The 144,179-nt window shown below is 44.6% G+C and overlaps 4 protein-coding genes across 17 annotated transcripts in view; 1 reads left to right on the top strand and 3 right to left on the bottom strand.

The window, feature by feature from the left end:
- nit2 (nitrilase family, member 2) overlaps window positions 1-6,101 on the top strand; it is a 14,526-nt gene extending 8,425 nt beyond the window's left edge. The window contains exons 9-11 of the mRNA NM_001141655.1: window positions 4,723-4,821; window positions 5,292-5,347; window positions 5,676-6,101. Of these exons, the coding sequence (NP_001135127.1) occupies window positions 4,723-4,821; window positions 5,292-5,347; window positions 5,676-5,770 (250 nt within the window). The 3' untranslated portion in view covers window positions 5,771-6,101. The remainder of the gene's footprint in view (window positions 1-4,722; window positions 4,822-5,291; window positions 5,348-5,675) is intronic.
- Window positions 6,102-17,181: 11,080 nt separating this feature from the next.
- plcxd1.1 (phosphatidylinositol-specific phospholipase C, X domain containing 1, tandem duplicate 1) lies at window positions 17,182-43,133 on the bottom strand. Of its 2 annotated transcripts, XM_045697525.1 has the most exons (8): window positions 42,681-43,133; window positions 34,104-34,159; window positions 27,770-27,899; window positions 26,779-26,921; window positions 26,058-26,186; window positions 24,792-24,947; window positions 21,621-21,801; window positions 17,182-18,679 (listed from the first exon to the last, which is right to left on the bottom strand). In XM_045697525.1, exons 2-8 carry the CDS (start codon window positions 34,131-34,133, stop codon window positions 18,411-18,413), a joined length of 1,038 nt encoding a protein of 345 aa, XP_045553481.1. In that variant the 5' UTR covers window positions 34,134-34,159; window positions 42,681-43,133; the 3' UTR covers window positions 17,182-18,410. The 2 variants fall into 2 exon arrangements, with proteins under 2 accessions (XP_045553481.1, XP_045553482.1); XM_045697526.1 differs by lacking the exons at window positions 34,104-34,159; window positions 42,681-43,133 and having other exon boundaries at window positions 27,699-27,824.
- A 13,607-nt stretch (window positions 43,134-56,740) lies between these two features.
- On the bottom strand, window positions 56,741-89,289 carry jade3 (jade family PHD finger 3). 4 transcript variants are annotated; one of them, XR_006759791.1, is made up of 12 exons: window positions 89,064-89,264; window positions 78,143-78,201; window positions 77,333-77,415; window positions 76,660-76,817; window positions 76,389-76,579; window positions 70,530-70,741; window positions 67,345-67,512; window positions 65,488-65,604; window positions 62,813-63,409; window positions 61,404-61,521; window positions 57,090-58,612; window positions 56,741-57,043 (listed from the first exon to the last, which is right to left on the bottom strand). XR_006759791.1 is itself a non-coding variant. In XM_045697523.1 (12 exons), exons 3-12 carry the CDS (start codon window positions 78,189-78,191, stop codon window positions 57,693-57,695), a joined length of 2,613 nt encoding a protein of 870 aa, XP_045553479.1. In that variant the 5' UTR covers window positions 78,192-78,201; window positions 85,120-85,190; window positions 89,064-89,289; the 3' UTR covers window positions 56,741-57,692. The 4 variants fall into 4 exon arrangements, 3 of the variants coding, with proteins under 3 accessions (XP_045553479.1, XP_045553478.1, XP_045553480.1); XM_045697523.1 differs by adding an exon at window positions 85,120-85,190 and having other exon boundaries at window positions 56,741-58,612; window positions 89,064-89,289; XM_045697522.1 differs by having other exon boundaries at window positions 56,741-58,612.
- A 16,928-nt stretch (window positions 89,290-106,217) lies between these two features.
- rp2 (RP2 activator of ARL3 GTPase) lies at window positions 106,218-142,845 on the bottom strand. Of its 10 annotated transcripts, none has more exons than XM_045697517.1 (7): window positions 142,484-142,845; window positions 122,057-122,725; window positions 111,281-111,395; window positions 109,050-109,135; window positions 107,353-108,095; window positions 106,635-106,669; window positions 106,301-106,355 (listed from the first exon to the last, which is right to left on the bottom strand). In XM_045697517.1, exons 1-5 carry the CDS (start codon window positions 142,652-142,654, stop codon window positions 108,012-108,014), a joined length of 1,125 nt encoding a protein of 374 aa, XP_045553473.1. In that variant the 5' UTR covers window positions 142,655-142,845; the 3' UTR covers window positions 106,301-106,355; window positions 106,635-106,669; window positions 107,353-108,011. The 10 variants fall into 10 exon arrangements, with proteins under 10 accessions (XP_045553475.1, XP_045553473.1, XP_045553477.1 ...); XM_045697512.1 differs by lacking the exons at window positions 106,301-106,355; window positions 106,635-106,669 and adding exons at window positions 106,592-106,612; window positions 106,900-106,986 and having other exon boundaries at window positions 107,321-108,095; XM_045697518.1 differs by lacking the exons at window positions 106,301-106,355; window positions 106,635-106,669 and adding exons at window positions 106,592-106,612; window positions 106,900-106,986.
- Between the last annotated feature and the right edge of the window lie 1,334 nt (window positions 142,846-144,179).

Below are 144,179 nucleotides of genomic sequence, written 5' to 3'. Positions count from 1 at the left end.
TCCTATATTTTTATTCCCAGTCCCGTCCCCGCAGGAGGCCTTTTGGTTGGCCGTCAGTGTAAATAAGAATTTGTGTGTATTACTACCACTACGGTGCTGGTCATTGATTATTGATTGCCATTATCATTAGTATGTATCTATTTATCCTGCTACCGGTCACTATTACTCCTGTTTACATGTATATAAACTCGGCAAAAAAAGAAACGTCTTCTCACTGTCAACTGCGTTTATTTTCAGCAAACTGAACATGTGTAAATATTTGTATGAACATAACAAGATTCAACAACTGAGACATAAACTGAACAAGTTCCACAGACATGTGATTAACAGAAATGGAATAATGTGTCCCTGAACAAAGGGGGGGTCAAAATCAAAAGTAACAGTCAGTATCTGGTGTGGCCACCAGCTGCATTAAGTACTGCAGTGCATCTCCTCCTCATGGACTGCACCAGATTTGCCAGTTCTTGCTGTGAGATGTTACCCCACTCTTCCACCAAGGCACCTGCAAGTTCCCAGACATTCCTGGGGGGAATGGCCCTAGCCCTCACCCTCCGATCCAACAGGTCCCAGATGTGCTCAGTGGGATTGAGATCCGGGCTCTTCGCTGGCCATGGCAGAACACTGACATTCCTGTCTTGCAGGAAATCACGCACAGAATGAGCGGTATGGCCGGTGGCATTGTCATGCTGGAGGGTCAGGTCAGGACGAGCCAGCAGGAAGGCTACCACATGAGGGAGGAGGATCTCAACAGCGTTGAGATTGCCTGCATCGACAACAAGCTCAGTCCGATGATGCTGTGACACACCGCCCCAGACCATGAAGGACCCTCCACCCGAAACCGACCATCACCCCTGGTGAGACAAAAACGCGACTCGTCAGTGAAGAGCCCTTTTTGCCAGTCCTGTCTGGTCCAGCGACGGTGCCCATAGGCGACGTTGTTGCCGGTGATGTCTGGTGACAACCTGCCTTACAACAGGCCTACAAGCCCTCAGTCCAGCCTCTCTCAGCCTATTGCGGACAGTCTGAGCACTGATGGAGGGATTGTGTGTTCCTGGTGTAACTCGGGCAGTTGTTGTTGCCATCCTGTACCTGTCCCGCAGGTGTGATGTTCGGATGTACCGATCCTGTGCAGGTGTTGTTACACGTGGTCTGCCACTGCGAGGACGATCAGCTGTCCGTCCTGTAGCGCTGTCTTAGGCGTCTCACAGTACGGACATTGCAATTTATTGCCCTGGCCACATCTGCAGTCTTCATGCCTCCTTGCAGCATGCCTAAGGCACCTTCACGCAGATGAGCAGGGACCCTGGGCATCTTTCTTCTGGTGTTTTTAAGAGTCAGTAGAAAGGCCTCTTTAGTGTCCTAAGTTTTCATAACTGTGACCTTAATTAAAGCATGGGGAAACAGTGTCTAAACCCTTTTACAATGAAGATCTGTAAAGTTATTTGGATTTTTACGAATTATCTTTGAAAGACAAGGTCCTGAAAAAGGGACGTTTATTTTTTTGTTTATTACCATTAGTATCTATCTATTTATCCTGCCACTGGTCACTATTACTCCTGTCGACATGTACACTACCGTTCAGAAGTTTGGGGTCACTGAAATTTAGAAGGCCAGCATCCCGGAGTCGCCTCTTCACTGTTGACGTTGAGACTGGTGTTTTGTTGGTACTATTTAATAAAGCTGCCAGTTGAGGACTTGAGGCGTCTGTTTCTCAAACTAGACACTCTAATGTACTTGTCCTCTTGCTCAGTTGTGCACCGGGGCCTCCCACTCCTCTTTCTATTCTGGTTAGAGCCAGTTTGTGCTGTTCTGTGAAGGGAGTAGTACACGGCGTTGTACGAGATCTTCAGGTTCTTGGAAATTTCCCGCATGGAATAACATTAATTTCTCAGAACAAGAATAGACTGATGAGTTTCAGAAGAAAGTTCTTTGTTTCTGGCCATTTTGAGCCTGTAATCAAACCCACAAATGCTGATGCTCCAGATACTCAACTAGTCTAAAGGCCAGTTTTATTGCTTCTTTAATCAGACAACAGTTTTCAGCTGTGCTAACATAATTGCAAAAGGGTTTTCTAATGATCAATTAGCCTTTTAAAATGATAAACTTTGATTAGCTAACACAACGTGCCATTGGAACACAGGAGTGATGGTTGCTGATAATGGGCCAGAAACAAAGTCTATGTAGATATTTCATTCAAAATCAGCCGTTTCCAGCTACAATAGTCATTTACAACATTACAATGTTTACACTGTATTTCTGACCAATTTGTTATTTTTCTTTCAAAAACAAGGACATTTCTAAGTGACCCCAAACTTCTGAACAGTAGTGTATATATTACCGTAGTATTTATATATTCCTGCATGTATATCCAAATACCGGTCACTTTTCAGCCCTGTTTACATGTGTATCCAAATACCGGTCGCTTTTCAGCCCTGTTTACATGTGTATCCAAATACCGGTCGCTTTTCAGCCCTGTTTACATGTGTATCCAAATACCGGTCGCTTTTCAGCCCTGTTTACATGTGTATCCAAATACCGGTCGCTTTTCAGCCCTGTTTACATGTGTATCCAAATACCGGTCGCTTTTCAGCCCTGTTTACATGTGTATCCAAATACCGGTCGCTTTTCAGCCCTGTTTACATGTGTATCCAAATACCGGTCGCTTTTCAGCCCTGTTTACATGTGTATCCAAATACCGGTCGCTTTTCAGCCCTGTTTACATGTGTATCCAAATACCGGTCGCTTTTCAGCCCTGTTTACATGTGTATCCAAATACCGGTCGCTTTTCAGCCCTGTTTACATGTGTATCCAAATACCGGTCGCTTTTCAGCCCTGTTTACATGTGTATCCAAATACCGGTCGCTTTTCAGCCCTGTTTACATGTGTATCCAAATACCGGTCGCTTTTCAGCCCTGTTTACATGTGTATCCAAATACCGGTCGCTTTTCAGCCCTGTTTACATGTGTATTCAAATACCGGTCGCTTTTCAGCCCTGTTTACATGTGTATCCAAATACCGGTCGCTTTTCAGCCCTGTTTACATGTGTATCCTACTATCACAGACTCACACTAACTTTCACACTGCATCGCAGTGCCACTAGAGATTCTGGTTTGTGTCCGGGCTCTGATTCTGGTTCGTGTCCTGGTTCGTGTCCGGGCTCTGATCCTGGTTCGTGTCCGGGCTCTGATCCTGGTTCGTGTCCGGGCTCTGATCCTGGTTCGTGTCCGGGCTCTGATCCTGGTTCGTGTCCGGGCTCTGATCCTGGTTCGTGTCCTGGTTCGTGTCCTGGTTCTGATCCTGGTTCGTGTCCGGGCTCTGATCCTGGTTCGTGTCCGGGCTCTGATCCTGGTTCGTGTCCGGGCTCTGATCCTGGTTCGTGTCCTGGTTCTGATCCTGGTTCGTGTCCTGGTTCGTGTCCGGGCTCTGATCCTGGTTCGTGTCCGGGCTCTGTCGCAGCTGGCCGCGACCGGGAGACCCATGGGGTGGCACAGAATTGGCCCAGCGTCGTCCGGGTTAGGGGAGGGTTTGGCCCAGCGTCGTCCGGGTTAGGGAGGGTTTGGCCGGCAGGGATGTTCTTGTCCCATCGCGCTCTAGCGACTCCTGTGGCGGGCCGGGCGCAGAAATACAATGAACCACCTACAGACTCACATCCACACATCCACCACCACTTATGCTGCTGCCATACAGTGTCTGTCTCCTAACCCCTGGCTGCTCGTCCATACAGTGTCTGTCTCCTAACCCCTGGCTGCATGTCCATACAGTGTCTGTCTCCTAACCCCTGGCTGCATGTCCATTCAGTGTCTTTCTCCTAACCCCTGGCTGCATGTCCATACAGTGTCTTTCTCCTAACCCCTGGCTGCATGTCCATACAGTGTCTGTCTCCTAACCCCTGGCTGCATGTCCATACAGTGTCTGTCTCCTAACCCCTGGCTGCATGTCCATACAGTGTCTTTCTCCTAACCCCTGGCTGCATGTCCATACAGTGTCTTTCTCCTAACCCCTGGCTGCATGTCCATACAGTGTCTTTCTCCTAACCCCTGGCTGCATGTCCATACAGTGTCTGTCTCCTAACCCCTGGCTGCATGTCCATACAGTGTCTGTCTCCTAACCCCTGGCTGCATGTCCATACAGTGTCTTTCTCCTAACCCCTGGCTGCATGTCCATACAGTGTCTTTCTCCTAACCCCTGGCTGCATGTCCATACAGTGTCTTTCTCCTAACCCCTGGCTGCATGTCCATACAGTGTCTGTCTCCTAACCCCTGGCTGCATGTCCATACAGTGTCTACCAGTGTTTTTCTCTGCAGATTTGGTACTGGCCCAGGCCCAGACCCTGTATGTAGCTTCTACTATATTGAATACTGAACTGATGGGTCGGAAACTTAAACTTGAATTGCGCAAAAATGTAAGCCACCAGCTGGGGGGGGGGGGGTCTCTGAAACACGCTGAACGAACGGCAGATGAACGGTAGAGAAACATTTGCTGCGGTGTGTGTGGTCCTTAACTCAGACTCTTGTCTGTCTCTCTCCCTACCAGGGCGGTGATAACCAGGTGTGTGTGGTCCTTAACTCAGACTCTCGTCTGTCTCTCTCCCTACCAGGGCGGTTGATAACCAGGTGTGTGTGGTCCTTAACTCAGACTCTCGTCTGTCTCTCTCCCTACCAGGGCGGTGATAACCAGGTGTGTGTGGTCCTTAACTCAGACTCTCGTCTCTCTCCCTACCAGGGCGGTTGATAACCAGGTGTATGTGGCCACGGCTTCCCCTGCCAGAGATGAGACGGCCTCCTACGTGGCCTGGGGTCACAGCACTGTTGTTAGTCCCTGGTGAGTACTAGACAGCCTGGGATCACAGCACTGTTGTTAGTCCCTGGTGAGTACTAGACAGCCTGGGATCACAGCACTGTTAGTCCCTGGTGAGTACTAGACAGCCTGGGATCACAGCACTGTTAGTCCCTGGTGAGTACTAGACAGCCTGGGATCACAGCACTGTTAGTCCCTGGTGAGTACTAGACAGCCTGGGATCACAGCACTGTTGTTGGTCCCTGGTGAGTACTAGACAGCCTGGGATCACAGCACTGTTGTTAGTCCCTGGTGAGTACTAGACAGCCTGGGATCACACCACTGTTGTTAGCCAGCACATACTGTCTGTTTTCTACTGTTTTCTCTGAAGGCGGCAGTATTTTGGTCTGTGTGGTTGCCACAGAGACCAGTCATGTCCTGTGTACCGAATGTGTTTTATTGGATGTGTGACGTGATTGAAAGCATTTCTAACAGTTATTTCATTATCATGACAGGGGAGAGGTGATATCTAAGGCGGGGTCTGAAGAGACTGTTGTTTACGCAGACATTGGTGAGTGGTACCAGGGTGATTCTGTGGTACCAGAGTGGTTCTGTGTGACTGAGTGGTTCTTAACCTCTTTGTGAACCAGCACCATTATCTAATGTAACTAGTTTGAGCCAGCAACATTATCTAATGTGACTGTAGTTTGATTCAGCACCATTATCTAATGTAACTAGTTTGAGCCAGCACCATTATCTAATGTAACTGTAGTTTGATTCAGCACCATTATCTAATGTGACTGTAGTTTGATTCAGCACCATTATCCATTGTGACTAATTTAACTGTAGTTTACTTTAGCTTATCAGTGTCCTGACCTCTCCCTCTGTGTGTTTTTCAGACCTGCAGTATTTGGCCAACGTTCGTCAACAGATCCCCATCACAGCCCAACGCCGCAGTGACCTCTACACTGTGAACGCAGTGCAGGAGGGATGAACTTTAACCCCTGAACCCTTAGCTATGAGAAACTGAGGAGTTACAGTAAACAGACCTGTCTATTCTTGGTGAGAAATTGATAGCTGGAGAATGAGTGTTGGCTACACAGTTGTTTGAACCTACAATACATGACTCAGTAACAGCTGTGAGAGATTCTGTGTAATCAGTAAATGCAGTCTGAGGTGCATGTAATAAAGCACATTATCTTAGATGGAACCATTTTAACATTAGAGGATGTACGTCCTCTCTAATTTACACAAAGATATTATATTCTTTGTAATAACATCTGTTTCCAAATCACAACATCCAGTTCAATTAAATTCATTTTTGTAAAGAAAAAGTATTTCTGTCTGCTCTGTTCTGGTTTTAAAACATCAGCTATTCTGAGCATCTCCGGTTACTGTAGGCTATTTCAATCTCTTCATCATGACAAGATCAAAATGCATCAAACGGACGAGATACATCACAACCAGTTTGTCTCTTTTTTTATTTCTGCAGGAAACACACAGTATCTGTCTATAACAAAGATCATTATTGTTGCAAGAAACACAGTATTTGTCTATAACAAAGATCATTATCGCTGCACGAAACACAGTATCTGTCTATAACAAAGGTCATTATCGCTGCGAGAAACACAGTATCTGTCTATAACAAAGATCATTATCGCTGCAAGAAACACAGTATCTGTCTATAACAAAGATCATTATCGCTGCACGAAACACAGTATCTTTTATATAACCAAGATCCATAATTATCAGGGAGTGCCGTGTGTAGAGAGAAGTAGGAAGTGAGGTAGGAGGGGTACTGTAGGTACCAGGCCATTGTTAGAACAGGGATGGTCAATGTGATCCAAACAACAGTAAGCAACACTATCATTATGCCCACACTCTGGTATTCACTTAAAGAGGCAATCTGCCGTTGCTTCATCCATACCCATTCATTCTGGACGAATAAACGCCTCGTGCTGTCTTACCCCATCAGAACCCAAAATATTCGAGCTCTATTCAATCAGATCTGCTTTAGCCCACGTCTACATCAGAGGAGGCTGGTGAGGGGAGGACGGCTCATAATAATGGCTGGAATGGAGCGAATCAAATCAAATAGTTATTTGTCTCATGCGGTGGATACATGTGTAGACCTCACAGTGAAATGCTTACAAGCTCCTTAACCAACAGTGCAGTTTTAAAGAAAAAAATAGCCAAACACGTGTTTGATACCATTAAAGAGCATGGCGCTGACAGATGGCCGCCTCGCTTCGAGTTCTTAGGGAACTATGCAGTATTTTTAGATATTATTTCTTACATTGTTACCCCAGGAAATCTTAAGTCTTATTACATACAGCCGGGAAGAATTATTGAATAAAAGCGCAACATCAAATTACCAACATTACGACCAGGAATGCGACTTTCCCGAAGTGGATCTTCTGTTCGCACCACCACCCAGGACAATGGAGCTAATTCCAGTAGGCGATCCAAAACAACGACGTCGCAGAAGTGGTTAACGACTCATGGTGTAATCATAACAACATACAGGAACTCAAGTCCTTCTGCTCACCCAATCTAGAATTCCTTACAATCAAGTGGCAGCCATTTTAACTACCAAGAGAATTCTCAACAGTTATAGTCACAGCTGTAGCAGACACCAAGACTCAAGCAGACACCAAGATGGCCATCAAGGAACTTCACTGGACTATATGCAAACTGGAAACCATACATCCTGAGGCTGCATTTATTGTAGCTGGGGATTTTAACAAAGCAAATTTGAGAACAAGTCTACCTAAATTCTATCAGCATATTGATTGTACGACACGGAGGGCTAACACTATCGATCACTGCTACTCTAACTTCCGAGATGCATACAAAGCCCTCCCATGCCCTCCCTTCGCCAAATCTGACCACGATGCCATCTTGCTCGTTCCAGTCTTATAGGCATAAACTCAAACAGGATGTACCAGTGACGAGAACCATTCAACGCTGGTCCGACCAATCGGAAGCCACGCTTCAAGATTGTTTTGATCACGCGGACTGGAATATGTTCCGGTCAGCCTCAGAGAACATCATTAACCTACACGCTGACTCGGTGAGTGTGTTTATAAAGAAGTGTGTTGGAGATGTTGTTCCCACTGTGACTATTAAAACCTACCCTAACCAGAAACCGTGGATGGATGGCGGCATTCGCACAAAACTGAATGCGCGAACCACCGCATTTAACCATGGAAAGAGGTCTGGGAATACAGTGCCTTGCAAAAGTATTCACCCCCTTGGCGTTTTTCCTATTTTGTTGCGTTACAACCTGTAATTTAAATTGATTTTTATTTGGATTTCATGTAATGGACATAAACAAGATAGTCCAAATTGGTGAAGTGAAATGAAAAAAATTACTTGTTTTGAAAAAATTCTAAAAATGTAAAACGGAAAAGTGGTATTCACCCCCTTTGCTATGATGAAGCCCCTAAATAAGATCTGGTGCAACCAATTACCTTCAGTCACATAATTAGTTAAATAAAGTCCACCTATGTGCAATCTAAGTGTCACCTGATCTCAGTATATATACACCAGTTCTGAAAGGGCCCAGAGTCTGCAACACCACTAAGCAAGGGGAACCACCAAGCAAGCGGCATCATGAAGACCAACGAGGGCATTAATCAGAGGGGAAGAGTGGCCAGACAAAATCAATTGCTTAAAGAAAAAATTTGCAAACACGTCTGGTGTTCGCCAAAAGGCATGTGGGAGACTCCCCAAACATATGGAAGAAGGTACTCTAGTCAGATGAGACAAAAATGTAGCTTTTTGGCCATCAAGGAAAACACTATGTCTGGCACAAACCTCTTATCACCCCGAGAACACCATCCCCACAGTGAAGCATGGTGGTGGCAGCATCATGCTGTGGGGATGTTTTTCATGGGCAGGGACTGGGAAACTGGTCAGAATTGAAGGAATGATGGACGACGCTAAATAAAGGGAAATTCTTGAGGGAAACCTGTTTCAGTCTTCCAGAGATTTGAGACTGGGACGGAGGTTCACTTTCCAGCAGGACAATGACCCTAAGCATACTTCTAAAGCAACACTCGAGTGGTTTAAGGGGAAACATTTAAATGTCTTGGAATGGCCTAGTCCAAGCCCAGACCTCAATCCAATTGAGAATCTGTGGTATGACTTAAAACCTCTTACATCTAGACGTTCCGCTAGCGGAACACCTGCTCCAATATCCAATGATAGGCGTGGCGCGAATTACAAATTCCTCAAAAATACAAAAACTTCAATTTTTCAAACATATGACTATTTCACAGCATTTTAAAGATAAGACTCTCCTTTATCTAACCACACTGTCCGATTTCAAAAAGGCTTTACAGCGAAAGCAAAACATTAGATTATGTCAGCAGAGTACCAAGCCAGAAATAATCAGACACCCATTTTTCAAGCTAGCATATAATGTCACAAAAACCCAGAAGACAGCTAAATGCAGCACTAACCTTTGATGATCTTCATCAGATGACAACCCTAGGACATTATGTTATACAATACATGCATGTTTTGTTCAATCAAGTTCATATTTATATCAAAAACCAGCTTTTTACATTAGCATGTGACTAGCATGTGACTAGCATTCCCACCGAACACTGCCGGTGAATTTACTAAATTACTCACGATAAACGTTCACAAAAAGCATAACAATTATTTTAAGAATTATAGATACAGAACTCCTCTATGCACTCGATATGTCCGATTTTAAAATAGCTTTTTGGTGAAAGCACATTTTGCAATATTCTAAGTACATAGCCCAGGCATCACGGGCTAGCTATTTAGACACCCGGCAAGTTTAGCACTCACCAATATCAGATTTACTATTATAAAAGATTGATTACCTTTTGTTGTCTTCGTCAGAATGCACTCCCAGGACTGCTACTTCAATAACAAATGTTGGTTTGGTCCAAAATAATCCATCGTTATATCCGAATAGCGGCGTTTTGTTCGTGCGTCCCAGACACTATCTGAAATGGTAAATCAGGGTCGTGCGCATGGCGCAATTCGTGACAAAAAAAAATCTAAATATTCCATTACCGTACTTCGAAGCATGTCAACCGCTGTTTAAAATCCATTTTTATGCCATTTTTCTCGTAAAAAAGCGATAATATTCCGACCGGGAATCTCCTTTTAGCTAAACAGAGGAAAGTAAACAAAGCTTTCGGTCGACGTGGGCACGAGCCTGAGTCTCACAGTACTGTAACCAGCCACTACCCAAACGCGCTACTTTTTTTCAGCCAGAGCCTGCAAAGCCACGATTCAGCTTTTTACCGCCTTCTGAGACCCTATGGCAGCCGTAGGAAGTGTCACGGGACAGCTAAGATCCTCACTCTTCAATAAACAGAGACAAGAAGAACGACACCTTGTCAGACAGGCCACTTCCTGCATGAAACCTTGTCAGGTTTTTGCCTGCCAAATGAGTTCTGTTATACTCACAGACACCATTCAAACAGTTTTAGAAACTTTAGAGTGTTTTCTATCCATATGTAATAAGTATATGCATATTCTAGTTACTGGGTAGGAGTGGTAACCAGATTAAATCGGGTACGTTTTTTATCCAGCCGTGAAAATACTGCCCCCTAGCCATAACAGGTTAAAGATTGCTGTACACCAGTGGAACCCATCCAACTTGAAGAAGCTGGAGCAGTTTTGCCTTGAAGAATGGGCAAAAATCCCAGTGGCTAAATGTGCCAAGCTTATAGAGACATACCCTAAGAGACTTGCAGCTGTAATTGCTGCAAAAGGTGGCTCTACAAAGTATTGACGTTGGGGGGGTGAATAGTTATGCACGCTCAAGTTTTCAGTTTCTTTGTTTTATTTTGAGTTTGTTTAACAATAAAAAAAAATTGCATCTTCAAAGTGGTAGGCATGTTGTGTAAATCAAATGATAGAAACCCCCTAAAAACCTATTTTAATTCCAGGTTGTAAGGCAACAAAATAGGAAAAATGCCAGTGGGGGTGAATACTTTCGCAAGGCACTGTATGTCTGAATATTAACAGTGTAGCTATTCCCTCCGCAAGGCAAGCAAAATGCCAGTACAGGGACAAGGTGGAGTCGCAATTCAACGGCTCAGACACGAGACATATGTGGCAGGGTCGACAGGAAATCACGGACTAGAAAAAGAACTCCAACCACATCATGGACACCGACGTTACACTTCCAGACAAACTAAACACCTAATTTGCCTGCTTTGAGGATAATACAGTGCCACCGTCGTGGCTCGCTAACAAGGACTGCCACCCCCCCCCTCCTTCTCCGTGGCTGACGTGAGTAAAATATTTAAACGTGTTAACCCTCGCAAGGCTGTTGGCGCAGACGGCATCCCTAGCCGTGTCCTCAAATAATGCGCAGACCAGCTGACTGGTGTGTTTACGGACATATTCAATCGCTCCCTATCCCAGTCTGTTGTCCCCACATGCTTCAAGATGGCTACCATTGTTCCTGTACCCAAGAAGGCAAAGATAACTGAACTAAATGACTACCGCCCCGTAGCACTCACTTCTGCCATCATGAAGGGCTTTGAGAGACTAATCAAGGATCATATCACCTCCACCTTACTGGCCACCCTAGACCCACTTCAGTTTGCATACCGCCCCAACAGGTCCACAGACGATGCAATTGCCATCACACTGCACACTGCCCTATCCCATCTGGACAAAAGGAATACCTATGTAAGAATGCTGTTCATTGACTACAGCTCAGCATTCAACACCATAGTACCCTCCAAGCTTGAGGCCCTGGGTCTCAACCCTGCCCTGTACAATTGGGCCCTGGACATTCTGACGGGCCGCCACCAGGTGGTGAAGGTAAGAAACAACATCTCCACTTCACTGTCCCTCAACACTGGGATGCCACAAGGGTGCGTGCTCAGCCCCCTCCTGTACTCCCAGTACACCCACGACTGCGTGGCCATGCACGCCTCCAGCTCAATCATTAAGTTAGATACAACAGTAGTGGGCTTGATTACCAACAATGACGAGACAGCCTACAGGGAGGAGGTGAGTGCACTTGGAGTGTGGTGTCAGGAGAATAACCTCTCACTCAACGTCAACAAAACAAAGGAGATGATCGTGGACTTCAGGAAACAGCAGAGGGAGCACCCCCATATCCACATCGACGGGACAGCAGTGGAGAAGGTGGAAGGTTTCTCGGTGTACACATCACAGACAAACTGAAATGGTCCACCCACACAGACAGCGTGGTGAAGAAGGTGCAACAACACCTCTTCAACCTCAGGAGGCTGAAGAAATTTGGCATGTCACCCAAAACCCTGACAAACTTTTACAGATGCACAATCGAGAGCATCCTGTCTGGCTGTATCACAGCCTGGTACGGCAACTGCACCGCCCTCAACTGCAAGGCTCTCCAGAGGGTAGTGAGGTCTGCACAACGGAAAACTACCTGCCCTCCAGGACACCTACAGCACCTGATGTCACAGGAAGGCCAAAAAGATCATCAAGGACATCAACCACCCGAGCCACTGCCTGTTCACCCCGCTATCATCCAGAAGGCAAAGTCCGTACATGTTTATCAAAGCTGGGACCGAGAGACTGAAAAACAGCTTCTATCTCATGGCCTGCTAAACAGCAATCACTAACTCAGAGACCCAATCACTGGTGTCACGGCTCCTCCTCTGCAGTGCAGGGGCGGTTCCTCCTGCAGGCAGAGGAGGGTCATTAGTGATTGGAGCCACCTGGGCTCAGGGTATTTAACCAACTGCTCCACTAACCTCTCTGTCTCCTGGCTTGCTCTCTCTCTCTCCCTGCTCCTCCAGGTATGATCCTGTTTTGTTTGTGCCTTTGTTGGTTTATTTAGTTCCATTCAGTCATGTTTACACACACATTCACGCATCCATACACCTTACATACACCTTACACTATGACATGTCCACACCTCATTCCTTTTTCTTTGTTTAGAGTTAATAGTTTTGTGTTACAATAAAGAACCTTTTGAATTGGCCTATACCTGTTGTTGATGTCCCCTCATTTTTGCCACAGGCTGAGCCGGCCTGTGACAAGTGGGGGCTCATCCATAAGTTAAGGTTAGTTGTACTTATAGTTATAGTTGGGTTAGTTTAGTTCAGATTGCCAAGTTGTTGTTTGAGGGATGTTTTGGTTTGGCCAATATTGTTGGAGAGAGCATTGAGAGCCATGTGTTCTTTTGGTTCAGTTAGCTTGGTAGCTGAATTTGGTTAGCAATTCACTCTGGGTTTTTGTTCAAGTGGGAGTCCTCTCCTGTTCAGGCTTATCAGCGAGTGTCAATAGGAGGCTCGTGGTGTTTTAGGTGGCAGTGAACGTGGGTAGAGCTTCCCTTTTCCTTTTCCCCTACATCGGCTCGGGAGCACCTTCGTGGTTATGGGGGGGCCGCCAGTTTCTGGTTGTCTTTTCCACTCCACTGGTTTTGTGTACATAAAACCCCACCACATGTGACTGCACGAAGACCAGGGCCAGTTAGTTAGTTGTTTTTGGAGGATAGTGGGGTGTGGCTTCTGTCCTTGAACCCAGACTAACAGCAGGTGAGTTGTGTAATTTTTCTTATTGAGCATTTAGTTGTATTGTATAATAGTTGTATTGGTTGAGGAAAATGTCTTCCATTCTGAGTAGTTTCGTTCAAGCTCCTTCAGAGGTAGCCTTAGAGTTGTGTACTAAGAAGCAGTTAATTGAAATTGCTGAACATTATCAGATTGAGATTGTTGCTAAAAAAATTTGACTATTAAAGCAGGGTCTTATGGAAATAGGTGTTTTTTTTCGGGTCAATCTGCTAGTAGTGAAGGTACAAGTTCAGTCTAGTACTTCATTAACTTTTGAGCGGGAGCTGTTAGAGCGATTGCGACATGCTAATAGACCAGAAGGACTACCACAGTTTGATGTTGCACAGAATCTTCGTTTGTTGCCTAAATTTGATGAGTCAGATACATACTTTACTTTATTTGAGCGTATTGCGGAAGCTAGAGCTTGGTCTGATTTGGACATGACTATGTTGTTGCAATGTGTACTTACAGGTAAACCACGTGAGGCTTTTGCAGCACTGAGTGTAGCTGACAGTAAAGTGTATGCTAAAGTTAAATCAGCAGTTCTGAAGGTCTACGAACTTGTGCCGGAGGCATATCGTCAACGTTTTCATTACAGGAAAAAGTTAGATTCACAAACCTATTCTGAGTTTGTTCATGATTTGACTTCTGCATTTAATCGTTGGTGTACAGCTTCAGAAGTTAGTACTTTTGAGGATCTGTCTAATTTGATTGTGTTAGAACAGTTCAAAAATTCTGTCTGACCAGGTTGCTACATACATGAATGAACGTAAAGTTAAGTCTCCAAGTGATGCAGCAGTAGTTGCAGATGAGTACAGGCTAACACATAAAAGCCATTTTGAGTCAAACAGTGACATGTACCATAAAAATAACTTTACTTCTAGGAATAGTAGGTCAACTTTTTCTGGAGCTTCTTTCTAAAGGCCTCAGCAGAAGTTTGGGTCTGGAGGACTTAAAGCACCGGTGAATGCTAATACCTGTCGCTACTGTTTAGTTGAAGGACATTGGAAGAAAGACTGTCCTGTACTTAAACTAAAAAGTCAGGTCAAGTTAAACCTGCTGTGATGGCAGCTCATGTTACAGCCTCTGACCACCAGGGTGAGCTTTTTCAGCCACTAGTTGAGTTTGATTCTCAGTCTTCCCACTGTGATTTTTCAGCCTTTATTTCAGATGGTGTAGTATCCCTGGTAGATGGCAAACAAAATGTTTCGATCAAGATCTTAAGAGACACTGGAGCTTTAGATTATTTTATTCTGGAATCTGTTTTGCCGTTCTCTAAGGAGTCTGATACTGGCAGATGTGTAATGGTACGTGGTATGGGTTTAGTTCCATTCTCTTCTCCTTTACATGAAGTTACCTTAAAATGTGGTCTGGTAGAGGGTGATGTAGATGTTGGGGTTAGACCCCAGTTGCCAGTAGAGGGAGTCCACATGATTTTGGGGAATGATTTGGCAGGTAGTAAGGTGTGGGCAGATGGAAAAGTAAACATCTTTACGAAGCAACCTTCAGTGTCCCCAGCAAGGGTATCTCCAGATAGCAACTGTGTTTCTCCTGAGATATTTCCAGTTTGTGCTGTTACCTGCACTGCCTCTCGTAATAAGGTTGAGAGTAAGCCAGAACGTTTTGAGTTGCCAGTCAAACTCCAGACAGAACAGTTGACTAGTTCTAGAGATTCATTGATTTGCTGAGCAAAAGGCTGATACTACTTTGGATGATCTGTTTGAGAAAGTTGTTCCTGATTCAATGGTGAGGAATAGTGCTCAGTGTTATTTTCTTCTTGATGGGCTGTTGGTTAGGAAATGGGTTCCACACTATGATCAGGGTCTAGGAGAACCAGTCTTTCAAATAGTTGTACCTACTACTTTGCAAAATAAAGTGTTGCAAACTTCACATGGTGACGTGGCAGGTCATATGGGTGTTCGTAAAACTTATGATCGGATACTTCGTTATTTTTTTCTGGCCACGTTTAAAGATGTATCTCAGTTTATTAAAACTTGTGATGCGTGTCAGCAAGCCGAACCAGGTTGTAAAGCCAGCAACTTTGTATCCAATACCAGCCGTAGGGCAACCTTTTGAGCATCTTATTATCGATTGTGTTGGGTCCAAGTCAGGTCATAGCTACTTATTAACTGTTGTGTCAAGCAACTAGATATCCTGCAGCTTTTCCCTTGCGTACCATAACTTCAAAATCAGTAGTTAAAGCGTTAACTCAATTTATTTCAACATTTGGGATTCCAAAAATCATCCAGTCAGATCAGGGATCTAACTTTACCTCCCATTTATTTGTTCAGGTTCTCAAACAGCTTAAAGTTAAACACAATAAGTCTACTGCGTACCATGCTCAGAGTCAGGGAGCTTTGGAACGTTTTCATCAAACTTTAAAATCCTTGCTTCGTGCATACTGTATAGAACTGTCTGCAGATTGGGAGGAGGGGTTACCTTGGCTGTTACTAGCTGCTCGTGCAGGAAAGCACTGGGTTTAGCCGAAATGACTTAGTGTTTGGTCATAAGGTGCGTGGGCCTTTAGCAGTACTGCAGGATGGTTGTTTGCCTGAGGAACCACCTCGGAACCTTATTGACTATGTAAATGTTTTTAGGTTCAAGTTGTATAGGGCTGGTGAACTGGCGAAAGGAAAACTAAAATGTTCTCAACAGAAAATGAAACTGAAATATGACGGACAGGCTGAGCTGCGTGAGTTTAGTCCTGGTGATCGTGTACTTGCTCTTTTGCCTCTAAGTTCACCTTTTCAGGCAAAATATTGTGGTCCTTTCACTGTGTTGCGCAAAGTGTCAGATTTGAACTATCTTATTGAAACCCCTGGTCATAGGAAGTCCTCTAAATTATGCCATGTGAACCTGTTAAAATGTTATCACTCCCGTGATCTAAGCAAAGTGGAAGGCACTCCAGCGGTGAGGTCAGTGTTGACTGCTGCTCCAGTCACTGCATCTTGTGGCTTTAACTTTGTGGAGGGGGGAGAAGAGTTAGAGGTCTTACCTTTTGAATTGGCCTATACCTGTTGTTGATATCCCCTCATTTTTGCCACAGGCTGAGCCGGCCTGTGACACTGGTCACTTTAATAAATGGATCACTAGTCACTTTAAACAATGCCACTTTAATAATGTTTACATATCTTACATTACCCATATATTTTTTTTTTAACCAGGCAAGTCAGTTAAGAACAAATTCTTATTTTCAATGACGGCCTAGGAAAAGTGGGTTAACTGCCTTGTCCAGGGGCAGAACGACAGATTTGTACCTTGGGGATTTGAACCTGCAACCTTTCGGTTACTAGTCCAATGCTCTAACCACTAGGCTACCCTGCCGCCCTCACATGTATAGACTGTATATAATACCATCTATTGCACCTTGCCTGTGCCACCCGGCCATCGTTCATGCATATTCTCACTCACCCCTTTAGATGTGTGTGTATTAGGTAGTTGTTGTGGAATTGTTAGATACAGTTGAAGTCAGAAGTTTACATACACTGAGGTTGGAGTCATTGAAACTCGTTTTTCAACCACTCCACAAATTTCTTGTTAACCAACTATAGTTTTGGAAAGTCGGTTAGGATATCTACTGTGTGCATGACAGGTAATTTTTCCAACAATTGTTTACAGACATATTATTTCACTTATAATTCACTGTATCACAATTCCAGTGGGTCAGAAGTTTACCAACACTAAGTTGACTGTGCCTTTAAACAGCTTGGAAAATTGCATTGTTTAAAGGCCTGTCAATGGTTCTAATCCAGAGGGAACAAACTCATTCCATGGAGGGCTTGGTGTCGGCTGGGTTTTCCTTCCAATAAAGCAATAGACAACCAGGTGAGGGTAGTTAACAATCAGTGACACCAGGTGAGGGTAGTTACCAATCAGTGACCTTTATTCATCGAACAAGAGAGGAGCCAAAGCACTCGGCCCTCGGTGGAATGAGTGACACATTGTAATCTATTCCCTTTGACAGACCGCTGACTTGTCTATTCCTCTCCGTGATCTCTGAACTGGAAGCATGAATTAAAATACTTTTTTCAGACCAAACACTTTATTTTTTTTACATTGGTCAATTATATTTGAAACCTGTAAGGTAAAACATTCAGATTTTTCTGGAAAGGCTCATCTTGTCCACAGGTCTTTTCAGTAGTAATAAAGGCATGCTTCTGAAAGAGTTAAGGGTCAAAGGTCATAACTCAGCTATAGCAGGTCATGCTCAGAGTTGTGTGTCTGATATCGTGCAATGGTTCATGTAGGTTTGATCTGGAGTGCATTCCAAATGGCTCCCTATTCCCTATGGGCCCTGGTCAAAAGAAGTGCACCACGTAGGGAATAGGGAGCCTTTTGGGACAGACCTGTTCTTCAGTTGGACAGCATTAACGTTGTAACTATGGCGATTCAACCACAGATCCTGGATAGCTAATGGAAATACATCGTAGGTGCTTAACATTTTGTAACGTGGTTTGCTTGCCAAATGGCACCCTATTCCCTACATAGTGCACTACTTTTGATCAGTGCCCGGTGAAAAGTAGTGCACTATTTAGCGTCTGGTTCCATTTGTGACACCACCATAGTTTTGTGCTCTATGGAAGAGGCTATACTGTATTATTGTTAGCGCTCGTTATAGTCGGAGATGGTTACAGAGCATTAGTCACATCATTATTGCTTAGGTCAAAGGAACATTTTAAAATGTGGCCACATTGCCTGAGATATGAAATACATACATTAGTTGGAGGGTTAGAGGAGGGGTTAGGGTTAGGGTTAGTAAACAAGATAACAAAAGTCCAAAGTAAACAGATAAATAAATCAGTGCAGGTCAGGAAAAAAAGAGGAGCTCAACAGGCAAACATTTCATTGTCGGCAATATAATTGTGCAAATATATCCTATGAGAATCTATTCAATTTTTTTTTTACAATCAAAGTTCTATTACATCACGCTGCAGTTCCATCCGTAGTTAAAACACGATATTCTGTGAAAGATGTCAGATAATGCATCCCAAATGGCACCCTATTCCCTACCCAGTACACTACTTTTGACCAGAGGCCTATGGGCTACAGAGGGAATATGGTGTCATTTGGGACACAGCAGATGGGTCAGTTTCCTCTGCTAACATCACAAGGACCAGTGTAGTGGACAAAATGTTGATTCAGTGCGATGACGGTGGGTACGAAGTGGCTCTCTGAGACAAAATCCCCAGCTATGATGTTGAGGGAGCGGGAGTCAGAGCCGGGGCTCTGGCCCCTGACCCAGGAGAGCAGGGCAGGGTAGGTGGACATCACCAGGTCCTTCAGAGACTCAGTGGGGTGAGAGCAGATGTACTGCAGATCCTCCGTCAGGTTTATGCCCGTCACAAAGAACCCTCCTGACAAAAAAACACATTCTGTTACAAAAACACTCATTACAACACATCCCCTCCTGACAAACATATGTTATTGGGTGAAAACAATATATCGTAGACGGTGTTAGCTAACCCTTTACTCTGCACAATGTTACAGATACATTCTAATCACGTCATAAGAGTGTAAAACTGTTTTACTGTTCAGTAAGGGGGAAATCCCACCCGAGTTAAGCGAGCGCAAATGGAACTTAATTCCCTATTCTGATTTTGAACGTAAGCATGAGAATAGCATTCTATTCACCCGTTATTTCTCTGGGTGGAAATGAAGGTGGGTATAGATACGCAGTATTCTGACAACTTAATTCCAACACCTTTACGCGAGAGGAAAACATGAATAAGGTTTGGCCGAACCAACTGGTTCCAAGTGGAAGAAGCTACAAGGTCAGTGTTTGGTGCTGAAACAAACTAATATCCATATATTTAGATTGCTTTCTTTCAGTGATCCCTAATATTCTGACCCTGCTCTCTCAATATATCAAATATATATATTAATATAGATATATAACGAGGCAAGTCTGTTAAGAACAAATTCTTATTTACAATGACGGACTACCAAAAGGCCTCCTGCTGGGGCTGAGATTAAAAATATAAATACAGGACAAAACACACATCACAACAAGAGAGACAACACTACATAAAGAGAGACCTAAGACAACAACATTATCTGGCACAGTCAACAGCACAAAGGGCAAGAAGGTAGAGGCAACAATACATCACACAAAGCAGCCACAACTGTCACTAAGGAGTGTCCATGATTGAGTCTTTGAATGAAGAGATGGAGATAAAACTGTCCAGTTTGAGTGTTTGTTGCAGCTCGTTCCAGTCGCTGGCTGCAGCGAACTGAAAAGACGAGCGACCCAGGGATGTGTTCGCTTTGGGGACCTTTAACAGAATGTGACTGGCAGAACGGGTGTTGTATGTGGAGGATGAGGGCTGCAGTAGATATCTCAGATAGGGGGGAGTGAACGGGTGTTGTATGTGGAGGATGAGGGCTGCAGTAGATATCTCAGAGGGGATTGTATAGATGTGTTCAAGTGAGTCTAACGACAAAATTCTAACTAACAGGTACGGACCTCCAGAGTGGCTCAGTGGTCTAAGGCACTAGCCGGGAGGTGGGGCTTTACTTGGCTCATCGCTCTCTAGCGACTCCTGGTGGCGGGCCGGGCGACTGCAGGCTGACCCCGGTCATCAGTTGAACGGCGTTTCCTCTGACACATTGGTGCAGCTGGATTCCGGGTTAAGCGAGCGGCTGTTAAGAAGCGCGGTTTGGCGGGTCATGTTTTGGAGGACGCATGGCTCGACCGTCGCCTCTCCTGAGAACGTTGGGGAGTTGCAGCGATGAGACAAGATCATAAATCACGAAGTTGGGGAGAAAAAGGGTGTAAAAAAAAAAAAAGAGATGCTTAAGATAGATTACGATCTTGTACTGAAAACCCTATTGAAAATCTGTTGGCCAGCAAGTGGGAGGGGTTACAGTGGTTGAATTACATTTATTCAGAGCGTGTAAGGTAACCATAAGGTAATGTAAGGTAAGTCTGAATACCAAATACTGAGAAGTGCGTAGGAACGGCAAGGCGTGCGTAGGAACGGCAAGGGCGTGCGTAGGAACGGAACGGCGTGCGTAGGAACGGAACGGCGTGCGTAGGAACGGAACGGAGTGCGTAGGAACGGAACGGAGTGCGTAGGAACGGAACGGAGTGCGTCGGAACGGAACGGAGTGCGTCGGAACGGAACGGCGTGCGTCGGAACGGAACGGCGTGCGTCGGAACGGAACGGCGTGCGTCGGAACGGAACGGCGTGCGTCGGAACGGAACGGCGTGCGTAGGAACGGAACGGCGTGCGTAGGAACGGAACGGCGTGCGTAGGAACGGAACGGCGTGCGTAGGAACGGAACGGCGTGCGTAGGAACGGAACGGCGTGCGTAGGAACGGAACGGCGTGCGTAGGAACGGAACGGCAAGGCGTGCGTAGGAACGGAACGGCAAGGCGTGCGTAGGACGAACGGCAAGGCGTGCGTAGGAACGGAACGGCAAGGCGTGCGTAGGAACGGAACGGCAAGCGTGCGTAAGGACGAACGGCAAGGCGTGCGTAGGGAACGGAACGGCAAGGCGTGCGTAGGAACGGAACGGCAAGGCGTGCGTAGGAACGGAACGGCAAGGCGTGCGTAGGAACGGAACGGCAAGGCGTGCGTAGGAACGGAACGGCAAGGCGTGCGTAGGAACGGAACGGCAAGGCGTGCGTAGGAACGGAACGGCAAGGCGTGCGTAGGAACGGAACGGCAAGGCGTGCGTAGGAACGGAACGGCAAGGCGTGCGTAGGAACGGAACGGCAAGGCGTGCGTCGGAACGGCGTGCGTAGGAACGGAACGGCAAGGCGTGCGTAGGAACGGAACGGCAAGGCGTGCGTAGGAACGGAACGGCAAGGCGTGCGTAAGGGAACGGCAAGGCGCGAAACGGCAAGGCGTGCGTAGGAACGGAACGGCAAGGCGTGCGTAGGAACGGAACGGCAAGGCGTGCGTAGGAACGGAACGGCAAGGCGTGCGTCGAACGGAACGGCAAGGCGTGCGTAGGGAACGGAACGGCAAGGCGTGCGTAGGAACGGAACGCGGCAAGGCGTGCGTAGGAACGGCAAGGCGGGCGAACGGCGTGCGTAGGAACGGAACGGCAAGGCGTGCGTCGGAACGGCGTGCGTAGGAACGGAACGGCAAGGCGTGCGTAGGAACGGAACGGCAAGGCGTGCGTAGGAACGGAACGGCAAGGCGTGCGTAGGAAAGACGTACATTATCGAAGTCTGCATCGGCCCCTATAAGTGCACAGCAGCACTTCTATTTCTGAATGATTGGCAGTGTTAGATAATCCTTACTCTGCACAACATTTCATAGCAATATGCAGCCATCTGCAGGTTACCTGGGCGGCCATGTTGTTTCCTGTGTTCGAACTCCTGGATTAGAGCCTCGGCTTTACACTTGTTGGCCCACCAGTAGGGGATGTGAGGCCAAAGGTCGCTGTAGAGGCTGACCATGCTGTGCTCATAGGAGACAATCACCTGGTAACCCAGTGACCACAGGTTCCTCAGCGTCACCACTTCCTGGAACACAGAGGATCATGGGAATGTTGGGATCAGGGAATGGAATCATGGGAAAGTATGGCTCATGCCATGCTAGGAAACATTGTGGTAACACTATATATTTAAATTTTTTTGTACAATTTTTTAAATTATTTTTGTAATACACATGACAACATACACACAAACATCCACGACATCTCACCTGACCACACCCATGTGCTCACACCCCCACCCTAACCCTAAATTATATACATCAGTTTATACTGGATTAAGCATACATTTTCCTTAACTGTCATTTCTTAATTATGTTCCAACATTCCCTTCATCTTGTGCTTTTTAAGTCTTGGTTGCAATAGTTTTTTTCTAAGTTGTATAGGTTTTCTGCAAGGTTTTATATACAGTTGAAGTCGGAAGTTTACATACACTTAGGTTAAGTTCATTAAAACTCGTTTTTCAAACACTCCACAAATTTCTTGTTAACAAACTATAGGTTTTGCCAAGTCGGTTAGGACATCTACTTTGTGCATGTCAAGTCATTTTTCCTTCAATTGTTTACAGAAAGATTATTTCACTGTATCACAATTCCAGTGGCTCAGAAGTTTACATACACTAAGTTGACGGTGCCTTTAAACTGCTTGGAAAATTCCAGAAAATGATATCATGGCTTTAGAAGCTTCTGATAGGCTAATTGACATAATTTAAGTCAATTGGAGGTGTACCTGTGGATATATTTCAAGGCCTACCTTCAAACTCAGAGCCTCTTTGCTTGACATCATGGGAAAATCAAAAGAAAATCAGCCAAGACCTCAGAAACAAATTGTAGATCTCCACAAGTCTGGTTCATCCTTGGGAGCAATTTCCAAACGCCTGAAGGTACCACGTTCATCTGTACAAACAATAGTACGCAAGTATAAACACCATGGGACCACACAGCCGTCATACCGCTCAGGAAGCAGACGCGTTCTGTCTCCTAGAGATGAACATATTTTGGTGCGAAAAGTGCAAATCAATCCCAGAACAAAGATCGTACTTTTTGGAGAAATGTCCTCTGCTCTGATGAAACAAAAATAGAACTGTTTGGCTATAATGACCATCGTTATGTTTGGAGGAAAAAGGGGGAGGCTTGCAAGCCGAAGAACACCATCCCAACCGTGAAGCACGGGGGTGGCAGCATCATGTCGTGGGGGTGCTTTGCTGCAGGAGGGACTGGTGCACTTCACAATATAGATGGCATCATGAGGATGGAAAATTACGTGAATATATTGAAGCAACATCTCAAGACATCAGTCAGGAAGTTAAAGCTTGGTCGCAAATGGGTCTTCCAAATGGACAATGACCCCAAGCATTCTTCCAAAGTCGTGGCAAAATGGCTTAAGAACAACAAAGTCAAGGTATTGGAGTGGCCATCACAAAGCCCTGACCTCAATCCTATAGAAACTTGTGTGGGCAGAACTGAAAAAGCGTGTGCGAGCAAGGAGGCCTACAAACCTGACTCAGTTAGACCAGCTCTGTCAGGAGGAATGGGCCAAAATTCACCCAACTTATTGTGGGAAGCTTGTGGAAGGCTACCCAAAACGTTTGAACCAAGTTAAACATTTTAAAAGGCAATGCTAAAAAATACTAATTGAGTGTATGCAAACTTCTGACCCACTGGGAATGTGACGAAAGCAATAAAATCTGAAATAAATCATTCTCTCTACTATTATTCTGACATTTCAGATTCTTAAAATAAAGTCATGATCCTGACTGACCGAAAACAGGGAATTCTTACTAGGATTAAAAGTCAGGAATTGTGAAAAACGGAGTTTAAATGTATTTGGCTAAGGTGTATGTAAACTTCCGACTTCAACTATATGTACGATAAGTCCACTCTCTTTCCCCATCTCCTTTCCATTGTGTAACAAGCCGTCATATCGGGTTAGTCCACGAGGGACTTTCCATTACATTAGTAATCAATACAACCAATACCGTGTTTATGTAATTCTGTGTGATTATTTAGTTAGTTAGTAAATAAATAATTAAGCCAATTTGTGTATCGCTGATTCATCCCTAAGGTTAGGGTTTACAACTGTTGTTTATTGCCGCACGTGACAAATACAATTTGATTTTCTACTTGATTCCAATGTTCCCTTTAAGACTTTTATTTTCTAAAGTGGTTTCTTGCATCAAACAACACAATACAAAAACATTTTTCAGTCACCACCTTGTTTGACAGGATAAACAGGTTGATCTTGCTGACCAAGAGTCTGATCAACTGCTTGGCGTAGCAGCTAGTCTAGCTGACATGGTTTTAAATGGAAGTAGTTCTGTCCTCGATCTGTTCTTGTCTAGTAATGTTCCGTATTATGTTTCATGTTAATGGGGATCCAAATAAAATTCCAAAATACTGTAGTCTGAATGATAGAACAGCTATTTCCATGTTAAAATGTTATGGGATGCATTTTCTCCATTGTTTCTGATGGTAGGCCACTCTGGTAGGCCTACATTATGATCAAATAGCCACAGTAGCCTACTTGGTCACTGCTAAAACTGTAACTTAAAGCGGGTACAGCCTCAGTGTTCACAGTAAAACTGTAACTTAGAGGGTACAGCCTCAGTGTTCACAGTAAACGCGAGCTGGAAGTTGCTCAGCAGACCTGAAGTTTGCTCATTGCCAAAGAAGATTAGAGGGAACATTGGAGGTGTCCATACCGTAGTTGGACAGTGCTTGGAGGTGTCCCTACCGTAGTTGGACAGAGCTTGGAGGTGTCCCTACCGTAGTTGGACAGTGCTTGGGGGTGTCCCTACCGTAGTTGGACAGAGCTTGGAGGTGTCCCTACCATAATTGGACAGAGCTTGGAGGTGTCCCTACCGTAGTTGGACAGAGCTTGGAGGTGTCCCTACCGTAGTTGGACAGAGCTTGGGGGTGTCCCTACCGTAGTTGGACAGTGCTTGGAGGTGTCCCTACCGTAGTTGGACAGTGCTTGGAGGTGTCCCTACCGTAGTTGGACAGAGCTTGGGGGTGTCCCTACCGTAGCTGGACAGAGCCTGGCGGTGAAGATGGTTCTGATGGTGGATATAAGTCCAGTGTGGAGGTCCTGGTTCAGATCCAGGAAGTGACTGAAGGACAGCAGAACCACCTCTCTGGAATGGATATCTAGCCATGATCTGATCTCCTGAAGAACGGTCTGGGGAGAACAGACATTGGTCCAACTGGTGTAACACAATCACAGTAACATCTGAAATCAATTATATATCCCACATCCTGTCTGTATATGTCGTAAGGTTGTCAGATAAGAACAGGAGTCTAGTAAATGGTACGGCCCCTCTCTGTCAGAATGTCTACTATACCTCCCTGCTAGTATAGAAGTACAGATTATACCTTTAACATTGAATGTAGTCTACCACTCTGTGGTAGTACAGAAGTATCATACCTCTACATTGAGCATAGTGTACACTCCATAGTATCAGTATCATACCTCTACATTGAGCATAGTGTACACTCCATAGTATCATACCTCTACATTGAGCATAGTGTACACTCCATAGTATCATACCTCTACATTGAGCATAGTGTACACTTCATAGTATCATACCTCTACATTGAGCATAGTGTACACTCCATAGTAACACACCTCTACATTGAGCATAGTGTACACTCCATAGTATCATACCTCTACATTGAGCATAGTGTACACTCCATAGTATCATACCTCTACAGTGAGCGTAGTGTACACTCCATAGTATCCTACCTCTACAGTGAGCATAGTGTACACTCCATAGTATCACACCTCTACATTGAGCATAGTGTACACTCCATAGTATCACACCTCTACATTGAGCGTAGTGTACACTCCATAGTATCATACCGCTACAATGAGCATAGTGTACACTCCATAGTATCCTACCTCTACAGTGAGTGTAGTGTACACTCTGTATTATCCTACCTCTACAGTGAGTGTAGTGTACACTCCGTAGTATCCTACCTCTACAGTGAGTGTAGTGTACACTCCATAGTATCATACCTCTACAGTGAGTGTAGTGTACACTCCATAGTATCATACCTCTACATTTAGCGTAGTGTACACTCCATAGTATCATACCTCTACATTTAGCGTAGTGTACACTCCATAGTATCATACCTCTACATTTAGCGTAGTGTACACTCCATAGTATCCTACCTCTACAGTGAGTGTAGTGTACACTCCATAGTATCCTACCTCTACAGTGAGTGTAGTGTACACTCCATAGTATCCTACCTCTACAGTGAGTGTAGTGTACACTCCATAGTATCCTACCTCTACAGTGAGTGTAGTGTACACTCCGTGGTAGAAGTACAGGTCAGTAGAGGTGTCGTTGGGTCGATGTGCAATCCTCAGGTCAAGATATCTGACCCCACAGTCTAGCTGCTCCTTCACTGTCGCCTCCTATAGGACATTATCAGATCGACATTATCATAACAACATTATCAGATCGACAACATTATCAGATCGACAACATTATCAGATCGACAACATTATCAGATCGACGACATTATCAGATCGACGACATTATCAGATCGACGACATTATCAGATCGACGACATTATCAGATCGACGACATTATCAGATCGACAATCAGATCGACAATCAGATCGACAATCAGATCGACAACATTATCAGATCGACAACATTATCAGATCGACAACATTATCAGATCGACAACTTTATTAACCCAACCAGCACTGAGGGCCAGATGTTCTGACACCAGGTGTAACGTCTGCACCAGAAGGGTTATGCCATCAGGGTGGTCAAACTCAATTCCTGGAGGGCTGTGTCTTCCTGGAGGGCTGTGTCTTCCTGGAGGGCTGTGTCTTCCTGGAGGGCTGTGTCTTCCTGGAGGGCTGTGTCTCGGCTGGGTTTTGTTATTTCCTTTCAATCAGTGTCCAATTAAGACCTAGCCAACCAGATGAGGGGAGTACCTAACTAATCAATGATCTTAATTGATCAATAAAGTGCAAGCGAGGAGTAAAAACCATACCTGTGTAACTGCCCATTTATAAACAAAAGGGCGTATCAGGGGCTTCATGTATTTGTCTAGCTTCTGCAGCAAATCAGGTTGGGTCAGGTCGACCGGGGAGCGATCACTCTTATCCAGACAGTAGGTTATGGCATTATGGCTTCCTAAACAGGGAATCAAGGACCAGACAGATAAGGGGGTACTATTACAAGTGTATGTTCAATGTCATGTGTCAGCCTAGTAGCCATATGATGCCCCTTAGTGTATGGTCAATGTCATATGGTCAGCCTAGTACCCATATGATGCCCCTAAGGATGCAGTTTACGACATACAGTAGGCGGCGGCCTATCATTCATTAAATCCCTGACTTGACACTTAGAGGCCTAAAATGTTGGCGTTGTGACATAATGCCATCTGATTAAAGTGTTGTGACATAATGCCATCTGATTAAAGTGTTGGTGATGACATAATGCCATCTGATTAAAGTGTTGGTGATGACATAATGCCATCTGATTAAAGTGTTGGTGATGACATAATGCCATCTGATTAAAGTGTTGTGACATAATGCCATCTGATTAAAGTGTTGTGACATAATGCCATCTGATTAAAGTGTTGTGACATAATGCCATCTGATTAAAGTGTTGGCGTTGTGACATAATGCCATCTGATTAAAGTGTTGGTGTTGTGACATAATGCCATCTGATTAAAGTGTTGGTGGTGACATAATGCCATCTGATTAAATGCAGCATAACAGCAGTATTATAATGTGTTTAAAAGCTATGGTGAAGTAATTAATAGTAGATACAGTAGACCAGTTCCTTAGTAGAACGTCTCAGAGCACAGGGCAGGTGGTCCATCCAGGTATCTTACCTGGTAGAGCTAGGTTCCTCAGGGGAACGTCCCATAGAGCACAGGGCAGGTGATTCATCCAGGTATCTTACCTGGTAGAGCTAGGTTCCTCAGGGGAACGTCCCATAGAGCACAGGGCAGGTGGTCCATCCAGGTATCTTACCTGGTATAGCTAGGTTCCTCAGGGGAACGTCCCATAGAGCACAGGGCAGGTGGTCCATCCAGCTGTCCATGGGAAGTTCCTTCAGAGACACCTGCGCTTCAGACACCGCCTCCGAGGACATTTGTGGGTGCTGAAGATGTACAGTCATATTTCATTAAACACTGTACTGAAATGAATGAATGACCGTCCTCTAATGCATGGACTGTCCTCTAATGCATGGACTGTCCTCTATTGCATGGACTGTCCTCTATTGCATGGACTGTCCTCTATTGCATGGACTGTCCTCTAATGCATGGACTGTCCTCTAATGCATGGACTGTCCTCTAATGCATGGACTGTCCTCTATTGCATGGACTGTCCTCTAATGCATGGACTGTCCTCTAATGGCTGAGGCCTCTATGTATTTTAAATAGTTCTAAGGTCTGTCGTCCATCTGTCACTTAAGCTAGGGCAGTCGCCCATCTGCCATTTAAACTAGGACTGCCGTCCATCTGCCATTTAAACTAGGTCAGCCGTCCATCTGCCATTTAAACTAGCCGTCCATCTGCCATTTAAACTAGGACAGCCGTCCATCTGCCATTTAAACTAGGACAGCCGTCCATCTGCCATTTAAACTAGGACAGCCGTCCATCTGCCATTTAAACTAGGACTGCCGTCCATCTGCCATTTAAACTAGGACAGCCGTCCATCTGCCATTTAGACTAGGACAGCCGTCCATCTGCCATTTAGACTAGGACAGCCGTCCATCTGCCATTTAGACTAGGACAGCCGTCCATCTGCCATTTAGACTAGGACAGCCGTCCATCTGCCATTTAGACTAGGACAGCCGTCCATCTGCCATTTAGACTAGGACAGCCGTCCATCTGCCATTTAAACTAGGACTGTCGTCCATCTGCCATTTAAACTAGGACAGCCGTCCATCTGCCATTTAGACTAGGACAGCCGTCCATCTGCCATTTAAAATAGGACAGCCGTCCATCTGCCATTTAGACTAGGACTGCCGTCCATCTGCCATTTAGACTAGGACTGCCGTCCATCTGCCATTTAAACTAGGACAATGCAAAAGGCTGATTGAGGAGCCTTATACTGAAGAATGTGTTGGTTTTCTATGATTGTATATCGATATGAATATTGATGTGTATATATATATAATTTCTTTGTTTCATAGCATAGTTTATTTTTATTTAGTTTATTCACATGATTTCTTCATTTGCAGTACGTTTGCCAATCAGTTGGGCAGCCAGACTTAATTGCCGTTACCTTTTTCCTTTATGGATGTGTAGTGTATATTGATGTGTACTAATGTGTATATTGCTGTGTATAATGTATATAGATGTGTAGTGTATATTGCTGTGTATAATGTATATGGATGTGTAGTGTATATTGATGTGTACTAATGTGTATATTGCTGTGTATAATGTATATGGATGTGTAGTGTATATTGATGTGTACTAATGTGTATATTGCTGTGTATAATGTATATGGATGTGTAGTGTATATTGATGTGTACTAATGTGTATATTGCTGTGTATAATGTATATGGATGTGTAGTGTATATTGATGTGTACTAATGTGTATATTGCTGTGTATAATGTATATGGATGTGTAGTGTATATTGCTGTGTATAATGTATATGGATGTGTAGTATATATTGATGTGTACTAATGTGTATATTGCTGTGTATAATGTATATGGATGTGTACTAATGTGTATATTGCTGTGTATAATGTATATGGATGTGTAGTGTATATTGATGTGTACTAATGTGTATATTGCTGTGTATAATGTATATGGATGTGTAGTGTATATTGATGTGTACTAATGTGTATATTGCTGTGTATAATGTATATGGATGTGTAGTGTATATTGATGTGTACTAATGTGTATATTGCTGTGTATAATGTATATGGATGTGTAGTGTATATTGATGTGTACTAATGTGTATATTGCTGTGTATAATGTATATGGATGTGTAGTGTATATTGCTGTGTATAATGTATATGGATGTGTAGTGTATATTGATGTGTACTAATGTGTATATTGCTGTGTATAATGTATATGGATGTGTAGTGTATATTGATGTGTATATTGCTGTGTATAATGTATATGGATGTGTAGTGTATATTGATGTGTATAATGTATACGGATGTGTAGTGTGTGTTGATGTTTATAAACTGGGTGGTTCGAGCCCTGAATGCTGATTGGCTGAAAGCTGTAGTATATCAGACCGTATATCACGGGTATAACAAAACATTTATTTGTACTGCTCTAATAACGTTGGTAACCAGTTTATAATAGCAATAAGGCACCTCTGGGGTTTGTGATATTTGGCCAATATACCACGGCTAAGGGCTGTGTCCAGGCACTCAGTGTTGCCGTGGTATATTGTCCATTAGTGTATTGATGTGTATATTGCTGTGTATAATATATACTATTGTGTATATTGATGTGTATAGTGTATATTGATGTGTACAGTTTATATTGATGTACATATTGATGTGCATAGTGTATATTGATGTGTACTGATGGTATACTGTATATTGATGTTAATACTGATGTGTACTGATGTGTATAGTGTGTATATTGATGTGTATAGTGTATATTGATGTGTACAGTGTATATTGATGTGTATAGTGTGTATTGATGTTAATACTGATGTGTATAGTGTGTATATTGATGTGTATAGTGTGTATATTGATGTTAATACTGATGTGTATAGTGTGTATATTGATGTGTATAGTGTATAGATGTTAATACTGGTGTGTATATTGATGTGTATAGTGTGTATATTGATGTGTATAGTGTGTATATTGATGTGTATATTGATGTGTATAGTGTATATTGATGTGTATAGTGTATATTGATGTGTATATTGATGTTAATACTGATGTGTATAGTGTGTATATTGATGTGTATATTGATGTGTACAGTGTATATTGGTGTGTATAGTGTGTATATTGATGTGTATAGTGTGTATATTGATGTGTATAGTGTATATTGATGTTAATACTGGTGTATAGTGTGTATATTGATGTGTATAGTGTGTATATTGATGTGTATAGTGTATATTGATGTTAATACTGGTGTATAGTGTGTATATTGATGTGTATAGTGTGTATATTGATGTGTATAGTGTGTATATTGATGTGTACAGTGTATATTGATGTGTATAGTGTATATTGATGTTAATACTGATGTGTATAGTGTGTATATTGATGTGTACAGTGTATATTGATGTGTACAGTGTATATTGGTGTGTATAGTGTGTATTGATGTGTATAGTGTGTATTGATGTGTATATTGATGTGTATAGTGTGTATATTGATGTGTGTATTGATGTGTATAGTGTGTATATTGATGTGTATAGTGTGTATATTGATGTGTATAGTGTGTATATTGATGTTAATACTGATGTGTATAGTGTACATTGATGTGTATAGTTTAATTCATGTATATTGATGTGTATAGTGTATACTGATGTTTATAGTGAACTGTGTATTGATGTGTATATTGGTAAAATAGCGTATATTGGTGTATATAGAGTTCAGTGTGTCATATCGGAGGGCCTGTTGTCCGGACCTCTGGCAGTCTCTATGGAGGTGCCACAGGGTTCAATTCTCAGGCCGACTCTTTTCTCTGTGTACATCAATGATGTCGCTCTTGCTGCTGGTGATTCTCTGATCCACCTCTACGCAGACGACACCATTCTGTATACATCTGGCCCTTCTTTGGACACCGTGTTAACTAGCCTCCAGACGAGCAACAAAGCATCCTTCACTCATGCTGCCAAACATACCCTCGTAAAACTGACCATCCTACCGATCCTCGACTTTGGCGATGTAGTTTACAAAATAGCCTCCAGCAGTCTATCACAGTGCCATCCATTTTGTCACCAAAGCCCCATATACTACCCACCACTGCGACCTGTACACTCTCGTTGGCTGGCCCTCGCTTCATACTCATTGCCAAACCCACTGGCTCCAGGTCATCTACAAGTCTTTGCTAGGTAAAGCCCCGCCTTATCTCAGCTCACTGGTCACCATAGCAGCACCCACCCGTAGCACGCGCTCCAGCAGGTATATCTCACTGGTCATCCCCAAAGCCAACAGAGAACTGCCTTTCCTTCCAGTTCTCTGCTGCCAATGACTGGAACGAACTGAAAAAAATCACTGAAGCAGGAGACTCATATCTCCCTCACTAGCTTTAAGCATCAGCTGTCAGAGCAGCTCACAGATCACTGCACCTGTACATAGCCCATCTGTAAATAGCCCATCCAACTTCCTCATTCCCATACTGTTATTTATCTTGCTCCTTTGCACCCCAGTATCTCTACTTGCACATTCATCTTCTGCACATCTATCACTCCAGTGTTTAATTGCTATATTGTAATTACTTCGCCACCATGGCCTATTTATTACCTTAACTCCCTTATCTTACCTCATTTGCACACACTGTATATAGACTTTCTACTGTATTATTGACTGTATGTTTGTTTATTCCATGTGTAACTGTGTTGTTGTTTGTGTCGAACTGCTTTGCTTTATCTTGGCCAGGTCGCAGTTGTAAATGAGAACTTGTTCTCAACTAGTCTACCTGGTTAAACATGTTTTTAGCAGTTTTTGCATATTTATTGAAAATGTATTACAGAAATATCTAATTCACATAAATATTCACACCCCTGAGTCAATACATGTTAGAATCACCTTTGGCAGTGATTACAGCTGAGTATTTCTGGTTAAGTCTCCATGAGCTTTGCACACCTGGATTGTACAATATTTGAACATGATTCTTCAAGCTCTGTCAAGTTGGTTGTTGATCATTCCTAGACAGCCATTTTCAAGTCGATTTAATTCACAATTAACCTAGCCACTCAGGAACATTCAATGTCAATTCCAATGTATACTTGGCCTTGTGTTTTGGGTTATTGTCGTTCTGAAAAGCGAATTTGTCTCCCAGTGTCTTGGTGGAAAGCAGACTGAACCAGGTTGTCCCCTAGGATTTTGCCTGTGCTAAAATCTATTCTGATTATTTTTATCCTAAAAAACTCCCTAGTCCTTGCCGATGACAAGCATGCCCATAACAGGATGCAGCCACCACCATGCTTGAAAATATGAAGAGTGGTACTCAGTGATGTTGGCTTTGCCACAAACATAAAACTATGTATTCAGGAGATAAAGTTAATTTCTTTGCCACATATTTTGCAGTTTTACTTTAGTGCCTTATTGCAAACAGGATGCATGTTTTGGAATATGTTTTGTCTGTATAGGCTTCCTTCTTTTCACTGTCAATTAGGTTAGTATTGTGGAGTAACTACAATGTTGCTGATCCATCCTCAGTTTTCTCCAATCACAGCCATTTTGTATCAAGACCGCCCAAATGTGCCTAATTGGTTTCATTTCATACATTTTTTTTCTGTGCTGGCCCCCCGTGGGAATCGAACCCACAACCCTGGCGTTGCAAACACCATGCTCTACCAACTGAGCTACAGGGAAGATTGATTAGATTCGAAATCACAATAGCATACCATGGTATAATTTGAACATTTTGAATAACTGACAACTAAAAGAGTGCTTTCATTAATATATTGTTTTTCTTCTCTCAAATAACTAGGTCCATTGTTGAATTGTGGCATGGGAGTCACTGGAAGGTCGCATCAAACACAAAACATCTGTATTTAAAAATAATGTACCGTAAATTCCGGACTATAAGCCGCAACTTTTTTCCCAGGCTTTGAACCTCGCGGCTTAAACAATGTCACGGCTAATATATGGATTTTTCCCGCGTGCTCAGTTTTTGGGGCGGCATGAAGCTTTCATTAGACCAATGAAATTGCCGAACGGGTTTTAAGGTCAAACAACTTTTTTGTTTACTGTTTAGATTAAATCGAGCGTTCTCAAACTTCCCATCATTCTGATTACGGTAGTCATTTTGTCACCCTCATCATGGCAAAGACACGGAGAAATGCATATGATGCAGCTTTCAAGTTGAAGGCGATTGATCTGGCTGTTGGAAAAGGAAATAGAGCTGCTGCACGGGAGCTTGGTCTTAATGAGTCGATGATAAGACGTTGGAAACAGCAGCGTGAGGAATTGACTCAGTGCAAAAAGACAACTAAAGCTTACTGCTAATTTTTTATTTTTTGTTACAAGCCGTGTTTCGTTAAAGCCTGTGTAAAGTTAATTTGTTTCAATGTACCGGTAGGCACCTGCGGCTTATAGACATGTGCGGCTTATTTATGTTCAAAATAAAAATACAATTCAGTGGGTGCGGCTTATATTCAGGTGCGCTTAATAGTCCGGAAATTACGGTGTTTGAACATAAAATTGATACTTACAATGCAGATTATTTCACCTCCAGTGTCCATTGCAGACTCACAAATTGACAGTTACCCTGTGGATAATGTAGAGACAGCGTCAGTGAAACAATTCCACACAAAATGAAGAATAAGTAAGGGGTTCATGTTCATGAGTAAGGGGTTCATTGTCCTGTAGCCCATCCCAGCCTTATGCAGGTCTACAATTTTATCCCTGATGTCCTTACACAGCTCTCTGGTCTTGGCCATTGTGGAGAGGTTGGAGTCTGTTTGATTGAGTGTGTGGACAGGTGTCTTTTATACAGGTAACGAGTTCAAACAGGTGCAGTTAATACAGGTAATGCGTGGAGAACAGGAGGGCTTCTTAAAGAAAAACTAACAGGTCTGTGAGAGCCGGAATTCTTACTGGTTGGTAGGTGATCAAATACTTATGTCATGCAATAAAATGCTAATTACTTAAAAATCATACAATGTGATTTTCTGGATTTTTGTTTTAGATTCCGTCTCTCACAGTTGAAGTGTACCTATGATAAAAATTACAGACCTCTACATGCTTTGTAAGTAGGAAAACCTGCAAAATCGGCAGTGTATCAAATACTTGTTCTCCCCACTGTATGTGGTAGTAGAGTAGGGGCCTGAGGGAACACAGTGTATTGTAGATATGTGGTAGTGGTGGAGTAGGGGCCTGAGGGAACACAGTGTATTGTAGATATGTGGTAGTGGTGGAGTAGGGGCCTGAGGGAACACAGTGTATTGTAGATATGTGGTAGTAGAGTAGGGGCCTGAGGGAACACAGTGTATTGTAGATATGTGGTAGTAGAGTAGGGGCCTGAGGGAACAGTGTATTGTAGATATGTGGTAGTGGTGGAGTAGGGGCCTGAGGGAACAGTGTATTGTAGATATGTGGTAGAAGAGTAGGGGCCTGAGGGAACACAGTGAGTTGTGAAAAATGTTGTAAATGTATTGTAATGTTTTAAAAATGTATAACTGCCTTAATTTTGTTGGACCCCAGGAAGAGTAGGGATAAATACAAATACAAAACATTTGGACACTACTGGTCAAAAGTTTTAGAACACCGACTCAAGGGTTTTTCTTTATTTTTACTATTTTCTACATTGTAGATTAATAGGGACGACATCAAAACTATGAAATAACACACATGGAATCATGTAGTAATCAAAAAAGTGTTAAATAAATCAAAATATATTTTATATTTGAGATTCTTCAAATCGCCACCCTTTGCCTTGATGACAGATTTGCACATGCTTAGCATTCTCTCAACCAGCTTCATGAGGTAGTCACCTGGAATGCATTTGAATTAACAGGCGTGTCTTCTTAAAAGTTAATTTGTCTGAATTTCTTTCCTTCTTAATTCGTTTGAGCCAATCAGTTATGTTGTGACAAGGTAGGGGTGGTATACAGAAGATAGCCCTATTTGGTAAAAGACCAAGTCCATATTATCATTAGTGATTGGAGCCACCTGGGCTCAGGGTATCAATCTCTCAATATATTTCTCAATATATCTCTCTCTCCCTGCTCCTCCAGGTATGATCCTGTTTTGTTTGTTCCTTTGTAGGTTTATTTAGTTTCCACTCAGTCATGTTCACACACACATATTCACGCATCCATACAACCTACATTATGACATTTCCACACCTCATTCCTTTTTCTTTGTTTAGAGTTAATAGTTTTGGTTTACAATAAAGAACGTTTTGAATTGGCCTATACCAGTTGTTGATGTCCCCTCATTTTTGCCACAGGCTATGAGCCGGCCTGTGACATTAGTCATAGACGCATGCTGCAACACTAATGAGCAAGCCTTCCTTCAAGAACTGGCCTCTGTAAAATGGTATAGAATCAGCTCTGTCGAAGACGCTGGGACCTTCTTTTTTGATATTTCCAGTGGTATTGTTAACAAACGCCCCCATAAAGAAAATGAGAATTAAAAAACTGGTTCAGCCACTGGTTCGACCGTGATCTTGCAGAGTTACTCCACCTCATGAATTGCATTTGGCGAAAGGCTCGGCACACACACACACTCAGGCTGACTGGCTATCGTTCAGGCAAATGAGAAATAAGTGTGGGTCTAACCCCAAGAAGTTCTGGAAAAAGGTTAAAGACCTGGAGAATAAACCCTCCTCCTCCCCATAGCCGCCCTTAACCTCTCTAGGGCCACCCACGGTTCACACTATTCAACAGCCAGTGAAAAATCAGAGCGCCAAATTCAAAACCACAAAATGTCATAATTCAAAGTTCTCAAACATACGACTATTTTACACCATTTTAAAGATGCACGTCTCCTTAATGTAACCACGTGGTCCGATTTCAAAAAGGCTTTACGGCGAAAGCATAAAGTTAGATTATGTTAGATTATGTTAGGAGAGTTCCAACAAGAAAAACCACACAGCCATTTTCCTAGCAAGGACAGGCGTCACAAATACCAGAAATTCAGCAAAAATGATGCACTAACCTTTGACGATCTTCATCAGATGACACTCCTAGGACATCATGTTACACAATACATGCATTTTTTGTTCCATCAAGTTGATATTTATATCCAAAAACAGCCTTTAACATTGGCGCGTGATGTTCAGAAAATATTTTGCCTCCAATACTGCCTGTGAATCAGCACAACAATTTACAAAAATACTCATCATAAACGTTGATAAAATATTAAACTGTTATTCAAAGAATTATAGATGAACATCTCCTTAATGCAACCGCTGTGACAGATTTCAAATAAGCTTCACGGGGAAAGCACACTTTGCGCTCAGAAAAATACACTAGGCAATACAGATACCCGCCATTTTGGAGTCATCTAAAATCATAAATAGCATTAGAAATATTCACTTACCTTTGATCTTCATCAGAAGGCACTTCCAGGAACCCCAGGTCCACAATAAATTTTGTTTTGTTCGATAAAGTCCATAATTTATGTCCAAATAACTCCTTGTTTCCGCTACTCCAAGTGTAGGAAGCGCGGCCAAAATGTCACGACGAAAAGTCAAAAAAAGTTATATTTACGTTCGTTCAAACATGTCAAATGTTTTGTATAGCATCAATCTTTAGGGCCTTTTTAACTTAGAACTTCAATAATATTCCAACCGGATGATTCCAGTGTCTTCAAAAACGTTTTGGAACACAGCTAACTCTCACGTGAATGCGCGCCAATGAACTCATTTGCTTTCCTGAGTCACCAACTTCCTCTGTTCGCTCTCTGTTCATCATAGACGCCTCAAACAACTTTCTAAAGACTGTTGACATCTAGTGGAAGCCTTAGGAAGTGCAAAATGAACCCTAAGTCACTGTGTGTTCGATAGGCAATGACTTGAAAGGACTACAAGCACCAGACTTCCCACTTCCTGGTTAGATTTTTCTCAGGTTTTTGCTTGCCATATGAGTTCTGTTATACTCACAGACACCATTCAAACAGTTTCAGAAACTTCAGAGTGTTTTTAATCCAAATCTACTAATAATATGCATATTCTAGTTCCTGGGCCCAAGTAGTAGGCTGTTTAATTTGGGTACATTTTTCATCCAGCCGTGAAAATACTGCCCCCTACCCAAGAGAAGTTAATGTTGATGATGTGGTTGTTACTGACAAGAAGCACATGGCTGAGCTCTTTAATCACCACTTCATTAAGTCAGGATTCTCAGCCACGCCTCCTTGCCCGTCCAACATTTCCTCATCTCCCACCCCTTCGAATGTGACTATCCCCGATGTTTCTCCCTCTTTTTCCCCCCTGCCCCGCTACAAAGTTTATCCCTGCAGGCGGTCACTGAGTCCGAGGTGCTAAAGGAGCTCCTTAAACTTGACCCCCAAAAAAATCATCTGGGTCAGACCCTTTCTCCGACTTTTTTAACCTGTCTCTACTTTCTGGGGAGATTCCCATTGCTTGGAAGGCAGCCACGGTTCATCCTTTATTTAAAGGAGGAGATCAAGCTGATTCTAACTGTTATAGGCCTATGATGTCACCAGTGCCCTTGATTCTAAGCAATATTGTGCTGCTATTTTTATTGACTTGGCCAAAGCTTTTGATACGGTAGACCATTCCATTCTTGTGGGCCGGCTAAGGAGTATTGGTGTCTCTGAGGGGTCTTTGGCCTGGTTTGCTAACTACCTCTCTCAAAGAGTGCAGTGTATAAAAGTGAGAAAATCCGCTGTCTCAGCCACTGCCTGTCACCAAGGGAGTTCCCCAAGGATCGATCCTAGGCCCCACGCTCTTCTTAATGCACATCAACAACATAGCTCAGGCAGTAGGAAGCTCTCTCATCCATATATATGCAGATGATACAGTCTTATACTCAGCTGGCCCCTCCCCGGATTTTGTGTTAAATGCTCTACAACAAAGCATTCTTAGTGTACAACAAGCTTTCTCTACCCTTAACCTTGTTCTGAACACCTCCAAAACAAAGGTCATGTGGTTTGGTAAGAAGAATGCCCCTCTCCCCACAGGTGTGATTACTACCTCTGAAGGTTTAGAGCTTGAGGTAGTCACCTCATACAAGTACTTGGGAGTATGGCTAGACGGTACACTGTCCTTCTCTCAGCACATATCAAAGCTGCAGGCTAAAATTAAATCTACTCGGTTTCCTCTATCGTAATCGCTCCTCTTTCACCCCAGCTGCCAAACTAACCCCGATTCAGATGACCATCCTACCCATGCTAGATTACGGAGACATAATTTATAGATTGGCAGGTAAGGGTCCTCTCAAGATTAGCACAATCTATTGGAGGTTGTTAGTATATCATGGAATTTTAGGCCAAAAATCATAACTAAAATATACTGCTCAAAAAAATAAAGGGAACACTTAAACAACACATCCTAGATCTGAATGAAAGAAATAATCTTATTGAATACTTTTTTCTTTACATAGTTGAATGTGCTGACAACAAAATCACACAAAAATAATCAATGGAAGTCCAGTTTATCAACCCATGGAGGTCTGGATTTGGAGTCACACTCAAAATTTAAGTGGAAAAAAACACTACAGGCTGATCCAACTTTGATGTAATGTCCTTAAAACAAGTCAAAATGAGGCTCAGTAGTGTGTGTGGCCTCCACGTGCCTGTATGACCTCCCTACAACGCCTGGGCATGCTCCTGATGAGGTGGCGGATGGTCTCCTGAGGGATCTCCTCCCAGACCTGGACTAAAGCATCTGCCAACTCCTGGACAGTCTGTGGTGCAACATGGCGTTGGTGGATGGAGCGAGACATGATGTCCCAGATGTGCTCAATTGGATTCTGGTCTGGGGAGCGTGCGGGCCAGTCCATAGCATCAATGCCTTCCTCTTGCAGGAACTGCTGACACACTCCAGCCACATGAGGTCTAGCATTGTCTTGCATTAGGAGGAACCCAGGGCCAACCGCACCAGCATATGGTCTTACAAGGGGTCTGAGGATCTCATCTCGGTACCTAATGGCAGTCAGGCTACCTCTGGCGAGCACATGGAGGGCTGTGCGGCCCCCCAAAGAAATGCCACCCCACACCATGACTGACCCACCGCCAAACCGGTCATGCTGGAGGATGTTACAGGCAGCAGAACGTTCTCCACGGCGTCTCCAGACTCTGTCACGTCTGTCACGTGCTCAGTGTGAACCTGCATTCATCTGTGAAGAGCACAGGGTGGCAGTGGCGAATTTGCCACTCTTGGTGTTCTCTGGCAAATGCCAAACGTCCTGCACGGTGTTGAGCTGTAAGCACAACACCCACCTGTGGACGTCGGGCCCTCATACCACCCTCATGGAGTCTGTTTCTGACCGTTTGAGCAGACACATGCACATTTGTGGCCTGCTGGAGGTCATTTTTCAGGGCTCTGGCAGTGCTTCTCCTGCTCCTCCTTGCACAAAGGCGGAGGTAGCGGTCCTGCTGCTGGGTTGTTGCCCTCCTACGGCCTCCTCCATGTCTCCTGATGTACTGGCCTGTCTCCTGGTAGCGCCTCCATGCTCTGGACACTAAGCTGACAGTCACAGCAAACCTTCTTGCCACAGCTCGCATTGATGTGCCATCCTGGATGAGCTGCACTACCTGAGCCACTTGTGTGGGTTGTAGACTCCGTCTCATGCTACCACTAGAGTGAAAGCACCGCCAGCATTCAAAAGTGACCAAAACATCAGCCAGGAAGCATAGAAACTGAGAAGTGGTCTGTGGTCCCCACCTGCAGAACCACTCCTTTATTGGGGGTGTCTTGCTAATTGCCTATTATTTCCACCTGTTGTCTATTCCATTTGCACAACAGCATGTTACATTTATTGTCAATCAGTGTTGCTTCCTAAGTGGACAGTTTGATTTCACAGAAGTGTGATTGACTTGGAGTTACATTGTGTTGTTTAAGTGTTGCCTTTATTTTTTTGAGCAGGGAATAATAATATTTCACACATTTAAAAAATGTCTAGCGGGCCGGATTGAAGTGCCTGGCAGGCCGTATACGGGCCACACTTTTCCCCCACCCTTTCCCTAGATCCACTTTGATTCACCTACAGCCCCAACAGATCCATAGATGACTCAATCCCAATCTCAATCCAAAAAACTAAACACCTCCCTCTGCAACTGGACTTCCTGACAGGCCGCCTCCAGGTGGTAAAAAAAGAGTACGATCTTTGTCCCCATGTGCAGTTGCAAACCGTAGTCTGGCTTTTTTATGGCGGTTTTGGAGCAGTGGCTTCTTCCTTGCTGCGCGGCCTTTCAGGTTATGTCGATATAGGACTCGTTTTACTGTGGATATAGATACTTTTGTACCCGTTTCCTCCAGCATCTTCACAAGGTCCTTTGTTGTTGTTCTGGGATTGATTTGCACTTTTCGCACCAAAGTACGTTCATCTCTAGGAGACAGAACGCGTCTCCTTCCTGAGCGGTATGACGGCTGCGTGGTCCCATGGTGTTTATACTTGCGTACTATTGTTTGTACAGATGAACGTGGTACCTTCAGGCGTTTGGAAATTGCTCCCAAGGATGAACCAGACTTGTGGAGGTCTACTATTTTTTTTCTGAGGTCTTGGCTGATTTCATTTCATTTTCCCATGACGTCAAACAAAGAGGCACTGAGTTTGAAGGTAGGCCTTGAAATACATCCACAGGTACACCTCCAATTGACTCAAATTATGTCAATTAGCCTATCAGAAGCTTCTAAAGCCATGACATAATTTTCTGGAATTTTCCAAGCTGTTTAAAGGCACAGTCAACTTAGTGTATGTAAACTTCTGATCCACTGGAATTGTGATACAGTGAATTATAAGTGAAATAATCTGTCTGTAAACAACTGTTGGAAAAATGACTTGTGTCATGCACAAAGTAAATGTCCTAACTGACTTGCCAAAACTATAGTTTGTTAACAAGAAATTTGTGGAGGGGTTGAAAAACGAGTTTTAATGACTCCAACCTAAGAGTATGTAAACTTCCGACTTAAACTGTACATAAAAGTATGTGGACACCCCTTCACATTAGTGGATTCAGGCCATTTCAGCCACACCCATTGCTCAACAGTGTATAAAATCGAGCACACAGCCATGTAATCTCCATAGACAAACATTGGCAGTAGAATGGCTTTACTGAAGAGCTCAGTGACTTTGAACGTGGCACCGTCATAGGATGCCACCTTTCCAACAAGTCAGTTTGTCAAATTTCTGCCCTGCTAGAGCTGGCCCGGTCAACTCTAAGCGCTGTTATTGTGAAGTGGAAACATCTAGGAGCAACAACGGCTCAGCAGCGAAGTGGTAGGCCACACAAGCTCACAGAACGGGACCGCTGAAGCGTGTCACGCGTAAAAATAGTCTGTCCTCGGTTGCAACACTCACTACCGAGTTCCAAACTGCCTCTGGAAGCAACATCAGCACAAGAACTGTTCGTCGGAAGCTTCATAAAATGGGTTTCCATGGCCGAGCAGCAGCACACAAGCCTAAGATCACCATGCGCAATGCTAAGTGTCGGCTGGTGGTGTAAAGCTCGTCGCAATTGGACTCTGGACCAGTGGAAACGCATTCTCTGGAGTGATGAATCACGCTTCACCATCTGGCAGTCCAAAGGACAAATCTGGGTTTGCCGGATGCCAGGAGAACGCCACCTGCCCCAATGCATAGTGATAACTGTAAAGTTTGGTGGAGGATGAATAATGGTCTGGGGCTGTTTTTCATGGTTCGTGCAAGACCCCTTAGTTCCAGTGAAGGGAAATCTTAACGCTACAGCGTACAATAACATTCTAGACAATTCTGTGCATCCAACTTTGTGCTGTGGAAGAACTTGACTGGCCTGCACAGAGCCCTGACCTCAACCCCATCGAACACCTTTGGGATGAATTGGAATGACGACTGCGAGCCAGGCCTAATCACCCAACATCAGTGCCCGACCTCACTAATGCTTGTGGCTGAATGGAAGCAAGTCCCCTACAGCAATGTTCCAACATCTAGTGGAAAGCCTTCCCAGAAGAGTGGAGGCTGTTATAGCAGCAAAGGGGGGGACCAACTCCATATTAAATGCCCATAATTGAATGAGATGTTTGACGAGCAGGTGTCCACATAGTTTTGGTCATGTAGTGTGTATATACATATCCTTTTTTTGTTATATTTTCATTACAATGATGAAACAACCTACATACTTACGTTTCAAATTACGCAGCAGTAGCTGCCAGCTGCTGACCAATCAAGTTTAAAAAGAAACCGTGGTATGGGTGACTGAAAAAAAAAGCCAAAAGGGTGTCCCACAAGAAGCCGTCTATTCCAAAAATCCACAAAACACGGAAGGTGGGAACAGAGAAAAGAAAACTAGTGTCTATAGTCCGTGGTGTCAAATCAGGTGCACTTTGCGAGTACATGTCCAATGCTTGCCTGTAATATGCGCTGGTATCATACGGAATCCGGCCCAGTCTGCTCCTTCCCGAGACCTTTCCATCACCGGTGTCTTTATGGGTCTATCGTTTTCGCCAAATATGAAACTGTACATACATGATTATATTAGAGGAGACCTTTTTCTTTTTTTTCCAGAATAGTAATTTTCTTCCGGACCTACCGGTCCCCGGGCTACGCTGGTTTAGTGAAGGCACCACTAGTATTCTGCCAGCAACACAAATTATGACGTCGAGCCTCGTATGGTAATGAGAAAACCTTCAAAATAAAAGCCCGCATTTCAAATCATTGCAATGTGGTTAACTCATTCAAAAAAGACATTACATTTTTCATCAATGGCCGTTTTTTATAGTGCCAACAAGAAAAAGCATTAAGTAATTTATTTTAAACAAATTTGAAAAAAATATGGTTTTAAAACCTTTAAGACCAATAATTTAAAAAATACAATGTTTACGCTAGTATGTTGAGAATATTAGTTTGTAGAGAGAACTTTTCTGTCTCAGCTAAAGTGGGGTGGTAAATACTCAGTGGGGTCTCTACTAACCAAATATGATTATAGCGCGTCTCAGCTAAAGACACGGTCCCCCTATTTCTACCTCCGAGCCAACATGGCAGTTTTATGGGGGGTTCATTATTGTATTATTACCTACAGCTGAAAATTACTTTTGGACATTAGATCAGAGGTCACTCACCAGAAATTTGAGCAGATATTCGACTTCCCTGACCTGGATCCTCTGTTTGAACTTACAGAGACAGCTCTATTCATCACAGGTGCTGCACCAAAAACACTGACACCAGTGGAGGGGAACAAGAAGTGGGCCCGAGTCAGACTCAGGAGAAGAGGAACAAGAAGTGGGCCCGAGTCAGACTCAGGAGAAGAGGAAGAAGTGGGCCCTAGTCAGACTCAGGTGGCTGCACACCATCCACCACTTCAGAGTATATTACTCGCTAACATTTAGTCCTTGTACAATAAAGCAGACGAACTCAGGGCGAGGATCTTATTCCAGAGAACCATCAGGGACTGTAACATAATGTTTACAGAATCATGGTTCTCTCCGGATATTGTCTACGTTCATTCAGCCAACAGGGCTCTCCGTCCATCGTGCAGGCCCGGAAGAAGGAACTTCCCGGGGAAAAGAAAGTAGGAAAGGGTTTGTTTCATGATTAACTCATGGTGTGATTGTGGTAACATACAGGAACTAAATGAAATAAAAATTCCCAGTCTGAAATACCTCACCATCGAATGTCGACCTCCATAGCTAATTTTATTAGGTCATCGCCACTGCCGTGTATGTTCTCCCCACGCCGACAGCTGTCAAGGAACTACAATGGATTATGTGCAAACTGGAAATGGCATATCTTGGACTCAGTATTTCACAATTCCTGACATTTAATCCTAGTAAAAATTCCCTGTTTTAGGTCAGTTAGGATCACCACTTTATTTTAAGAATGTGAAATGTCAAGAATAATAGCAGAGGGAATGATTTATTTCAGCTTTTATTTCTTTCATCACATTCCCAGTGGGACAGAAGTTTACATACACTCAATTAGTATTTGGTAGCATTGCCTTCAAATTGTTTAACTAGGGTCAAACGTTGCGGGTAGCCTTCCACAAGCTTCCCACAATAAGTTGGGTGAATTTTGGCCCCTTCCTCCTGACAGAGCTGGTGTAACTTAGTCAGGTTTGTAGGCCTCCTTGCTCACACATGCTTTTTCAGTTCTGCCCCCACAAGTTTCTATAGGATTGAGGTCAGGGCTTTTTTATTTCACCTATATTTAACCAGGTATTTATATATTATATATATAACCCTTTATTTAACCAGGTATTTATATATTATATATATAACCCTTTATTTAACCAGGTATTTATATATTATATATATAACCCTTTATTTAACCAGGTAGGCTAGTTGAGAACAAGTTCTCATTTACAACTGCGACCTGGCCAAGATAAAGCAAAGCAGTTCGACACATACAACACAGAATTACACGTGGAATAAACAAAACATACAGTCAATAATACAGTAGAAAAAAGCAAACAAAAAGTCTATATACTGTGATGGCCACTCCAATACCTTGACTTTGTTGTCCTTAAGCCCTTTTGCCACAACATTGGAAGTATGCTTGGGGTCATTGTCCATTTGGAAGATGCATTTGTGACCAACCTTTAACTTCCTGACGATATCTTGAGATGTTGCTTCAATATATCCACATCATTTTCGTTCCTCATGATGCCATCTATTTTGTGAAGTGCACCAGTCCCTCCTGCAGCAAAGCACCCCCACAACATGATGCTGCCACCCCCATGCTTCACGGTTGGGATGGTGTTCTTCGGGCTTGCAAGCCTCCCCCTTTTTCCTCCAAACATAACGATGGTCATTATGGCCAAACAGTTCTATTTTTGTTTCATCAGACCAGAGGACATTTCTCCAAAAAGTACTATCTTTGTACCCATGTTTAGTTGCAAACTGTAGTAGGGCTTTTTTATGGCGGTGTTGGAGCAGTGGCTTCTTCCTTGCTGAGCGGCCTTTCAGGTTATGTCGATATAGGACTTGTTTTACTGTGGATATAGATACTTTTGTACCTGTTTCCTCCAGCATCTTCACAAGGTCCTTTGCTGTTGTTCTGGGATTGATTTGCACTTTTCGCACCAAAGTACGTTCATCTCTAGGAGACAGAACGCATCTCCTTCCTGAGCGGTATGACGGCTGTGTGGTCCCATGGTGTTTATACTTGCGTACTGTTGTTTGTACAGAATAACGTGGTACCTTCAGGCGTTTGGAAATTGCTCCCAAGAATGAACCAATTATTTTTCTAAGGTCTTGGCTGATTTCTTTTGATTTTCCCATGATGTCAAGCAAAGAGGCACTGAGTTTGAAGGTAGGCCTTAAAATATACTGCTCAAAAAAATAAAGGGAACACTTAAACAACACATCCTAGATCTGAATGAAAGAAATAATCTTATTAAATACTTTTTTCTTTACATAGTTGAATGTGCTGACAACAAAATCACACAAAAATACACCATTATATACTGTCTATACACACCATTATATATACTGTCTATACACACCATTACATACTGTCTATACACACCATTACATACTGTCTATACACACCATTACATACTGTCCATACACACCATTATATACTGTCCATACACACCAGTACATACATTGTGTTTTCACTGTCAATGACTATGTCCAAAATGGCACCCCATTCCCTATATAGTGCACTACTATAGACCCAGAGCCCTATTCCCTATATAGTGCACTACTTTAGACCAGAGCCCTATTCCCTATATAGTGCACTACTTTAGACCAGAGCCCTATTCCCTATATAGTGCACTACTTTAGACCAGAGCCCTATTCCCTATATAGTGCACTACTATAGAGTAGTGTCTTATGGGCTCTGGTCTAAAGTAGTGCACTATATAGGGAATAGGGCTCTGGTCTATAGTAGTGCACTATATAGGGAATAGGGCTCTGGTCTAAAGTAGTGCACTATATAGGGAATAGGGCTCTGGTCTATAGTAGTGCACTATATAGGGAATAGGGCTCTGGTCTATAGTAGTGCACTACATAGGGAATAGGGCTCTGGTCTAAAGTAGTGCACTACATAGGGAATAGGGCTCTGGTCTATAGTAGTGTGGGAATAGGGCCCTGGTCTATAGTAGTGCACTACATAGGGAATAGGGCTCTGGTCTATAGTAGTGCACTACATAGGGAATAGGGCTCTGGTCTAAAGTAGTGCACTACATAGGGAATAGGGCTCTGGTCTAAAGTAGTGCACTACATAGGGAATAGGGCTCTGGTCTATAGTAGTGTGGGAATAGGGCCCTGGTCTATAGTAGTGCACTACATAGGGAATAGGGCTCTGGTCTATAGTAGTGCACTACATAGGGAATAGGGCTCTGGTCTATAGTAGTGCACTACATAGGGAATAGGGCTCTGGTCTATAGTAGTGCACTACATAGGGAATAGGGCTCTGGTCTAAAGTAGTGCACTACATAGGGAATAGGGCTCTGGTCTAAAGTAGTGTGGGAATAGGCTGTTGTCCCCAGATATGGCAGGTTACTACTCCGTCTATATTTTACATCAAACTAAAAACATTAAAACACAGCCTTTTGCTCGTTCGCATTTCTACTGGGATCCTTGTTGCACAAGTGCTTGCCTTGCAAGTGTGTGATGTACAACACGACGTAGTCCTCCATTGTCCCAAATGGCTTCCTATATAGTGTATTGAACTGACCAAAGCCCTGTGGGGAACGGATGCCATTTGGACGACGTCTCCATGATAAATGAGGGAGAGATCGTAAATCTCAGTTTGAGGAAGACTGTTCGCGTAATGGTTTTTCTTATTGGAAAGGGGCAAAGGTTGCCGTTTTGGGATAAAACTGGCGACTAATGCAAGTCAGTTAGGTTTGAATCAGCTGCTTTCATGCTGTTGATCGATACACCCTGGCTGAGGCAGCAGTAATCGTACCACTGGATTGACTCTTCCCCCATAGTCCTTGTTTATATAGGGCATTACATTTGACCAGGGCCTGGTAGTAGTGCAGTATATATGGAATAGGGTGCCATTTGGGATACAGACAAGCACCCAAGAGTTGAGAAATAGAAGCGTCCCAATTCCACCTCAGACACTTGCCCTCAGCTCAGATCAGAAGGAAGTAGGGAGATGTAAGCCATACGTTAGAGGGTCTCACCTCGCCCTGCCACAGGCAAACTGCAGCTTCCCACAGATTACTTTCACCTATACATTATTTTCAGATTCGTTCTCTGCAGGTAAAAGTCAACCCACTACGTTTTAGCCTTGGAAAAAGGGGAAGTAGTGAGGTGGAATACAAAAAATTGAAAAATATTCCCTGCTTTGAGTGCTTTCTCACAGTTCTTTAAAAAAAGAAAGCTTCCTCTATCATAGTGAGTAGACCTAAATGTTCTCTCTGCAGATGGGCCCAATATTTTCGTGACCTTGTTAAAAGCTTTTATCACTGACAAAGGAAATAGGTGGCAGGCTGTGTAAAGCCATGGCGGTCAGAGGCCTGGCAGTAGGCTATAAACGGGTGAGGTAGACCTACCTCAGCCTACAATCTGAGATACAAGGCAAGAGGGGCCTTCTACGTCATCAAAATGTGACATCCCAATTAGGATCTGGATAAAGATATTGAATCAGTTATAGAACCCATTGCCCTTTATGGTTGTGAGGTCTGGGGTCCGCTCACCAACCAAGAACTCACAAAATGGGACAAACGCCACATTGCAGAATTCTGCAACATCCTCCGTGTGAAACGCCAAATAATGCATGCAGAGCAGAATTGGGATGATACCCGCTAATTATAAAATCCAGAAAAAGAGACGTTAAATTCTACAACCACCTAAAAGGAAGTGATTCCCAAACCTTCCTTAACAAAGCCATCACCTACAGAGAGATGAACCTGGAGAAGAGTCCCCTAAGCAAGTTGGTCCTGGGGCTCTGTTCACAAACAGACCCCACAGAGCCCCAGGACAGCAACACAATTAGACCCAACCAATCTATTGAGAAAGCAAAAAGATAAACTTAGCAAAAATATAAAAACGCAACATGCAACAATTTCAAAGATTTTACTGAATTAAAGTTCATATAAGGAAATCAGTCAATTGAAATACATTTGTTAAGCCCTAATCTATGGATTTCACATGACTGGGAATACAGATATGCATCTGTTGGTCACAGATACCTTTATAAAAGGTAGGGGTGTGGATCAGAAAACCAGTCAGTATCTGGTGTGACCACCATTTGCCTCATGCAGCGCGACACATCTCCTTCACATAGAGTTGATCAGGCTGTTGATTGTGGCCTGTGGAATGAAAGTCCCACCTCCTCTTCAATGGCTGTGTGAAGTTGCTGGATATTGGCGGGAACTGGAACACGCTGTCGTACACATCAATCCAGAGCATCCCAAACATGCTCAATGGGTGACATGTCTGGTGAGTGTGCACGGGTCCATGTCACAAGGATTTGTACACAAAATCTGTTTTTGCTTTGTCTTTATGGGGTATTGTGTGTAGATTGATCAGGGAAAAAAACAGCTTAATCAATTTTAGAATAAGGCTGTAACAACAAAATGTGGAAAAAGTCAAGGGGTCTGAATACATTTCAAATGCACTGATATGTTGAACCTAATAAACGGCTCGCTACACTCCAGGTGTGTTCTGTTTCAGGACGACTATTGTTTTCGCTCTACATTCTACCTCTTGGTGATGCCATTCGTAAACACAATGTCAACTTTCACTGCTATGCGGACGATACACAGCTGTACATTTCGATGAAACATGGTGAAGCCCCAAAATTGCCCTCCCTGGAAGCCTGTGTTTCAGACATAAGGAAATGGAATGGCGGCAAAGGTTTTCTTTTTAAACTCGGACAAAACAGATATGCTAGTTCTAGGTCCGAAGAAAATAAGAGATGAAATCCATTTTTTCTCCCCAATTTCCTGGCATCAAATTGGTAGTTACAGTCTTGTCTCATCGCTGCAACTCCCGTACGGACTCGGGAGAGGCGAAGGTCGAGAGCCATGCGTCCTCCGAAACACATTTTTACATTTTAGTCATTTAGCAGACGCTCTTATCCAGAGCGACTTAGCGACAGAGTGAATGCATAGATTTTTAATTTTTGTATCAATTTTTTTGTACTGGCCCCCCGTGGGAATCGAACCCACAACCCTGGCGTTGCACACACCATGCTGGCGTTGCAAACACCATGCTCTACCAACTGAGCCACAAGCCACACTGCTTCTTGACACAACGCCCATCCAACCCGGAAGCCAGCCGCACCAATGTGTCGGAGGAAACACCGTACACCTGGCGACCTAGTCAGCGTGCACTGCGCCCGGCCCGCCACAGGAGTCGCTAGTGCACGATGGGACAAGGATATCCCTGGTTTAAATGGAGATATGGATTTACAAACTACAGGCCACTAAATACCCTGGTTTAAATGAAGATATGGATTTACAAACTACAGGCCACTAAATACCCTGGTTTAAATGAAGATATGGATTTACAAACTACAGGTCACTAAATACCCTGGTTTAAATGGAGATATGGATTTACAAACTACAGGTCACTAAACACCCTGGTTTAAATGGAGATATGGATTCACAAACTACAGGTCACTAAATACCCTGGTTTAAATGGAGATATGGATTTACAAACTACAGGTCACTAAATACCCTGGTTTAAATGGAGATATGGATCTCCTTTCCTGTAGGAGGTGTCCCTTTGCTGACATCTAGTTGACATTTTGCTCTATTGCCCTCAGCTGTGTTTAGACCGTTGTTGTCCTTGTTTGCTGTGTTCTAGTGTACTATGGAATAGAGGTCGATCAATTAAATCGGAATGGCCGATTAATTAGGGCCGATTTCAAGTTTTCATAACAAATCGGTAATCGGCATTTTTGGACACCGATTATGGCCGATTACATTGCACTCCACGAGGAGACTGCGTGGCAGGCTGACTACCTGTTATGCGAGTGCAGCAAGGAGCCAAGGTAAGGTGCTAGCTAGCATTAAACGTATCTTATAAAAAACAATCAATCTTAACATAATCACTAGTTAACTACACATGGTTGATGATATTACTAGTTTATCTAGCTTGTCCTGTGTTGCATATAATCGATGCGGTGCCTGTTAATTTCTCATCGAATCACAGCCTACTTCGCCAAACGGGTGATTTAACGAGCGCATTCGCGAAAAAAGCGTTGTCGTTGCACAAATGTTTACCTAACCATAAATATCAACACCTTTCTTAAAATCAATACACAAGTATATATATTTTTAAACCTACATATTTAGTTAATATTGCCTGCTAACATGAATTTCTTTTAACTAGGGAAATTGTGTCACTTCTCTTGCGTTCTGTGCAACAGAGTCAGGGTATATGCAGCAGTTTGGGCTGCCTGGCTCGCTGCGAACTGTGTGAAGACCATTTCTTCCTAACAAAGACAGCCAACTTCCCCAAAACGGGGGATGATTTAACAAGCGCATTTGCAAAAAAAGCATAATCGTTGCACCAATGTACCTAACCATAAACATCAATGCCGTTCTTAAAATCAATACACAGAAGTATATATTTTTAAACCTGCATATTTAGTTAAAAGAAATTAATGTTTGCGGGCAACATTAAACGAGGGAAATTGTGTCACTTCTCTTGTGTTTATTGCACGCAGAGTCAGGGTATATGCAACAGTTTTGGCCGCCTGGCTCGTTGTGAACTAATTTGCCAGAATTTTACATAATTATGACATAACATTGAAGGTTGTGCAATATAACAGGAATATTTAGACTTGGGGATGCCACCAGTTAGATAAAATACGGAACGGTTCCGTATTTCACTGAAAGAAAAAAACGTTTTATTTTCGAAATGATAGTTTCCGGATTTGACCATATTAATGACCAAAGGCTCGTATTTCTGTGTTTATTATAATTAAGTCTATGATTTGATATTTAACAGAGCAGTCTGACTGAGCGGTGGTAGGCAGCAGCAGGCTGCCGAGCATTCATACCCCCCCCATATATATATATAGCCTCGTTATCGTGTTACTTTTTACTTTAGTTTATTTGGTAAATATTTTCTTAACTCTTCTTGAACTGCATTGTTGGTTAAGGGCTTGTAAGTCAGCATTTCACGGTAAGTTCTACACTTGTTGTATTTGGCGCATGTGACTAATAAAGTTTGATTTGTTCAGACTAAGATAGCAGACGTTGCCACCATTGTCTGTTCCTCTCTGCATGTTTCCACATATCTAAGATACCAGTAGATTGTGAAAACAGGATGTCACATACTGCGGTCGCACCCAAACAGCTCACATCTGTATGCCCAGACTTAGGACTATGTCACACAAGACAAGCCTGTATCAGTAAAAATACCACGGAGTGAGGAGGAGTGAGGAGACGAGGAAACAGCCATTGGTCCCAGCAGTGGAGTGAGGAGACGAGGAAACAGCCATCGGTCCCAGCAGCAGTGGAGTGAGGAGACGAGGAAACAGCCATCGGTCCCAGCAGCGGAGTGAGGAGACGAGGAAACAGCCATCGGTCCCAGCAGCAGCGGAGTGAGGAGACGAGGAAACAGCCATCGGTCCCAGCAGCAGCGGAGTGAGGAGACGAGGAAACAGCCATCGGTCCCAGCAGCAGCGGAGTGAGGAGACGAGGAAACAGCCATCGGTCCCAGCAGCAGCGGAGTGAGGAGACGAGGAAACAGCCATCGGTCCCAGCAGCAGCGGAGTGAGGAGACGAGGAAACAGCCATCGGTCCCAGCAGCAGCGGAGTGAGGAGACGAGGAAACAGCCATCGGTCCCAGCAGCAGCGGAGTGAGGAGACGAGGAAACAGCCATCGGTCCCAGCAGCAGCGGAGTGAGGAGACGAGGAAACAGCCATCGGTCCCAGCAGCAGCGGAGTGAGGAGACGAGGAAACAGCCATCGGTCCCAGCAGCAGCGGAGTGAGGAGACGAGGAAACAGCCATCGGTCCCAGCAGCAGCGGAGTGAGGAGACGAGGAAACAGCCATCGGTCCCAGCAGCAGCGGAGTGAGGAGACGAGGAAACAGCCATCGGTCCCAGCAGCAGCGGAGTGAGGAGACGAGGAAACAGCCATCGGTCCCAGCAGCAGCGGAGTGAGGAGACGAGGAAACAGCCATCGGTCCCAGCAGCAGCGGAGTGAGGAGACGAGGAAACAGCCATCGGTCCCAGCAGCAGCGGAGTGAGGAGACGAGGAAACAGCCATCGGTCCCAGCAGCAGCGGAGTGAGGAGACGAGGAAACAGCCATCGGTCCCAGCAGCAGCGGAGTGAGGAGACGAGGAAACAGCCATCGGTCCCAGCAGCAGCGGAGTGAGGAGACGAGGAAACAGCCATCGGTCCCAGCAGCAGCGGAGTGAGGAGACGAGGAAACAGCCATCGGTCCCAGCAGCAGCGGAGTGAGGAGACGAGGAAACAGCCATCGGTCCCAGCAGCAGCGGAGTGAGGAGACGAGGAAACAGCCATCGGTCCCAGCAGCAGCGGAGTGAGGAGACGAGGAAACAGCCATCGGTCCCAGCAGCAGCGGAGTGAGGAGACGAGGAAACAGCCATCGGTCCCAGCAGCAGCGGAGTGAGGAGACGAGGAAACAGCCATCGGTCCCAGCAGCAGCGGAGTGAGGAGACGAGGAAACAGCCATCGGTCCCAGCAGCAGCGGAGTGAGGAGACGAGGAAACAGCCATCGGTCCCAGCAGCAGCGGAGTGAGGAGACGAGGAAACAGCCATCGGTCCCAGCAGCAGCGGAGTGAGGAGACGAGGAAACAGCCATCGGTCCCAGCAGCAGCGGAGTGAGGAGACGAGGAAACAGCCATCGGTCCCAGCAGCAGCGGAGTGAGGAGACGAGGAAACAGCCATCGGTCCCAGCAGCAGCGGAGTGAGGAGACGAGGAAACAGCCATCGGTCCCAGCAGCAGTGGAGTGAGGAGACGAGGAAACAGCCATCGGTCCCAGCAGCAGTGGAGTGAGGAGACGAGGAAACAGCCATCGGTCCCAGCAGCAGTGGAGTGAGGAGACGAGGAAACAGCCATTTGTCCTAGGAAAAAAAAGCGCAGAGAGAAAAACTCACCTTAGTTCTGATCAACTGAAGGATTAACATGTTGGAGTAAAGTAGGCTAATGCAATTGAAGGCATGACTCAAACTCTTACTCAAACTGAAACTCTCAAAGTCATATCCAACCGTTATACTAATTTAGAGCAACAGTAGTGTGTGGTCACCTAGCTGATAATGTCAGCACCTTTCTGATAGGGAGCGCTGCTTTGAGACAAAGCGTGGGGGATTCGTCTAGATAAATCAATCCATGTCAGATTTTGGTTTTCAGGGAATCTCCGTTTCGATTTTTGGTAACAATTAGGCTGCTGGGAAATCCGCTGATGTAAAAAAGGACTTTATAAATCAATTTGGTTGATTTGATAGCTAAACTGAAAGCCAAAATTCCTGACTCGCATGACAATTACTAACTATATTTAAAGCACGTCTTGCCAATGCATGTCAAAATACCTCCAGTAGGAAGGAGGAGGACTGGGCTGTGACTGGTTATAGTGGAGGCCAGTAGGAAGGAGGAGGACTGGGCTGTGACTGGTTATAGTGGAGGCCAGTAGGAAGGAGGAGGACTGGGCTGTGACTGGTTATAGTGGAGGCCAGTAGGAAGGAGGAGGACTGGGCTGTGACTGGTTATAGTGGAGGCCAGTAGGAAGGAGGAGGACTGGGCTGTGACTGGTTATAGTGGAGGCCAGTAGGAAGACTGGGCTGTGACTGGTTATAGTAGAGGCCAGTAGGAAGGAGGACTGGGCTGTGACTGGTTATAGTAGAGGCCAGTAGGAAGGAGGAGGACTGGGCTGTGACTGGTTATAGTAGAGGCCAGTAGGAAGGAGGAGGACTGGGCTGTGACTGGTTATAGTGGAGGCCAGTAGGAAGGAGGAGGACTGGGCTGTGACTGGTTATAGTGGAGGCCAGTAGGAAGGAGGAGGACTGGGCTGTGACTGGTTATAGTGGAGGCTAGTAGGAAGGAGGAGGACTGGGCTGTGACTGGTTATAGTGGAGGCCAGTAGGAAGGAGGAGGACTGGGCTGTGACTGGTTAAGGTGGAGGCCAGTAGGAAGGAGGAGGACTGGGCTGTGACTGGTTATAGTGGAGGCCAGTAGGAAGGAGGAGGACTGGGCTGTGACTGGTTATAGTGAGGCCAGTAGGAAGGAGGAGGACTGGGCTGTGACTGGTTATAGTAGAGGCCAGTAGGAAGGAGGAGGACTGGGCTGTGACTGGTTATAGTGGAGGCCAGTAGGAAGGAGGAGGACTGGGCTGTGACTGGTTATAGTAGAGGCCAGTAGGAAGGAGGAGGACTGGGCTGTGACTGGTTATAGTGGAGGCCAGTAGGAAGGAGGAGGACTGGGCTGTGACTGGTTATAGTGGAGGCCAGTAGGAAGGAGGAGGACTGGGCTGTGACTGGTTATAGTGGAGGCCAGTAGGAAGGAGGAGGACTGGGCTGTGACTGGTTATAGTGGAGGCCAGTAGGAAGGAGGAGGACTGGGCTGTGACTGGTTATAGTGGAGGCCAGTAGGAAGGAGGAGGACTGGGCTGTGACTGGTTATAGTGGAGGCCAGTAGGAAGGAGGAGGACTGGGCTGTGACTGGTTATAGTGGAGGCCAGTAGGAAGGAGGAGGACTGGGCTGTGACTGGTTATAGTGGAGGCCAGTAGGAAGGAGGAGGACTGGGCTGTGACTGGTTACAGACAGAGACCGACAGACATAGGTTATTTCTCTCTCTATGAGATGAACACCAGGTCAGGACCACCTGGCAGTACTCCGGAAGGACAGACAGTAGAGATCAGTCTTGTACAGTCAGACCGTCCACCACCACCACCCAGACCCTCCACCACCAGTCAGACCGTCCACCACCACCCAGACCCTCCACCCCCACCAGCCAGACCCTCCACCCCCACCAGCCAGACCCTCCACCCCCACCACCCAGACCCTCCACCACCACCACCCAGACCCTCCACCACCAGTCAGACCCTCCACCACCAGTCAGACCCTCCACCACCACCCAGACCCTCCACCACCACCCAGACCCTCCACCACTGTATATTTAGAATTGGTCTACAGGGGTGCAGCAGAACAAGCTATTTTAATATTACTGCTCGAAAACAGACATCAGTGATCTGAAACTCAGAATAACAAAGAGGAAAGCATTATAATCTATCAGATAGTGGACTCCACCTCCACCAGACATACACCCCCCACCAGACATACACCACCTCCTCAGGTCCACCCTCACCACCAGTCAGAACATACACCCCCCACCAGTCATACACACCCCACCAGACATACACCCCCCACCAGACATACACCACACCCCCACCAGACATACACCACCCCCCCCACCAGTCATAACATACACCCCCACCAGACATACACTCCCACCAGTCAGAACATACACCCCCCACCAGACATACAGTCCCACCAGACATACACCCCCACCAGTCATAACATACACCCCCACCAGTCATAATACACCCCCACCACCAGTCATAACATACACCCCCACCAGACATACACCCCCACCAGTCAGACCATCCACCACCCCCCACCAGAGATACACCCCCACCAGTCATAACATACACCCCCACCAGACATACACCCCCACCAGACATAACATACACCCCCACCAGACATACACCCCCACCACCAGTCCGAACATACACCCCCACCATACATACACCCCCACCAGTCAGAACATACACCCCACCATACACCCCCCACCAGACTACACCCCCACCAGTCATACCCCCCCACCAGTCATACCCCCCCACCAGACTACACCCCCCACCAGTCATACACCCCCACCAATCAAACATACACCCCCAGTCAGAACATACACCCCCACCACCAGTCAGAACATACACCCCCACCACCAGTCAATACACCCCCACCACCAGTCATACACCCCCACCACCAGACATACACCCCCACCACCAGACATACACCCCCACCCCCACCAGACATACACCCCCACCCCCACCAGACATACACCCCCACCCCCCCACCAGACATACACCCCCACCAGACATACACCCCCACCAGACATACACCCCCACCAGACATACACCCCCACCAGACATACACCCCCACCCCCACCAGACATACACCCCCCACCCCCACCAGACATACACCCCCCCACCAGACATACACCCCCCCACCAGACATACACCAGAGCATCAGGTTCCATAACCCTGCAGCTCTTCTGTTCCAGGGGTCAAAAATGTCACCAAATATCCAATTTGATTAAATATACTATTTATTCCCTAGTAAAAAGGATACAAAATCATACCAATACACAGTCAGTGAATTTCATATTCATACATATCAAAAACAATAATTCTCTTAGAAAGAGATTCCAACACTCCCTCTGGAAATAGGAGACTAATGGAAGAACTGAGTTCATCGACCAGTTTCCTCATCTGAAATGATGTGAAAGGACAGGTGGCAGTTCAAGAGATCGCAAAAGAAACAGAGAGGGAGGTTGAGTAGATTCACCTATTATGTAGACGTAAACCTAGATGGGGAGGTTGAGTAGATTCACCTATTATGTAGACGTAAACCTAGATGGGGAGGTTGAGTAGATTCACCTATTATGTAGATGTAAACCTAGATGGGGAACAGAAAATCATTTATAGAGCGCGACCGATAAGATGAAAAAAATAAAATAATTATAATTAAAAAGAAAATTAAAAATTAAAATAAAATTAGACATTTCAAGCATATTTATTGGACAATTGCTATTTTGGATGGCAATTTACGAGTCTTCAGTGTGGAAAAATTACACTTTAATTTCTCCGATGCAAATCACTAAATCGACATCAGTAAGTTGTCCCTCCCCCCCAAAAAAAGAAACCCCCATCAGTCAGGATCTAATCATTTCTATCGAGAGCAGAGAGAAATTAAAAAAGACAAGTAGTTTAAATCAGAAGACAGTCCAAGGGCGTTCCGTTCCCACCGAGCATGAAGGAAGAGAGAACAAAAAATCCATTCGAGAAGACATGTGGCTTAGAGTCCCACTGAGGCGATGATCTGGTTCAGGACGCCTGTCATGCATCAGTCCTGTGCTGCTGTCCCTGTGTCCCTGTGTACAATAGATAGATGGCCCAGCCATTGTAGGGGCTCTGGCTCTGCCCCGTGACCAGAGAGCTGCTCGTTCTGACAGAGCCGGGGCAAAGGTCATGTCATGGCTGTCACCTCTGTACTGAGGTCCTACTGGACCCCCCCAGGCACTGCTTTACCCTACCCTGCCTCGACCTCTGACCTTTAGCCTCTGGCTCCGAGTCACTGAGTTCCAGGTCAGGGCAGTATCCATCCGTCTCCTGGTAGGGTGGTGATCTGGTACCACCGAGTCCCAGGGGGACTCCAGGAACTGGTTTGGCCCAGGGTCGGTCCTTGGCTGATCTGGTGCCTTTACCCCCCTGGGAGAGCTTGTCCCCCCGCAGGTCCTCCGTGGTCCGCACCAAGCTGACCGTCGCCTCCTTGAACGACCGGCTGAAGTGCTCCATGGTGGAATCACTGAAACTGACTGATTGGCTGGCCTTGACCCCTGAACCCTCGCTGGTTTCCTGTTCGCTGGGGGTCTGACAAGAGCTGTCCTTCTGGGCCACGGCCACCATCTTCTCCATCACGCCGTTGGACCTAGGGACGGGCCCCGTCTGCTCTTGGTCCAGTTTGCCGTTTCCATTGGAAGGGTGGCCATGTGGAGCGGCGTGGAGGGTTAACGGCTTACCCATTAGAGGCTTGCCAGTCTGTTTAATGGTCAGGGCTGAGCCCCTGGCACGGTTAGTCAGTGTTGGTCCAGCGGCATTACTCCCCTCCCTACGCGACTGACCTGAAGCAGACAGCAGACTGCCATTGGAGCACTCCTCTCTCTTGCCTCGTCCATGGAGCTGAGGCTTCCCTCCTCCTTTACCCTTCCCCAGCCCCCCTCCCTTCCCTAGCCCCTTCCCTCCCCCACTGCGTTGGTGAACGTTCCCGCTGTTATCTGGACACAGGGGGCCGTTGCCTGACTTGGGGCCAGTCTTCCCGTTACCCAGCGACACTTTGGGCATCTTCAGCTTCAGGGTGATTCTGGGAGGAGGCCGGAACAACATGCTGTCCACCGGCAGACCTGGAGAGACAAAAGACCATGAGAGCCAATCAGAATGATGGGTTAGTCCCCATCTCCTCCCACACCATGAGGGCCAATCAGAATGATGGGTGTCACGAGAATTTTCAATCCCAATGATATTAACTAACACTTATTTAAGCTTTGACCAATCCCCGAGGTTTGTAAGACCCTGGGTTTAATAATAATTAGGCAAAGTCTCAGCTTCTGCAAAAGGTCCGTACAGTTTATTCAGAGAACGTTCTAAAGTCCATAATACAAAGACATGCCATTTCATAACTCCCTCCCTCCCTACCTAATACACGCACATACATACACACAAACAGTAGGTGGGATGTATCTTTTCCCCATAGTTCTCACCACTCGTTTATCCCTTCCGAGATTAGATGAACCTTGACAGAACTCACTGTCCTGTCGTAAGTTTCTCAGAATTCTAATCAGGTCAGGTCATGAATAGTTTAATTGTTCTCTGCATTTTCTTAGTCACACACATTTCTACTTGTCTCGACCAAACCTTATTGGACTGAAGTTTATCATTCTAATTATTTATTATATATGTTACAACTAACAATTATGCTTCAGGGTGGAGTTCTTTAGTCATTACCTTAAACATATAAATTCCCTTATCAATGGGTTGGCCCCCATCTCCTCCCACAACAGCATGACAGTCAATCAGAATTATGGGTTAGTCCCCCATCTCCTCCCATAGAAACTTTTAACTTCTTATGGATGGTGGCAGTATTGAGTAGCTTGGATGACTGACGTGCCCAGAGTAAACGGCCTGCTACTCACTCCTAGAAACTAAGATATGCATATTATTAGTATATTTGGATAGAAAACACTCTGAAGTTTCTAAAACTGTTTGAATGATGTCTGTGAGTATAACATAACTCATATGGCAGGCAAAAACCTGAGAAGAAAAACTACAACCACTTCCTGTTTGGATTTTAAGTGATTGCCTATCCAAACTACAGTGTCTGTGGGGTCATTTTGCACTTCCTAAGGCTTCCACTAGATGTCAACAGTCTTTAGAACCTTGTTTGAGGCTTCTACTGTGAAGTGGGGGAGAATAAGAGCTCATTGAGTGAGAGGACTGCCAGCAGGGCATGAGCCTCAGCCATGCGCGGGTTCACCTGAGAGGTAGCTCAGTTCCATTGCATTTCTGAAGACAAAGGATTTCTCCGGTTGAAACTTTATTGCAGATTTATGATAAAAACATCCTAAAGATTGATTCTATACATCGTTTGACGTTTCTACGAACTGTAATGGGATTTTTTTAGTTTGTCTGACCTGCGCGTCGAGAATTTGGATTTGTGAACTGAAGGCGCGAACAAAAAGGAGGTATTTGGACATAAAGGATGGACTTTATCGAACAAAACAAAAATGTATTGTTGAACTGGGATTCCTGGGAGTGCATTCTGATGAAGATCATCAAAGGTAAGTGAATATTTATAATGCTATTTCTGACTATTGTTGACTCCAACTTGGCGAATATATTGTATGGCATGTTTTTGTGTCTGAGCGCCGTACTCAGATTATTGCTTTTTTGAAATCTGACACAGCGGTTGCATTAAGGAGAGGTTTATCTAAAGTTCCATGCATAACACCTTGTATTTTCATCAACATTTATGATGAGTATTTCTGTAAATTGATGTGGCTCTCTGCAAAATCACCGGGTGTTTTGGAGGCAAAACATTACTGAACATAATGCGCCAATGTAAACTGAGATTTTTGGATATAAATATGAACTTCATCAAACAAAACATACATGTATTGTGTAACATGAAGTCCTATTAGTGCCATCTGATGAAGATCATCAAAGGTTAGTGATTCATTTTCTCTATTTCTGCTTTTTGTGACTCCTCTCTTTGGCTGGAAAATGGCATTTTTTTATTGTGTATAGGCACTGACCTAAGATAATCATATGGTTTGCTTTCGCCGTAAAGCCTTTTTGAAATCAGACACTGTGGCTGGATTAACAAGAAGTAAAGCCTTAAAATGGTGTATAATACTTGTATGTTTGAGGAATTTTAATTATGAGATTTTTGTTGTTTTAAATTTGGCGCCCTGCACTTTCACTGGCTGTTGTCATATCGATTCCGCTAACGGGATTCAAGCCATAAGAAGTTTTAAAGGGGGTACTGAACTTCTGATTTGGCCTCGTTTTGTGGCTTGGTCATAAAAAAATGCAGTGGCCTTGACTGACACCAAACGAGAGTGGCTTTGAGGAGCTCTGTCGCTAGTTAGGGGCCGTCAATAAATTGCACAATGGGAAGATATTTTCATGTTGCACATCTTTTAGTTGTCTTGTAAATATGATTTTTTTTTACAATTTATAGTTGGTTTGAGGTTAAGTCGTTGAAATTTGGAGCTCTTGACATTTTATAATATTGTCCCATGTACTTTAATTTACTGATGGTCCCTAACTAATTAGCCCCATAAGGATATCGCTCCCGAGTGGCGCAGCGGTCCAAGGCACTGCATCTCAGTGCAAGCGGCGTCACTACAGTCCCTGGTTCGAATCCAGGCTGTGTCCAATAGGGTGGCGCTCAATTGCCCCAGGTTTGGCCGGGGTAGGCCGTCATTGTAAATAAGAATTTGTTCTGAACTGATTTGCCTAGTTTTAAATAAAAATATATAATTTTTAAAAATGCATAAATGATTATGACAACCTGGCATTTAAAGCGTACTAATTTCACATACTATAAAACGTTATTTTTTTCACATATCCAAAATGCCTATTATTTAGAATGCAAGTACAGGTATTCGGATACGGCCACACACACAATCTTACCAGCGGAGATCTCCTGGCTGAGCAGTTTGACGTGGAGGTTGAAGATCTGTTCCTGGGCTTTGCTCTGAGACAGTTTCAGCTTCTCCCGCCGACTCACCATGTAACACAGGTTCCTCACCTGTAGGGGACACAACACTGCCGTCAGGTCAACTAACAAAACACTCACCCTAAGCCACCCAGCAATTTGTCTCCATCTGGTGGCTGTTTTATAGTTTGCATCTCCCCCTTGGTAATATGAATTGATTTAGAGGTAAAGCTACAGATCTATTGTACTTGTCATGATGATGATGATTATTATTATGATTATTATTATGATTAGGTTGGATCCTTGTATAATTATTTTTACATTTGACTACTTGTGTGTGGATTTAGTAAAACTTGTGTGTTGGAAACAATTCTTCATAAGCCTATTTTAGCTTAAATTTGAGGGAATATCTACAGGAATTGAATTAGTTTTCTTCCCTCAAGAGATTTGAGCTCTTCTGATTTGCACTCATTCCCCACCCCCAATATTCCCGCTTTTTGAAGCACTTTTATATACCCTAACCTCTTTGGCCCCCAGGCCTGACCCCTAACCTCTTTGGCCCCCAGGCCTGACCCCTAACCTCCCACTCCTCTTTCTATTCCAGTTAGAGACAGTTTGCGCTATTCTGTGAAGGGAGTAGTACACAGCGTTGTACGAGATCTTCAGGTTCTTGGCAATTTCTCGCATGGAATAGCCTTTGTTTCTCAGAACCAGAATAGACTGACGAGTTTCAGGAGAAAGGTCTTTGTTTCTGGCCATTTTGAGCCTGTAATCAAACCCACAAATGCTGATGCTCCAGATACTCAACTAGTCTAAAGAAGGCCAGTTGTATTGCTTCTTTAATCAGAACAACAGTTTTCAGTAGTGCTAACATAATTGCAAAAGGGTTTTCTAATGATCAATTAGCCTTTTAAAATGATAAACTTGGATTAGCTAACACAACGTGCCATTGGAACACAGGAGTGATGGTTGCTGATAATGGGCCTCTGTACGCCTATGTAGATATTCCATTAAAAATCTGCCGTTTCCAGCTACAATAGTCATTTACATTGTTAATGTCTACACTGTATTTCTGACCAATTTGATGTTATTTTAATGGACAAACAATGTGCTTTTCTTTCAAAAACAAGGACATTTCTAAGTGACCAAACTTTTCAACGGTAGTGTACACAAACAATGTCTCAATTGTCACAAAGCTAATAAAATCCTTCTTTAACCCGTCTCCTCCCCTTCATCTAAACTGATTGAAGTGGATTAAACAGGTGACATCAATAAGGGATCATAACTTTAACCTGGACTCACCTGGTCAGTCTGTCATGGAAAGAACAGGTGTTCTTAATGTTTTGTATACTGAGTGTATATCTATTTTAAATGTAATACTAACCCTCTCTAAGTCCTGTCGGAGATGCATGAACATCCTCATTCGTGTGTGGATGCTGTCTTCATGAGGCAACAGCAGCAAGTTATCCTCCTCCTCACCAGGGGGCAGCAGAGCACGGTTGAAGTTGCTCTTCCTCTTCAGTTTCCAGTACTGGTAGATGAAGTCCAGCAAGGTGGGAGGGAGGCCCAGGTTCAGGGCCAGCTCCTCCGGGTGAATCAGAGTAGAAAACTCCTCCTCCAGCTCTAGTAACCTCTGGGCCCTCAGGCCCCCCCTCTCTGGGTCTACGGGGGGTTTGGGCCGGGCCGGACTGAGACCGGAGCCTGGCTCCCCTGCCTTGGGCTGCTTGTTATGGGCTGGCTCAGAGGGGCTGAGACCGGAGCCTGGCTCCCCTGCCTTGGCCTGCTTGTTGTGGGCTGGTTGACAGGGGCTGAGGCCGGGGGCTGGTGGGTCGGAGGAGGCCTGGTTCTTGGGCTTGCTGTGCTTCAGGCAGTAGGACCTGAACTTCACCTCGTCTCCTTCATCCAGGATGGTCTTCATCTCCAAGCTGTGCTCGAAGGCACATGTCACATGGAACGGGATGGTGCAGTTCTTCACTGAGCACTGAGAGGGATGAGGAGAAGGTATGGGTTCATTAACTCAGGGGTTGTCAAAGTGAGGTCTGCAGCCAGATTTAAAAATATATATTACATTTAAAAAAATTTTAACATGTCATTTTTTAATGACTATTACTAACAAATTAAACTCATTTTGGCCGAGGTAACCGGTTAGAGATTGTGATACGTCTGTTCTTACCCCAGAGCATCATGGGCCTGGGAGGCTCACACGGATACCGATATGCACAGTACTCCCACCAATTATATGTTCTTACCCCAGAGCATCATGGGCCTGGGAGGCTCACACGGATACCGATATGCACAGTACCCCCACCAATTATATGTTCTTACCCCAGAGCATCATGGGCCTTGGAGGCTCACACGGATACCGATATCCACAGTACCCCCACCAATTATATGTTCTTACCCCAGAGCATCATGGGCCTGGGAGGCTCACACGGATACCGATATCCACAGTACCCCCACCAATTATACTTTTCTCAACTCAATACTTCTCGTACCCCCCCCCCCCGCCCCAAAACATAAATGCTCTGTAATTGAAGCTTTAACCTCTATGGGCTAGGTGGGACGCTAGCGTGCCACCCGTGGTGCACTCCATCAACAGCAGGTGCATTTCAAGAGCGGCAAATTTGAATCCAAATAAATGTCAAAATTCAAATTTTTCAAAAATACAACTATTTTACACCATTTGAAAGATAAACATCTCCTTAATCTAACCACGTTTTACGATTTCAAAAAGGTTTTACGGCGAAAGCATAAATTTAGAGTATGTTAGGACAGTACATTTACAAGAGTTGTGTGTAATGTTTTGTCAAGTCAAAGACAGGGTCACCAAAACCATAAAACCAGCTAAAATGATGCACTAACCTTTTACAATCTCCATCAGATGACACTCCTAGGACATTATGTTAGACAATGCATGCATTTTTAGTTCTATCAAGTTCATATTTATATCCAAAAACAGCGTTTTACTATGGCATTGATGTTGAGGAAATCGTTTCCCTCCAATAACCGGCAGTCAAGTCAGCGTCACAAATTAAATAATTAAAATTAGAAAACATTGGTAAAATATTATATTGTCATTTAAAGAATTATAGATTTACATCTCTTGAACGCAATCAACTTGCCAGATTTAAAAAGAACCTTACTGGGAAATCACACTTTGCAATAATCTGAGCACTTTTTTAACCAGAACATGAATAATATTCAAGGTGGACGAATGCATACTCTTTTATAACGTATTGGAACGAGGGTACCCAACATGAACTCGCGCGCCAGGTGTCTAATGGGACATCATCGTTCCATGGCTCTTGTTCGGTCAGATCTCCCTCCAGAAGACTCAAAACACTTTGTAAAGGCTGGTGACATCTAGTGGAAGCAATAGGAAGTGCCAAAATATTCCTAAGCCCCTGTGTTTTTCAATGGGATAGGTTTAAAGTCAATACAACACATCAGGTATCCACTTCCTGTCAGAAAATGTCTCAGGGTTTTGCCTGCCAAATGAGTTCTGTTATACTCACAGACACCATTCAAACAGTTTTAGAAACTTTAGAGTGTTTTCTATCCATATATAATAAGTATATGCATATTCTAGTTACTGGGTAGGATTAGTAACCAGATTAAATCGGGTACATTTTTTTTATCCAGACGTGCAAATGCTGCCCCCTAGCCCTAACAGGTTAAACTGCAACGTTCTCTCTGCCTCATGGCAAAATGTGTAGAATTGCAGGAAACGTGCTTGAAAAAAACTGCTAAATGTTCTCTTTGATGCTAGATGGGCCTATAAAACGTTTCTTCCCAGGCCCTGAGACCTGGTTCATACGGCCACACACTGCCAGTCACAGTGACATTCCTTATACTCCATCTCTCTCTGTCTCTCACTGCAGTCCTGTTCTGATTATGAGGGAGGGGGGGGGTCCCTGATGAATGTACTATCACAGAAGGGATCTCTAAAAGTTTGAGAAGCCCTTACTTAATACACACTTCACGAGCCAAAACAAGAGACGTTTGATATCTAGTCACGTAAATATGTCCAGACATAAACAGTCCAACCTCCTCGCTCACCTGTATACAGGCTCCAGTCTTCAGTTTACAGAGGCTGCAGATGAGAGACCAGCGGGACGGAGGGATGTGGGAAACCTTGGTGATGGGCTCCATCCTCTCTGGACACGCTATGCTCACCTAGAAATACAGGAAGAAGACACTGTTAGCACGCTATTGGTCAGATTTACTGTTGGAGATATACAGGACCGTACCGTCAGTCAGCTAGAGATATACAGGACCGTCAGTCAGCTAGAGATATACAGGACCGTCAGTCAGCTAGAGATATACAGGACCAGTCAGCCAGCTAGAGATATACAGGACCGTCAGTCAGCCAGCTAGAGATATACAGGACCGTCAGTCAGCCAGCTAGAGATATACAGGACCGTCAGTCAGCCAGCTAGAGATATACAGGACCGTCAGTCAGCCAGCTAGAGATATACAGGACCGTCAGTCAGCCAGCTAGAGATATACAGGACCGTCAGTCAGCCAGCTAGAGATATACAGGACCGTCAGTCAGCCAGCTAGAGATATACAGGACCGTCAGTCAGCCAGCTAGAGATATACAGGACCGTCAGTCAGCCAGCTAGAGATATACAGGACGGTCAGTCAGCCAGCTAGAGATATACAGGACGGTCAGTCAGCCAGCTAGAGATATACAGGACCGTCAGTCAGCCAGCTAGAGATATACAGGACCGTCAGTCAGCCAGCTAGAGATATACAGGACCGTCAGTCAGCCAGCTAGAGATATACAGGACCGTCAGTCAGCCAGCTAGAGATATACAGGACCGTCAGTCAGCCAGCTAGAGATATACAGGACCGTCAGTCAGCCAGCTAGAGATATACAGGACCGTCAGTCAGCCAGCTAGAGATATACAGGACCGTCAGTCAGCCAGCTAGAGATATACAGGACCGTCAGTCAGCCAGCTAGAGATATACAGGACCGTCAGTCAGCCAGCTAGAGATATACAGGACCGTCAGTCAGCCAGCTAGAGATATACAGGACCGTCAGTCAGCCAGCTAGAGATATACAGGACCGTCAGTCAGCCAGCTAGAGATATACAGGACCGTCAGTCAGCCAGCTAGAGATATACAGGACCGTCAGTCAGCCAGCTAGAGATATACAGGACCGTCAGTCAGCCAGCTAGAGATATACAGGACCGTCAGTCAGTCAGCTAGAGATATACAGGACCGTCAGTCAGTCAGCTAGAGATATACAGGACCGTCAGTCAGTCAGCTAGAGATATACAGGACCGTCAGTCAGTCAGCTAGAGATATACAGGACCGTCAGTCAGTCAGCTAGAGATATACAGGACCGTCAGTCAGTCAGCTAGAGATATACAGGACCGTCAGTCAGTCAGCTAGTGATATACAGGACCGTCAGTCAGTCAGCTAGAGATATACAGGACCGTCAGTCAGCCAGCTAGAGATATACAGGACCGTCAGTCAGCCAGCTAGAGATATACAGGACCGTCAGTCAGCCAGCTAGAGATATACAGGACCGTCAGTCAGCCAGCTAGAGATATACAGGACCGTCAGTCAGCCAGCTAGAGATATACAGGACCGTCAGTCAGCCAGCTAGAGATATACAGGACCGTCAGTCAGTCAGCTAGAGATATACAGGACCGTCAGTCAGTCAGCTAGAGATATACAGGACCGTCAGTCAGTCAGCTAGAGATATACAGGACCGTCAGTCAGCTAGAGATATACAGGACCGTCAGTCAGCCAGCTAGAGATATACAGGACCGTCAGTCAGCTAAAGATATACAGGACCGTCAGTCAGCTAGAGATATACAGGACCGTCAGTCAGCTTCACTGTTTTAACAGCACATTCTGACAGACAGATGAATGCATAAAAAGGAACAAGGTGTTGATTTTTACCTCAGGGATCCACAGGGCACAGCTGACGTGTGCCCACTTGGTGCCCGCCCTCGTAGCCTTCATCGCCCCTCCCTTTGTAGGACACAGCTGGCACTGGGGGTCGATGCCAAGCACACACGTCCTGCACAGCCAGTTACCATCTGGTACCTTCACTATACCGTAACACGCCTGGGCAGGGGAGGGAGAGAGAGGGAGGGAGGGAGAGAGGGAGAGGGAGGGAGAGAGGGAGAGGGAGGGAGAGAGGGAGAAGGTTAACAGGGAGAAGAGACAAATTCAGAAACATATCCGACCAATAACAGAGATCCAGACAACCTGAGGATGGGGAAAATCACTAAAACAATACAGAAATACACTACAGGTGGGGAGGAACAGCAGGTCAGAAATCAGCTCAATGTGATGGAAGAACCCATCGACTCTAACCACTTCTGGGAACACTGGGAAACTCTAAACACGAAGAGTTATCTATCCAAAACGGAGATGTTTGGATAAACCACTTCTCCAATCTTTTTGGCTCTATAACATAGAACAAACAGCAAAAACATATACATGATCAAATACAAATCTTAGAATCAACTATTAAAGACGACCAGAACCCACTGGATTCTCCAATTACATTGAATGAACTACAGGACCAAATACAAACCCTCCAACCCAAAAAGGCCTGAGGTGTTGATGGTATCCTCAACGAAACGATCAAATATACAGACCACAAATTCCAATTGGCTAAACTCTTAAACATCATCCTCAGCTCTGGCATCTTCCCCAATATTTGCAACCAATGAATGATCACCTCAATCCACAAAAGTAGAGACAAATTTGACCCCAATAACTACCGCGGGATATGCGTCAACAGCAACCTTGGGGAAATCCTCTGCATCATCATTAACAGCAGACTAGTTCATTTACTCAGTGAAAACAATGTACTGAGCAAATGTCAAATCAAACAAACAAACCAAAACAAAAGGCAAAGTCTTCACATGCATTGTTGATCTGAAAAAAGCCTTTGACTCAGTTTGGTCTGAGGGTCTGAGGGTCTGAGGGTCTGCTATACAAATGGATGGAAAGTAGTGTTGTAGGGAAAAACATACAACATTATAAAATCTATGTACACAAACAAGTGTGGGGTTAAAATTGGGAAAAACACACAAACTTCTTTCCACAGGGCCGTGGGGTGAGACAGGGATGCAGCTTAAGCCCCACCCTCTTCAACAGATAAATCAACGATTTTGGCGAGGGCACCAGAACAGTCTGCAGCACCCGGCCCTCACCCTACTAGAATCTGAAGTCAAATGTCTACTGTTTGCTGATGATCTGGTGCTTCTGTCACCAACCAAGGAGGGCCTACAGCAGCACCTAGATCTTCTGCACAGATTCTGACAGACCTCGGGCCCTGACAGACCTCGGGCCCTGACAGACCTCGGGCCCTGACAGACCTCGGGCCCTGACAGACCTGGGCCCTGACAGACCTGGGCCCTGACAGTAAATCTCTAAGACAAAAATAATAATGGTGTTCCAAAAAAGGGTAGCTGCCAAGACAAACACAAATTCCATCTAGACACCGTTGCCCTACAGCACACAACAACCTACACCTACCCCGGCCTAAACATCAGCACACAACAACCTACACCTACCCCGGCCTAAACATCAGCACACAACAACCTACACCTACCCCGGCCTAAACATCAGCACACAACAACCTACACCTACCCCGGCCTAAACATCAGCGCCACAGGTAACTTCCACAAAGCTGTGAACGATCTGAGAGACAAGGCAAGAAGGGCCTTCTATGCCATCAAAAGGAACAAAATTCGACATACCAATTAGGGATCTGGCTAAAAATACTTGCCCTTTATGGTTGTGAAGTCTGGGGTCCGCTCACCAACCGAGAATTCACAAAATTGAGATTCTGCAAAAATATCCTCCGTGTACAACGTAAAACACCAAATAATGCAGAGCAGAATTAGGCCAATACCCACTAGAGATGTTAAATTCTACAACCACCTAAAAGGAAGCGATTCCCAAACCTTCTATAACAAAGCCATCACCTACAGAGAGATGAACCTGGAGAAGAGTCCCCTCAGCAAGCTGGTCCTGGGGCTCTGTTCACAAACAGACCCCACAGAGCCCCAGGACAGCAACACAATTAGACCCAACCAATCTATTGAGAAAACAATAAGATGACACATTGGAAAGAATTAAGTAATTAACAAACAAAAAAATGAGCAAGCTAGAATGCTATTTGGCCCTAAACAGAGAGAACACAGTGGCAGAATACCTGACCACTGTGACTGACCCAACATGAAGGAAAGCATTGACTATGTACAGACTCAGTGAGCATAGCCTTGCTATTGAGAAAGGCTGCTGTAGGCAGACCTGGCTCTCAAGAGAAGACAGGCTATGTGCAACACTGACCACAAAATGAGGTGGAAACTGAGCTGCACTTCCTAACTTCCTACCAAATGTATGACCATATTAGAGACAAATATTTCCCTCAGATTACACAGACCCACAAAGAATTAGATAACAAACCAAATTTTGATAAACTCCCATATCTACTGGGTGAAATACCACAGTGTTCCATCACAGCAGCAAGATTTGTGACCTGTTGCCACAAGAAAAGGTCAACCAGTGAAGAACAAACACCATTATAAATACAACCCATATTTATGTTTATTTATTTTCCCTTTTGTACTTTAACTATTTACACATCGTTACAACACTGTATACATACACATAATATGACATTTGTAATGTCTTTATTCTTTTGGATCTTGTGTGAGTGTAATGTTTACTGTTCATTTTTATAGTTTATTATCTACTTCACTTGCTGTGGCAATGTAAACATAAGTTTCCCACGCCAATAAAGCCCTTAAATTGACAGCGGGTCAACACCGCGGGTCAACACCGCGGGGGGCAACACCGCGGGGCAACACCGCGGGTTAGATGTATTTATGATGACGAAGGGTTTAACTGAGGGATGAGAGATTGTCATAACGCTAAAGCCAGAGAACTGGGTATGTGTAGAAAAAAATATATATAATTTTCACATTTTAGTTAATTAGCACTTATCAAGAGCGACTTATAACCAGTGCATTTAACTAATGTATATAAACCAACACTCATTGCAAGTAAAGCCTTCTTCAATACAGCCACTATGCGCAAAATCAGTGCTTGTAGGTTCCTACCTGGTGAACACAGATGTTACATTTGTCACAGAAGACCATGTCGTTGCCCTCCTCGCTGTCTGGGGAGCGACACACGTCACAGATGACGTCCTCGTCGTACTCGATGCCCAGCCCTTCTACCGTGTCGATGGCGTGGTTCATGTTGTCATGGCACTGACGCTCCAACGCCTCCATGGCGCGCTCCAGCGTCAGCTCGTCTACAGGCCCCTCCCCTGGGAGACAGAATAACACACCAATCAGAACACAGCTCCTGTACAGGCCCCTCCCCCTGGGAGACAGAATAATACACCAATCAGAACACAGCTCCTGTACAGGCCCCTCCCCTGGGAGACAGAATAATACACCAATCAGAACACAGCTCCTGTACAGGTCCCTCCCCCTGGGAGACAGAATAACACACCAATCAGAACACAGCTCCTGTACAGGTCCCTCCTCCTGGGAGACAGAATAACACACCAATCAGAACACAGCTCCTGTACAGGTCCCTCCTCCTGGGAGACAGAATAACACACCAATCAGAACACAGCTCCTGTACAGGTCCCTCCTCCTGGGAGACAGAATAACACACCAATCAGAACACAGCTCCTGTACAGGTCCCTCCTCCTGGGAGACAGAATAACACACCAATCAGAACACAGCTCCTGTACAGGTCCCTCCTCCTGGGAGACAGAATAATACACCAATCAGAACACAGCTCCTGTACAGGTCCCTCCCCCTGGGAGACAGAATAATACACCAATCAGAACACAGCTCCTGTACAGGTCCCTCCTCCTGGGAGACAGAATAACACACCAATCAGAACACAGCTCCTGTACAGGTCCCTCCTCCTGGGAGACAGAATAACACACCAATCAGAACACAGCTCCTGTACAGGTCCCTCCTCCTGGGAGACAGAATAACACACCAATCAGAACACAGCTCCTGTACAGGTCCCTCCTCCTGGGAGACAGAATAATACACCAATCAGAACACAGCTCCTGTACAGGCCCCTCCGTTGGGAACAAACCCAGTCAGAACGCTGTTGCTACAGGCCATACAGGGCACTCAGAAAGTATTCAGACCCCTTGACTTTACAGCCTTATATAGACAGGCCTTATTCTAACATGGATTCACTGTTTTCCGGCAATCTACACACAACACCCCATAATGACAAAGCCAAAACAGCTTATTAGAAAGTTTTACAAATGTATTAATAAAAATAAATAAAAAAATGACTTATTTACATAAGTATTCAGACCATTTGCTATGAGACTCGAAATTGAGCTCAGGTGCATCCTGTTTCCATTGATCATCCTTGAGATGTTTCTACAACTTGATTGGAGTCCACCTGTTGTAAATGCAATTGATTGAACATGATTGGTGACCTAAACTGGGACATGCTTAAAGCATATGACCAGGTCCTAAAGCAATGGGACTCCCTAAATATTTCTCAGATTATCACCAATCCCACAAGGTATGACTCCAAACACCCAGAAAAGGCTACTCCCTGATGTTATCCTCACAATTAATCCTGAAAGGTACCAGTCTGGTGTTTTCTGTAATGACCCTAGTGATCACTGTTTTACAGCCTGTGTTTGTAATGGCTGCTCAGTGAAACGACCTGTCCTGATTAGTCATAGACGCCTGCTAAAAAACGAACGAACAAGCCTTCCTTCATGACCTGGCCTCCGTAAATTGGTATAGAATCAGCTTGATCCCCTCTGTCGAAGACGCTTGGACCTTCTTTTTTGATATTTTCAGTGGTATTGTTAACTTCTTTGGGATAGGGGGCAGTATTTTCACGGCCGGATAAAAAAACGTACCCGATTTAATCTGGTTACTACTCCTGCCCAGAAACTAGAATATGCATATAATTAGTAGATTTGGACAGAAAACACTAAAGTTTCTAAAACTGTTTGAATGATGTCTGTGAGTATAACAGAACTCATATGGCAGGCCAAAACCTGACAAGATTCCATACAGGAAGTGCCCTGTCTGACAATTTGTTGTCCTTCTGTTGCATCTCTATCGAAAATACAGCATCTGTGCTGTAACGTGACATTTTCTAAGGCTTCCATTGGCTCTCTAAAGCCACCAGAAAGTGCAATGGGGTGTCTGCTGTCTCTGGGCAAAGAACAGCAGGAGAATTTGTGTGGTCAGACTGGGGACAGTGAGACTGGAGATGCGCATTCACGAGACTACTCCATTTTTTTCTTTCAGCCTTTGAATGAATACAACGTTGCCCGGTTGGAATATTATCGCTATTTTATGAGAAAAACAGCATAAAAATTGATTTTAAACAGCGTTTGACATGCTTCTAAGTACGGTAATGGAATATTTTGAATTTTTTTGTCACGAAATGCGCTTGCGCGTCACCCTTCGGATAGTGACCTGAACGCACGAACAAAACGGAGCTATTTGAATAGAACTATGGATTATTTGGAACCAAAACAACATTTGTTGTTGAAGTAGAAGTCCTGGGAGTGCAAACACCCCCCCCATAAAGAAAATGAGAATAAAAAAAAACCAGGTTCAGCCCCTGGTTCCACCTCAAAAATTGCATTTGGCGAAAGGCTGGGCACACACACACACTCAGGCTGACTGGCTCTCATTCAGGCAAATGAGTAATAAGTGCTCTCAGGCTATCCGGAAGGACAAAGTTAGTTACTTTAAGGAGCAGTTCTCTCTCTGTGGGTCTAACCCCAAGAAGTTCTGGAAAACGGTTAAAGACCTGGAGAATAAACCCTCCTCCTCACAGCTGCCCAAGTCCCTGAATGTTGATGATGTGGTTGTTACTGACACGAAGCACATGGCTGAGCTCTTTAATCACCTCTTCATTAAGTCAGGATTCCTATTTGACTCAGCCACGCCTCCTTGCCCGTTTAACATTTCCTCATCTCCCACCCCTTCTAATGTGACTATCCCTGATGCTTCTCTCTTTATCCCCCCTGCCCCGCTACAAAGTTTCTCCCTGCAGGCGGTCACTGAGTCCGAGGTGCTAAAGGAGCTCCTTAAACTTGACCCCAAAAAACATCTGGTGGTTTAGACCCTTTCTTCTTTAAGGTTGCTGCCCCTATAATAAGGTCTCTGACCTTGTCAACCTGTCTCTACTTTCTGGGGAGGTTCCCATTGCTTGGAAGGCAGCTACGGTTCATCCTTTATTTAAAGGAGGAGATCAAGCTGATCCTAACTGTTATAGGCCTATGATGTCACCATTGCCCTTGATTCTAGTCAATATTGTGCTGCTATTTTTATTGACTTGGCCAAAGCTTTTGATACGGTAGACCATTCCATTATTGTGGGCCGGCTAAGGAGTATTGGTGTCTCTGAGGGGTCTTTGGCCTGGTTTGCTAACTACCTCTCTCAAAGAGTGCAGTGTATAAAAGTGAGAAAATCTGCTGTCTCAGCCACTGCCGGTCACCAAGGGAGTTCCCCAAGGATCGATCCTAGGCCCCACGCTCTTCTTAATGTACATCAACAACATAGCTCAGGCAGTAGGAAGCTCTCTCATCCATTTATATGCAGATTATACAGTCTTATACTCAGCTGGCCCCTCCCCAGATATTGTGTTAAATGCTCTACAACAAAGCTTTCTTAGTGTACAACAAGCTTTCTCTACCCTTAACCTTGTTCTGAACACCTCCAAAACAAAGGTCATGTGGTTTGGTTAGAAGAATGCCCCTCTCCCCACAGGTGTGATTACTACCTCTGAAGGTTTAGAGCTTGAGGTAGTCACCTCATACAAGTACTTGGGAGTACGGCTAGACGGTACACTGTCCTTCTCTCAGCACATATCAAAGCTGCAGGCTAAAGTTAAATCTAGACTTGGTTTCCTCTATCGTAATCGCTCCTCTTTCACCCCAGCTGCCAAACTAACCCTGATTCAGATGACCATCCTACCCGTGCTAGATTACGGAGACATAATTTATAGATCGGCAGGTAAGGGTGCTCTCGAGCGGCTAGATGTTCTTTACCATTCGGCCATCAGATTTGCCACCAATGCTCCTTATAGGACACATCACTGCACTCTATACTCCTCTGTAAACTGGTCCCCAAAGCGCACACATCCTTGGGTCGCTCGTCTTTTCAGTTCGCTGCAGCTAGCAACTGGAACGAGCTGCAACAAACACTCAAACTGGACCGTTTTATCTCAATCTCTTCATTCAAAGACTCCATCACAGACACACAGTTGTGGCTGCTTTGTGTGATGTATTGTTGTCTCTACCTTCTTGCCCTTTGTGCTGTTGTCTGTGCCAAATGTTTGTACCTTGCTTTGTGCTGCTACCATGTTGTGTTGTCGTCTTAGGTCTTCATGTAGTGTTGTCTCTTGTCGTGATGTGTGTTTTGTCAAATATTAATTTATTTTAAATCTCATCCCCCGCAGGAGGCCTTTTGGTAGTGCGTCATTGTAAATAAGAATATGTTCTTAACTGACTTGCCTCGTTAAATAAAGGTTCAATAAAAACACAACATTTGGAAAGGTACACACCTGTCTATATTAAAATGTCCTACAGTTGACAGTGCATATCAGAGCAAAAATCCAGCCATGAGGTCAAAGAAATTGTCCGTAGAGCTCCGAGACGGCCAAACTGAGCAATCGGAGAAGGTCCTTGGTCAGGGAGGTGACCAAGAACCCGGTGGTCATTCTGACAGAGCTCCAGAGTTCCTCTGTGGAGATGGGAGAACCTTCCAGAAGGACAACCATCTCTGCAGCACTCCACCAATCAGGCCTTTATGGTAGAGTGGCCAGACGGAAGCCACTCCTCAGTAAAAGGCACGACAGCCAACTTGGAGTTAGCCAATAGGGACCTAAAGGACTCTGACCATGAGAAACAAGATTCTCTGGTCTGATGAAACCAAGACTGAACTCTTTGGCCTGAAAGCCAAGCGTCACGTCTGGAGGAAAGCTAGCACCATCCCTACAGTGAAGCATGGTAGCAGCATCATGCTGTGGGGATGTTTTTCAGAGGCAGGTACTGGGAGACTAGTCAGGATTGAGGGAAAGATGAACGGAACAAAGTACAGAGATCCTTGATGAAAACCTGCTTCAGAGCGCTCAGGACCTCAGACTGGAGTGAAGGTTCACCTTCCAACAGGACAATGACCCTAAGCACACAACCAAGACAACGCAGGAGTGGCTTCGGGGCAAGTCTTTGAATGTCCTTGAGTGGCCCAGCCAGAGCCCGGACTTGAACCCGATCTAACATCTCTGGAGAGACATGAAAATACCTGTGCAGCGACGCTCCCCATCCAACCTGACAGAGCTTGATAGGATCTGCAGAGAAGAATGGGAGAAACTCCCCAAATACAGGTGTGCCAAGCTTGTAGCTTCATACCCAAGAAGACTTGTTTTTGCTTTATCATTATGGGGTATTGTGCGTAGACTGATGAGAAACAAGAAGATTGATTCCATTTTAGAATAAGGCTGTAATGTAACAGAATATGGAGAAAGTCAAGGGGTCTGAATACACTGCATCTCAATAGTGTGAAGTCTATCCTTAGTCGCCTCCTGTTTCCTTGCCAACACAGAGAGAAGTGAGGAAATGTGATGATTTGAGGAGAGAACTAGGAGGCTTTAGAGAAACAGGCAAAGACAATGTTCCCCCCCACACACACACACACACACGTGTCCTAGCTAATGTTCCTCTCCCCTCCCATGTCTCCCTGCTCAGCGTTGAGTCCCTTACCCATGTGTCCCAGCTCAGTGTTGAGTCCTTACCCATGTGTTCCAGCTCAGCGTTGAGTCCTTACCCATGTCTCCCTGCTCAGCGTTGAGTCCTTACCCATGTCTCCTAACTCAGCGTTGAGTCCTTACCCATGTGTACCTGCTCAGCGTTGAGCCCTTACCCATGTCTCCCTGCTCAGCGTTGAGTCCCTTACCCATGTGTTCCAGCTCAGCGTTGAGTGTCTGCAGCCAGTAGAGGTCCATGTTATCCAGGTCATAAGAGCACATGGCCTCGGCCAGCTCCTTGATGTTAACGTAACCCGTCTCCGTAGAGGGCTGACTCCAGCACTGGATATACCGCTTCTGTAGGGTGAACAACACCTCCTTAGGCTTCTCCTCTACGGTCCTGCAGACACAATAACAGATTACTAGCAGACAATTCAGCATCAGTTCCTGAGGTACGGAGACAAGTCGAGGTGTGGTTACCTGATGGAGGGCTGCGGGACGGTTTCGGGGAAGGCTGGCACCTGCACCCCCTTCTCCCACTCCTGTCTCCAGGTGTCTCCCAGCAGGTAATAGTCTTCAGGGGAGACATGGTGAGAGTCTGGAAGCTTCATGGCACTGATCAGGTCTTTCCTGAACACCTTGGGAGAGAGGAGACGCATAAATACACTTATTACATTGTCTGTGTCCCAAATGATAACCTATTCCCCCCCTACATAGTCCACTACTTTTGATCGGAGCTCTGTGGGGAATAGGGTGTAGTTTGGGACAAAACACTCAGGAAGCTGACGTGAGGTGTGTGTGTGTGTGTGTAAAGGAACGGCAGCGTGGCGTACCTCTGACGGGAGGTGTGTGTGTGTGTGTGGCTAAAGTAACGGCAGCGTGGCGTAACTGACGGGAGGTGTGTGTGTGTGTGTGTAAAGGAACGGCAGCGTGGCGTAACTGACGGGAGGTGTGTGTGTGTGTGTGTGTGTGGGTAAAGGAACGGCAGCGTGGCGTAACTGACGGGAGGTGTGTGTGTGTGTGTGTAAAGGAACGGCAGCGTGGCGTAACTGACGGGAGGTGTGTGTGTAAAGGAACGGCAGCATGGCGTACCTCTGACGGGAGGTGTGTGTGTGTGTGTGTGTGTGTGTGTGTGTGTGGGTAAAGGGCGTACCTCGGCTGGTTTCTTGGGCACGGAGGCAGGGGTTCCAGGTTTACTTCCATACTTGTTAGAGGAGCAGAAGGAGGTGGAAGGACCTGAGCAGTACAAGGTAGAGGGAGGGGGGTAGAACGAGGTAGAGGGGTAGAACGAGGTAGAGGGGTAGAACGAGGTAGAGGGGTTAGAGAGGGAGGAGGGGGTTAGAGAGAGGTAGAGGGAGGGGGGTAGAACGAGGTAGAGGGGTAGAACGAGGTAGGGTGTTAGAGAGGGAGGAGGGGGTTAGAGAGAGGTAGAGGGAGGGGGGTTAGAACGAGGTAGAGGGGTAGAACGAGGTAGAGGGGTAGAACGAGGTAGAGGGTTAGAACGAGGTAGAGGAGTAGAACGAGGTAGAGGTAGGGGTGTTAGAGAGGGAGGAGGGGGTTAGAGAGGGGTAGAACGAGGTAGAGGGGTAGAACGAGGTAGAGGAGGGGGGTAGAACGAGGTAGAGGGATAGAGAGAGGTAGAGGGGATTTTCAGAATTTGTATACTGGCTACGGCGTCTCAAGATGGACAAATAGTACTATTGCAGTTTAAAAACATTTTTCAAGCGACGGTCTTTTAAAGGGAGTATGCGAGTACACTGGTTCCGTTCATTCCGAACTCAGCGCCAGCCGACATAAAGTATGCGTTAGGTTTTAGAGAGGAAGAGGAAGGGGGGTAGACCGGTTAATGTTGGGGGAAGAAAAAAACAACAACATTTAAAGCCTTTCTCTGTTTACAGACGACAGCATGTTATTCTCTCAATGACTGTCGTGGGTTTCATCATGTCATGATGTAAAGACTCACTCTCGTTGTCAGAACTGTCACTGCTGCTTGAAGACCTGAGGCGTTTCATCCTGACGTACCTACAGGGAGGAGAGGAGACATCAGAGGTAGAAGACGTGACAGAGCTAAGAGCCAGAATAGCTTGCAGAATGGGGGGCCTCTGTACGAGCGTTACCGTAGAAACATTCAGGGGGAGCATTACTCCTCCTCCGTCAGATCCACAGCGATCTTGCATCAACGCAGCGTAAAATTCTGCAGTCAAACTTTCTGCATTATGTAATCCAACGTAATGAATATGTGCAACAAAAGTTCAACATTCACCTTCTGATTCTATTTCTGTCACGTCTACAGGTTGATGCATAGGTTGGATTTATGCAACGTCGGCACTACAGAACACACTGCAACTGCCTCTGCAAAGCAACGCTGCAACGCAACGCAGAAACGCTGCAACGCAGAAACGCTGCAAGGCACCGCTGCAACCCTGCAAGGCAACCCTGCAACCCTGCAAGGCAACCCTGCAAGGCACCGCTGCAACCCTGCAAGGCAACCCTGCAAGGCACCGCTGCAACCCTGCAAGGCAACCCTGCAAGGCACCGCTGCAACCCTGCAAGGCAACCCTGCAACCCTGCAAGGCAACCCTGCAAGGCACCGCTGCAACCCTGCAAGGCACCGCTGCAACCCTGCAAGGCACCGCTGCAACCCTGCAAGGCTGCATTCCATTAGAAATGTATTTAGTTGAGGTACCAAAATGCAGTGACTGTTGGTGTCATCGAGGCGTTTGCTTACATAACGCATGTCTACATTAGACAGTGTCTTCAGGAAGTAGTCACACCCCTCCACGTTCAACACATTTTGTTGTTACAAGGTGGAAGAAAAGTTCTAAAATATAAAAAAACAAATATATATCTTTATTAGGGATTTATTCAACCCAGAGTCTCTACATGTTAAAATCACCTTTGGCAGTGATTACAGCAGAGTCTTTCTGGGTAAGTCTAAGAGCTTTGCACACCTGAATTGTACAATACTTGAACATTATTCGTTAAATTCCTCAAGCTCTGTCAAGTTGGTGGTTGATCATTGCTAGACCGCCATTTTCAAGTCTTGCCATAGTTGACTTAAAATGTTTTTTTAAAAAGCGGCTTTAAAATCTAACTAGGCCTCTCAGGAACATCCAATGTCTTCTTGGTAAGCAACTCCAGTGTATTTGACCTTGTGTTCTAGGTTATTGTCCTGCTGAAAAGGTGAATTTGTCTCCTACTGTTGGAAAGCAAACTGAACCAGGTTTTCCTCTAGGACTTTGTCTGTGCTTAGATCTATACCCCCATAGCATAATACAGCCTCCACTTTGTTTTATTAAAATATTAAGAGGGACGTGATGGTGGATTTGCCCCAAAAATAACACTTTGTATTCAGGACATAAAGTTCATTTCTTTGCCACATTTTTTTGCAGTTTTACTTTAGTGCCTTGTTGCAAATAGGATGCATGTTTTGGAATATTTGTATTCTGTACAGGCTTTCTTTCCACTCTATAATTTAGGTTAGTATTGTTGAGTAACTACAATGTTGGTTATCCATCCTCAGTTCTCTCCTATCACAGCCATTAAACTCTGTAACTGTTTTGAAGTCACCATTGGCCTCATGGTAAAATCCCTGAACAGTTTCCTTCCTTTCTGGCAGCTGAGTTAGGAAGGACACCTGTATCTTTGTAGTGACTGGGTGTATTGATACACCATTCAAAGTGTAATTAATAACTTCACCATGCTCAAAGGGATATTCAATGTTTTGTTTTACCCATCTACCAATAAGTGCCCTTCTTTGCGAGGCATCGGGAAAACCTCCCTGGTCTTTGTGGTTGAATCGCTTTTTGATGTCCAATGAGTCGCCGACGGAGATGGCAGCATCGCGACTACCTCTTAAGCAACTCTGCAGTATTAAGTTTGTTTATGTACCATTTTTTACATTATTAGCTCAGGAGTTGTTTTATGTCATTACACACAGCCGGGAAGAACTATTGGATATTAGAGCGGTGGAAACTCACCAGAACTTCGAGCATTACGACCAGAACTCCGACTTCCCTGGAGCGGATGCCTTGTTTGCTCTCCCCAGGGCAAATCAAACTTACTCCAAAGGCTGACCCAAAACAACGCCGGCGTTGGAGAGGTACTCGAGGCAGTCTTCTGGTCCGACTTAGGAAGCATGCACACCACCCACCGCTCCCGATTATTTTACTCGCTAATGTCCAATCTCTGGATAATAAAATTGATGAGCTCAAGACGAGAGTTGCTTTTCAGAGAGACAGCAGGGATTGTAACATACTCTGCTTCACGGAAACATGGCTCTCGAGATATACTGTGTGACTCTCGAAAGCCAGTTGGTTTCTCAGTACATCGCGCCGACAGGAACAAACATCTGTCCGGGATGCAGAAGGGTGGAGGTATACGTTTTGTTTTGTGATTAACGACTTATGGTACAACTGTGACAGGAGCATTCATGCAAAACTGAAAGCGCGAACACCCGCATTTAACCAGGGCAAGAAGACTGGGAATATGGAACACAAACAGTGTAGTTATTCCCTCCGCAAAGCAATCAAGCCAAACTTTGGTACGGGGCCAAAACGTCGGCATGGGGCTAAAACGTCGGCACGGGACTAAAACGTCGGCACGGGGCTAAAACGTCGGTATAGGGACAAAGTTGAGTCCCAGTTCAATGGCTCAGACGAGACATATGTGGCAGGGTCTACAGACAATCACGGATTATAAAAGGAAAACCAGTCACGTCACAGACACCGACGTCTTGCTTCCACAGGCTGAACACCTTCTTTGCTCGTTTTGAGGATAATACAGTGCCACCGACGCGGCCCGCTACCAAGGACTGTGGGCTCTCCTTCTCCGTGGCCGACGTGAGTAAGACGTTTAAGCGTGTTAACCCTCGCAGGGCTGCCGGCCCAGATGGTATCCCTAGCCACGTCCTCAGAGAATGCGCAGCTGGCCGGTTTGTTCACAGATATATTCACTCTCTCCCTATCCCAGTCTGTTGTCCCCACATGCTTCAAGATGGCCACCATTGTGCCTGTACCCAAGAAAGCAAAGGTAAATGAACTCAATGACTAATGCCCTGTAGCACTCACTTCTGCCATCATGAAGTGCTTTGAGAGACTAGTCAAGGATCATATCACCTCCACCTTACCTGACACCCTAGACCCACTACAATTTGCATACCACCCCAATAGATCCACAGATGATGCAATCGCCATCACACTGAACACTGCCCTAACCCATCTGGACAAGAGGAATACCTATGTGAGAATGCTGGTCATTGACTACAGCTCAGCGTTCAACACCATAGTACCCTCCAAGCTCATCATTAAGCTTTGGGCCCTGGGTCTGAACCCCATCCTGTGCAACTGGGTCCTGGACTTCCTGATGGGTCGCCCCGAGGTGGTGATGGTTGGAAACACCTTTTCGCTGATCCTCAACACTGGGCCCCCACGAGGGTGCGTTCTCAGCCCCTTCCTGTACTCCCTGTTCACCCATGACTGCGTAGCCATGCACGCCTCCAACTCAATCATCAAGTTTGCAGACGACAACAGTATTGGGCTTGATTACCAACAACGAGGAGACGGCCTACAGGGAGGAGGTGAGGGCTCTGGGAGTGTTGTGTCAGGAAAACAACCTCTCACTCAACGTCAACAAAACAAAGGAGATGATCGTGGACTTCAGGAAACAGCAGAGGGAGCACCCCCCTATCCTTCAAGTTCCTCGGCGTACACATCACGGACAAACTGAAATGGTCCACCCACACAGACAGTGTGGTGAAGAAGGCACAACAGCACCTCTTCAATCTCAGGAGGCTGAAGAAATTTGGCTTAAAACCCTCAAACTTTTACAGATGCACAAATGAGAGCATCCTGTCGGGCTGGATCACCGCCTGGTACGGCAACTGCACCGCCCACAACCGCAAAGCACTCCAGAGGATGGTGCAGTGTGCCCAACACATTACCGGGGGCAAACTTCCCGCCCTCCTGGTCACCTACACCACCCGATGTCACAGGAAGGCCAAAAAGATAAATGACATCAACCACCCGAGCCACTTCCTGTTCACCCTGCTATCATCCAGAAGGCGAGGTCAGTACAGGTGCATCAAAGCTGGGACCGAGAGATAGAAGCTGTTTTTCTATCTCAAGGCCATCAGACTGCTAAACAGCCATCACTAGCACATCAGGGGTGGCTGCCTACAGACGTAGATTAGGGATCACTGGCCACTTTTAGGAATGGATCGCTAGCCACTTTAATAATGTTTCCGTATCTTGCATAACTGATCTCATATGTATAAACTGCACTTCACATTATTCTAAGGTATCTTAGTCACTTTTAAATTGTGTTTACATCGTGTGTTTACAGCGTCACCCATCTCATATGTATATACTGTATTCCATACTATACCACTGACTGCTAAAACAGCCATCCCCAGCACATAGGAGGCTGCTGCTGCCTGTAGACAGATTAGGAATCACTGGCCACTTTAACAATGTCTACCTATCTTGCATTACTCATCTCATGTGTAAACTGTACTCTATACTATTCTACAGCATCTTAATCACTCATTGTTTGTAAATAGTGCATCTCTCATCTCATATGTACAGTTGAAGTCAGAAGTTTACATAGTCATTAAAACTAGTTTAAGTGTTTCAACCACTCCACAAATTTTTTGTTAACAAACTATCGTTTTGGCAAGTTGGTTAGGACATCTACTTTGTGCATAACACAAGTAATTTTTCCAACAATTGTTTACAGACAGATAATTTCACTTATAATTCACTGTATCACAATTCCAGTGGGTCAGAAGTTTACATACACTAAGTTGACTGTGCCTTTAACCAGCTTGGAAAATTTCCAGAAAATGATGTCATGGCTTTAGAAGCTTCTGATAGCCTAATTTACATCATTTGAGTGAAAGTACCTGTGGATGTATTTCAAAGCCTACCTTCAAACTCAGTGCCTCTTTACTTGACATCAGGGAAAATAAAAAGAAATCAGCCAAGATCTCAGGAAAAAAATTGTAGACCTCCACAGGTCTGGTTCATCGTTGGGATCAATTTGCAAACGCCTGAAGGTACCACGTTCATCTGTACAATAGTGCGCAAGTATAAACACCATGGGACCAAGCAGCCGTCATACCGCTCAGGAAGGAGACACGTTCTGTCTACTAGAGACGAAGAACAGCAAAAGGACCTTGTGAAGATGCTGGTGGAAACAGGTACAAAAGTACCTATATCCACAGTAGAACAAGTCCTGTATCGACATAACCTGAAAGGCCGCTCAGCAAGGAAGAAGCCACTGCTCCAAAACCACCATAAAAAAGCCAGACTACGGTTTGCAACTGCACATGGGTACAAAGATTGTACTTTTTGGAGAAATGTCCTCTGCTCTGATGAAACAAAAATAGAACTGTTTGGCCATAATGACCATCGTTATGTTTGGAGGAAAAAGGGGGAGGCTTGTAAGCCGGAGAACACCATCCCAACCGTGAAGCACGGGGGTGGCAGCATCATGTTGTGGGGGTGCTTTGCTGCAGGAGGGACTGGTGCACAACATAGATGGCATCATGGGGATGGAAAATTAGGTGGATATATTGAAGCAACATCTCAAGACATCCTTCAGGAAGTTAAAGCTTGGTCGCAAATGGGTCTTCCAAATGGACAATGACCCCAAGCATACTTCCAAAGTTGTGGCAAAATGGCTTAAGGACAACAAAGTCCAGGTATTGGAGTGGCCATCACAAAGCCCTGACCTCAATCTTACAGAACATTTGTGGCCAGAACTGAAAAAGCGTGTGCGAGCTAAATCATATGACCTAAATCCTATAGAAAATTTGTGGGCGAATTTTTTGTCGATTAAAATAACATGAAATTGCTCAGAAAGACAGTGTAGACATTGTTAATGTTGTAAATGAATATTGTACCTGGAAATGGCTGATTTGTTATGGAATATCTACATAGGCGTACAGAGGCCCATTATCAGCAACAGTCACTCCTGTGTTCCAATGGCACGTTGTGTTAGCCTTTTAAAATGATAAACTTCGATTAGCTAATTGATCATTAGAAAAACCCTTTTGCAATTATGTTAGCACAGCTGAAAACTTTTGTTCCGATTAAAGAAGCAATAAAACTGGCCTTCTTTAGACTAGTTGAGTATCTGGAGCATCAGCATTTGTGGGTTCGATTACCGGCTCAAAATGGCCAGAAACAAAGACCTTTCTTTTGAAACTCGTCAGTCTATTCTTGTTCTGAGAAATTAAGGCTATTCCATGCGAGAAATTGCAAGAGGACAAGTACATTAGCGTGTCTAGTTTGAGAAACAGATGCCTCACAAGTCCTCAACTGGCAGCTTCATTAAATAGTACCCGCAAAACACCAGTCTCAACGTCAACAGTGAAGAGGCGACTCCGGGATCCTGGCCTTCTAGGCAGAGTTCCTGTCCAGTGTCTGTGTTTTTTTGCAACTCCTTACTTAGATTTATGTGTTTTTGGGGGTATATGTTGTGAAACGGTTTGATATACCGCACTTTCGGAGCTAGACGTACAAGCATTTCGTTACACCCGCAATAATATCTACTAAACACGTGTATGTGACAAATAAAAATGTATTTGAAATTCACTGCTGGACTGAAGGATCTTTCAGATAATTGTATGTGTGGGGTACAGAGATGAGGCAGTCTTTCAAAAACGTCAAGACATTTCAGCTTTTCATAATTTTTTTAAAACAATTTCTAAAAACATAATTCTACTTGGACATTATAGGGTATTGTGTGTAGGCCAGTGACGACAAAAAAAAAATCTAAATTTAAATTAATTTTAAATCCAGGCTTTAACGTCACAAAATGTGGATAAAGTCAAGAGGTGTGAATACTTCCTGAAGACGCTGTAGGTATTTTACGGTGCTATACTGTACTTAATCACATTCATAGAAGGCTCCAAACACCGTCAAGTATGTCACTCACCATAAATGTCAAGTCAAAAAGCATGCTAGAGTTTCTCTGGTGACCTCCAACCAACCTCTTCTCATCCCTGCCTAGAACGGTAATAACAGAAACATGACAGGGTTACAGCTGCTGGCTGGTTGTTTGATTTAATATTTGCTCTAGCTGCTGGAAGCTCCCTGGGTGAAACAGCAGCAACAATACACACAGGCAGTCTACGGTAGCTGTGATACAGATGATCAGTCAGGTCCACACACAGCAGAGGTACTGTGCTGCTGCTACCGCTACTACTAGCGCTGCTGCTGCTACTACTACTAGCGCTGCTGCTGCTACTACTACTAGCGCTGCTGCTGCTACGCTGCTACTTCTTCTAGCGCTGCTGCTACGCTGCTGCTACTTCTTCTAGCGCTGCTGCTGCTGCTACTACTACTACTTCTAGCGCTGCTGCTACTACTACTAGCGCAGCTGCTACTACTACTAGCGCAGCTGCTACTACTACTAGCGCTGCTGCTACTACTACTAGCGCTGCTGCTACTACTACTAGCGCTGCTACTACTACTACTACTAGCGCTGCTACTACTACTACTACTAGCTGCTGCTACTACTACTACTAGCGCTGCTACTACGCTGCTACTACTACTAGCGCTGCTGCTGCTGCTACTACTGCTGCTGCGCTGCTGCTGCTGCTACTAGCTGCAGCGCTGCTGCTACTACTAGCGCAGCTGCTACTACTACTAGCGCTGCTGCTGCTACTACTAGCTGCTGCTGCTACTACTAGCGCTGCTGCTACTGCTACTAGCGCTGCTGCTGCTACTGCTACTAGCGCTGCTGCTACTCACTACTAGCTGCTGCTGCTGCTACTAGCGCTGCTGCTACTACTGCTAGCGCTGCTGCTACTAGCGCTGCTGCTGCTACTAGGCTGCTGCTGCTGCTACTACTAGCGCTGCTGCTACTACTACTACTAGCGCTGCTGCTACTACTAGGCGGCTGCTGCTACTACTACTGGCGCTGCTGCTGCTGCTGCTACTAGCGCTGCTGCTGCTGCTACTAGCGCTGCTGCTGCTACTACTACTAGCGCTGCTGCTACTGCTACTAGCGCTGCTGCTGCTACTAGCGCTGCTGCTACTACTAGCTGCTGCTGCTACTACTAGCGCTGCTGCTACTACTGCTGCTGCTGCTGCTAGCTGCTGCTACTAGCAGCTGCTGCTACTACTACTACTAGCGCTGCTACTACTACTACTACTAGCGCTGCTACTGCTACTACTACTACTACTAGCGCTGCTACTACTAGCGCTACTACTACTACTAGCGCTGCTACTACTAGCGCTGCTACTACTAGCGCTGCTACTACTACTACTAGCGCTGCTACTACTACTACTGCTACTACTACTACTAGCGCCGCTGCCGCTGCTAGTAGTACCGCCGCCGCTGCTAGTAGTACTGCCGCTGCTACTAGTATTGCTATATTGTAATTACTTAGCCACCATGGCCTATTTATTGCCTTAACTTACCTCATTTGCACTCACTGTATATACTTTTTGTTTTCTTTTGTTATACTGTGTTATTGACTGTATGTTTGTTTATTCCATGTGTAACTCTGTGTTGTTGTATGTGTCAAACTGCTTTGCTTTATCTTGACCAGGTCGCAATTGTAAATGAGAACTTGTTCTCAACTGGCCTACCTGGTTAAATAAAGGGTCAGGGTTATATATATATATATATATATATAAATACCTGGTTAAATAAAGGGTTATATATATAATATATAAATACCTGGTTAAATAAAGGGTTATATATATAATATATAAATACCTGGTTAAATAAAGGGTTATATATATATATATATAAATACCTGGTTAAATAAAGGGTTATATATATAATATATAAATACCTGGTTAAATAAAGGTGAAATACATTTAAAAATATATAATAAAATAAAAATTACTACTACCACCAGTGCTGCTGCTGCTACTACTACTACTACTGCTACTACTACTAGTGCTACTACCACTACTACTAGTGCTACTACTAGTGCTACTTCTACTGCTACTACCACTACTACTTCTACTGCTACTACCAGTGCTACTACCACTACTACTACCGCTACTACCACTACTACTAGTGCTACTACCACTACTGCTACTACCAGTGCTACTTCTACTGCTACTACCAGTGCTACTTCTACTGCTACTACTAGTGCTACTTCTACTGCTACTACTAGTGCTACTTCTACTGCTACTACTAGTGCTACTTCTACTACTACTACTACTACTAGTGCTACTTCTACTACTACTACTTCTACTACCACTACTAGTGCTACTACCACTACTGCTACTACCACTAGTGCTACTACCACTACTGCTACTACCACTACTGCTGCTACTACTACTACTGCTACTACCACTACTGCTACTACCACTAGTGCTACTACCACTAGTGCTACTACCACTAGTGCTACTACTGCTACTACTAGTGCTACTACTAGTGTTACTAGTGCTACTACCACTACTGCTACTGCTACTAGTGCTACTACCACTACTGCTACTACTAGTGCTACTACCACTACTGCTACTACTAGTGCTACTTCTACTGCTACTACTACTAGTGCTACTACCACTACTGCTACTACTAGTGCTACTACTGCTACTACCACTCGCAGTCTTCATATTTTACAGAGGTCAGGGGTCGTTCCATAAGGATCAATGGAAGATTTAAGGGCCATTTGCCTATCAATATCCTTAAAATTCCACAGTAAAAATGTCTGATGCTGTAGTAAGTTATATATATATACACACACAGACAGGTGTTTCTGCAGACACCCTGGACCCACTCCTGTTTGTATACAGCTCCAAAAGTTCCAGAGGGGAGTGTTCAGTGTATAAGGTCAGCAAACAGAGATTCATTATTACATTAAGAGCAAAAACGTTAATGTTACACATTCAGTATATTTATTAGGCTATATTATTGGAAAATGATTACATTATACATCCGAAAGTTTACATTATTAGCTACTATTACATTTAGTGATGTGAGGAAATGGATAGTTACATATCGGATATTAGTTGATGATATATCGTATGTTTTGACAATCACAATATTATTTTTACTGTACATTTCCAATGTTGAACTACCCTAGCTAATTCAACTCAAAGATTTACTATGGAGTTGAACAGTGACTAGCGTGGGCGAACTGGACTTCCACAGTCATATATGGGTTGTATTTATTAAAAACTACTGGTTTCATTCAGCACCCAAAGAATAGCCCACAATTACATCGATGGTCGTGTGTAATTGTAAGGTTATTATTTTTAGTAATGAATCTGTAGCTTAATTATTATTTAATTTTTTTAAATAAAAACCTGAATTTAATGTGACATTGTAACTCCCAGTCCGCTCACACTAGTCGCTGCTCAACTCCGTTGTAAATCGTGGAGTTGAATTGGCTAATAACGACCCCCAAACCTCAGTCACCGAATAGAATAGTTTGGATATAAAATCAGGCATATTGTCTCATGGTGCTGCTTCCTCCTCTATATGTACAACAATAGTCCACCATTACAAAACAACACATGTAGACTGGGACAAAATCCCGACGGCCTTGGCGCCAAACTCGGGCCTCGCTGCATGATGGGGAATTATTACAACCCTGTGGCGTCTGAAACCAAACAACTACACCAATTTCTGGCTGCTTTGCTAAGCTAAAATAACACTTCATTTAGTTGGTCAACGCCATTTTCTTTCCCCCAAGGACTGAATTAAAATTGAGACGTGAACACGTTTTTAGTATGGATGTGACCGAGTATCACATGAGTTATTTTAGCGACATAACGAGCCTGAAGTCCTTGTGTGAGAGCGCAGGGGGAAGGTAAAGCAGGCCGCAGCCTGGCTTATAGGCTACAATACTGGGCAAGCCTTGCCACACTGAGACCCGCACAGAATACAAGCAAATTATTCAGCGACCTTACCTTGAATCCTCGGTAAATTATGCAGCTTATTGCAAATTCCTCACATATAAACACGGGCACTCTTAGTAAAACTGTTTTGTATTATTATTTCTTCTTTCCACACTGAATATTTCCCAGGGCTAGCTGCAACCTCTCCTCACCAACACACAACAGCCCTATTGAAGACCACCAAAGATCTGTAGAAGAAAACCAAGATAGACCACAGCCCGTCGTTTCAAACGGGAACTACTGAGTCATAGTGGGCAGAGCCAAACAAGAGCTAGCGAGATCCTATTGGCGCGTTCCAAGCCAATATTTGCATATTTCCGTTAGGGTACGCCTACTCTGTGGAGTGCGCGTGTGTACTCCTGAACAATGCTTATTTTTTTTCGTAACTTTGGCAAAGACTAAAGTCTACAAAAAATGTAGTCCACTCTGTTCGTGACATATTTTAGTTTTGGACAACAGAAAACTGTATTGAGATCAAATGTTTAATCGGTGAAAATATTAGCAGAATGTCGGCCCGACTACCATATTTGGTAGTGAGTGGAAAACGCCAAGCGGATGCTTCACATTTCTACATCCGGTGAAATATCTATCTGTGGTATCACTATCGCGTCGCCAGAGGTAGCTAACTTGGCAAAAAAAAAAAATATCTCACACGATTTTATTTCAAGTAGGATAGCAGTCTACACAATAAATAACTAATATTGATAACCATCTAGATGTTACCTTGATACATACAATCTACAACTCAACAGGGAGGGCATGAACGGCAACACTTTCTCTACTGTTTGACAAGCACTACTGTCCGGCAGTCACAGTTAGCACAGGCATACCACGCACGAAGCAACATTAAATAACGTCAGATATATAAATGCAACATGTAAAGTGTTGGTCCCATGTTTATTGAGTTGAAATAAAAGATCCCAGATCTGTTCCATAATCACAAAAAGCTTATTGTGAGCGTTTCTCCTTTGCCAAGATAATCCATACACCTGACAGGTGTGGCCTATCAAGAAGCTGATTAAACAGCATGATCATTACAGAGGTGCACCTTGTGCTGGGGACAATAAAAGGCTGCTCTAAAATGTGCAGTTTTGTAGCACAACACAATGCCCACAGATGTCTCAAGTTTTGACAGAGTGTGCAATTGGCATGCTGACTGCAGGAATGTCCACCAGAGCTGTTGCCAGATAATTTTGTTAATTTCTCTACCATAAGCCGCCTCCAATGTAGTTTTAGAGAATTCGGCAGTACATCCAACCAGCCTCACAACCGCAGACCACGTGTATGGCGTTGTTTAGAAGAGTGTTTTTCTTCTGACATTAATGTTGTGAACAGAGTGGTGGGGTTATGGAATTGACAGGCATAAGCTACAAACACAATTGCATTTTATCAATGGCAATTTGAATGCACAAAAATACAGTGACGAGACCCTGAGGCGCATTGTGAGGCCCATTTTTTTTTTTAAGGTACCTGTGACCAACAGATGCATGTCTGTATTCCCAGTCGTGTAAAAATCCATAGATTAGGGCCTAATGAATTTATTTCAACTGACTCAGTTTTAAATAAACTGTAACTAAGTAAAATCAATGAAACTGTAGCATGTTTTTATTTTTGTTCAGTGTATAATTATTTGTGTAGAACAGTGAACAACGTCACAGACTAATCCTCTGGCAGAAAAACAGAGGTCTGAACTCCCGTGGTATGGTAGCTCATTGTACGATAGTTGGGTGGTAAACGGAAGGGAGGAAAAACACCAATCAAAATCATCTAACCTATAGCAGAGCGCTTTGAACACACACTCCTTTCCACACGCCCACTCCTTTCCTTTTGTCACACCCACACTCCGGACGCCATATTGGGATGCAATTTCCCCCTTCTAACTGTCTGCTGGGTCCTAGACTCCACCCAGTTTAGGGCTGTGTTGATCAGGGCTTCCCTCCATTGGACATGACTGTAAAAACACCATCAAATCAGCTCCAAGTGATTTTAATTTTGGAAATCTATTCCAAAGTATTTCCACTCATAAGCAAGGTTTGAAATAATTATGTTTTAGTCAAATTGTATATCTGTCTGTCAGTTTGCAGTCTACAAATTACAATTATGTTCCGGCCCCCAGACCACAAAAAAAAAAAAAAAGTATGAATCATTTAAAATTCCTTATATTAAGCAAACCAGACGGCACATATGTTTTTTTTATTTTACGGATAGCCAGGGGCACACGCCAACAGTCAGACATAATTTACAAATGATGTATGTGTTTAGTGAGTCTGTCAGATCAGAGGCAGTAGGGATGATGTCATGAACCGGTTCAAAGTGTGTAACAAAAAAAGGAGACAACGTGGAGATAAGGAATAACAAAATATATTTATTTAACTAAAGTAAACTAAATATAATTAACAATGGTGTGTGTGTGTAATCAGTAGTGTGAGTGAGGGATTGTGTATAAATGTGATAATGAAGGGTGTTGAAAGGTGCCAATGCAAACAACCAAAAAATACCACAACCAAAATCTGTGTCTGCATGGAGAGAGTCTCCTCAATGAATGGGGAAGAGGTCTATTTATCCTGGGACACACCCGGGCCCAGGTGTTTTCCATTTCGCTGACAACCCTCCCGGCTCTGCCCACTGACATCCTATTAAGGCAAACAAGAGCAAAGAGAAAGAATTCGGCAGACAGAGTAGGGATGATGTCATGAACCGGTTCAAAGTGTGTAACAAAAAAAGGAGACAACATGTAGATGAGGAATAACAAAATATATTTATTTAACTAAAGTAAATTAAATATTGACCAAGATACAGGGAGAAGCCCAACTGGAGAAAGAAGGCTCTGCTATCTCCAGCATGTACCTGATCTCAGCATCCAGACAACTCAGTTTCTCTGAAGAAACTCTATAGAACCGCTGATGAATGGGATCAGCATCTCCAATGTCAATATCGTGTTCTATTAAGTTTGTACGTGTATCAGAAAACAAACCTGGAAATCTCCGAATCAGACCAACCATCTCTTTCCGCCCATCAACAGGTAGATGAGCGAGAAGGCTGTCTAAAATATCCAGTGTCTCTGAATTTTTCAATCTACCCTGCAGTATGCAATCATCGGGACCAGGAACATCTTCCTCCTCATGCACGGACCTAGCATGACAAGAACCCAGCGGAATAACAGTGTAGGCCAAAATAACAGGTTTACTGTCCTCTGTAGACTCTGTAGACACTGTTCGGCCTCAGAGGAACGCGCATAATAGGGTTTTAACAGATTTACATGGCACAGTTGGTGTGCTTTTCTCCGTTCTGGAGTGGCAACTAGACTAAAGTAACGAGGCTCAGTTCGCCGATCAGATACGCCCTTCATCCTCTCCTGTGAAGATGATAGCTTCTCTTTAGCCATTTCACCAGCGGCGTACAGGCGTCGCCGGAAATCACACACATACGATAACAGGGACTTGAGGGGCTCGGGAGACTTCCAGTCATCCTGGAGAACAGAGAAGTCTACGCACCCTATGACCAAACACAAGGTCATTTGGACTGAAACCCGTGCTCTCCTGTGAAACCTCCCTAGAGGCTAACAGTAAGCAAGGCAACCCCTCCTCCCAATCCATCTCAGTACAATAAGCTCTCAACAAAGACTTAAGTGTTTGATGGAAACATTCCAGCGCTCCTTGACTCTGCGCGTGATCGGCGCTAGACAAACTGTGTTCAATATGGAGCTGTTGGAGAACCTGACCAAACAGATTAGAGGTGAAATTAGATCCTTGATCACTCTGAATGATCTTAGGGATTCCAAACGGTGAGAGAAACTGAGTCAAAGCTTTTAGCACAGACTTAGTGGTGATAAACCAGAGAGGACAGGCAGCAGGAAACCTAGTGGTGATAAACCAGAGAGGACAGGCAGCAGGAAACCTAGTGGTGATAGACCTGTGAGGACAGACAGCAGGAAACCTAGTGGTGATAGACCGGAGAGGACAGACAGCAGGAAACCTAGTGGTGATAGACCAGAGAGGACAGGCAGCAGGAAACCTAGTGGTGATAAACCAGAGAGGACAGGCAGCAGGAAACCTAGTGGTGATAAACCAGAGAGGACAGGCAGCAGGAAACCTAGTGGTGATAGACCAGAGAGGACAGACAGCAGGAAACCTAGTGGTGATAGACCAGAGAGGACAGGCAGCAGGAAACCTAGTGGTGATAGACCTGAGAGGACAGGCAGCAGGAAACCTAGTGGTGATAGACCAGAGAGGACAGGCAGCAGGAAACCTAGTGGTGATAGACCGGAGAGGACAGGCAGCAGGAAACCTAGTGGTGATAGACCGGAGAGGACAGGCAGCAGGAAACCTAGTGGTGATAGACCAGAGAGGACAGGCAGCAGGAAACCTAGTGGTGATAGACCGGAGAGGACAGGCAGCAGGAAACCTATTGGTGATAGACCTGAGAGGACAGGCAGCAGGAAACCTAGTGGTGATAGACCTGAGGACAGGCAGCAGGAAACCTAGTGGTCTGACATCACAGTGAACAGGTAACTGCTACCCTTTTTAGAACGAGGCAGAGGACCAACACAGTCAATAATCAGATACTCAAAAGGTTGGCTGAGTACAGGAATAGGACACAGTGGTACCGGCTTAATAGCTTGCTTAGGTTTACCAGTTAATTGACAGGTGTGACACGTTTTGATGAACTCAAAAACATCCCTCTTTAACCTAGACCAAAAAAAAAAGTATTGATATGCGATTGTAGGTTTTTCCTCACACCCATATCTCCAGCAACGTCGTTGTGGGAAGTTGTCAACACCAACTCACAAAGCGTAACCGGTACAACAACCTGACTAATCGCCTCCCCCAGAAAACTACTACCACGAGACGCCCACTTTCTCATCAGGACATCCTCTTGGAGAAAATAGCCATGGGCGACATCTCCCAGCTGTTCCACAGGCACAATTTGGTCACGCAACTCTTCTAATGTGGGGTCAGTCCGTTGCGCATCGATTAGATCGGAGCGGGATACAGATAACGGGATAACGGGGAAAGTAGTGACAGTCTTTATGGTATTCTCGTTAGTTGGCGCAGTGACCAGGTCGCCACGCAGAGAACACCTCTGGTAAACTCTGCACACTCTCATCAGGAATCCCTACAAATGACGGCTTAGTGGAAACCACTAGAGATGGAAACACGACAGGCCACACACGCTCACCAGCCAAGTTATTCCAAAGGATAACGTCGATACCCTCAATAGGCAATTAAGGACGCACCCCCACAACAACCTCACCTTTCACCAGTCCACAATCCAACATCAGTTTATGCAATGGAACTGACAGATTGTTCAAACCTATTCCCCTAATTAGAACACTATTCCCCTAATTAGAACACTATTCCCCTAATTAGAGCACTATTCCCCGAATTAGAGCACTATTCCCCTAATTAGAGCACTATTCCCCTAATTATAACACTATTCCCCGAATTAGAACACTATTCCCCTAATTAGAACACTATTCCCCTAATTAGAACACTATTCCCCTAATTAGAACACTATTCCCCTAATTAGAGCACTATTCCCCGAATCAGTCTCAGCAGAGAAGGGTAACAGACTCCAACACAAACGATTCAAAGGCACCTGTGTCTCTCAGGATCTTCACTGGCACTAGGTCGTTACTTCCTAACATAGACACAAAACCCTCCGTAATGAAAGGTAAATAGTCTGGGTCAATATGGACTTTCACATGCCCCTGGGCATGAGACAATGTGTCAGGAGTGAACTGACGTAAGCACCTGTACTGAATTTACCCTTATCCCTGAGAACCAGACATTCGTTTTTCCAATGACCTGAGCCTTAACAGTAGTGACACTCTTGACCCAAGTCATCTTTACCACGGGAGTCAGGCTCAACCCTAGCTCAATGAAACTCTGCCCCTGAACCAGAGTATCTCGGTGAGCGAGGCCCAAATCTCTCCGAACGCCCCCACTCACTCCGAACGCCCCCACTCACTCCGAACGCCCCCACTCACTCCGAACGCCCCCTCTCACTCCGAACGCCCCCACTCACTCCGAACGCCCCCACTCACTCCGAACGCCCCCACTCACTCCGAACGCCTCCACTCACTCCGAACGCCCCCTCTCACTCCGAATACGGGGCTCTGCAAAGACACTTTTACGAGTCAAAACATACTCGTCCGTCAAAACCGCAGCTTCAGCGACAGTCTTTACTTTCCGTTCGTTAATGTACGTGGCTATACGATCAGGGATTGTGTCCTTATATTGCTCTAACATAATCAGCTCACACAGCCCTTGGAAAGTCATAACTGCAGAGGCGGAACACCAGCGACTAAACTGTGAAGATAACTCTCATAAACTCAACATGAGTCTCTTTATTATGCCTTTATAAAGTTCTAAATCGTTGGCGGTAAGCCTCAGGAACCAATTCGTAAATCTGTAACACCGCCCTTTTAACCTTATCATAACTGACACTGTCGGCCACACTAAGAGCTGAATATGCTTCCTGCGCTTTACCAGTCAGCACACACTGCAACATTAAAGTGCGGTCAGAATCAGGCCAACTCCTAGCGTCAGCAATCACGCTCAAACAACGAGAAGAATGTATCAGGGTCCTTTTCATTAAACTGAGGCAACAACCGTAAATTCCCAACAATATGAAATGTATCCGGGGCACGCCCAAAAGAGGAACGACCCCTAAGTACATCTGGGTCACCTTCCCAGAGCAAACTCTCCCCTGAGAGCTTTCCTTCCCTAACCTCTTGTTGCAGCTTCATTTTAGCACATTCCACTCTCCATCAGAAGGGCCTTCAATATCAACCTAACATCATTTTTTAGATGTTTATCACTAATAGTGTAGTGTTCAGCGACCTTCAACAGCTGTTCTTTAGTACGTAATTCTAACAGCTCCTCTGATGGAAAGCGAATTAACTCGTTTACGTAAGACACCATAGTCACAAGAAAATACAAAAACAAAAAAAAAGTCGCTCTTCCCCTCTGCTGAGCACACCAGACCACAACCAGAGAAATGACAATCACACTGGGCACCACAGAAGAGATAAATATATGGAGCTTTCCCAAAACCTACAGTAACTCAACCCTAGTCTTCACACGGATTTGCGGTGGGTAATTACGCACTGTAGCCCGCTGGCAAGCAAACAACCCCCCAGCACGCTGGCAGATTCCCCCCAGCACGCTGGCAGATTACCCCAGCACGCTGGCAGATTCCCCCCAGCACGCTGGCAGATTCCCCCCAGCACGCTGGCAGATTCCACCCAGCACGCTGGCAGATTACCCCCAGCACGCTGGCAGATTCCCCCCAGCACCAGCACGCTGGCAGATTACCCCCAGCACGCTGGCAGATTACCCCCAGCACGCTGGCAGATTCCCCCCAGCACGCTGGCAGATTCCCCCCAGCACGCTGGCAGATTCCCCCCAGCACGCTGGCAGATTCCCCCCCAAGCCATAGATTTGCCCCGAGACAACTGCTCAGTCCACAGACCCCACACAAAAACAAAACTAAATAACCCACGCCCAACATATTCCAAAGTGAAACACGTCACTAAGCCTAACAGAGGGGGGAAAAGGCTATAACTCCAGGTAGCTAGTGTCACTACCCAACCCAAGAGTCTCCAGCCTGGGAAGGGGCCTGGAAACTAACCAATCTACATTCTCCAACGCAGCACACAACCAACTATCCAACACAGTGGCAAGTTGACCAAAACAAACAAAGGCATCCAGTACTGGGCACCAAACATTACAACTCAAACAAGCTGTAACAAAAGATGCAAACAAAGCACCTACAGTTTTAACATTAACTCCACGTTCTCCCAAACACAACACACATACTAGTGAGCCAAACAACACTAGTATTAGTCCTTCATAATGCATCAAAGTGCTATACGCCTTAAATGTCTAGAAACCGACCTTATGATCTCGGACAAGCCCCCACTTGTCACAAACCGGTTCAAAGTGTGTAACAAAAAAAGGAGACAACGTGGAGATAAGGAATAACAAAATATATTTATTAACTAAAGTAAACTAAATATAATTAACAATGGTGTGTGTGTGTAATCAGTAGTGTGCGTGAGTGGTTGTGTATAAATGTGATAATGAAGGGTGTTGAAAGGTGCCAATGCAAACAACCAAAAAATACCACAACCAAAATCTGTTTCTGCATGGAGAGAGTCTCCTCAATGAATGAGGAAGAGGTGAATTTATCCTGGGACACACCCGGGCCCAGGTGTTTCCCATTTTGCTGACGACCCTCCCGGCTCCGCCCACTGACATCCTAATAAGGAAAAGAAGAGCAAAGAGAAAGAATACGGCAGACAGAGTGGGAGGGTCGTCGCAGAGTGGGAGGGTCGTCGCAGAGTGGGAGGGTCGTCGCAGAGTGGGAGGGTCGTCGCAGAGTGGGAGGGTCGTCGCAGAGTGGGAGGGTCGTCGCGGAGTGGGAGGTTCGTCGCGGAGAGGGAGGGTCGTCGCGGAGTGGGAGGGTCGTCACAGAGTGGGAGGGTCGTCACAGAGTGGGAGGTTCGTCACACTGACCAGAGAGGTTCTGTTGATAAGTGTGTGAATTGGACCATTTTTTGTCCTGCTAAGCATTCAAAATGTAACGAGTACTTTTGGGTGTCAGGGAAAAATGTAAGGAGTAAAAAGTACATTATTTTCTTTAGGAATGTAGTGAAGCAAAAGTAAATGTTGTCAAAAATATTAATAGTAAAGTACAGATACCCCAAAAACGATTTTAAGTGGTACTTTAAAGTACACTGCTCAAAAAAATAAAGGGAACACTTAAACAACACAATGTAACTCCAAGTCAATCACACTTCTGTGAAATCAAACTGTCCACTTAGGAAGCAACACTGATTGACAATAAATGTAACATGCTGTTGTGCAAATGGAATAGACAACAGGTGGAAATTATAGGCAATTAGCAAGACACCCCCAATAAAGGAGTGGTTCTGCAGGTGGTGACCACAGACCACTTCTCAGTTCCTATGCTTCCTGGCTGATGTTTTGGTCACTTTTGAATGCTGGCGGTGCTTTCACTCGTGGTAGCATGAGACGGAGTCTACAACCCACACAAGTGGCTCAGGTAGTGCAGCTCATCCAGGATGGCACATCAATGCGAGCTGTGGCAAGAAGGTTTGCTGTGTCTGTCAGCGTAGTGTCCAGAGCATGGAGGCGCTACCAGGAGACAGGCCAGTACATCAGGAGATGTAGAGGAGGCCGTAGGAGGGCAACAACACAGCAGCAGGACCGCTACCTCTGCCTTTGTGCAAGGAGGAGCAGGAGAAGCACTGCCAGAGCCCTGCAAAATGACCACCAGCAGGCCACAAATGTGCATGTGTCTGCTCAAACGGTCAGAAACAGACTCCATGAGGGTGGTATGAGGGCCCGACGTCCACAGGTGGGGGTTGTGCTTACAGTCCAACACCGTGCAGGACATTTGGCATTTGCCAGAGAACACCAAGATTGGCAAATTCGCCACTGGCGCCCTGTGCTCTTCACAGATGAATGCAGGTTCACACTGAGCACGTGACAGACGTGACAGAGTCTGGAGACGCCATGGAGAACATTCTGCTGCCTGCAACATCCTCCAGCATGACCGGTTTGGCGGTGGGTCAGTCATGGTGTGGGGTGGCATTTCTTTGGGGGGCCGCACAGCCCTCCATGTGCTCGCCAGAGGTAGCCTGACTGCCATTAGGTACCGAGATGAGATCCTCAGACCCCTTGTGAGACCATATGCTGGTGCGGTTGGCCCTGGGTTCCTCCTAATGCACGACAATGCTAGACCTCATGTGGCTGGAGTGTGTCAGCAGTTCCTGCAAGAGGAAGGCATTGATGCTATGGACTGGCCCGCCCGTTCCCCAGACCTGAATCCAATTGAGCACATCTGGGACATCATGTCTCACTCCATCCACCAACGCCACGTTGCACCACAGACTGTCCAGGAATTGGCGGATGCTTTAGTCCAGGTCTGGGAGGAGATCCCTTAGGAGACCATCCGCCACCTCATCAGGAGCATGCCCAGGCGTTGTAGGGAGGTCATACAGGCACGTGGAGGCCACACACACTTCTGAGCCTCATTTTGACTTGTTTTAAGGACATTACATCAAAGTTGGATCAGCCTGTAGTGTGGTTTTCCACTTTAATTTTGAGTGTGACTCCAAATCCAGACCTCCATGGGTTGATAAATTGGATTTCCATTGATTATTTTTGTGTGATTTTGTTGTCAGCACATTCAACTATGTAAAGAAAAAAGTATTTAATAAGATTATTTATTTCATTCAGATCTAGGATGTGTTATTTAAGTGTTCCCTTTATTTTTTTGAGCAGTATATTTCTACCTAAGTACTTTACACCACTGGATATGGCACATCATACAACATTGTGGAAATATATATTGCATGTTATGAAACTTAAAAGGACAGTATCCGTTTCAGTCAACAAGTAAACATTTGCTTCTGACACAAAAAAATATATAATTGTCGAGAAATGTCAACAGACTAGGTTTAATCAAGAGGTTAAGGATGAAAGGTTAAAGGTTAAGGGTTCGTGTCCCCGCCTGTTTCATTACAATATCTTCCAACCAGGTGAACCCCAGTTTATCATCCAGAAGTAACCTTGGGCATTATGAGTTAAAGAGAGAGACCTGGCTCTATATATTTTACTAGTTTAGACCCACTGACACCACCCCCTGGTTAGAGGGGAATAAAGCAGCCCAAGAATGAACACACAGGAACTATACTGTACATACGATATGACAAGAGCTGTACTAACAGTAATAAAGGACTGTATAAAGGACATATCATCCCTGAACATACAGGTTACAAGCTATACAGAGGACATATCATCCCTGAACATGTTTACAGGTTACAAGCTATACAGAGGACATATCATCCCTGAACATACAGGTTACAAGCTATACAGAGGACATATCATCCCTGAACATGTCTACAGGTTACAAGCTATACAGAGGACATATCATCCCTGAACATGTTTACAGGTTACAAGCTATACAGAGGACATATCATCCCTGAACATGTTTACAGGTTACAAGCTATACAGAGGACATATCATCCCTGAACATGTTTACAGGTTACAAGCTATACAGAGGACATATCATCCCTGAACATGTCTACAGGTTACAAGCTATACAGAGGACATATCATCCCTGAACATACAGGTTACAAGCTATACAGAGGACATATCATCCCTGAACATGTCTACAGGTTACAAGCTATACAGAGGACATATCATCCCTGAACATGTTTACAGGTTACAAGCTATACAGAGGACATATCATCCCTGAACATGTTTACAGGTTACAAGCTATACAGAGGACATATCATCCCTGAACATGTTTACAGGTTACAAGCTATACAGAGGACATATCATCCCTGAACATGTTTACAGGTACAAGCTATACAGAGGACATATCATCCCTGAACATGTCTACAGGTTACAAGCTATACAGAGGACATACATTTGAAGTTTACATACACTTTAGCCAACTACATTTAAACTCCGTTTTTTCACAATTCCTGATATTTAATCCTAGTAAAAATTCCCTGTCTTAGGTCAGTTAGGATCCCCACTATATTTTAAGAATGTGAAATGTCAGAATAATAGTAGAGAGAATTATTTATTTCAGCTTTTATTTCTTTCATCACATTCCCAATGGGTCAGAAGTTTACATACACTCAATTAGTATTTGGTAGCATTGCCTTTAAATTGTTTAACTTGGGTAAAACATTTCAGGTAGCCTTCCACAAGCTTCCCACAATAAGTTGGGTGAATTTTGGCCCATTCCTCCTGACAGAACTGGTGTAACCGAGTCAGGTTTGTAGGCCTCCTTGCTCGCACACGCTTTTTCAGTTCTGGCCACAAATTTTCTATGGGATTGAGGTCAGGGCTTTGTGATGGCCACTCCAATACCTTGACTTTGTTGTCCTTAAGCCATTTTGCCACAACTTTGGAAGTATGCTTGGGGTCATTGTCCATTTGGAAGACCCATTTGCGACCAAGCTTTAACTTCCTGACTGATGTCTTGAGATGTTGCTTCAATAGATCCACCTAATTTTCCCTCATTTTTTACATTTACAATTTAGTCATTTAGCAGACGCTCTTATCCAGAGCGATTTACAGTAGTGAATGCATACATTTCATACATTCATAGTTTTTTTTTTTGTGCTGGCCCCCCGTGGGAATCAAACAGACAACCCTGGCGTTGCAAACACCATGCTCTACCAACTGAGCTACAGGGAAGGCTGTAGCTCAGTTGCCATCTATTTTGTGAAGTGCACCCGTCCCTCCTGCAGCAAAGCACCTCCACAACATGATGCTGCCACCTCCGTGCTTCACGGTTGGGATGGTGTTCTTCGGCTTGCAAGCCTCCCCCTTTTTCCTCCAAACATAACGATGGTCATTATGGCCAAACAGTTCTATTTTTGTTTCATCAGACCAGAGGACATTTCTCCAAAAAGTACGATCTTTGTCCCCATGTGCAGTTGCAAACTGTAGTCTGGCTTTTTTATGGCGGTTTTGGAGCAGTTGCATCTTCAATGCTGAGCGGCCTTTCAGGTTATGTCAATATAGGACTCGTTTTACTGTGGATATAGGTACTTTTGTACCTGTTTCCTCCAATATCTTCACAAGGTCCTTTGCTGTTGTTCTGGGATTGATTTGCACTTTTCGCACCAAAGTACGTTAATCTCTAGGAGACAGAACGCGTCTCCTTCCTGAGCGGAATGATGGCCATGGTGTTTATACTTGTGTACTATTGTCTGTACAGATGAACGTGGTACCTTCAGGCATTTGGAAATTGCTCCCAAGAATGAACCAGACTTGTGGAGGTCTACCATTTTTTTTCTGAAGTCTTGGCTGATTTCTTTTGATTTTCCCATGATGTCAAGCAAAGAAGCTCTGAGTTTGAAGGTAGGCCTTGAAATACATCCACAGGTATACCTCCAATTGACTCAAATGATGTCAATTAGCCTATCAGAAGCTTCTAAAGCCATGACGTCATTTTCTGGAATTTTCCAAGCTGTTTAAAGGCACAGTCAACTTAGTTTATGTAAACTTCTGATCCACTGGAATTGTGATACAGTGAATTATAAGTGAAATAATCTGTCTGTAAACAATGGTTGGAAAAATTACTTGTGTCATGCACAAAGTAGATGTCCTAACTGACTTGCCAAAATTATAGTTTGTTAACAACAAATTGTGGAGTGGTTGAAAAATGAGTTTTAATGACTCCAACCTAAGAGTATGTAAACTTCTGACTTCAACTGCATCATCGCTGAACATGTTTACAGGCTACAAGCTATACAGAGGAAGCATAAATAAAGCAACAACTAAGTATTGAGAACAATATATACGTCACACAACTCACTTTGGGCACGTACACCATCCCACAAGTACAGAGAGATGAGTCCAGTTGTTGATGGGCAGAGACATGTTGCTCTCTGCCACTGCTTGAGGGAGACCGACAGTTTTGTGGACATGTTGCTCTCTGCCACTGCTTGAGGGAGACCGACAGTTTTGTGGTCATGTTGCTCTCTGCCATTGCTTGAGGGAGACCGACAGTTTTGTGTGGCCTGTATAGTGAAGAGGGTGGCCAGATGTCCGGCCTCCTAGCAACCTTGCAGGGCACTAGCCAGCAGCATCCCACTGCTGGCTTGCTTCTGAAGCTGTCTCTCACTGTTCAAATAAACCTACCATTAAAATTATAGACTGATCATTTCTTTGCCAGTGGGCAAACTTACAAAATCAGCAGGGGATCAAATACTTCCCCCCTCCCCCCCTCACTGTATATTGGAAACAGGAAGTTTCAGTACAATTTTATAAATGCAGACAAATAATTTGTTCATTTGACATGGTGAGACCTTTTTTTAGTGTCGTTAAAATGTATTATGCAAGAAATAGCGGTGGAAACGCCTTTATGCGGAAATATTGATACAATCACCATCATATCAAAGCAAACTTGGGAGGCACACGATGACCTGGGGTGGGGCTCTATAGCACGACTCAGGAAACCACGCAGTTCATGAGGCTACAGACGAAATAGATGATGGTGGTATAACTTCCGAGGGTGGTATAAAGCGCACAGCGATGCTCTTTTCCAATAAATCGAAGGTCTTATTCTGGTGACAAGACGCTTTACTGCCGTTTGGCAAAAAAATAAATAAATAAAATATGATAAAAATCGATAATAATCTCATCATGCAGACTAGTCCAGTGGTTCCCAAACGGCAGGAACTCAGTCCGGCTGTGAACTTCCTCTTGAGAGTTGTAATAGCACAAAGCACAAGGTGGTGCATCACCAGTTCCTCTTAGAGAGATATTTATAACTTGTCAGAAATGTCCAGATCAACCAGCCTACAGACCAGTTAGGGTTTTTACCACATAGATATTGTTGTATTTTTCTTGTCACTCAAATATCACAGGAATACACATTAGACAGGGGAAAAAAATGTATAGAATTCCAAGAAAATGTGCTTTTAAAACTGCAAAGGATTCTTCGCATCACAATGACAAAATTGTGTAGAATTGAAAGGAAATACGTTTTTTTTTTTAAACTGTGTGAACAGATGATGTTATGAACAGTGTTTAATCTGCAACAAGTCCATTAGGTGGAAACATTCCACTGGTGGGAAAATGTGGATATTTTCATTACGCGGATTCAAGAATATTCACATACAAATCAAAAAAAATAATCGCCAATTGGATGGAAATCAAGCTACTGAGAAAGTAGTGTAAATCAGAAACATGTCCCACAGTAAAAATCTCAAACACAACACATACAAATGGATTTAATATATTAGTAATGACATGTTCATTTGATTCTACAGAGATACAATAGGAAACATTTAGCAATACAAAAGTCCCAATCAGATCATTCCTTCAACGAATACAAATGTTAAAGTATACAGGCTGCTTCCCAAACGGCACCCTAGTCCTTTTATAGTGCACTACCCTGGTCAAAAGTAGAGGACTAGGGCACCATTTGAGAAGCAGGTATTTCATCACAGGGATGAGGTTGGGTCCCAAAGAAAACAACATTATCACATCCCTTCCTGTCTTCAATACATTCTAAATGCTTTCTATGAACATTTATTTAATTCACCCCCCCCCCCCCCAAATAAAATAAAAAATAACATTAACTAAAATATGTGAAATAATTATTTACATAATGGGTGTAGTCTACATTGGTGTAAGCAAAGTGTTGCAGGTAGAAACTGTATCATGTGGCTTGAGGTGTCTATTTGTGCACACCAACTGTAGCAAAACATGTTTTCAGTAGGTCTCCTCCCCATTTAGTCCCACTTGCTTCTGTTTATTACCTAGTGAATACACCCCTATGTCCAATCAGCTATTTACACCAGTATCACCCTGACAACGTGTCTGGAAACAACACAGGAAACTCAGGTAACCACTAAGGAAGTCCCGTTGTCTTGCTGCTCAACCAAAACACACAAACAAATGGGTTAGTGGTAATCGGGAATGGTTGGGACGCCCCTACCCTAAACCTAACTTGAAAGACTTGCACACATGGCACCGAATGAGGATTTAGCGTTCGTCTGCTGATCGTTCAGCGCACTGCGTTTTTAGGGACCACCCTCTATAGACGTCTGACCAAAGACATATTTCACCTGATTCCACATGTGAAATCTGTACGCACTCGGTTCACAAATTACATTCAGAGGGGACAAGTACTCTGGGACAGAACACGCTAGTGCTGTGTCTGAGCGTTTAACCTCTAACCGAACCTTAACTCTTACCCAGACTATTTTAAAATGGCAACTTCACTGGGATGACAGATCCTTGGGACGTCCCAAGGATCCCAGATAGCAAGGACCCTAACAAATACCGCAGAGAAAACACATGATGTACGGGCTAAAGGTTCACCTAGGTACAGATCATGGATCAACTCTTCCCCTCCACAAATTCTAACGTAAAAAAAAAAATAACATTAGTAGGGGAAATGCAAAACTGATTCAAGATCAGAATCTAGGGGCAACTTCACTCTACACCGATCATTTACCTCAATGGTGTGTGACACACACACACACACACACACACACACGACAAAATTACCTTACAGAACAGCGAAGACCAAAATATACACAATATAAACAAGAAGAGAATACTTTCAAGAAATTCTAATAACTAATGAAGCGTTTCCTCCCTGGCTTTTTGCCCTGCCAATCTGGTTCCAATAATCAAAGCTTGATGAGTCGATTATTTGCACTAGCGGCGCTTTCAGTTTGATTGAACGTTTGCTACGTTGCTTAACAGCCACTGAACGACACGTTTCCCCAAAACGTTCTTGAACAGATTGGAGGTACATTTGCTCCGTGAGGTGGGGTGGAGCGGAGGGGAGTGGAGTGGAGCGGAGTGGAGTGGGGCGGGGCGGAGTGGAGTCCGGTGGAGTGGAGCGGAGTGGGGCGGAGGGGAGTGGAGTGGGGTGGAGTGGGGCGGAGTGGGGTGGAGTGGGGCGGAGTTGAGTGGAGTGGGGCGGAGTGGGGCGGAGTTGAGTGGAGTGGGGCGGAGTTGAGTGGAGTGGGGCGGAGTGGAGTCCGGTGGAGTGGAGTGGGGTTTGGTGGAGTGGAGTTCAGTTCAGTGGAGTGGAGTGGGGCTCGGTGGAGTGGGGTGGAGTTCAGTGGGGTGGAGTTCAGTGGGGTGGAGTTTAAAGCAGCGTATTCTAAAGGTAGCGCTGCATTTTGAACCCCTCCCTGTTTTCAGCTGGTCGTTCCTGAAGGAAACCGTTTCATTGCATGTTGCATTCTGTTTTTTCCTGTCATCTCTCCTACCATCATTATGTTGATTAACCTGTCCTCTCTCCTACCATCATTATGTTGATTAACCTGTCCTCTCTCCTACCTACCATCATTATGTTGATTAACCTGTCATCTCTCCTACCATCATTATGTTGATTAACCTGTCCTCTCTCCTACCTGCCATCATTATGTTGATCAACCTGTCCTCTCTCCTACCTGCCATCATTATGTTGATTAACCTGTCATCTCTCCTACCATCATTATGTTGATTAACCTGTCCTCTCTCCTACCTGCCATCACTATGTTGATTAACCTGTCCTCTCTCCTACCATCATTATGTTGATTAACCTGTCCTCTCTCCTACCACCATCACTATGTTGATTAACCTGTCCTCTCTCCTACCTACCATCACTATGTTGATTAACCTGTCCTCTCTCCTACCTACCATCACTATGTTGATTAACCTGTCCTATCTACTACCTACCATCATTATGTTGATTAACCTGTCCTCTCTCCTACCTACCATCACTATGTTGATTAACCTGTCCTCTCTCCTACCATCATTATGTTGATTAACCTGTCCTCTCTGCTACCTGCCATCATTATGTTGATTAACCTGTCCTACCTACCATCACTATGTTGATTAACCTGTCCTACCTACCATCATTATGTTGATTAACCTGTCCTCTCTACCATCACTATGTTGATTAACCTGTCCTCTCTGCTACCTGCCATCATTATGTTGATTAACCTGTCCTCTCTGCTACCTACCATCACTATGTTGATTAACCTGTCCTACCTACCATCACTATGTTGATAACCTGTCCTCTCTCCTACCATCATTATGTTGATTAACCTGTCCTCTCTCCTACCATCACTATGTTGATTAACCTGTCCTCTCTCCTACCATCATTATGTTGATTAACCTGTCCTCTCTGCTACCATCATTATGTTGATTAACCTGTCATCTCTCCTACCATCATTATGTTGATTAACCTGTCCTCTCTCCTACCTGCCATCACTATGTTGATTAACCTGTCCTCTCTCCTACCATCATTATGTTGATTAACCTGTCCTCTCTACTACCTACCATCATTATGTTGATTAACCTGTCCTACCTACCATCACTATGTTGAATAACCTGTCCTACCTACCATCATTATGTTGATTAACCTGTCCTACCTACCATCATTATGTTGATTAACCTGTCCTACCTACCATCATTATGTTGATTAACCTGTCCTCTCTACCATCACTATGTTGATTAACCTGTCCTACCTACCATCATTATGTTGATTAACCTGTCCTACCTACCATCATTATGTTGATTAACCTGTCCTCTCTACCATCACTATGTTGATTAACCTGTCCTACCTACCATCATTATGTTGATTAACCTGTCCTCTCTCCTACCTACCATCACTATGTTGATTAACCTGTCCTCTCTACCATCATTATGTTGATCAACCTGTCCTCTCTCCTACCTGCCATCACTATGTTGATTAACCTGTCCTCTCTACCATCATTATGTTGATTAACCTGTCCTCTCTCCTACCTACCATCATTATGTTGATTAACCTGTCCTACCTACCATCACTATGTTGATTAACCCGTCCTCTCTCCTACCTACCATCATTATGTTGATTAACCTGTCCTACCTACCATCACTATGTTGATCAACCTGTCCTACCTACCATCATTATGTCGATCAACCTGTCCTACCTACCATCATTATGTCGATCAACCTGTCCTACCTACCATCATTATGTCGATCAACCTGTCCTACCTACCATCATTATGTTGATCAACCTGTCCTACCTACCATCACTATGTTGATTAACCTGTCCTACCTACCATCATTATGTTGATCAACCTGTCCTTCTCCACTACCTACTAGTATAAAAAATATACAAAAATAATCCTTGGTTGTGTAGTAAGTTGTGATTGAAGTGTATATCAGTGGTGTAGTTGTGGTGTATATCAGTGGTGTAGTTGTGGTGTATATCAGTGGTGTAGTTGTGGTGTATATCAGTGGTGTATATCAGTGGTGTAGTTGTGATTGAAGTGTATATCAGTGGTGTAGTTGTGATTGTGGTGTATATCAGTGGTGTAGTTGTGATTGAAGTGTATATCAGTGGTGTAGTTGTGATTGTGGTGTATATCAGTGGTGTAGTTGTGATTGTCATACAGTGACTGAATCACAAGCCCATCTGCATGTCAGCAAAGTTGAAGAAGTTGTCCACATCTCGAGAGGAAGTATTTCTGTTGTCTGAAACAAACACCTGCAGGGAACAGGACAGAAAACAAGACTTACTTCACATACAGGAACTATTTCATTAGCTAGTACAGTTCTGACTAAAACTTTCAGTACAATTCATAAAATCTTGAGATCTTTTTAAAATTGTATTTTACCAGGTTAGTCTCATTGACATTAAAACAATAAATGTAAAACATTTTTTTTAAATTATAACCCTTTTAAATAAGAGATGAAACCCCTTTTTCTCCCCAATTTCGTGGCATCAAATTGGTAGTTACAGTCTTGTCTCATCACTGCAACTCCCGTACGGACTCGGGTAAGGCGAAGGTCGAGAGCCGCGCATCCTCCGAAACACGACCCAACCAAGCCGCACTGCTTCTTGACACAACGCCCGCTTAACCCGGAAGCCAGCCGCACCAATGTGTCGGAGGAAACACCGTACACCTGGCGACCTGGTCAGCGTGCACTGCGCCCGGCCCGCCACAGGAGTCGCTAGTGCGCGATGGGATAAGAACATCCCTGCCGGCCAAACCCTCCCCTAACCCGGACGACGCTGGGCCAAACCCTCCCCTAACCATGAAGCTGGGCCAAACCCTCCCCTAACCCGGACGACGCTGGGCCAAACCCTCCCCTAACCCGGACGACGCTGGGGCCAAACCCTCCCCTAACCCGGACGACGCTGGGCCAAACCCTCCCCTAACCCGGACGATGCTGGGCCAAACCCTCTCCTAACCCGGACGACGCTGGGCCAAACCCTCCCCTAACCCGGACGACACTGGGCCAAACCCTCCCCTAACCCGGACGACGCTGGGCCAATTGTGCGCCGCCCCATGGGTCTCCCGGTCGCGACAGAGTCTGGAACCGAACCCAGAATCTCTAGTGGTACAACTAGCACTGTAATGCAGTGCCTTAGACCACTGCGCCACTCAGTAGGCCCGACAATAAATGTTTTGTCTAGAGATGGCAGGAATACTGTTACCTTGGTTCCACTGAACATGTCGCTGGCCATGCTATTGCAGGCCTCCACTACCCCATCCCCATTCAACTCCAGGGCCGTCACTGGGCCTGTGGCAAGAAGAGAGGATTTTCAGAAATGCATTGGCCTAATCATCATAAGCACTAAATCAACTCATTAACACAATTCTTTCCTTCAGCTATGAGGATTTTATCCCCCCCCTTTCTCTTGGTTCAAAGGTCATCATACATCACAGAGAACCAGCAAACCGATTTACATTTGACATTTTTATTTTTTTTTACATTTAAGTCATTTAGCAGACGCTCTTATCCAGAGCGACTTACAATAGTGAATGCATACATTTCATTTCATGCATTTTTTTTTTGTACTGGCCCCCCGTGGGAATCGAACCCACAACCCTGGCGTTGCACACACCATGCTCTACCAACTGAGCTACAGGGAAGACCGATGTCAGCCCTAGTCTCAAACCGAAGTCAGCCCTAGTCTCAAACCGAAGTCAGCCCTAGTCTCAAACCGAAGTCTGCCCTAGTCTCAAACCGAAGTCAGCCCTAGTCTCAAACCGAAGTCAGCCCTAGTCTCAAACCGATGTCAGCCCTAGTCTCAAACCGATGTCAGCCCTAGTCTCAAACCGAAGTCAGCCCTAGTCTCAAACCGAAGTCAGCCCTAGTCTCAAACCGATGTCAGCCCTAGTCTCAAACCGATGTCAGCCCTAGTCTCAAACCGATGTCAGCCCTAGTCTCAAACCGATGTCAGCCCTAGTCTCAAACCGATGTCAGCCCTAGTCTCAAACCGAAGTCTGCCCTAGTCTCAAACCGATGTCAGCCCTAGTCTCAAACCGATGTCAGCCCTAGTCTCAAACCGAAGTCCGCCCTAGTCTCAAACCGATGTCAGCCCTAGTCTCAAACCGAAGTCAGCCCTAGTCTCAAACCGAAGTCAGCCCTAGTCTCAAACCGAAGTCAGCCCTAGTCTCAAACCGAAGTCAGCCCTAGTCTCAAACCGATGTCAGCCCTAGTCTCAAACCGATGTCAGCCCTAGTCTCAAACCGATGTCAGCCCTAGTCTCAAACCGATGTCAGCCCTAGTCTCAAACCGAAGTCTGCCCTAGTCTCAAACCGAAGTCTGCCCTAGTCTCAAACCGATGTCAGCCCTAGTCTCAAACCGCTGTCCGCCCTAGTCTCAAACCGCTGTCCGCCCTAGTCTCAAACCGATGTCCGCCCTAGTCTCAAACCGAAGTCAGCCCTAGTCTCAAACCGAAGTCAGCCCTAGTCTCAAACCGAAGTCTGCCCTAGTCTCAAACCGAAGTCTGCCCTAGTCTCAAACCGAAGTCTGCCCTAGTCTCAAACCGAAGTCTGCCCTAGTCTCAAACCGAAGTCTGCCCTAGTCTCAAACCGAAGTCTGCCCTAGTCTCAAACCGAAGTCTGCCCTAGTCTCAAACCGAAGTCTGCCCTAGTCTCAAACCGAAGTCAGCCCTAGTCTCAAACCGAAGTCAGCCCTAGTCTCAAACCGAAGTCAGCCCTAGTCTCAAACCGAAGTCAGCCCTAGTCTCAAACCGAAGTCTGCCCTAGTCTCAAACCGATGTCAGCCCTAGTCTCAAACCGATGTCAGCCCTAGTCTCAAGCCGATGTCAGCCCTAGTCTCAAACCGAAGTCTGCCCTAGTCTCAAACCGATGTCTGCCCTAGTCTCAAACCGATGTCTGCCCTAGTCTCAAGCCGATGTCAGCCCTAGTCTCAAACCGATGTCTGCCCTAGTCTCAAACCGATGTCTGCCCTAGTCTCAAACCGATGTCAGCCCTAGTCTCAAACCGAACCAGAACCAGCAAACCGATGTCTGCCCTAGTCTCAAACCGCTGTCAGCCCTAGTCTCAAACCGCTGTCAGCCCTAGTCTCAAACCGCTGTCCGCCCTAGTCTCAAACCGCTGTCCGCCCTAGTCTCAAACCGCTGTCCGCCCTAGTCTCAAACCGCTGTCCGCCCTAGTCTCAAACCGATATCCGCCCTAGTCTCAAACCGATGTCCGCCCTAGTCTCAAACCGATGTCTGCCCTAGTCTCAAACCGATGTCAGCCCTAGTCTCAAACCGATGTCTGCCCTAGTCTCAAACCGATGTCTGCCCTAGTCTCAAACCGACTATTGAATGATTAACACAGATGATACACGGATTGTCTGCAGGCCCTGGTCAAAAGTAGTGCACTATATAGGGAATAAGGTGCTATTTGGGACAGTCTTTGTGTTCCTTACCGTTGGTGATCCACTCTAGGAGTCCCTCTGCCTCGTTCTGGAACACTCTGCTGACATCCTCGGGGCGCATGGACACTTCCTTAGTCTGGATCAGCACAAACCCTTTCCCAGAGGCCTGGAGTTAATACAGACAGGAAGCAATGACACCGTTAAACCCTTTCCCAGAGGCATTGGAGTTAATACAGACAGGAAGCAATGACACCGTTAAACCCTTTCCCAGAGGCCTTGGAGTTAATACAGACAGGAAGCAATGACACCGTTAAACCCTTTCCCAGAGGCCTTGGAGTTAATACAGACAGGAAGCAATGACACCGTTAAACCCTTTCCCAGAGGCCTTGGAGTTAATACAGACAGGAAGCAATGACACCGTTAAACCCTTTCCCAGAGGCCTTGGAGTTAATACAGACAGGAAGCAATGACACCGTTAAACCCTTTCCCAGAGGCCTTGGAGTTAATACAGACAGGAAGCAATGACACCATGAACACAAATAATATATGCCATTCAGTAGACGTTTTCTTCCAAAGCACTCATATCAGTCCATCTGGACTGTAGGCTGTTCTTATCATAGCCCAGGTATCAGACTGGTGCTGACTCACACACACACTCACCTCGCACCAAAGTAATCCTACCTTGTTATGAAAGAGACAGTAGGCCTAGAGTATATTTAAGAAGTGACGAAAGCATTCATGTGGATTGTTTTAGAGTTTGATGACTATACACATCCAATCCTGGGTGCATTATCCTAGATTTTAAAGTCAGTCCAACCAAAATTAACCATATTACACTAACAAATGTTGCTTCGCTTGCCCTTGCCTTTATTTGACATGTACAGTTGAAGTCGGAAGTCTACATACACCTTCGCCAAATACATTTAAACTCAGTTTGTCACAATTCCTGACATTTAATGCTAGTAAAGATTCCCTATTTTAGGTCAGTTAGGATCACCACTTTATTTTAAGAATGTGAAATGTCAGAATAATAGTAGAGAGAATGATTTATTTCAGCTTTTATTTCTTTCATCACATTCCCAGTGGGTCAATTTTGGCCCATTCCTCCTGACAGAGCTGGTGTAACTGAGTCAGGTTTGTAGGCCTCCTTGCTCGCACACAGTTTTTCAGTTCTGCCCACAAATTTTCTATGGGTTTGAGGTCAGGGCTTTGTGATGGCCACTCCAATACCTTGACTTTGTTGTCCTTAAGCCATTTTGCCACAACTTTGGAAGTATGCTTGGGGTCATTGTCCATTTGGAAGACCCATTTGCGACCAAGCTTTAACTTCCTGACTGATGTCTTGAGATGTTGCTTCAATATATCCATATCATTTTCCTACCTCATGATGCCATCTATTTTGTGAAGTGCACCAGTCCCTCCTGCAGCAAAGCACCCCCACGACATGATGCTGCCACCCCCGTGCTTCACGGTTGGGATGGTGTTCTTCGGCTTGCAAGCCTCCCCGTTTTTCCTCCAAACATAACGATGGTCATTATGGCCAAACAGTTCTATTTTTGTTTCATCAAACCAGAGGACATTTCTCCAAAAAGTACGATCTTTGTCCCCATGACCACAGTCTGGCTTTTTCATGGTGGTTTTGGAGCAGTGGCCTCTTCCTTGCTGAGCGACCTTTCAGGTTATGGCGGTTTTGGAGCAGTGGCTTCTTCCTTCCTGAGCGGCATTTCAGGTTATGTCAATATAGGACTCGTTTTACTGTGGATATAGATACTTTTATATCTGTTTCCTCCAGCATTTTCACAAGGTCCTTTGCTGTTGTTCTGGGATTGATTTGCACTTTTCGCACCAAAGTACATTCATCTCTAGGAGACAGAACGCGTCTCCTTCCTGAGCGGTGTGACGGCTGCGTGGTCCCATGGTGTTTATACTTGCGTACTATTGTTTGTACAGATGAACGTGGTACCTTCAGGCGTTTGGAAATTGCTCCCAAGGATGAACCAGACTTATGGAAGTCTACCATTTTTTTTCCTGAGTTCTTGGCTGATTTCTTTTGATTTTCCCATGATGTCAAGCAAAGAAGCACTGAGTTTGAAGGTAGGCCTTGAAATATATCCACAGGTACACCTCCAATTGACTCAAATTATGTCAATTAGCCTATCAGAAGCTTCTAAAGCCATGACATCATTTTCTGGAATTTTCCAAGCTGTTTAAAGGCACAGTCAACTTAGTGTATGTAAACTTCTGACCCACTGGAATTGTGATACAGTGAATTATATGTCTGTAAACAATTGTTGGAAAAATTACTTGTGTCATGCACACAGTAGATGTCCTAAAACTAACTTGCCAAAACTATAGTTTGTTATTAACAATAAATTTGTGGAGTGGTTGAAAAACGAGTTTTAATGACTCCAACATAAGTGTATGTAAAAGTCCGACTTCAACTGTACATTACAACAAAGCTCGTACAGCTCTTAATACAGGGATCTTATTGTAGTGAGATATTCCCAAACTGGGGTACGCAATTTCTTCCCATTGTCAAACAGTCCGTTTATATTTTCCACCGGGGCTATACCTTTATATACACTTGGGTGAGGTTTTTTTTCCCCCCTCGCCCGAGTAGCCTCGTTTCACTGCCAAAAATATAATGAACATCCAATCACATTAACGTTTACTCTCTCGTGGGAATTCCTCTAACGGTAGCCAATCTTAGCTGCTGCTCATGTTGGTGTCTGTACTGATGGAGCAAAAGCCATGACAGGGAGACATAGTGGAGTGGTAACGAGCGTGCAAGCAGTTGCTCCCGACGCCACGTGGGTCCACTGCAGCATCCACCGGGAGGCTCTTCCTGCCAAGGGAATGCCTGACAGCTTGAAAGACGTTTTGGACACTACAGTGAAAATGGTTAACTTTGTTAAAGCAAGGCCCCTGAACTCTCTTTTATTTTCAGCACTATGCAATGATATGATTTTTTTGTGTGCGCTCAGAGTATCCTGCTTTGGCAAATCCTGCTGTTAAGACACTGATGCCCTTTGCAACCACATACCTATGTGAGAGTGGATTCCTCGGCCCTCACTAGCATGAAAACTAAATACAGGCACAGACTGTGTGGAAAATGATTTAAGACCGAGACTCTCTCCAATACAACCCAACGTTGCAGAGTTATGTGCATCCTTTCAAGCACATCCTTCTCATTAACCTGTGGTGAGTTATTCACAATTTTTGATGAATAAATAAGGTTTTATATGTAAGATGGTTAAATAAAGATCAACATTATTGATTATTATTATTTGTGCCCTGGTCCTATAAGAGCTCTTTGTCACTTCCCTTGAGCTGGGTTGTGACAAAAACTCACACTCATTCTTATGTTTAATAAATGTATCGTATAGTGTGTGTGTTGCAGGCTACAATGATGGCAGAAAACAACATTTGAGAGTGCGCTGACCCTGGTGCTAGAGGGGGTACAGCTGGAGGTTGAATGTTTGAAGGGGTACGGGAATATAAACAGTTTGGGAACATCTGCTGTGGTGGATTTTAAAGGTGAGGTCAAGAGCTGACCACAGCTTGAAGAAGATCGACCAGTTGGGTGCAGCACAACGACGACGCACCAACAGACTAGTAAACAATGACGACGCGCCAACAGACTAGTAAACAACGACGACGGCGCACCAACAGACTAGTAAACAACGACGACGACGCACCAACAGACTAGTAAACAACGACGATGACGCACCAACAGACTAGTAAACAACGACGATGACGCACCAACAGACTAGTAAACAATGACGACGCACCAACAGACTAGTAAACAATGACGACGCACCAACACCAACAGACTAGTAAACAATGACGACGCGCCAACACCAACAGACTAGTAAACAATGACGACGCGCCAACAGACTAGTAAACAACGACGACGCGCCAACAGACTAGTAAACAACGACGACGCGCCAACAGACTAGTAAACAACGACGACGCGCCAACAGACTAGTAAACAACGACGACGCGCCAACAGACTAGTAAACAACGACGACGCAGCAACAGACTAGTAAACAACGACGACGCACCAACAGACTAGTAAACAACGACGACGCACCAACAGACTAGTAAACAACGACGACGACGCACCAACAGACTAGTAAACAATGACGACGCACCAACAGACTAGTAAACAATGACGACGCACCAACAGACTAGTAAACAACGACGACGCACCAACAGACTAGTAAACAACGACGACGCACCAACAGACTAGTAAACAACGACGACGCACCAACACCAACAGACTAGTAAACAATGACGACGCGCAAACAGACTAGTAAACAACGACGACGCACCAACACCAACAGACTAGTAAACAATGACGACGCGCCAACAGACTAGTAAACAATGACGACGCGCCAACAGACTAGTAAACAATGACGACGCGCCAACAGACTAGTAAACAATGACGACGCACCAACACCAACAGACTAGTAAACAATGACGACGCACCAACACCAACAGACTAGTAAACAATGACGACGCACCAACACCAACAGACTAGTAAACAATGACGACGCGCCAACACCAACAGACTAGTAAACAATGACGACGCGCCAACACCAACAGACTAGTAAACAACGACGACGCACCAACAGACTAGTAAACAACGACGACGCACCAACAGACTAGTAAACAACGACGACGCACCAACAGACTAGTAAACAACGACGACGCGCCAACAGACTAGTAAACAACGACGACGCGCCAACAGACTAGTAAACAACGACGACACGCCAACAGACTAGTAAACAACGACGACGCGCCAACAGACTAGTAAACAACGACGACGCGCCAACAGACTAGTAAACAACGACGACGGCGCACCAACAGACTAGTAAACGACGACGACGACGCACCAACAGACTAGTAAACAACGACGACGACGCACCAACAGACTAGTAAACAACGACGACGACGCACCAACAGACTAGTAAACAACGACGATGACGCACCAACAGACTAGTAAACAACGACGATGACGCACCAACAGACTAGTAAACAATGACGACGCGCAAACAGACTAGTAAACAACGACGACGCACCAACAGACTAGTAAACAACGACGACGCACCAACAGACTAGTAAACAACGACGACGCACCAACACCAACAGACTAGTAAACAATGACGACGCACCAACACCAACAGACTAGTAAACAATGACGACGCGCCAACAGACTAGTAAACAATGACGACGCACCAACAGACTAGTAAACAATGACGACGCACCAACAGACTAGTAAACAATGACGACGCACCAACAGACTAGTAAACAATGACGACGCACCAACACCAACAGACTAGTAAACAATGACGACGCACCAACACCAACAGACTAGTAAACAATGACGACGCGCCAACACCAACAGACTAGTAAACAACGACGACGACGCACCAACAGACTAGTAAACAACGACGACGCACCAACAGACTAGTAAACAACGACGACGCACCAACAGACTAGTAAACAACGACGACGCACCAACAGACTAGTAAACAACGACGACGCACCAACAGACTAGTAAACAATGACGACGCGCCAACAGACTAGTAAACAACGACGACGCGCCAACAGACTAGTAAACAACGACGACGCGCCAACAGACTAGTAAACAACGACGACGCGCCAACAGACTAGTAAACAATGACGACGCGCCAACAGACAAGTAAACAACGACGACGCACCAACACCAACAGACTAGTAAACAACGACGACGCGCCAACAGACTAGTAAACAACGACGACGCGCCAACAGACTAGTAAACAACGACGACGCACCAACACCAACAGACTAATAAACAACGACGACGCACCAACAGACTAGTAAACAATGACGACGCACCAACAGACTAGTAAACAACGACGACGCGCCAACACCAACAGACTAGTAAACAACGACGACGCACCAACAGACTAGTAAACAACGACGACGCACCAACAGACTAGTAAACAACGACGACGCACCAACAGACTAGTAAACAACGACGACGCGCCAACAGACTAGTAAACAACGACGACGCGCCAACAGACTAGTAAACAACGACGACGCGCCAACAGACTAGTAAATAACGACGACGCGCCAACAGACTAGTAAACAATGACGACGCACCAACACCAACAGACTAGTAAACAACGACGACGACGACGCACCAACAGACTAGTAAACAACGACGACGACGACGCACCAACAGACTAGTAAACGACGACGCACCAACAGACTAGTAAACGACAGCGAACCAACAGACTAGTAAACAACGACGACGCACCAACAGACTAGTAAACAACGACGACGACGCACCAACAGACTAGTAAACAACGACGACGACGCACCAACAGACTAGTAAACAACGACGACGACGCACCAACAGACTAGTAAACAACGACGACGACGCACCAACAGACTAGTAAACAACGACGACGACGCACCAACAGACTAGTAAACAACGACGACGCGCCAACAGACAAGTAAACAATGACGACGCGCCAACAGACTAGTAAACAATGACGACGCGCCAACAGACTAGTAAACAATGACGACGCGCCAACAGACTAGTAAACAATGACGACGCGCCAACAGACTAGTAAACAATGACGACGCGCCAACAGACTAGTAAACAATGACGACGCACCAACAGACTAGTAAACAATGACGACGCACCAACAGACTAGTAAACAATGACGACGCACCAACAGACTAGTAAACAATGACGACGCACCAACAGACTAGTAAACAATGACGACGCACCAACACCAACAGACTAGTAAACAATGACGACGCACCAACAGACTAGTAAACAATCACGACGCACCAACAGACTAGTAAACAATCACGACGCACCAACAGACTAGTAAACAACGACGACGCACCAACAGACTAGTAAACAACGACGACGCACCAACAGACTAGTAAACAATGACGACGCACCAACACCAACAGACTAGTAAACAATCACGACGCACCAACACCAACAGACTAGTAAACAATCACGACGCACCAACAGACTAGTAAACAACGACGACGCACCAACAGACTAGTAAACAACGACGACGCACCAACAGACTAGTAAACAATGACGACGCGCCAACAGACTAGTAAACAATGACGACGCGCCAACAGACTAGTAAACAATGACGACGCACCAACACCAACAGACTAGTAAACAACGACGACGCGCCAACAGACTAGTAAACAACGACGACGCGCCAACAGACTAGTAAACAACGACGACGCACCAACAGACTAGTAAACAATGACGACGCACCAACAGACTAGTAAACAACGACGACGCACCAACACCAACAGACTAGTAAACAACGACGACGCACCAACAGACTAGTAAACAATCGACGACGCACCAACAGACTAGTAAACAACGACGACGCACCAACAGACTAGTAAACAACGACGACGCACCAACAGACTAGTAAACAACGACGACGCACCAACAGACTAGTAAACAATGACGACGCACCAACAGACTAGTAAACAATGACGACGCACCAACAACGACTAGTAAACAATCACGACGCGCCAACAGACTAGTAAACAACGACGACGCACCAACAGACTAGTAAACAACGACGACGCCCCAACAGACTAGTAAACAATGACGACGCCCCAACAGACTAGTAAACAATGACGACGCCCCAACAGACTAGTAAACAACGACGACGCACCAACACCAACAGACTAGTAAACAACGACGACGCACCAACAGACTAGTAAACAACGACGACGCACCAACAGACTAGTAAACAATGACGACGCACCAACAGACTAGTAAACAATGACGACGTGCCAACAGACTAGTAAACAACGACGACGCACCAACAGACTAGTAAACAACGACGACGCACCAACAGACTAGTAAACAACGACGACGCACCAACAGACTAGTAAACAACGACGACGCACCAACAGACTAGTAAACAACGACGACGCACCAACAGACTAGTAAACAACGACGACGCACCAACAGACTAGTAAACAACGACGACGCACCAACAGACTAGTAAACAACGACGACGCACCAACAGACTAGTAAACAATGACGACGCGCCAACAGACTAGTAAACAATGACGACGCACCAACAGACTAGTAAACAACGACGACGCCCCAACAGACTAGTAAACAATGACGACGCCCCAACAGACTAGTAAACAATGACGACGCCCCAACAGACTAGTAAACAATGACGACGCCCCAACAGACTAGTAAACAATGACGACGCCCCAACAGACTAGTAAACAACGACGACGCACCAACACCAACAGACTAGTAAACAACGACGACGCACCAACAGACTAGTAAACAACGACGACGCACCAACAGACTAGTAAACAATGACGACGCACCAACAGACTAGTAAACAATGACGACGCGCCAACAGACTAGTAAACAATGACGACGCACCAACAGACTAGTAAACATTGACGACGTGCCAACAGACTAGTAAACAATGACGACGCACCAACAGACTAGTAAACAACGACGACGCGCCAACAGACTAGTAAACAACGACGACGCACCAACACCAACAGACTAGTAAACAACGACGACGACGCACCAACAGACTAGTAAACAACGACGACGACGACGCACCAACAGACTAGTAAACAACGACGACGACGACGCACCAACAGACTAGTAAACGACGACGACGACGCACCAACAGACTAGTAAACGACGACGAACCAACAGACTAGTAAACAACGACGACGACGCACCAACAGACTAGTAAACAACGACGCACCAACAGACTAGTAAACAACGACGACGACGCACCAACAGACTAGTAAACAACGACGACGACGCACCAACAGACTAGTAAACAACGACGACGCACCAACAGACTAGTAAACAACGACGACGCGCCAACAGACAAGTAAACAACGACGACGCGCCAACAGACAAGTAAACAATGACGACGCGCCAACAGACTAGTAAACAATGACGACGCGCCAACAGACTAGTAAACAATGACGACGCGCCAACAGACTAGTAAACAATGACGACGCGCCAACAGACTAGTAAACAATGACGACGCGCCAACAGACAAGTAAACAATGACGACGCGCCAACAGACTAGTAAACAATGACGACGCGCCAACAGACTAGTAAACAATGACGACGCGCCAACAGACTAGTAAACAATGACGACGCGCCAACAGACTAGTAAACAATGACGACGCACCAACACCAACAGACTAGTAAACAATGACGACGCACCAACAGACTAGTAAACAATGACGACGCACCAACAGACTAGTAAACAATGACGACGCACCAACAGACTAGTAAACAATGACGACGCACCAACAGACTAGTAAACAATGACGACGCACCAACAGACTAGTAAACAATGACGACGCACCAACACCAACAGACTAGTAAACAATGACGACGCACCAACAGACTAGTAAACAATCACGACGCACCAACAGACTAGTAAACAATGACGACGCACCAACACCAACAGACTAGTAAACAATCACGACGCACCAACAGACTAGTAAACAACGACGACGCACCAACAGACTAGTAAACAACGACGACGCACCAACAGACTAGTAAACAATGACGACGCACCAACAGACTAGTAAACAATGACGACGCACCAACACCAACAGACTAGTAAACAATCACGACGCACCAACACCAACAGACTAGTAAACAATCACGACGCACCAACAGACTAGTAAACAACGACGACGCACCAACAGACTAGTAAACAACGACGACGCACCAACAGACTAGTAAACAACGACGACGCACCAACAGACTAGTAAACAATGACGACGCGCCAACAGACTAGTAAACAATGACGACGCGCCAACAGACTAGTAAACAATGACGACGCACCAACACCAACAGACTAGTAAACAACGACGACGCGCCAACAGACTAGTAAACAACGACGACGCGCCAACAGACTAGTAAACAACGACGACGCACCAACAGACTAGTAAACAATGACGACGCACCAACAGACTAGTAAACAACGACGACGCACCAACACCAACAGACTAGTAAACAACGACGACGCACCAACACCAACAGACTAGTAAACAACGACGACGCACCAACAGACTAGTAAACAACGACGACGCACCAACAGACTAGTAAACAACGACGACGCACCAACAGACTAGTAAACAACGACGACGCACCAACAGACTAGTAAACAATGACGACGCACCAACAGACTAGTAAACAATGACGACGCACCAACAGACTAGTAAACAATGACGACGTGCCAACAGACTAGTAAACAATGACGACGCACCAACAGACTAGTAAACAACGACGACGCCCCAACAGACTAGTAAACAATGACGACGCCCCAACAGACTAGTAAACAATGACGACGCACCAACAGACTAGTAAACAACGACGACGCACCAACACCAACAGACTAGTAAACAACGACGACGCACCAACAGACTAGTAAACAACGACGACGCACCAACAGACTAGTAAACAATGACGACGCACCAACAGACTAGTAAACAATGACGACGTGCCAACAGACTAGTAAACAATGACGACGCACCAACACCAGAAGGACCTTGAGTCACTTCCTCATCTGGAGGATGACCAGTAGTTTACATCAGAAGGACCTTAACGGAAAAGCCAAAAATAGAACCATTGCAGCAAGGGAAGGAGACCTTTAACTGTATGACAAAGTCTCTAACCTTCCCTCCTCCTCATTTTTTAAAATTACTTTAAGTCATATAGCAGACTGTCTTATCTCCTCACCCTCCTACCTCCCTCCACTTGCTCACCTCATCAATGAGTTTCCGGGCGTTAGCAGTGGTGTAGTCCCCAGCGAAGAACACAAACAGACAGGACTCGTCACTCTCCTTGCGTCTGCCTCCTTTGGTCATGGGCACGATGCTGCGGGAAGCCTCAGCTGAGACCCGGACTGATTTAAACTCTGACTCCGGGTCAGGGGCTGGGACATGGTCCAACACCACAGTGTCCTCAGGTAGCAGGCTCCAGTTGGTCTCCCCTGAGACGGGCGTGAAATCATGGACGTTGCTCCAGTTGTTGTTGAAGATGCTGAGGCCTGCGTCCTTGAAGTGGAAGGCCAGTTCGGGGTAGTAGTACTGGAAGCAGCCGAACTTCATCCCCGTGGACGCCTCGATGATGGGCTGAGTGGCACAACACAGGAACACATCCATCTTCTGACAGTCCCTGGTCCTGAACTGCTGACAAGCCACCACACACTTGATATCCTTACAGTCCCTGAAGAACACACTGCCCTTCACTGGACCCATAACGATGCAGCAGTTAGTGCAGTCGTCGATGGTGATGGTGGCGGAGTGGTCCAACACGAAGATCTTACAGTTGTCACAGTCCTGGATGACAAACTGCTGTCCGTTCAGCTTGCCTGGCAGACGGCCCACCGTGACGTCCTTCAGCCCCGTTAGCATGAAGTCCTTAGGGTCAACCTGCATAGAGACAGATATTAGATCCTTAGGGTTAATCTGGATAGAGACAGATATTAGATCCTCAGGGTTAATCTGGATAGAGACAGATATTAGATCCTTTGGGTTAATCTGGATAGAGAGAGATATTAGATCCTCAGGGTTAATCTGGATAGAAACAGATATTAGGGTTAATCTGGATAGAGACAGATATTAGGGTTAATCTGGATAGAGACAGATATTAGATCCTTAGGGTTAATCTGGATAGAGACAGATATTAGGGTTAATCTGGATAGAGACAGATATTAGTTCCTTAGGGTTAATCTGGATAGAGACAGATATTAGGGTTAATCTGGATAGAGACAGATATTAGTTCCTTAGGGTTAATCTGGATAGAGACAGATATTAGGGTTAATCTGGATAGAGATAGATATTAGATCCTTAGGGTTAATCTGGATAGAGACAGATATTAGATCCTTAGGGTTAATCTGCATAGAGACAGATATTAGGGTTAATCTGGATAGAGACAGATATTAGATCCTCAGGGTTAATCCGCATAGAGACAGATATTAGGGTTAATCTGGATAGAGACAGATATTAGTTCATTAGGGTTAATCTGGATAGAGACAGATATTAGTTCCTCAGGGTTAATCCGCATAGAGACAGATATTAGGGTTAATCTGGATAGAGACAGATATTAGATCCTCAGGGTTAATCTGGATAGAGACAGATATTAGATCCTCAGGGTTAATCTGGATAGAGACAGATATTAGATCCTTAGGGTTAATCTGGATAGAGACAGATATTAGATCCTTAGGGTTAATCTGCATAGAGACAGATATTAGGGTTAATCTGGATAGAGACAGATATTAGGGTTAATCTGGATAGAGACAGATATTAGATCCTTAGTGTTAATCCGCATAGAGACAGATATTAGATCCTTAGGGTTAATCTGGATAGAGACAGATATTAGGGTTAATCTGGATAGAGACAGATATTAGATCTTTAGGGTTAATCTGGATAGAGACAGATATTAGGGTTAATCTGGATAGAGACAGATATTAGATCCTTAGGGTTAATCTGGATAGAGACAGATATTAGATCCTTAGGGTTAATCTGGATAGAGACAGATATTAGGGTTAATCTGGATAGAGACAGATATTAGGGTTAATCTGCATACAGACAGATATTAGGGTTAATCTGGATAGAGACAGATATTAGATCCTCAGGGTTAATCTGGATAGAGACAGATATTAGATCCTCAGGGATAATCTGGATAGAGACAGATATTAGGGTTAATCTGGATAGAGACAGATATTAGATCCTTAGGGTTAATCTGCATAGAGACAGATATTAGGGTTAATCTGGATAGAGACAGATATTAGATCCTCAGGGTTAATCCGCATAGAGACAGATATTAGGGTTAATCTGGATAGAGACAGATATTAGGGTTAATCTGGATAGAGACAGATATTAGATCCTTAGGGTTAATCCGCATAGAGACAGATATTAGATCCTTAGGGTTAATCTGGATAGAGACAGATATTAGGGTTAATCTGGATAGAGAGATATTAGATCCTTAGGGTTAATCTGGATAGAGACAGATATTAGGGTTAATCTGGATAGAGACAGATATTAGGGTTAATCTGCATACAGACAGATATTAGGGTTAATCTGGATAGAGACAGATATTAGATCCTCAGGGTTAATCTGGATAGAGAGAGATATTAGATCCTTAGGGTTAATCTGGATAGAGACAGATATTAGGGTTAATCTGGATAGAGACAGATATTAGATCCTTAGGGTTAATCTGGATAGAGACAGATATTAGGGTTAATCTGCATACAGACAGATATTAGGGTTAATCTGGATAGAGACAGATATTAGATCCTCAGGGTTAATCTGGATAGAGACAGATATTAGATCCTCAGGGTTAATCTGGATAGAGACAGATATTAGATCCTTAGGGTTAATCTGGATAGAGACAGATATTAGATCCTTAGGGTTAATCTGGATAGAGACAGATATTAGGGTTAATCTGCATACAGACAGATATTAGGGTTAATCTGGATAGAGACAGATATTAGATCCTCAGGGTTAATCTGGATAGAGACAGATATTAGATCCTTAGGGTTAATCTGGATAGAGACAGATATTAGATCCTCAGGGTTAATCTGGATAGAGACAGATATTAGATCCTTAGGGTTAATCTGGATAGAGACAGATATTAGATCCTCAGGGTTAATCTGGATAGAGACAGATATTAGATCCTTAGGGTTAATCTGGATAGAGACAGATATCAGGGTTAATGTGGATAGAGACAGATATTAGATCCTTAGGGTTAATCCGCATAGAGACAGATATTAGGGTTAATCTGGATAGAGACAGATATTAGGGTTAATCTGGATAGAGACAGATATTAGATCCTTAGGGTTAATCTGGATAGAGACAGATATTAGATCCTCAGGGTTAATCTGGATAGAGACAGATATTAGATCCTTAGGGTTAATCTGGATAGAGACAGATATTAGATCCTTAGGGTTAATCTGGATAGAGACAGATATTAGGGTTAATCTGGATAGAGACAGATATTAGATCCTTAGGGTTAATCTGGATAGAAACCGATATTAGGGTTAATCTGGATAGAGATAGATATTAGATCCTTAGGGTTAATCTGGATAGAGACATATATTAGTTCCTTAGGGTTAATCTGGATAGAGACAGATATTAGGGTTAATCTGGATAGAGACAGATATTAGTTCCTTAGGGTTAATCTGGATAGAGACAGATATTAGGGTTAATCTGGATAGAGACAGATATTAGATCCTCAGTTAATCTGGAGAGAGACAGATATTAGGGTTAATCTGGATAGAGACAGATATTAGATCCTCAGGGTTAATCTGGATAGAGACAGATATTAGATCCTTAGGGTTAATCTGGATAGAGACAGATATTAGATCCTCAGGGTTAATCTGGATAGAGACAGATATTAGATCCTCAGGGTTAATCTGGATAGAGACAGATATTAGATCCATAGGGTTAATCTGGATAGAGACAGATATTAGATCCTTAGAGTTAATCTGGATAGAGACAGATATTAGATCCTCAGGGTTAATCCGCATAGAGACAGATATTAGATCCTCAGGGTTAATCCGCATAGAGACAGATATTAGGGTTAATCTGGATAGAGACAGATATTAGGGTTAATCTGGATAGAGACAGATATTAGGGTTCATCTGGATAGAGACAGATATTAGTTCCTCAGGGTTAATCCGCATAGAGACAGATATTTGGGTTAATCTGCATACAGACAGATATTAGGGTTAATCTGCATACAGACAGATATTAGGGTTAATCTGGATAGAGACAGATATTAGATCCTCAGGGTTAATCTGGATAGAGACAGATATTAGATCCTCAGGGTTAATCTGGATAGAGACAGATATTAGATCCTTAGGGTTAATCTGGATAGAGACAGATATTAGATCCTTAGGGTTAATCTGGATAGAGACAGATATTAGGGTTAATCTGCATACAGACAGATATTAGGGTTAATCTGGATAGAGACAGATATTAAATCCTCAGGGTTAATCTGGATAGAGACAGATATTAGATCCTTAGGGTTAATCTGGATAGAGACAGATATTAGATCCTCAGGGTTAATCTGGATAGAGACAGATATTAGATCCTTAGGGTTAATCTGCATAGAGAGAGATATCAGGGTTAATGTGGATAGAGACAGATATTAGATCCTTAGGGTTAATCCGCATAGAGACAGATATTAGGGTTAATCTGGATAGAGACAGATATTAGATCCTTAGGGTTAATCTGGATAGAGACAGATATTAGATCTTTAGGGTTAATCGGATAGAGACAGATATTAGGGTTAATCTGGATAGAGACAGATATTAGGGTTAATCTGGATAGAGACAGATATTAGATCCTTAGGGTTAATCTGGATAGAGACAGATATTAGGGTTAATCTGGATAGAGATAGATATTAGATCCTTAGGGTTAATCTGGATAGAGACATATATTAGTTCCTTTGGGTTAATCTGGATAGAGACAGATATTAGGGTTAATCTGGATAGAGACAGATATTAGGGTTAATCTGGATAGAGACAGATATTAGTTCCTTAGGGTTAATCTGGATAGAGACAGATATTAGGGTTAATCTGGATAGAGACAGATATTAGGGTTAATCTGGATAGAGACAGATATTAGATCCTCAGGGTTAATCTGGATAGAGACAGATATTAGGGTTAATCTGGATAGAGACAGATATTAGATCCTCAGGGTTAATCTGGATAGAGACAGATATTAGATCCTCAGGGTTAATCTGGATAGAGACAGATATTAGATCCTTAGGGTTAATCTGGATAGAGACATATATTAGATCCTTAGAGTTAATCTGGATAGAGACAGATATTAGATCCTCAGGGTTAATCCGCATAGAGACAGATATTAGATCCTCAGGGTTAATGCGCATAGAGACAGATATTAGGGTTAATCTGGATAGAGACAGATATTAGGGTTAATCTGGATAGAGACAGATATTAGTTCCTCAGGGTTAATCCGCATAGAGACAGATATTTGGGTTAATCTGCATACAGACAGATATTAGGGTTAATCTGGATAGAGACAGATATTAGATCCTCAGGGTTAATCTGGATAGAGACAGATATTAGATCCTTAGGGTTAATCTGGATAGAGACAGATATTAGATCCTTAGGGTTAATCTGCATAGAGACAGATATTAGGCTTAATCTGCATACAGACAGATATTAGGGTTAATCTGGATAGAGACAGATATTAGATCCTCAGGGTTAATCTGGATAGAGACAGATATTAGATCCTTAGGGTTAATCTGGATAGAGACAGATATTAGATCCTCAGGGTTAATCTGGATAGAGACAGATATTAGATCCTTAGGGTTAATCTGGATAGAGACAGATATTAGATCTTTAGGGTTAATCTGGATAGAGACAGATATTAGGGTTAATCTGGATAGAGACAGATATTAGATCCTTAGGGTTAATCTGGATAGAGACATATATTAGTTCCTTTGGGTTAATCTGGATAGAGACAGATATTAGGGTTAATCTGGATAGAGACAGATATTAGATCCTTAGGGTTAATCTGGATAGAGACAGATATTAGTTCCTTAGGGTTAATCTGGATAGAGACAGATATTAGGGTCAATCTGGATAGAGACAGATATTAGATCCTCAGGGTTAATCTGGATAGAGACAGATATTAGGGTCAATCTGGATAGAGACAGATATTAGGGTTAATCTGGATAGAGACAGATATTAGATCCTCAGGGTTAATCTGGATAGAGACAGATATTAGGGTTAATCTGGATAGAGACAGATATTAGATCCTCAGGGTTAATCTGGATAGAGACAGATATTAGATCCTCAGGGTTAATCTGGATAGAGACAGATATTAGATCCTCAGGGTTAATCTGGATAGAGACAGATATTAGATCCTTAGAGTTAATCTGGATAGAGACAGATATTAGATCCTCAGGGTTAATCCGCATAGAGACAGATATTAGATCCTCAGGGTTAATCCGCATAGAGACAGATATTAGGGTTAATCTGGATAGAGACAGATATTAGGGTTAATCTGGATAGAGACAGATATTAGGGTTCATCTGGATAGAGACAGATATTAGTTCCTCAGGGTTAATCCGCATAGAGACAGATATTTGGGTTAATCTGCATACAGACAGATATTAGGGTTAATCTGGATAGAGACAGATATTAGATCCTCAGGGTTAATCTGGATAGAGACAGATATTAGATCCTCAGGGTTAATCTGGATAGAGACAGATATTAGATCCTTAGGGTTAATCTGGATAGAGACAGATATTAGGGTTAATCTGGATAGAGACAGATATTAGGGTTAATCTGGATAGAGACAGATATTAGATCCTCAGGGTTAATCTGGATAGAGACAGATATTAGATCCTTAGGGTTAATCTGGATAGAGACAGATATTAGATCCTCAGGGTTAATCTGGATAGAGACAGATATTAGATCCTTAGGGTTAATCTGGATAGAGACAGATATCAGGGTTAATGTGGATAGAGACAGATATTAGATCCTTAGGGTTAATCCGCATAGAGACAGATATTAGGGTTAATCTGGATAGAGACAGATATTAGATCCTTAGGGTTAATCTGGATAGAGACAGATATTAGGGTTAATCTGCATACAGACAGATATTAGGGTTAATCTGGATAGAGACAGATATTAGATCCTCAGGGTTAATCTGGATAGAGACAGATATTAGATCCTTAGGGTTAATCTGGATAGAGACAGATATTAGATCCTCAGGGTTAATCTGGATAGAGACAGATATTAGATCCTTAGGGTTAATCTGGATAGAGACAGATATCAGGGTTAATGTGGATAGAGACAGATATTAGATCCTTAGGGTTAATCCGCATAGAGACAGATATTAGGGTTCATCTGGATAGAGACAGATATTAGGGTTAATCTGGATAGAGACAGATATTAGATCCTTAGGGTTAATCTGGATAGAGACAGATATTAGATCCTCAGGGTTAATCTGGATAGAGACAGATATTAGATCCTTAGGGTTAATCTGGATAGAGACAGATATTAGATCTTTAGGGTTAATCTGGATAGAGACAGATATTAGGGTTAATCTGGATAGAGACAGATATTAGATCCTTAGGGTTAATCTGGATAGAGACAGATATTAGGGTTAATCTGGATAGAGATAGATATTAGATCCTTAGGGTTAATCTGGATAGAGACATATATTAGTTCCTTTGGGTTAATCTGGATAGAGACAGATATTAGGGTTAATCTGGATAGAGACAGATATTAGGGTTAATCTGGATAGAGACAGATATTAGTTCCTTAGGGTTAATCTGGATAGAGACAGATATTAGGGTTAATCTGGATAGAGACAGATATTAGGGTTAATCTGGATAGAGACAGATATTAGATCCTCAGGGTTAATCTGGATAGAGACAGATATTAGGGTTAATCTGGATAGAGACAGATATTAGATCCTCAGGGTTAATCTGGATAGAGACAGATATTAGATCCTCAGGGTTAATCTGGATATAGACAGATATTAGATCCTCAGGGTTAATCCGCATAGAGACAGATATTAGATCCTCAGGGTTAATCCGCATAGAGACAGATATTAGGGTTAATCTGGATAGAGACAGATATTAGGGTTAATCTGGATAGAGACAGATATTAGGGTTCATCTGGATAGAGACAGATATTAGTTCCTCAGGGTTAATCCGCATACAGACAGATATTAGGGTTAATCTGGATAGAGACAGATATTAGATCCTCAGGGTTAATCTGGATAGAGACAGATATTAGATCCTCAGGGTTAATCTGGATAGAGACAGATATTAGATCCTTAGGGTTAATCTGGATAGAGACAGATATTAGGGTTAATCTGGATAGAGACAGATATTAGGGTTAATCTGGATAGAGACAGATATTAGATCCTTAGGGTTAATCTGGATAGAGACAGATATTAGATCCTCAGGGTTAATCTGGATAGAGACAGATATTAGATCTTTAGGGTTAATCTGGATAGAGACAGATATCAGGGTTAATGTGGATAGAGACAGATATTAGATCCTTAGGGTTAATCCGCATAGAGACAGATATTAGGGTTAATCTGGATACAGACAGATATTAGGGTTAATCTGGATAGAGACAGATATTAGATCCTCAGGGTTAATCTGGATAGAGACAGATATTAGATCCTCAGGGTTAATCTGGATAGAGACAGATATTAGATCCTTAGGGTTAATCTGGATAGAGACAGATATTAGATCCTTAGGGTTAATCTGGATAGAGACAGATATTAGATCTTTAGGGTTAATCTGGATAGAGACAGATATTAGATCTTTAGGGTTAATCTGGATAGAGACAGATATTAGGGTTAATCTGGATAGAGATAGATATTAGATCCTTAGGGTTAATCTGGATAGAGACATATATTAGTTCCTTTGGGTTAATCTGGATAGAGACAGATATTAGGGTTAATCTGGATAGAGACAGATATTAGGGTTAATCTGGATAGAGACAGATATTAGTTCCTTAGGGTTAATCTGGATAGAGACAGATATTAGGGTTAATCTGGATAGAGACAGATCCTTAGGGTTAATCTGGATAGAGACAGATATTAGATCCTTAGGGTTAATCTGGATAGAGACAGATATTAGATCCTTAGGGTTAATCTGGATAGAGAGAGATATTAGATCCTTAGGGTTAATCTGGATAGAGACAGATATTAGATCCTCAGGGTTAATCCGCATAGAGACAGATATTAGGGTTAATCTGGATAGAGACAGATATTAGGGTTAATCTGGATAGAGACAGATATTAGGGTTCATCTGGATAGAGACAGATATTAGTTCCTCAGGGTTAATCCGAATAGAGACAGATATTAGGGTTAATCTGGATAGAGACAGATATTAGGGTTAATCTGGATAGAGACAGATATTACGGTTAATCTGGATAGAGACAGATATTAGATCCTTAGGGTTAATCTGGATAGAGACAGATATTAGATCCTTAGGGTTAATCTGGATAGAGACAGATATTAGGGTTAATCTGCATACAGACAGATATTAGGGTTAATCTGGATAGAGACAGATATTAGATCCTTAGGGTTAATCTGGATAGAGACAGATATTAGATCCTTAGGGTTAATCTGGATAGAGACAGATATTAGATCCTCAGGGTTAATCTGGATAGAGACAGATATTAGATCCTCAGGGTTAATCTGGATAGAGACAGATATTAGATCCTCAGGGTTAATCTGGATAGAGACAGATATTAGATCCTTAGGGTTAATCCGCACAGAGACAGATATTAGATTCTTAGAGTTAATCTGGATAGAGACAGATATTAGGGTTAATCTGGATAGAGACAGATATTACGGTTAATCTGGATAGAGACAGATATTAGATCCTTAGGGTTAATCTGGATAGTGACAGATATTAGATCCTCAGGGTTAATCTGGATATAGACAGATATTAGATCCTTAGGGTTAATCTGGATAGAGACAGATATTAGGGTTAATCTGCATACAGACAGATATTAGGGTTAATCTGGATAGAGACAGATATTAGATCCTTAGGGTTAATCTGGATAGAGACAGATATTAGATCCTTAGGGTTAATCTGGATAGAGACAGATATTAGATCCTCAGGGTTAATCTGGATAGAGACAGGTATTAGATCCTCAGGGTTAATCTGGATAGAGACAGGTATTAGATCCTCAGGGTTAATCTGGATAGAGACAGATATTAGATCCTTAGGGTTAATCCGCACAGAGACAGATATTAGATTCTTAGAGTTAATCTGGATAGAGACAGATATTAGGGTTAATCTGCATACAGACAGATATTAGATCCTTAGGGTTAATCTGGATAGAGACAGATATTAGATCCTTAGGGTTAATCTGGATAGAGACAGATATTAGATCCTTAGGGTTAATCTGGATAGAGACAGATAGGGTTAATCTGGATAGAGACAGATATTAGATCCTCAGGGTTAATCTGGATAGAGACAGATATTACATCCTTAGGGTTAATCTGGATAGAGACAGATATTAGATCCTCAGGGCAGTGGTTTTTAAACTTTTTCAGCCTGGGAACCAAATGAGAAATGTCTTTTCCTGGGACCCAAATTTAGGAAAAGATGTAACCATATGTAAATATTGGTACATTTCATTGCCCTTATGCCAAAAACAAATGCAATCTAGCCAAAAACAAATAATGAAATTAAATATTAGTATAAATATATATTCATGTTTATTTTCCCCCGTTAAAAACACTCTTACATATCTGTCTAGGTTGGAACTGTTGTATTAAAATACAACAAATCATTTCATTCTGAACTGGAATAAACAGATTATGAACTGGAATAAACGGATTTATCACATCACACAGATGAATAACAGAACAGACACACAGGCTTTCTGATCGTGCAACACTAAGAAACAGTACAGATGAACAATGATCAGGCCTACTGTACATGCTACTGTAGAAATGATCAGGGCTACTGTACATGCTACTGTAGAAATGATCAGGCCTACTGTACATCCCACTGTAGAAATGATCAGGCCTACTGTACAGCTTAATGAAGAAATGATCAGGCCTACTGTACAGCTTAATGTAGAAATGATCAGACCTACTGTACATCCCACTGTAGAAATGATCAGGCCGACTGTACATCCCACTGTAGAAATGATCAGGCCTACTGTACAGCTTAATGTAGAAATGATCAGACCTACTGTACATCTTACTGTAAATGATCCTACTGTACAGCTTAATGTAGAAATGATCAGGCCTACTGTACATCCCACTGTAGAAATGATCAGGCCTACTGTACAGCTAAATGTAGAAATGATCAGACCTACTGTACATCCCTCTGTAGAAATGATCAGGCCTACTGTACATCCCACTGTAGAAATGATCAGGCCTACTGTACAGCTTAATGTAGAAATGATCAGGCCTACTGTACAGCTTAATGTAGAAATGATCAGACCTACTGTACATCTTACTGTAAATGATCCTCCTGTACATCCCACTGTAGAAATGATCAGGCCTACTGTACATCCCACTGTAGAAATGATCAGGCCTACTGTACAGCTTAATGTAGAAATGATCAGACCTACTGTACATCTTACTGTAAATGATCCTACTGTACATCCCACTGTAGAAATGATCAGGCCTACTGTACATCCCACTGTATAAATGATCAGGCCTACTGTACATCCCACTGTAGAAATGATCAGGCCTACTGTACATCCCACTGTAGAAATGATCAGGCATCCTGTCCATCCCACTGTATAAATGATCAGGCCTACTGTACATCCCACTGTATAAATGATCAGGCCTACTGTACATCCCACTGTAGAAATGATCAGGCCTACTGTACATCCCACTGTAGAAATGATCAGACCTACTGTACATCCCACTGTAGAAATGATCAGGCCTACTGTACATCCCACTGTAGAAATGATCAGACCTACTGTACATCCCACTGTAGAAATGATCAGGCCTACTGTACATCCCACTGTAGAAATGATCAGGCCTACTGTACATCCCACTGTAGAAATGATCAGGCCTACTGTACATCGCACTGTAGAAATGATCAGGCCTACTGTACATCCCACTGTAGAAATGATCAGGCCTACTGTACATCGCACTGTAGAAATGATCAGACCTACTGTACATCCCACTGTATAAATGATCAGGCCTACTGTACATCCCGCTGTAGAAATGATCCTACTGTACATTCTACTGTAGAAATGATCAGACCTACTGTACATCCCACTGTAGAAATGATCAGGCCTACTGTACAGCTTAATGTAGAAATGATCAGACCTACTGTACAGCTTAATGTAGAAATGATCAGACCTACTGTACATCCCACTGTAGAAATGATCAGGCCTACTGTACAGCTTAATGTAGAAATGATCAGACCTACTGTACAGCTTAATGTAGAAATGATCAGACCTACTGTACATCCCACTGTAGAAATGATCAGGCCTACTGTACATCCCACTGTAGAAATGATCAGGCCTACTGTACAGCTTAATGTATAAATGATCAGGCCTACTGTACATCCCGCTGTAGAAATGATCCTACTGTACATTCTACTGTAGAAATGATCAGACCTAATGTACATCCCACTGTAGAAATGATCAGGCCTACTGTACAGCTTAATGTAGAAATGATCAGACCTACTGTACAGCTTAATGTAGAAATGATCAGACCTACTGTACATCCCACTGTAGAAATGATCAGGCCTACTGTACATCCCACTGTAGAAATGATCAGGCCTACTGTACATCCCACTGTAGAAATGATCAGGCCTACTGTACATCCCACTGTAGAAATGATCAGGCCTACTGTACAGCTTAATGTAGAAATGATCAGACCTACTGTACATCTTACTGTAAATGATCCTATTGTACAGCTTAATATAGAAATGATCAGGCCTACTGTACATCCCACTGTAGAAATGATCAGGCCTACTGTACATCCCACTATATAAATGATCAGGCCTACTGTACATCCCACTGTAGAAATGATCAGGCCTCCTGTACATCCCACTGTATAAATGATCAGGCCTCCTGTACATCCCACTATATAAATGATCAGGCCTACTGTACATCCCACTATATAAATGATCAGGCCTACTGTACATCCCACTGTAGAAATGATCAGGCCTACTGTACATCCCACTGTAGAAATGATCAGGCCTACTGTACATCCCACTGTAGAAATGATCAGACCTACTGTACATCCCACTGTAGAAATGATCAGACCTACTGTACATCCCACTGTAGAAATGATCAGACCTACTGTACATCCCACTGTAGAAATGATCAGGCCTACTGTACATCCCACTGTAGAAATGATCAGGCCTACTGTACATCCCACTGTAGAAATGATCAGGTCTACTGTACATCCCACTGTAGAAATGATCAGGCCTACTGTACATCCCACTGTAGAAATGATCAGGCCTACTGTACATCCTACTGTAGAAATGATCAGACCTACTGTACATCCTACTGTAGAAATGATCAGACCTACTGTACATCCTACTGTAGAAATGATCAGGCCTACTGTAGAAATGATCCTACTGTAGAAATGATCAGGCCTACTGTACATCCCACTGTAGAAATGATCAGGCCTACTGTACATACCCACTGTAGAAATGATCAGGCCTACTGTATAGCTTAATGTAGAAATTATTGTTGAAATAAAGTCTAGGTTGGAACTGTTACAATACATGGTTTTTTTTATATTCTGAACTGGAAAAAAAAACTGGTTGATAACATCACACAGATGTAGACCAGAAAACACACACACACACACACACACACACACACACACACACACACACACACACACACACACACACACACACACACACACACACACACACACACACACACACACACACACACACACACACACACACACAGAGAGAAGTGTGTGGCTGGTTGAAGCAGGTCTATTCTGGGTTCAGTTTGACAGTTTAACACGGAGGTCATACTCAGCAATGACACCGTTTCTGTGCTTGACTTCAGGGACTGTATGTGGTGCCAAACTGGATAGGTCCGGCAGGAGACCACTTCCTGTTGTAGATGAACAACCCAGAACAATGTGTGTTTGCCTCAAAAAACATCTTGCTTCAATCAGTTTATTCCAGTTCAGAATAACAATTATTACTTGTATTTTAATAGCAACAGTTCCAACCTAGACTTGTTTTCAACAGTAATTTTTACAGTAAGATGTACAGTAGGCCTGATCATTTCTACATTAAGCTGTACAGTAGGATCATTTACAGTAAGATGTACAGTAGGCCTGATCATTTCTACAGTAAGCTGTACCGTAGGCCTGATCATTTATACAGTGGGATGTACAGTAGCCCTGATCATTTATACAGTGGGATGTACAGTAGCCCTGATCATTTCTACAGTGGGATGTACAGTAGGCCTGATCATTTCTACAGTGGGATGTACAGTAGGCCTGATCATTTCTACATTAAGCTGTACAGTAGGCCTGATCATTTCTACAGTAAGCTGTACAGTAGGCCTGATCATTTCTACAGTAAGCTGTACAGTAGGCCTGATCATTTCTACATTAAGATGTACTGTAGGCCTGATCATTTTTCATCTGTACTGTTACTTAGTGTTGCACTATCAGTAACTAGCTAGCTTGCCTTGGCTATAATTAGCTATTATCTGTGTACAAGGCCAGGGATTTTTTTATTTTATTTAACTAGGCAAGTCAGTTAAAGAACAAATTCTTATTTACAATGGCGGCCTAGGAACAGTGGGTTAACTGCCTTGTTCAGGGGCAGAACGACAGATTTGTACCTTGTCAGCTCAGGGATTCGATCTTGCAACTTTTTGGTTACTAGTCCAACGCTCTAACCACTAGGCTACCAACCACCCCGATTGTTTGAAAGAGAAACTCAAATCTACTACTATGAGAGATAGTACTCCCTTAGAAAATGACAACAATGCTTTGCTTGTTGATGTACTTTCCACTTTCGAAGCCCTGTTTCCTGAAGCCCTGTTTCCTGAAGCATTCTGCCCTGTTCTGGAATAACTCCCTGTGTTTCCCATCATGCTGCCCTGTTCTGAAATAACTCCCTGGGTTTCCCGTCATGCTGCCCTGTTCTGGAATAACTCCCTGGGTTTCCCATCACGCTGCCCTGTTCTGGAATAACTCCCAGGGTTTCCCATCATGCTGCCCTGTTCTGGAATAACTCCCTGGGGTTCCCCATCATGCTGCCCTGTTCTGGAAAAACTCCCAGGGTTTCCCATCATGCTGCCCTGTTCTGGAATAACTCCCAGGGTTTCCCATCATGCTGCTCTGTTCTGGAATAACTCCCAGGGTTTCCCATCACGCTGCCCTGTTCTGGAATAACTCCCTGGGTTTACCGTCACGCTGCCCTGTTCTGGAATAACTCCCAGGGTTTCCCATCATGCTGCCCTGTTCTGGAATAACTCCCAGGGTTTCCCATCATGCTGCCCTGTTCTGGAATAACTCCCAGGGTTTCCCATCATGCTGCCCTGTTCTGGAATAACTCCCTGTGTTTCCCATCATGCTGCCCTGTTCTGGAATAACTCCCTGGGTTTATCATCATGCTGCCCTGTTCTGGAATAACTCCCTGGGTTTCCCATCATGCTGCCCTGTTCTGGAATAACTCCCTGGGTTTCCCATCATGCTGCCCTGTTCTGGAATAACTCCCTGGGTTTCCCATCATGCTGCCCTGTTCTGGAATAACTCCCTGGGTTTCCCATCATGCTGCCCTGTTCTGGAATAACTCCCTGGGTTTCCCATCATGCTGCCCTGTTCTGGAATAACTCCCTGGGTTTCCCATCACGCTGCCCTGTTCTGGAATAACTCCCTGGGTTTCCCATCACGCTGCCCTGTTCTGGAATAACTCCCAGGGTTTCCCATCATGCTGCCCTGTTCTGGAATAACTCTGGGTTTCCCATCATGCTGTGGATGTTTGGTCAGGACGTGTCATTTTATTAATTTGTTTGTTTTTGAGAGACTCATTACTGAGCACTTCCCCACACAAAACACATTGTGGGCGCTCCTCGTTACTTCTCAAAGTCTGTATGAAAGAGACAGAAACTCATCGCTGTATTTGTGTTTCATGACATTTGAGCTCCGTCAGAACTTGTGGGTAGCATGAGTCCATTTCATGACATCGGTGAGTGATGGCGACTGGGAATGACAAGTCAGTGGCTGACGGCCCGTCAGCTGCCGCTGAACGACGACGGCCCGTCAGCTGCCGCTGAACGACGACGGCCCGTCAGCTGCCGCTGAACGACGACGGCCCGTCAGCTGCCGCTGAACGACGACGGCCCGTCAGCTGCCGCTGAACGACGACGGCCCGTCAGCTGCCGCTGAACGACGACGGCCCGTCAGCTGCCGCTGAACGACGACGGCCCGTCAGCTGCCGCTGAACGACGACGGCCCGTCAGCTGCCGCTGAACGACGACGGCCCGTCAGCTGCCGCTGAACGACGACGGCCCGTCAGCTGCCGCTGAACGACGACGGCCCGTCAGCTGCCGCTGAACGACGACGGCCCGTCAGCTGCCGCTGAACGACGACGGCCCGTCAGCTGCCGCTGAACGACGACGGCCCGTCAGCTGCCGCTGAACGACGACGGCCCGTCAGCTGCCGCTGAACGACAGCCCGTCAGCTGCCGCTGAACGACAGCCCGTCAGCTGCCGCTGAACGACAGCCCATCAGCTGCCGCTGAACAGAGACCGCTGCTAAGCATCTCCCTCTACCGCAGCTGCCAAACTGAACAGAGACCGCTGCTAAGCATCTCCCTCTACCGCAGCTGCCAAACTGAACAGAGACCGCTGCTAAGCATCTCCCTCTACCGCAGCTGCCAAACTGAACAGAGACCGCTGCTAAGCATCTCCCGCTACCGCAGCTGCCGAACTGAACAGAGACCGCTGCTAAGCATCTCCCTCTACCGCAGCTGCCGAACTGAACAGAGACCGCTGCCGCTAAGCATCTCCCTCCACCGCAGCTGCCGAACTGAACAGAGACCGCTGCTAAGCATCTCCCTCTACCGCAGCTGCCAAACTGAACAGAGACCGCTGCTAAGCATCTCCCTCTACCGCAGCTGCCAAACTGAACAGAGACCGCTGCTAAGCATCTCCCTCCACCGCAGCTGCCAAACTGAACAGAGACCGCTGCTAAGCATCTCCCTCTACCGCAGCTGCCAAACTGAACAGAGACCGCTGCTAAGCATCTCCCTCCACCGCAGCTGCCAAACTGAACAGAGACCGCTGCTAAGCATCTCCCTCCACCGCAGCTGCCAAACTGAACAGAGACCGCTGCTAAGCATCTCCCTCTACCGCAGCTGGCAAACTGAACAGAGACCGCTGCTAAGCATCTCCCTCTACCTCAGCTGGCAAACTGAACAGAGACCGCTGCTAAGCATCTCCCTCCACCGCAGCTGCCAAACTGAACAGAGACCGCTGCTAAGCATCTCCCTCTACCGCAGCTGCCAAACTGAACAGAGACCGCTGCTAAGCATCTCCCTCCACCGCAGCTGCCAAACTGAACAGAGACCGCTGCTAAGCATCTCCCTCCACCGCAGCTGCCAAACTGAACAGAGACCGCTGCTAAGCATCTCCCTCTACCGCAGCTGCCAAACTGAACAGAGACCGCTGCTAAGCATCTCCCTCTACCGCAGCTGCCAAACTGAACAGAGACCGCTGCTAAGCATCTCCCTCCACCGCAGCTGCCAAACTGAACAGAGACCGCTGCTAAGCATCTCCCTCCACCGCAGCTGGCAAACTGAACAGAGTCCGCTGCTAAGCATCTCCCTCCACCGCAGCTGCCAAACTGAACAGAGACCGCTGCTAAGCATCTCCCTCCACCGCAGCTGGCAAACTGAACAGAGACCGCTGCTAAGCATCTCCCTCTACCTCAGCTGGCAAACTGAACAGAGACCGCTGCTAAGCATCTCCCTCCACCGCAGCTGCCAAACTGAAAAGAGACCGCTGCTAAGCATCTCCCTCCACCGCAGCTGCCAAACTGAACAGAGACCGCTGCTAAGCATCTCCCTCCACCGCAGCTGCCAAACTGAACAGAGACCGCTGCTAAGCATCTCCCTCCACCGCAGCTGCCAAACTGAACAGAGACCGCTGCTAAGCATCTCCCTCCACCGCAGCTGCCAAACTGAACAGAGACCGCTGCTAAGCATCTCCCTCCACCGCAGCTGCCAAACTGAACAGAGACCGCTGCTAAGCATCTCCCTCCACCGCAGCTGCCAAACTGAACAGAGACCGCTGCTAAGCATCTCCCTCTACCGCAGCTGCCAAACTGAACAGAGACCGCTGCTAAGCATCTCCCTCCACCGCAGCTGCCAAACTGAACAGAGACCGCTGCTAAGCATCTCCCTCCACCGCAGCTGCCAAACTGAACAGAGACCGCTGCTAAGCATCTCCCTCCACCGCAGCTGCCAAACTGAACAGAGACCGCTGCTAAGCATCTCCCTCTACCGCAGCTGCCAAACTGAACAGAGACCGCTGCTAAGCATCTCCCTCTACCGCAGCTGCCAAACTGAACAGAGACCGCTGCTAAGCAGAGTGCGCAGATGCACTTGGCCAAATCAATTCCAGTAAATGATGAAATAATTATAAATGTACTCTGACGCGACCCATGCATTAAGAAAGGCTGCCTTATGGTCATCGAGCAGACGCTCTTATCCAGAGTGGGTAAGTGTCTTGCTCAAGGGTGCATAACATATTTTTTTACCTAGTCGGTTCGGGGATTCGAACCAGCCACCTTTCGGTTACTGGCCAACGCTCTTAGTCACTACATTACAAACCACAAAATGTTAAAACACAAAAAGGCATATAGTAGTATATAAATGGTAAGCTGGTTAAATAAAAGACTGCTCTTTCAACTTTTAGACTACCATCGTTTTTGGGAAATAGGGACATGTGTGTCTTTTTCACCAAATATCTCAAAATGTATGTATTTTAATGGTTTTAAGTTCTACACCATTTTAAATCGGGATAAACTATTATTTCTAATGACGTTACCAATTTCTGGTAGTTAAAACGTCAACGAACAAACATACTATTGGAACTCAGAGTTCGTCCCATTGTCTCCAGTAGGGGAGATACAGGTATGTCTGTTTATTTTACATAATATCTCGCAATGCGTATATTGTAATTGTTCAAGTCGCACACCATTTTAATCGTGAGAATCTCCTCTTTCTAAATGTGTAATGCTGGGCAGCTTACTCTGTTGTCATCAAACGCTAGACCAGAAATACTTTTCCCCTTGGAACGCTGAGCTCCACCTTGTTTTCTTATAGAGAGACATGATGGTATATTTAGCAATGTGTATATATTTATTTTCAAGTCACCATTATAAATCAGGATAATCTCCTCTTTCTAATGACAAGGTTGAGCAGCGTGCTCTGCTTTCATCGATCGCTAGACCAGAAATAGCTTCCTACTTCCTCCTTATACAGGTATCAGCATCCCTGGCACCATCGAGGTACTGGATGTTTACTTTCTATTGTTGTTATTTTTCAGTTTCGTCCTATGAACAGACTGTAGTGGTCAAATAAAAAGGTTTACATTTTTTTTGGTGCCATTTAGGGAAATTACATTTTAAGGATCATTCCTGTCAGAAGAAACTCAGCAAAGGTTCGTTTTAATCCATTTGCTATTGCCTGGTGTTCGTTCTCAAACAACGTTATTTGGCCGTTTTTCAGCCTTGGGTGAATTTAGACTCGTTCTATCCCTGGCCATGCACCGATAGTAACCCTAGCCATGCACCGATAGTAACCCTAGCCATGCACCGATAGTAACCCTAGCCATGCACCGATAGTAACCCTAGCCATGCACCGATAGTAACCCTAGCCATGCACCGATAGTAACCCTAGCCATGCACCGATAGTATCCCTAGCCATGCACCGATAGTATCCCTAGCCATGCACCGATAGTAACCCTAGCCATGCACCGATAGTAACCCTAGCCATGCACCGATAGTAACCCTAGCCATGCACCCGATAGTATCCCTAGCCATGCACCGATAGTAACCCTAGCCATGCACCGATAGTAACCCTAGCCATGCACCGATAGTAACCCTAGCCATGCACCGATAGTAACCCTAGCCATGCACCGATAGTAACCCTAGCCATGTACCCGATAGTATCCCTAGCCATGCACCCGATAGTATCCCTAGCCATGCACCCGATAGTATCCCTAGCCATGCACCCGATAGTATCCCTAGCCATGCACCCGATAGTAACCCTAGCCATGCACCCGATAGTATCCCTAGCCATGCACCCGATAGTATCCCTAGCCATGCACCGATAGTAACCCTAGCCATGCACCGATAGTAACCCTAGCCATGCACCGATAGTAACCCTAGCCATGCACCGATAGTAACCCTAGCCATGCACCGATAGTAACCCTAGCCATGCACCGATAGTAACCCTAGCCATGCACCGATAGTAACCCTAGCCATGCACCCGATAGTATCCCTAGCCATGCACCCGATAGTATCCCTAGCCATGCACCGATAGTAACCCTAGCCATGCACCGATAGTAACCCTAGCCATGCATGCGTCCTCACCGATAGTCTCCCTAGCCATGCATGCCTCCTCACCGATAGTATCCCTAGCCATGCCTTGCGTCCTCACCGATAGTATCCCTAGCCATGCATGCATCATCTCCATACCTTTTCACGTTTGTCCCAGCTGTATTGTTTAGGTGGATCCTCCGCTGTATTGCTGCCGAGGTCAATGTTGTTGGCGTTACTACTGCTGTTCGTCTTCTCTTCCACTGTAGTCGGAGTAGGTTCCTTTTCGGGTGATTTGCTCTTGGCTTTTTTGGAGAACAAGCAACCCATTTTGTCCTTTTAACAATAAACCAATCAAACGTGTATAGGAAAATATGACAAGAGTCTGTCCCCAGAAGATTTCTCGTCTACTTTGTATAAAATGTACAGGTATTTCGTCCTTCTTGCCTCCTCGGTTTCTGTCTTCTTATCAGGTACTCGTAAACATGTCTTTCGTTTGAGCTTCCCTTTTCCTTACACAATTCAACAGCCAATCAATACTTTGCAATCTGTTACTTAGTAACAGCGAATCACAGTACAACAACAGGTCTGGGAGGGGGCAACGTGGACAATGTCAGCCAATCAAATCAATGTTTTGCTTTTTTGGGAGCTGGGCGTTGTTTTAGCCGCGCCCGGTATGCAGGGTGGTAAACAGTGAGGGGTTTCGATTATCTGGCCGGGGTTTCCCCGGTGAGAGAAGTTTCTTTCGGTGAACGGTGATTGCATTCGTTTTGGAACCGGCTGCCTCCCGGGCACGAGCAAGGTGGCCCGGTTTAAAACCCAAAACGAAACCATCTCAAACCAAAATACGTAGTCTAGGCTAGATTAAACACTTAGAGTAATGAGTAAAATGGTGTTTTCACATGCAAAAGTGATTGTTTTGGATAATTAGGTTTTATCTGCCACCAATGAAAACTAGTTTAAAAAAATTCGACCGTATATGTTATATAAAATTTAAAGTGTATGTTTCTGGACTATGCACCATGCTGCCTTGTTGACAACATGACTGAGTGGCACAGATTATTGTTCGACGTGAGAAGAAGCTTTTCCCTCAACGTTTTTATTCCGTTCACGTCACGGGCCATAGTTAATAGAACTCCGTCAATGATGTATATAAATAATTGGTGATAAAAAAAAATAAACATTCGTCCAAATATGGTACATTCTATAAAGTAAAACACTTTTAATACAATTTTACGTTTCTGTTTGTTTGTTGTAATGTCGGATTTGGATACGTGATGATGCAGACGATGCATCATGCAATGCGGTCTGTTTAGCACTTTCTTGACGAGCTGTCCACGGGTGGATAAATTATGGTATAACTTTATTTGTGTGTCAAACAAAACAACATGCTTTGTTAGCTAACAACTTAAGCTACTTGTCCATTCTAATTATAGGCTGCGGCCTATACCTATTTATACACACTCACTGTAACATAACTGGGCATGCTGCTGCTTCTGAACAAAGGTGTATAACATTTACATTTAAGTCATTTAGCAGACGCTCTTATCCAGAGCGACTTACAAATTGGTGCATTCACCTTATAATATCCAGTGGAACAACCACTTTACAATAGTGCATCTAAATCTTTTAAGGGGGGGGTTAGAAGGATTACTTTATCCTATCCCAGGTATTCCTTGAAGAGGTGGGGTTTCAGGTGTCTCCGGAAGGTGGTGATTGACTCCGCTGTCCTGGCGTCGTGAGGGAGCTTGTTCCACCATTGGGGTGCCAGAGCAGCGAACAGTTTTGACAGGGCTGAGCGGGAACTGTGCTTCCTCAGAGGTAGGGAGGCGAGCAGGCCAGAGGTGGATGAGCG

Source organism: Salmo salar, chromosome ssa16 (assembly GCF_905237065.1).
Source record: "Salmo salar chromosome ssa16, Ssal_v3.1, whole genome shotgun sequence".
NCBI classification, from domain to species: Eukaryota; Metazoa; Chordata; class Actinopteri; order Salmoniformes; family Salmonidae; genus Salmo; species Salmo salar.
This window is presented reverse-complemented; position numbering and strand designations above follow the sequence as displayed.

Bases quoted from the DNA above. Each gene is read 5' to 3' on its own strand.
- plcxd1.1 (XM_045697525.1), bottom strand. From the start codon at position 34,133: ATGGACACTGGAGGTGAAATAATCTGCATT. The intron at 26,187-26,778 runs GTATGGTTTTTA...AATGTCCTATAG, and splicing joins ATAAATGGGCAGTTACACAG to GAGGCGACAGTGAAGGAGCA. The intron at 21,802-24,791 runs GTAGGGACACCC...TCTGTGTTCCAG, and splicing joins CCAGGCTCTGTCCAGCTACG to GAAGTGGTGACGCTGAGGAA.
- jade3 (XM_045697523.1), bottom strand. From the start codon at position 78,191: ATGAAACGCCTCAGGTCTTCAAGCAGCAGTGACAGTTCTGACAACGAG. The intron at 70,742-76,388 runs GTAAGGGACTCA...TCTGTCTCCCAG, and splicing joins CGCTGAGCTGGAACACATGG to GGGAGGGGCCTGTAGACGAG. The intron at 61,522-62,812 runs GTTAGTATTACA...TGTCCCCTACAG, and splicing joins TCCGACAGGACTTAGAGAGG to GTGAGGAACCTGTGTTACAT.
- rp2 (XM_045697519.1), bottom strand. From the start codon at position 142,654: ATGGGTTGCTTGTTCTCCAAAAAAGCCAAGAGCAAATCACCCGAAAAG. The intron at 109,136-111,280 runs GTAAGGAACACA...TTCTTGCCACAG, and splicing joins CCTAGAGTGGATCACCAACG to GCCCAGTGACGGCCCTGGAG. The intron at 108,096-109,049 runs GTAACAGTATTC...TGTTCCCTGCAG, and splicing joins ACATGTTCAGTGGAACCAAG to GTGTTTGTTTCAGACAACAG.